Source organism: Cibotium barometz, chromosome 37 (assembly GCF_041138505.1).
Source record: "Cibotium barometz isolate CiBa-2024 chromosome 37, ASM4113850v1, whole genome shotgun sequence".
Taxonomy (NCBI): Eukaryota; Viridiplantae; Streptophyta; class Polypodiopsida; order Cyatheales; family Cibotiaceae; genus Cibotium; species Cibotium barometz.
In genome coordinates this window covers 31,720,092-31,864,270 of record NC_141082.1, presented here as the reverse complement: position 1 = coordinate 31,864,270, position 144,179 = coordinate 31,720,092, and the positions used below count along the sequence as shown (strand labels likewise).

The 144,179-nt window shown below is 42.9% G+C and overlaps 2 protein-coding genes across 3 annotated transcripts; one reads left to right on the top strand and one right to left on the bottom strand.

Moving 5' to 3' along the window:
• Positions 1-25,687: 25,687 nt before the first annotated feature.
• Positions 25,688-33,355, top strand: LOC147617179 (uncharacterized). 2 transcript variants are annotated; one of them, XM_086776785.1, is made up of 15 exons: positions 25,688-26,995; positions 27,395-27,497; positions 27,888-27,972; positions 28,090-28,274; positions 28,403-28,482; positions 29,390-29,458; positions 29,566-29,722; positions 29,810-29,958; positions 30,073-30,243; positions 30,377-30,694; positions 30,839-30,886; positions 31,048-31,327; positions 31,417-31,542; positions 32,309-32,360; positions 32,449-33,355. In XM_086776785.1, the coding sequence occupies exons 1-15, from the start codon at positions 26,830-26,832 to the stop codon at positions 33,118-33,120; spliced, it is 2,661 nt and encodes an 886-aa protein (XP_086632911.1). In that variant the 5' UTR covers positions 25,688-26,829; the 3' UTR covers positions 33,121-33,355. The 2 variants fall into 2 exon arrangements, 1 of the variants encoding a protein (XP_086632911.1); XR_015262395.1 differs by having other exon boundaries at positions 25,689-26,995; positions 32,263-32,360.
• A 36,069-nt stretch (positions 33,356-69,424) lies between these two features.
• On the bottom strand, positions 69,425-130,119 carry LOC147617178 (uncharacterized). Its single transcript, XM_086776783.1, has 11 exons — positions 129,747-130,119; positions 129,012-129,055; positions 128,829-128,909; positions 128,610-128,717; positions 128,223-128,314; positions 99,557-99,631; positions 99,407-99,476; positions 99,215-99,316; positions 69,946-70,060; positions 69,793-69,855; positions 69,425-69,702 (listed from the first exon to the last, which is right to left on the bottom strand). The coding sequence occupies exons 1-11, from the start codon at positions 129,976-129,978 to the stop codon at positions 69,611-69,613; spliced, it is 1,074 nt and encodes a 357-aa protein (XP_086632909.1). The 5' UTR covers positions 129,979-130,119; the 3' UTR covers positions 69,425-69,610.
• Positions 130,120-144,179: the final 14,060 nt, after the last annotated feature.

Genomic DNA, 144,179 nt, shown 5'->3' with positions numbered 1-144,179 from the left:
TTTCCCTTAATATGGCGATTGAAAGTTGTGTGATTGGTAGAGAAGAGAATAAGACATGGATAAGGTTGTGAGTGAAGAAAGAGACGAAAAAGGAACGTTTTACATTGTTTCAGCATTTGAAGTTGTTTGCATTGTTTGAAAGTTAGAAAAGGTTAACAAAACAAGTATTTGCATCAATACTTGCATAGTGTGAACTCTATAATCACGAACATGATTATGGAGGGACTCCCATTTGCTACATTTAAAAAAATATTAAAAATAAAAAATAAAGAACCATTGATTCCATTGCTTGATGTCATTTGTATATTCATGTTGCAAGGGAACAATCTTGAAAATTTGAATTGGAAAATTTAAGATATGCACCCCTAGTGAGTGATTTTTGGTCAATACCGATGGAATCATGCGCCACTGTGATTTTGTAGTCTGTAAAATCATGGCCGTGATTTTCATTCACGATGTGATTTTCTAACAAATCCATTCATTCCACAATTTTTGGAATTACGCATTATAAGCACCTTATATTTGACAACAAATTCCATCTTATCCAATCGTGATCACGGATCACGACCCATGATTTACTAATCATGACAATGTGATTGACATGTCACCAATCACATCGCTAAAATCATGGCATGTGGTTGCCACATCATGAATCACACTTAAGAATCACACCCTGATCATCGATCATGTCATGATTTACCATGTTTTCATCATTCATGGTGAAAGAACTTAACCATTTCAGAAGATAGACATTTGAAACAATGACCACAGGTGTCATGACATGGGTAGGACTAGGCGGGAGTTGGGTGGTTTAGGGGAGTCTGGACATGTGTGGACGGCCAAGGCTATTTTAGCCGACTAGGGTTCCTATAGCTGGCATGTGCAAAATCTCAATAGAGCCCGATGCCTTCAATAGTAGCCACTTGTTTTACTTTTGCAATAGAACCACACCCGGCCATAATAGTCAGTCTCGACAGTGTCTTCAGCGTATATCACCCAACCTCCGAATATAGGAATCCTAGCTAAAATAGTCCTGGCCGTCCACACATGTCCAGACTCCCCTGAACCACCTGACTCCTTCCTAGTCCTACCCGTGTTAGGAAAGTGCCAAAGTTGTCACCTAGGTATTGTGGACCTTTCACAATACTTCAGCCGTGCTTGTTTCCAGCCGGCGCTTAACACATGCCACAGACCACCGACGACAGTGCCGTTTTTGGTAAAAGCAACGTAGATGGTAGCTGGTCATCCTTCCGGCCATCGAGCCAAGTCTTGTTTTTTGCTATATATATATGTATATATATATATAAGAAAAAAATAAGGGGGTTGTTCGTGCAGAGAAACATCTTTATCTCTCTCTCTCGTTTCTGGTAGACGTGGGCACCAATTAAGGACAAAAATCATCTCTCTCTCTCTCTCTCTCTCTCTCTCTCTCTCTCTCTCTCTCTCTCTCTCTCTCTCTCTCTCTCTCTCTCTCTCTCTCTCTCTCTCTCTCGTAAACCCAGAAGGAGAGAAGCATCTCGAAAGGAGAGAAAGAGACACGCATCAGCAGTTGAACGAGGAAGCTTTTACTTAAAGAGGCTTTCTCTCTTGCTTTCAAGGAGGTTTTTTTTCTATTTCTCTATAGTCTGCACACAAAAAGGGACAAGAGCGGTGTCTATAGCAAGGTCTCCAGTAGTATCGATATGCGAGCAAGACGAGCCGATTTTGGTCAGGTATTCATCTTCATTTTGCATTCGAATCTGATTTGTTACCATGACCTTAGAAGATTCCAAGCACCCCGACAGTCAACAGCATGACGGTCATCCATCTTTGGATACCAATATGGCTGATCTTGATGTGGTGGGTGATCACGAATTTGTGGATTTGTATGCACATACTTTGTTAGAATCATGCACATAGCGTATTGAGCATAGTTTACTTGTTACATCTCAAAGTTTACAGACCATGCAAGAGACTCTTAAGTAGTTGGTCACTAGTTCAAGGATTCGGAGTGTCCCGATTGATACTCAAGGGGCATCTACTCCTGGGGGGTCAACTCAATACACCAAAATGCCCGAGAATCAGGAAGTGGCATCTATGCTTAAGAGCATGAATCCTTCTGTGTTCCGTGGGGAAGAGAAGGAGCGTAATAAAGATGCGGTGAACACTTTTTTACAAAAGCGGACGGACTTGCACCTTTTGAAGCATTCTCTTGATGTTGTTCGCATGCTCGAGGCAAGTCTCATGCTTGAGGACAAGACTTACAAGTGGTGGATGAGTCTCGGTGTGAGAGCGATCGACCTACGACATGGGCTGCTATTGAGGCACTTTTTCATAAAGAATTCTTACCTGAGAATGAGAAGAATCACAATTGGGATGCTTGAGACAATTGTAAGATGGAAGGTCATACGTTAACCTAATATATTTCTAAGTATCACGAGATAATTCTCAAGCTCGAAGGTTTATATGATTTTCAGAAAGTACGAGGTTTTCTACGTGGTTTAATATAAAACTAAGATTAAAACTCAATATCTTTAAACTTTGGAAGAGCCCATAAAAAGTGTGCAGATCTTCGATGATAATATTGAGAAAAAATGCACGGCCAAGACACCTTGGGTTGGAGCATCCGACTTCCGTAGTTCTAAGGGGAACAAACGAAAGGGAGCTAAACAAGGTAATGATGCGGTTAAAAAGGCCAAGGGGCCAAGGGGTCCCTTGTCACTGGCAAGATTATGAGCGAGCTAAAAAGAAAAAATCATGGCTGTCGATCATGATAAACAAAATTGTCCAAAGAACCGCGGCAAAGATGTCAATAAGGGTGGTAGTAAGGCAATGCACATGATGCAAGTCTTGCCACTTGAAGCTTCTCAGAAGTTTTATGAAGTTCAAGTATGCCATACCGATGCCATGCATGAGTGTTGTGTAACCTCTACGATGTGGGTACCCTCTTTTGGGCCTTATGATTTGGTTCGGATGCATGGCCACATCAATGGACGAAGAGTTCGTGTCATGATGATTGATGATGGGGCTACACATAACTTTTTGAATTATCATTTGGTTAAAAAATTAAAATTACCACAAAGCCCTGGTGATCACAAATACATGGTATCCCTTGCTAATGGGCATGATAAGCATGTATGTGACATAGTGGTTAAGCAAGTACCACTCAGTATTCAAGGGCATGAAATGCACTTAGATTTTCAGGTCATGCATATTACGAGAGTTGATGTTATTTTGGGTTGTGAATGGTTGTTTCATTTAGGACCATCTCTTTCTCGTAGTTATCTAGATAATACTTTTTGATTTTGAGGTCAATGGTAAACAAGTTCATTTGAAAGGCAAACGTGATGTACCCCCATCTCCACTCATTTGTTCTGTTGAAGTGGACCGCCTTGTACATGCTCATGAAATAGAAAATCTCTTTTTGTGTTCCATGTCTCCTTTAGTTTTGTCTCACGATGATGCTAGTGGTGGTGATTTTAATTCCAGTTTGAATATTGAATCTCTCAATTCTATCATATGTGAACAACATGTTAGTGCTATGCCTAATAATGAATAGACTAAAAGTTTTCCTAAGCTCACTCAACAAGTTTCTAATTCTTTGCAAAGTCTTTTGCATGAATTTCATGATGTGTTTCCAAGTGACTTGATGTTTGCCCCTTGAGCACAATGTCCAACATGCCATTGAAGTACTCAAGGATGCAAAGCTAGTCTACAAGCCTCCACATAAGCTTAGCATTAGTGAAGCCAGTGAGGTAGAGCATTAGCTTGCTGACTACCTCGCCATGGTCTTCATTAGGCTTAGTAATTATGGGTCTATGCATTTATGTGTGGACTATCGTGGTTTGAATGCACAATAAAGAAGAATAGGAAGACCTATGCCTTAGTGAGAAGGCAATTTTATTGGCCTCGATTTCACAAGGATGTCCAAGAATATGTTTTGCATTGTCAAAAATGCCAGGTCAAGTTTTCCTCTATATGATTTCCTCTGGAGGGCTACCCTCCATATGTTTTCCTCTATACGATTTCCTCTGGAGGGCTACCCTCCATACAATTTCCTATGGAGGGCTACCCTCCATACGATTTCCTCCATACCATTTCATACTTAGGGCTACCCTCCATACGATTTCCTCCATACCATTTCGTATGGAGGGCTACCTCCATACCATTTCCTATAGAGAGGAAGCCCTCCCTATGATTTCCTATGGAGGTAGCCCTCCATATGATTTTGTATAGAGGTAGCCCTCCCCATATGATTTCATATGGAGGTAGCCCTCCGTACGTTTTCCTATGGAGGGCTACCCTCCATAGGATTTTTTTCATACAATTTCCTATGGATGGCTACCATCCATATGATTTCCTATGGAGGGCTACCATCCATATGATTTCCTTCATACGATTTCCTATGGGGGGCTACCATCCATACAATTTCCTAGCCTCATACCATCCATACGATTTCCTCACCTCCATATGATTTCCTATGGAGGGCTACTATCCATAGGATTTCCTAGCCTCCATATGATTTCTTATATGGAGGGCTACCATCCATACGATTTCCTAGTCTTCATATGATTTCCCATGGAGGGCTACCATCCATACGATTTCCTATGGAGGGCTACCATCCATATGATTTCCTACCACCATCCATATGATTTCCTATGGAGGGCTACCATCCATATGATTTCCTACCACCATCCATACGATTTCCTATGGAGGGCTACCATCCATACGATTTCCTATGGAGGGCTACCATCCATATGATTTCCTACCACCATCCATACGATTTCCTAGCCTCATACCATCCATATGATTTCCTATGGAGGGCTACTATCCATAGGATTTCCTAGCCTCCATACGATTTCTTATGGAGGGCTACCATCCACATGATTTCCTAGTCTCCATATGATTTCCCATGGAGGGCTACCATCCATATGATTTCCTATGGAGGGCTACCATCCATATGATTTCCTACCACCATCCATACGATTTCCTATGGAGGGCAACCATCCATACAATTTCCTATGAAGGGCTACCATCCATACAATTACCTCTACGGAGGGCCACCCTCCATACGATTTTCTATCCTCCATACGATTTCCTATGGAGGGCTACCCTCCTTAGGATTTCCTATGGAGCGCTACCCTCCTTAGGATTTCCTATGGAGGCTATAGGAAATCATATGAAGGGTAGCCCTCTATAGGGAATCCTATGGAGGCTATAGGAAATCATACAGAGGGTAGCCCTCCATAGGAAATCGTTTCCTACCATCCATATGATTTCCTACCACCATCCATACGATTTCCTATGGAGGGCAACCATCCATACAATTTCCTATGAAGGGCTACCATCCATACGATTACCTCTACGGAGGGCCACCCTCCATACGATTTTCTATCCTCCATACGATTTCCTATGGAGGGCTACCCTCCTTAGGATTTCCTATGGAGGGCTACCCTCCAAACGATTTCCTATGGAGGGCTACCCTCCATACGATTTTCTATCCTCCATACGATTTCCTATGGAGGGCTACCCTCCTTAGGATTTCCTATGGAGGGCTACCCTCCAAACGATTTCCTATGGAGGGCTACCCTCTGTATGATTTCCTATAGCCTCCATAGGATTCCCTATAGAGGGCTACCCTTCATATGATTTCCTATAACCTCCATAGGATTCCCTATAGAGGGCTACCCTTCATATGATTTCCTACCCTCCATATGATTTTCATGGAGGGCTACCCTCCATATGAGTTTCTACCCTCCATACGATTTCCTCCATACAATTTCCTACCTTCCATAGGATTTCCTATGGAGGGATACCCTCCATAGGAGTTTCTACCCTCCATACGATTTCCTCCATACAATTTCCTACCTTCCATTCGATTTCCTATGGAGAGCTACCCTCCACACAATTTCCTATCCTCCATACGAATTTCCTACCCTCCACCCTCCATACTATGGAGGGTTACCCTCCATATAAATGCCTACGTGGGGGGCTACCCTCCCATTGGAATTCCTCTGGGAGGGCTACTCTACATATGGAGGGATACCCTCCATATAAATTCCTATATCAGGCTACCCTCCATATAAATTCCTATATCAGGCTACCCTCCATATAAATTCCTATATCGGTTTTTAATCCAACATGTGGAGATCTTTGAGTCCACATGTGAAACCTGCGGGCCAGTAAAGTGATGTAACCATGATTCATGCCTTCTCATTGACCCTAGAAGGAAAAGCTCATCAATGGTTCCGAACCCTCAAGCCAAAAGATAAGATTAATTTCACTCGACTTAAGAATGTGTTTGTGCCAAGCTTTGCTAAAAGTGGCGCGACTAATGGAGTCATGTGGCACAGCTGCATAACATCAAATAGAAAGAAATTGAATCGATGAGAGACTATGTGTCCCGGCTAAAGCACTTGAATTCAAGATGTAAACTACATGAGAGGCTAACTGATGATCAGTTATTGCCATGCTTTCGGAGAGGAGTCTAAGACCACAAAATGAATGATTATCTAGTATTAGCTCGACCGGCTACTTTGGATGCATGTTGTAAGCTGGCAATTGAATATGAAGACAATATGCTAGAATTGTCACAACCAGAAGATGTCAAAATATCAGCAACCCAATGACTGCGAGTTTTGAGTCACGAGAGACTGGAACTTGGAGCAAGCATTGTGGATGAACTCAGTAATGTCATACTGGATAAATTGAAGGTAAAGAATGGAGGAGAAACATCTGGGCATGGGCATACCCATCTTTACCCTTGTAGAGATTTGGTGTGGTGTTCTATGTGCAGATTGAATCATACTACCACTGAATGCCTATAGTTAAGAGCAAGTCCATTACTCTATTGTGTGCATTGTGTAAAATTAGGGAATCATGACACCTCCATGTGCAGGTATCCGAGGTTCCAAACCGTAGCATAACTACCGACACCTAAAGCACCACAGGCCTTACCAGCACCACCCGTGCAAATCACTACAACTGCAGGATAGCCAAACCCTTCCTATTTACCTAGGTGGATGTTTCAAGTACATGACACTTCACCTTTGCCACCACCTCCTCTACCACCACAGGCTAAAATCAACCAAGTATTGATTGAGGAGCCATTAGAGGATATAGAAATGGTGCGTGAAGTAGAAATCAGTGGTGGTGATTACTATGAGAAAGTTACGGAGATTACACCAGAACTTTATGTCTTACAAAATAACACGCCAGTACCTGTGTTTCAAACCACGATACAATGGAAAGGTTAGGACATAAACGCAAATATGAGGAGAGGTCCACTACAATGTTTTGGTTGCGGCGGTGGACCACATTGAATCACTGAATGTCCTAACAAGAATGTGGTTCATACGCATCAACCTCAACAATTGATTGCACCACCTAATGACATGCCAGTACCTACTTGTACTAAATGTGGGATTGATCATTTGATCAAAGATTGCCCATACCGTGCAAGTGGTTCTGCTTCCACTCCTAACCAAGCCACCGTCCGGACCATAAGTGTTCAACCTGGAAACATCATGTTTAGAATTCATGACACGAGCCCAAGCCCAACTAGGGGACAAAGGGAAGAACCCAGCAGATGCCACCACTTGTAGAATTGGCAGGAGAAGGAGGGTGAAAAAAGTGGGTAAAGGTGACACCATGGTCACAATTCAGGATGGATCTAAAGAAGATACTGTCAACACCAAATCCACTCAATCAAGAGAAGAGAGAGATCAAGCACTAAAACCAAATGAGCCTGACCAAGAAGCGCAAGGGGAAAGACCATCTAAAGGAGTTGGTGAATACCCAAATGTTAAAGGAAGAGATGAGAAAGCTTGAAGAAGACAGGGCCTAAGTAGAGGAGTGTCAACGACTTCACGAAGCAGCCAAATTACGGGCTAACTTGGCCAAGGATACAATGTATCCAAGAAACGAATCGACAAGGGAAAGAGAATAGGACGTACCTACTCCAATTCTAGAAGAGTCGAAAAGAGGAATCTCAAGGAAACTTGATGTCAAGAATGTTTGAGGAGGTTGCATAGGATGAGTCCATTCATTCATTCCCTAGGGATGGATATGAGACGCACACATGATGGAAGGAACCCTCATTTGCCAGAGAGCCCAAAGACATAGGCAGTCTCACAGCTGTACTATCCACTTCTGTGCAAATGCCATTGGGACAACTGCTATGCAATTCACCAACATTGTGGGTAGACATAAAAGAATGGGTAGAGGGTGGACTAAAGCTAGCGCCGCTTCATAATATTTTATGCTGAAATTGCTAGACCACTATATAAGCTACTCATTATCTTTGAATGGACTGAAGAATGCCAAGAAGCATACGATAGATTGAAGCAAGCACTGGCCAGTGCGCCAATTTTGAGACCACCTAACTGGGACCTTATATTTCATGTGCACATCGATGCCTCGAACTTTGCTATTATATGCATATTGGCATAGCATGGTGAGTTCAAAAATTGGACTACCCTGTCTGCTTCACTAGTCACCAATTGAATGATGTAGAGGTGAATTATACTACCACAGAACGAGAAGGGTTGGCCATGGTTTATGCTATCAAGAAGTATCGACATGACCTATTGGCCAACAAATTTGTGTTCTTTGTGGACCATCAGGCTTTATTATACTTGGTGAACAAGCCTTACACCATGGGAAGAATCACACGCTGGTTATTATTACTATTGGAATTCGACTTCACGGTCACAACGGCGGTAAGAAAGGGAACACAGCATGTGTTGGCCGATCATATGTCGAGAATTTCAAATGGGGAATGGCTGGTGTTATGATGATGACCTTCAAGATGCTTGTTTGTTCAAACTAGACATGGTGCAGAATGGAGCTAAGAAATATCAGATTATCTAGCTTATGGTTTTTCACAATTACCCTTGAACAAAGATAAACTGCGTCGGCTTGTTAAGCTGGTTGCACCTTATCAATTAATTGATGGAGAACTATATAAGCTAGGTAAGGAAAATGTCTAAGGAGATGTATGCGGGAAGACGATTTTGTCACAATATTAGATGAAGCACACTCAAGGATAGCTGGAGGACATTTTGATGGGGAAATTACAGCTCGCAAGGTGCTTCAAGCAGGACTATGGTGGCCTACATTATTCGGGAATGCTATAGAGTTTGTTAAAAGGTGCGAAGAGTGCCAGCGATTTGCTATTCTACAACAAAGAGACATGATGCCACTTACCCCTATTATTGTACAACAGCCTTTTGAGAAATGGGGAATTGATTTTGTTGGACGACCTATTAGTCGAGTTGTGTATCCATCACAAGCCCGATATGTGATCGTGGCCACATACTATTTCATGAAATGGGCAAAGGCCAAAGCCTCTAAGCGGGCTAATGCACAAACAATAGCTAAGTTCTTATATGAACAAATCATTTCGAGATTCGGCTGGCCATTAGAATTAGTCATCAGTGATCGTGGTTCACACTTCATTAATGAGGTGACTGATCACTTACTGGTGGCTAGATTTCTTATAGTCCACCAGAAGTCATCCCCTTATTATCCACAGGCTAATGGTCAAGTAGAGAGTACAAATAAGATTTTGTGTACTATCTTGACAAAAACATTAGAAGCGAGTCAAACGGATTAGGAACATAAGCTAACATCAGCTTTATGGGCATATCAAACATCGTATAACGTAGCGACGGGATATACTCCCTTCCGTCTAGCTTATGGTGTTGAAGCGGTAATGCCTATGGAGTACCTAGTTCCAAGCCTAAGAATTGCAGTGCAATAATGATTGACTGAGAATGCATTAGCCGAAAGGCTAATTGACTTAGAGAAACTTGATGAAACCCGACTAATTGCATCACATGGTCTTATGGTCAAAAAATTACGAAGAAAACATTAACTTGAAACAAAAGGAACTAGAAATGAGAGACCTTGTCCTCATGTATGGTGTAAGAAGCACCAGGAAAAAGAAACTCAAGTAAAGAGGATTAGGACCTTTCCGAGTATCCAAAATCACACCTCAAGGGTCGGTTAGAATTGAAACAATTGAGGGTGCACAAATGGAGGGTTACGTCAATGGAAGCAAGCTTTAAAAATATTTTGGACCAGTGACCCAAGAGATGCTCATGCAAGAGCATCTTTTAAAACAACGGAAGGAGCTTGTAAAAGAAAAAATTAAGCAAGCTTGAGAAGAAGCTAAGGCAAGAGAGGCCAAGGCCAAATAGATACTCCATAAGAAGGTATTGCATGTGAACATGGCTTCACTAACCTTCCTTGATTGAGAACGATCTGGACATTGAGCCAGCACGACTCAGGGTGGAAGTCTCTATGACTAAAAGTCATACGACGAGCATTGCATTAGTAGATATGGGATCAAGCCATAATCTGATCTCATATGAGACATGGGTAGGTCTAGACAAACCACACCTTGAGGCCACCAATGCACAAGTACAAAGTGTGCACTTGTCAACTACAAAGGCTGAGAGATTTCTAAGTGTTAGTTTTTCCATAAAAAATAATCCCTTGGTTAGGAAGGTGTTTGTTATGCCTGGAGGATCTATGGAGGAAGAAATGATTCTAGGACGATCTTGGATTTATGCTAATAATTGCAATATCCAATGGGAAAAGAGAATGGCACAACTGAACGAGGGCAACAATGTCATTTCAGTGCCCTTATGGAGCCCAATAAACAAAGGGAAGCAAGCTATAATTAAGGATAGGGAAACACCAAGGATGGTAATAGTAGCTCACGTACCAGAGAAGACATCAACCCCACAATCCATGCGCAAAAAATAGCCAAAGTCACTAGGTACTCAACAGTGGGTTCCTAAGGGTCAACTCAGAAACCAGCTATACAATGATGCGAAGGGAGTGATTAAGAAATCAGGGAAAAAAGTTCAAAGTACAGACAAGGGACAGAGATGGCCTTCAAATGTTAGCTGGTAGCATTCCAAACGAAATCGCACTCCATAAGGTACTCAAAAGCAATGGGTTCCAAAGGAATTGCTAGCGGCACAAGCCTATTACTAAGGCAATACAGCAATATGGGTGCCCAAATCCCACCCAAAGCCCATTGTTGCAAATACCTTCAGAAACAAAGAAAGGGATAGAAAAGGTTCTACTTTTGGGGCCTCTTTTCCCAAAGACAATACAAATAGAGATGCATCGCATGGGTTTGATTATGATCTTCTCGATACTTCATTGGACGACTCAGTTCGCCAATCCAGACTCCTGCATGCCCGAAAGTAAGGGTTCTTTTAGAGGAAAGATGGTGTGAGCTTAGACTTGATAAGGATTAAATGAATCACTTCATGATGATTATTATCACTTAAGCTATACTCACACCAAAGAACAACACATATGAATCACTAAGATAAGATGAAAGGTAACCAATGAGAAATGGTGTGTGTTCAAGATTCATCATATAGACATAACCATGAAAACTATGCATGTAGAGTGCGATCGAAGGACCAAAAGCAAAAGTTCATAGCCAGATTGAAGTCAGTCATCATGAGAGTGAAAGTGAACATGTTCCATCATCATTCTCTTAGCAACGCCATTTCTCTATCGACAAATTATGAGAAGAAGAATGGATTTTCTAGGGACACTACGATGGCGGCTTCTCACATTTCCGAGTTTCCTTGATCTAACCCTCTCTCCAAACATTTTGAGAAATTTTAACGTAAAGGTGAAGCAGCAAAGGGAAAATGGTTCATAAGCGAATGGAAAGAAGACCGAATCAACAAAGAAGAATAACAATGGAGATCAAAAGCCTCATGCGATTACATGCTACATATGTGACAAAGAAGGACATAATGCATACAAGTGCCCAAAGAAGACAAAGAATTGACTTGCTGCCCTGAATGTGATTGACTTGCTGCCCTGAATGTGATTGAAGAAGAAGATAATGACAACCAACCAAATCAAGGGGGTACTCCAAATCATGACTTCTACAACTAGCAAGGTAAGCCTAAAACTCATTCTTATACATGTTCAATATGAAAAGAAATTTAGAGTCCATACATTGCCAAGCAAGAGGGGAACAAAAGAATCTTCTAGGGTATGTTTATTGATTTCCTAAATAGTGGTTAGTTAACTTCAAATTATTCTTCTCATAATAGTTCTGATATGTACTTTCTAAACGCGGAAGAAAATACATATTAGACCATTCACTATTAGGACCTCAATGAACTAACAATGATGCACATATGTTTTTCGATTGATCACCGAAGGATATATGTCACTTATTATCATTTCACATTGAGCCCATAGAATTTATTATACATAAAATTACTTCAACTTATTACAATTATCTTCATCCCAACACAAAAAAAATAAATATCGGGTTGTCTGTGAAGGATACTCGTGTTGGTTTCTGTGAAGGATACTCTTTTTGATGTCCATGATGCATACTTTTAATGATATTTATCTGTGATGGATAACTTATCACAATTAATTGTTGAGAGGGATTCTATTTGTGATGACTGATACTCTATCCTGACTCTTTTCACTTGCTAAAATTAAATATGCAAGTAAGGACAGTTGCAACCTAAGCAAGAGGGATGCTACGTAAATTAATTTATTAATTGTTGGGTGACCCACCAAGTGAAAAGAATATCTTGGGTTAAGTTTATTATGAGTAAATCCGATCAATGGTAATACATGTGAGATGTACCCAAGCTAAGTTAATTGTGAGTGAATCCGATCAACGGTAATGTGTGAGACGTGTGGTGTGAGTTTGATTATCCAATCAACTCTGTGAACACGCGTGACATGTGTGAAGACATTGTGAGTGAATCCAATGTGGGAGTGAATCCAATTAATTATGTTTCACATAGTGTGAAGACATTGTGAGTGAATCCAATGTGGGAGTGAAGCCAATTAATTATGTTTCACATAGAGTGAAAACATTGTGAGTGAATCCAATGTAGGAGTGAATCCGATTAATTATGTGTGATGCATGGTAGTTAATCTAGATAATGATTTTCACTTGTGAGTATTATTTTTGTGAGTGATTCCAAAGTAATTGTGATCTAACATTGTGGACTGTTTTTGAGTATAGATTATAAGTTCAGGACAACAAAGGTGGACATTGGACGGAATTATGTAGCCATGCACATGTGTGCAAAATAATTAATTTTGTATGGTTTGGCCCATTGTACATATGTTGAGCAAGGTTTTTTTTTATAAGATACTTTAAAAGCATTGGACTATGGTTAAATTTTATAAAGGCCTAATTTTGGAAAAAAAAGCTACACTATTTATGGCTCCAAGGGCTAAATTTATGAAATATGATTTAAATACCATGTGTGGGAGAGGAGCCACACACATCGGGGGGGACGATTGTACCCAATCTTGTGTTCTCTGATTTTTATGCTCTTAAGTTATGCTATGGTATTTATGGTTTAATTTCCTTTATTATTAAACTTGTGAAATATTCAAATCTCCATGTACCAAAGGTCCTTTAATAGTGGTATCAAAGCTACAAGCCAAATACAAGATCTTTTCATATGCTTGGGGAAAGAAAATCAAAGGTGTGCGTTATGGACTAACCTATTAATATTTAAACTATAGTGCTTCTATACATATTGAAGCGGTTATGATTTTTAAATTCCCTTCCTTTTCTACTCTTTTAACCACACACTAGACAATAGTTATTTTTTGGAAAGAGGCACTGATTTAGTGTGTTTGATCACCCTCTCGAGTCATTGGGGACGCCCATGGCTTCGAGAAAAATGGACTTGAGTATGGGCTAGTACTCATGATTGATGTTGGGTGTTAGTAGCTGTGAACTGCTAATTGTGTGATGGTGGACAATTGGTATAGTTGGAGAGAGTGTGAGCATGTGTTGCTCATTAGCCAGGGTAAATATGGCATGAATATAAGATAATGGATCGAGATGGTTGATATTTCAACAACCACAATATTGGGCTTTTGGCATGACGGTTATGTTTCTTACCAACTGTTATTTTTTTTAAACTATTTAACAACTTACATACCTTGTTGATGGTTTTCGTAGGACTTGCCAACTACATTTTATTGTTAATGTATGATCTTCTCATTTTCCAATATACAATTGCACAACCTTGCTGGTTTGTTGGACTCTTCTTTTGTCAAATTTCAAGACCAGGTTTGTAAGCTATGCAACTGAGGACAGTTGCATAGCTTATAAGACCAGGTTTGTAAGCTATGCAACTGAGGACAGTTGCTTTCTTGACCGGGAGGACTATTATATGAGTGAACTTTCTTGAGAATTGAGTTATCTTTCTTGAGAATTTAATTATATTTATTCAATAAAAGTTAGATTTAGAGATAAGAGTATATGACTATCTTTTTAAAAAAATTAACAAATATAAAGAAAATAATTATGTGATAAAAACATCTTTATGATAGAGATCTCCAAAAGTAGGTCAGCTTTTGCATATCGCCAAATTTAGCGAAATGGCACATTAAGAGTTGTAAACTAGGACTATTCTCGTAATTTTAAGTACCAACTTGATTATATTCTGGCGAAAAACCAAAGAGTTACAACGACTGCAAGTTATAGGCCTGCACCTGCATTACAGGGAGCCAGGACAGGCTGAGACAGGGGAAACATCTACAAGGAGTATTAGTTTCTCTTATTGTTTGCCTTATAAAATTTTTATTATTTCATGAGTGTGTGTGAGAGAGAGAGAGGTATATATATTTTAAACATGGCTTGTAAGAATTGCAGGTTCCTTAGATGAAGCTCTCCCTTCTTTTCATCTTCTCTTTTCTCCTCTGTGATGAGAAGATGTATTGATTATATGAAATTACTTCATACCTTAATAAATCGTCGAAATACTCATGTGAGACCGCAGGTCTCACATATGGGCGGGCAGATTGGACCCAATGCTTTTGTCTTGTGTTGATAAATATTTTTTCGTTTAAGTTTTTCATTCAATTCTTCTTCTAAGGTTGATGTATTAACTCGTAGTTAACTTATTTAAAGCAATTGTAAAATTTGTTGAAAGCTTGTACTTAGAGAAAAGGTCCTATAAACAAGCCCCTTCTCCACACAATTCATCAAGCATCACTGTGAGTTTACCCCCTAGCATCTACTAGCATATAGCCTCCGTCTTAGCAGTTGATAAATATTTTTTCGTTTAAGTTTTTCATTCAATTCTTCTTCTAAGGTTGATGTATTAACTCGTAGTTAACTTATTTAAAGCAATTGTAAAATTTGTTGAAAGCTTGTACTTAGAGAAAAGGTCCTATAAACAAGCCCCTTCTCCACACAATTCATCAAGCATCACTGTGAGTTTACCCCCTAGCATCTACTAGCATATAGCCTCCGTCTTAGCAGTTTTATGTCAGTCTCATCGAAGCTCCCTTCACATAGGAGCACATGAGTATGGGGATTACAATCTATTGTATCACTTCAGTAATACACTATTCTTCTCTTATATTCTCTTACACGTGTGTTTGCCTCTCGGATCTTTTTTTTAAAACGAGATTATGGGCTCAAATCTCCCAATCCAAGAGTTGGTTTTAGCATAGTTTTTGGAGTTTTTGAGGTTCTTTAGACTTGATGAGAGTGACAAAGATAGTGGTTATATAAATAATTAAGTATTTTGAATTGTTTTTTGTTTACTTTGCATGCTTCTAATCGATCAATTCAACAATGTATAAAAAATTATGGATGCAGGAAGAACTCTCTTTGCCTAAATGGACCAATGATTAGTGGTTATATAAATAATTTAGTAATTTTTATTGACTTTTCATGGTTCTAAGCGACCAATTCAAAAATGCATCATATGGCGTCTGATGGGGGGATGATACTTTGCGAGTGGGTCCATGGAGTGCTACCCCTCCACTCGCAAAAACATGGGTGAAGGAAGAGCTCTCTTTGCCTAAATGGAAGCAAATAGAGATTGTTGTTCGTGGTGGTTCTCTCAGAGGTCAAGCTAAGCAAGGAGCTGAAGAGCCTAACTGCAAGCCCCAAAGGCCACATTAGTCCTTGAAAGCTGAAGAGCCTAACTACAAGCCCCAAAGGCCACATTAGTCCTTGAAAGCTTAATGGACCAAAACAAGAACCAGAGGTCCAAAAGAAGAAGACAACAAACAAGATCAATTGTCAAGGCTCGAACCATTAAAAAGTGGTTTAGATGAGAGCTCTAAAGTTATCTCCCTTGGTAAAAACAACAAGTAATCTCCAATTGAAACCAACTCTTCACAAATATAAGAAGCCCACTGAATATGATAGCCTTCCCAACAAGGAAGTGGTCAAGTACTAACCCACTGACCCCACCTGAGTGTATCAAAGAGGGACTCAGAAGGAGGCAAAAGTTAGCCTTCAATGGGTCATCATAATATTTTCTTCGAAGTGATTGACGATATTTCAACCACTTCAAAGGCACCACCTCCTAGGGAAGACTTAGTACACATTCCTTACATGATGGTAGGTCTAAAGCCACCTCCAAGTGAGTGTGAATATTGACATTGCGGGCCTCACAACCTTCTTATCCTCATAAGTTGGATGCTTGATAAGATATATAGAGCTTGTAACAAGATGTTGGATGCTGAAGACAAGGACTCAGAAAATAAACCACTTTTGGAGCCTGATGACTCCGAGGATTGGTGGTAACCCATTTTGGGATTAATAGATGTTGACATTAATATTTTACATTAAAGAGTCTGTTAAAACAGACACATGAAAATGATGTGTCTGTTAAAACATACACATGAAAATGATGTATGATAAAGTTAAGCAATGAAGCAATGATGTTTCAATGTACAACTTGGATGGGGCACCTGAGAAAATACTTGTGATGATTTTCCCTCTCCAAGAGCATATGTTAGCAAGCTAGGATGAATCCCTTATGAATGTACTTCACGCGTGTATTATGAGATTAAGCATTGTAATAGCAAGAGGCCATGCCTTAGTAGGCACCCAGTCGGTTAAGTGTGTGAAAACACTTTTACCCTTGTATATAAGTCAGTTTCTCTCATCATACAACACACTCTCCCGTTGTGTAACTGAGTCTTTCTCTTGCTTCTCTACTCTATCCTTATGCTTGTGTAGCTACCGTAGGTGTGAGAGAGAAGAGTAAGAGATAAGAATGTGTGGCTAACTAAGCCAGTGTGACAGTAGATCAGGAGTAGTACGACAATCTAGAGATTGCTGAAAGAAGAGAGGGACACATCCATTGTGGCACATTGGTAAGCTCCCATGATGGTTGTTGCGTGTTTAAGTATTTCTCTTGTAAATATGTTTCTATATGTGAGTAATGCATTCACTTCCCACATATGGTTGGAACGGTGTGTGAAAAAGAACAAGAAGAGAAAAAGAAAAAGAAAAAGAAAAAGAAAACAACTTTTCAATGCTTTTACTTAGATTTATTGTAAAGAAGAACAAGAAGAGAAAAGGGAAAAAAATATTTTTTTCTATGGTATAGATTTATTATAAATATATTTATTTTTAGTTGTTTTTTTTGTTCTCGGAGCATGCTAGGAATTAACTAGATACATTTAGAAAGCATACTTGCATACATTAGTTGCAAATCTAAGATATATTTACATTTTTACAAAAAAAAGAGTTTTGGATAAACCTAGAGCTTAGATCTAAGTTTTTGTTTGATTGTTGTTGTTTTTCTTGCAATAGAGCAGATAGGTAGGTTAGCAAAGCATTAGGAAAGACAAATCAAGCAAAAAAATGATAAGAAACTCTTGATTTTTACTCGTTTGGTTTTCATGCTTAGTAGAGTCAACAAATAAAAAATAACACAATTGTTGTAATTGGGTCTCATTGAGTTTAAAATCATAATCCCCATGTTTGGAAGAACTAGTGGAGACATAGGGCATGATAAATCATTAAAAAAAACCTGAAAAAGATCAAATCTAGTTTTTCATAACTAGTTTTTCACAATCATGTCATGAAAATCATTTTCACATCGTGAAAATCCTCTAGAGATTCTTGCCACCATGATTGTAGGGATTACATGGCTAGGATTAGGGTGTTGAAATCGGATAAGGTTATCCGAAAGTCTGAGTTGCCAAGATTCGCACTGTGATTGTAGGGATTACATGGCTAAGGTTAGGGTGTTATCAGAATTTAGAGTTGCTGTGAAAAACTAGCAATTTTCACACCATGAAAAAGACTTGTTCATGGTATAGTGAAGTCACGATGTACAAGTTCTTCACAATATGGCCAATTCACGGCGTACGTGTTTTTTGTGGTAGGGTTTTTTCACGCTACGACCAGTATGAGTTTTTCACGGTACAACCAATATGAGTTTTTCACGATATAACTAGTATGAGTTTTTCATGTCATAACAAGAGTTTTTTTTTTCACATGAAAATAAGGTAATAATTATGGAGTATCTCACCATTTACATGTTTTCTCTTTCAAAGCTAAATCTTACCATCTAAGATCTTGAGATTTTATTATGTTTTTTTATTTCAAATCTAAGTGATAATATTTTTAAAATTATAAAAAGGTATGTAGAACCACTACCATCCTATAATAAGAAATCGTTAAAGATGATCCACATCTATATCTATTCTTGGGAACCATGGCAGATGGAAGAAGAACCCGTTAAACTTTTATCTAATATAACTATTATATGAACCATGACATGCCACATGGAAGAAGACCCCATTAAACTTTTATCCAATATAACTATCATCTGAACCATGCCATGCCACATGGAAGACGACCCCATTAAAAAACTTTTATCTAGTTCAACTATTATCAAAAGCATTACACCTAAGTTTCAATACAAGAATCCCCCATGACTTAACTTGTCTGAGATTGTCAAGTCTAACATTCCCTAGCATCAAAACCATCAGATGCATCTCTCTCAACAAAATGTGATTGCCAAGAGACATAGAACTCTCAAAAGAAATGTCACGATGTTTCCACCTCATGAACAAAATAAGAAAACACAGATTGACTATATATTATAATGACCTAAGGCATTATTACCACAAAAAAATAATTTTAGCAAGTAGGACATATCCCCAAATAGCAAAATACTTTTATCTACAAAACATCTCTCCTCCATATTTTGTCAACAAGGATCTTTTTTAATAATAAAATTAAGTTTTAGATGTTAAAACTAAAGGACTAGTTTTTTCCTTACAAATGTGATTAGGCAAAACAAGAGGAACATTTGCAATAAGATTGCTTGACCTCCTAATAGAACTCCTATCAAGTTGTCCCGATTTCATTGTGCCACCTTCGAATTTACATCTTTGCATACTAATAGATTATCTTATGTTACAAGGATGCATGTACAAGATAACTCTCCTCCTTCTAGGGATATATCAAAATTTCCATCACCTAAAAAACCTTGTAGATATATTGACAAATAATATAGAATCATGTCAAACATACAATCAATGTTGCTTATTGTTGGTCCTTTTGTTTTCTAAATACTCGGACAAAGTAGCAAATTTACTAAGTATTTTAGAAACTACTTGAGAAACATTTCAATCTGCCAACTTGGAACAATCTTCAAATAGATGTTCTTTGAGTAGCGTTTCTAGCATCTCATTCTATTCTTTCTTAAGCTAAACATGCCACAATTCCACACATAAAAAGATGAGTAGCGTTTCTAGCATCTCATTCTATTCTTTCTTGAGCTAAACATGGCACATGCTCACACATGAAATGATGAAAAGATATGCTTTGATGCCATTCATCTTGCCTTAACATACAAATGGTTTGATTCCTTCTTTTTTTTTTGGGCCAAACACTTATTTTAAAAGGGTGATAACATTATCTAGTTAGTACTTTTGAATAGAGAAAAAGTTAAAAAACATGTAGAGGTACAATTAACTATAGGGGAAAACAATCTTGAGCTTCTCCTTTTGACAAACCCCACAATCAAAGAATAATGGCACAACGACTAAATAAATGAATCCTTTTTTTGTCTCTACATATTTAATGCCCTTGATAAATGGTAGACAAGTGGGATCGTATTTTTTTGTCTCTATATATTTAATGCCCTTGATACACAGTAGACAAGTGGGATCTATATAAAATTATGGCTAATGATGCTCGTACACTTTTAATGATTCTTCTTTTTAAACTTTCTTTTTTTTCCTCCTAGTCGAGTCAACATATTTTAACTCTTTGCCCTTTGAGTCACACCAACTTGGTTCTTTTGTTAGTGGAAAAAAAAGAAATAATGAATGTGGGCCCAAGGTATCTCTTCAAGGGATTTGCATATATTCCATGCTTAGATGAGATTTAACTCTATTTGAGTGTGCATAGAAAACATGACATTATTACCATACTCTGAAAACCATTTGTTAAATTTTTTTTAAAATAAGTGCCTACCCCTTGGTTGAGTGCTTTCGGATACCTTTTGATTTTCTTGGGGGAGGGGGTGTGTTGTAAAGGCCCCCCCAAAAAAATCCCATGGTTAGTTAAGGAACTTTGGAGTTTTTTAGATGACACACAAGGAGTTACATGATTGTGTTGAGACTCTCAATAATGATGCTTTGTCAAATTGCTCTATCATAAACTTAGTTACATTATTGTTTAGGGTTCAAAGTTATCCATAAGTATAAGCGTATTTAAACTCACAAATATTTACAAATGCCGTTTAAATTTTAGTAGATAAATATTAATCCTTAGAGTCCATATACAAAAAAAGATTCTATATGATTGATATATGCCAAATCAATTTTGAAGAGTGAACATAAAAATACATATGTACTATTGTAAGAAGAAATCATAAGTAAATTTTTTCACAATCTCCTAGATATATTTTAGAAATTTATTCAATGCACCTATAATCTTCCTTAACAAGATGATAATCATGTTCTATCCGCTGAACAATTCCATATCACTATTTCTAAAAGGGACCATACCAAAGCCATGTTAATATACTAAAGGAGTTATACATTCTTAATAATTCAACTTGAAGCATCCTTGTATAAAAATATCAAGGTCACAACGTTTTCAAACTTAGCACTACCAAGTTAACATTACCTTTATTTGCTTTTAATGAGATCTTGTTGATCGAAAATAATGTATTAAGTATCACAATTGTCAACAAAATTTGATTAGACAAGGCAAGTTGAAGGCTTTGAATATTCAAACACGCATTGGCACATGACACTCATGGTTTTTTTGACATGTAGTTTGGAATTTTACTAGTAGATAACTTAGATACACTTGTAAAACCTAAACATACTATGATATGCAACTTAGATACACTTGTAAAACCTAAACATACTATGCATGCAACTTATTGGATAGCATTGAAAAAAGAAAAATAATCCCCAATAGTGAATCCATACATAGGGGAATATATACTTTGTAATTTATGTGATTTAGAGAAATTTCCTATATATTCAATAAATAAACATGTTTAAGGACACAAAACAACACTTCAAAGTGTGCATTCCAATGACAAGTAAGTTAGAAGCATTAGTAGGTAAAATGGTTTGAAAGGTCAAATTTCACTAGGTTATGATCATATGAATTGAGTATATAAAACTAGTTCTTTGTTTGAAGGGCATGATAGTGACATACATTGTTTTCTGGACACGATTTTTTGACACAATATATATTAACATTAAATCACAACATGGAAGTCCAAAAAGCTTTCACTCTTCAGTTTCAGACAATATTGACCCTAATTTTATCGGCACAAAATATATTATCATTAAATCACCACATGGAAGTCCAAAAGGATTTTGCTCTTTAGTTTTAGACAATATTGACCCCAAAAGTCACTTGAAGAAGTTGTTTACAGAACTCACTCTTAGTAGTGTGTTTCACACAAAGCTAAGTAGAAAAATAAAGAATGGGAATTGGAAAACATGTGTGTTTCACACAAAGCTAATTATAAAAATAAAGCATGGGAATTGGAAAACATGTTATATTGATGGCACTAGGTATAACGTGCAAAAACATCGTTTGCTGAGTAGCATTAGGTATAACATGCAGAAACATTGTTTGTTGAGTAGCTATTTAAACAACAATAAATAGCTAGAAATTTTGGAAAGGGCAAGTTTCACATATATAAATATTGCCTCCAAGAGTTGAGTGTAGCCACATTTTGTTATCATGACATTATAGAAACAACCCAACTACTCATCAAGAACTATCACTTCAATTTCCACAAATACTACATACTTTTCTAAGTTAACACACTTTTGTAATTTCCACCTCAAAGAGCTTAAATTTTGAGGACCAACAACTACAGACTCCACACACTTTTCTAACTATGTGTTATATTCCAAAAGTTGTAGTTGGAACAACGAGCCTTTCTTTTTCCTATTTCCTCCAGATCTTCATGTCATGAGCACTTTTTTGAATCAAAGTTCTTGGTCATGTTTCAACGTGTTACTTGTGTGATTCCTTTAGTAGCATGGTAAAAATCTCCAATACAAGTTTCATCTTGTGATTGAAGATAATAATATTCACTATACAATAATACAAACAAACCCTATCACATTTTAGGCCACACCTACCAATTATTCAACCCACTTTTGCATTAAAAAATATTTGATTAAAATTATATATTAGCTTGCTTGTTTAAATAATTTGTGCATACAAGGTTTGGTAGTTGTGTAGTGCCCAACTCTTTCTAAATCATGGTCCCCACAATGTATATTACTACTTGCCCTATGTGAACTAGAGATGATGTCTTAGGAGATCTTTCTTCTTCTTCTTATTGATTTGCTCGATTGAGCAGTACTCAAAGCAACCATTATAGAGTCCAAAAGCATGTCTAAGGAGATCTTTCCTATCGATTTGCTCAATTGTGAAGTACTCAAAGCAACCATTGTAGAGTCCAAAAGCATGCTCTCATAGGAAAGCAACCATTGTAGAGTCCAAAAGCATGCTTTCATAGGAAAGGTTTTAAACCTTAAAACATACAAGATTTTGGAGATTTTTTAATTGTTGCAATGGGAAATTTGGCATGATGCGATTAATTATGACTTGGGGTTTGGGTGATTTATTTATTTCTCTTTGTGTGTGTGTGTGTGTGTGTGTGTGTGTGTGTGTTTCTTGTTTGCACATAGGAGGCCCAACCTCTCTCTCTCTTGCTCTCTCTCCCTCTGTCGTCTCGCCGCCGATAAAAATGGATTCCTTCTCTCAATTCTGACTGAGGGCACCCCTCTCTCTTCTCCTCTGGATGAGGGCTTGTAGCACCTCTCTGCCTCCAACTTACAAGACTACACCTCTCTACCTTTGCCTTAGGGACATATGACAATGCCATCCTCTCTGCCTTCACCTCAGGGACATAGGACTACGCCACCCTCTCTCCTGCATGTAGCGCCTCTTTGCCTTTGTCTAAGGGTCATGAGACTGCATCTCTTTGTGACACACGACTGTGCCCTCTCTCCACTTGCTTTGCTGAGGTCATGTAGTGCCTCTTTGTTGATACCTCAGGGATACAGGAATGCAGGCAAAAGAGGGAGCTTCCCTCTCTCACGCTTAGCATATACGTGCTCAGGAAGGGCGATTTCTCTCCCTCTGTCTGTCTCTCTCTCAAGCATGCGCATGCAACATGATTTGTCTCCCTCATTTTTTTGGGTGAAATGCCAGGATTCCTCTCTCTCTCTCTCTCTCTCTCTCTCTCTCTCTCTCTCTCTCTCTCTCTCTCTCTCTCTCTCTCTCTCTCTCTCTCTCTCTCTCTCTTTATTGGGGGGGCATGCAAAGGTTTTCTGGATTTGGTGTATATTGGATTTGGAACAGTTAATATAAATAAATATTATTGGTCCCAAAAAAAAACCAAGAGCAAAGGTTAAAAAACTGTGTCTCCTAATGTTTTAATAATTAATGAGAGGGTAATAGGTGCGGATAACGAGTGGAAAAGGCTTATTCATTAATTAATGAACCAGCGAAACTCCCAAACCTTAGGAAAAAGCCTTGAATGTTGAAAAAATGAAATTCATTAAAATTAACGAGGTAGGGAATCGATGAGGAATAGCAACCGACGCCTCTTCATCCCACTGATTTATGCCTTCTACATCGTCTCTTCAGAGGGAAGCGAAAGACATCGATGAGCACTTCAAAGAGATTGAAGCTTGCCTCCAAAAGACCTTCATTAAAGCCAACATTACCAAAGAGGCGGCCTACGAATCCAAGATGAAGTCTGTGCAGGCTTGGCTTGAGGGGGTAGAAGGAGGACGATGAGGGGGGCATGCAAAGGTTTTCTGGATTTGGTGTATGTTAGATTTGGAACAGTTAATATAAATAAATATTATTGGTCGCAAAAAAAAAACAAAGAGCAAAGGTTAAAAAATTGTGTCTCCTAATGTTTTAATAATTAATGAGAGGGCAATAGGGGCGGATAACGAGTGGAAAAGGCTTATTCATTAATTAATGAACCAGCAAAACTCCCAAACCTTAGGAAAAAGCCTTGAACGTTGAAAAAATGAAATTCATTAATTGACGAGGTAGGGAATCGATGAGGAATAGCAATCGATGCCTCTTCATCCCACTGATTTATGCCTTCTACATCGTCTCTTCACAGAAGGAAGCGAAAGACATCTATGAGCACTTCAAAGAGATTGAAGCTTGCCCCCAAAAGACTTTCATTAAAGCCAACATTGCCAAAGAGGCGGCCCCCTACGAATCCAAGATGAAGTCTGTGCAGGCTTGGCTTGAGGGGGTAGAATGAGGACGATGAGGGGGGCATGCAAAGGTTTTCTGGATTTGGTGTATGTTAGATTTGGAATAGTTAATATAAATAAATATTATTGGTCCCAAAAAAAACCAAGAGCAAAGGTTAAAAAACTGTCTCCTAATGTTTTAATAATTAATGAGAGGGCAATAGGGGCGGATAACGAGTGGAAAAGGCTTATTCATTAATTAATGAACTAGCGAAACTCCCAAACCTTAGGAAAAAGCCTTGAACGTTTAAAAAATGAAATTCATTAATTAACGAGGTAGGGAATCGATGAGGAATAGCAACCGACGCCTCTTCATCCCACTGATTTACGCCTTCTACATCGTCTCTTTAGAAGGAAGCGAAAGACATCAATGAGCACTTCAAAGAGATTGAAGCTTGCCTCCAAAAGACCTTCATTAAAGCCAACACTACCCAAAGAGGCGGCCTACGAATCCAAGATGAAGTCTATGCAGGCTTGGCTTGACAAGCATAATTCTAATGTATTGGCCAAAGAGCAGGCCTCAGTTGCACGTGTCCAGTCGTAGAAGGACGCTGCCGTCTCTGCCATCCTTTGCAGGCCACCAAGCATGCCTTGAGAGTGATTGATCGGAATGGATTTTTTTTTTCAGAGACTTGGAGATTGAGGATGGGAATTTTTCTTTCCATAGGAATTTTTATCGTGTATTTTTAAAAATGCCCATGGAAACGAATCTCTTAAATACGCAGTCATTTAGAAGCACTATTTTTTTTAAGAGAAGTAGAGCCTTTAGTTAATTAACGACAAAAGGGAAAACATTTTTTCGAGAAGTAGAGCCATTAGTTAATTAACGACAAAAGGGAAAACGGGGCACCAAAATGATCTTAGGAAAATTGAGCCAAACCTTAGGTTAATCCTTGAGTGGATGTTTTTTTTGTTTTTTCTAAAACCGACCGAAGGGACAAGGGGCAGGGACTCGTCGATTCGAATACAAATAAAGAGTTATATATATATATATATAAATACAAATAAAGAGTTATATATAAATATAAATATAAATATATATTTCTTTGTTTGTAGGCCAAGGCAGATAAATTTTCACACGATATATATTTTATCTTTTATTTCAATGATTCAATCTGTCACGCTTCGTTGTCGTCGTCAAACGTCACTCTAGGGCAAACGCGGTTTGCCCTGATCCCATTTGCGCGGTGCCGCGGCGTGTGAAGGGGGAGAAGACCGCGGTCGCCGCCATCGCCATTGCCAGGAAGAAGCTCCAAGCTTTCCCCCCTCTTCTTTCTCTGTTTGCTTTTCTTCAGCATACGTGATTTCTCGCGATTTCTTCGCAGCAAGAACTGGTCCCCCTGTGGCGCGGCAAGGCTCTCGTCTGTGATTTTCCCTCGGTTTGTGAAAGCTTCCTTTGCTTTCGCAGTAGCCGGCCCGCAGATCTCTTTAAAAGAAGCTCGGATTTGTGATTCCGTAGTTCGTTCTCAGTTTGCAGGATCCGGGCCGTTCACAGCAGCAAGCCCTAGCCACATCGCTGCGACGTCACTTCGGACGCAGGAAGGCTGAGAGGCAGGCTTTTGTCTGTGTCGAAGAGCGAAAAAAAAAGCTTTACTCCTGATGCAGTTTGGGTTTTATCGTCCATTCGACCTCTAAAGTGGAAGGCAATTTGTGGTGTTCGGTGTTCTGCCGCAGTTAGAGTTTCAGAGGTGATCTGGCATACCGATCTGTGATTTTCTGCTGGAGGCTAGGGTTTTCGGAGCTGATCTGTGACATCAAGAAGACCTGCTGCAGGGAAGGGTTTCAGAGGTGATCTGGTGATTTGTGGCAACCTGCCGCGGGAAAGGGCTTTTCAGAGGCGATTTTTGATATCAACAATACCTGAGCCAGGCTAATATCGGTGCAGGCCAGGGTCTTGGGGTGATCTGTGATACCGGTTTCAGGCCAGGGTTTCCAAAGGTGGTTTGCAAGTGCAGAACGGGGTTCGGGAAGGCGGGAGCGAATCGAAGATTTGGTGTTGGAGGCGGAATCAGCCTGCAGAAGCGTTTTGATGTTAAGCAAGTGGAGATATTGGTCTCGTTAACAAAAGCTCTTACATTAACATCCACCCACATAACCAAAGCTTTGGAGAAACTTCTGTCCTAGCTTCTTGGAATTCTCACTTTGTAGCCTGAGCAATATTTTTTCTCTGAAAAAAAGAGCAAAAAAAAGATTTCCAGTAGCTGCCGTCCCATTTGGACAAGGGCCTACTGCTACTTTGTTGTACATAATTGTATATTTGAGAAGAATATGGCTGTGTATTATAAGTTTAAAAGTGCAAAAGATTACGACTCGGTATCCATTGATGGACATTTCATTTCTGTTGGAAATTTGAAAGACAAAATTGTTGAAAAGAAGAATTTGGGCAGAGGATCTGATTTTGACCTCCTGATCTCGAATGCACAGACAAATGAAGGTCCGCCCTTATGCTTTTGCAAACAGTAGATCTATCTATGTTTTGTTGAGAATTCAGCAGACCGATTTAGGCTTTTCAGTAGGCACCATGACAGGGTTTCTGTGTGGAAAAGCTCCACAGATTTTCCCTTGCCATGTAGTTGGTTAGCATTATCATACATATAATCTTGTATATTTTAATATCCTAGCAAGTGTTATATAAGTGGATTTTTAGATGAGAGAAAGTGTGGTAGTGCAGGCCAGACAAGGGATGCTGGGCCCTGCAATGGACACAAAAAGCAAGTGTTTTCTCTTGGGCATTGTATAGTAGCAGGTGCCTCCAAGAGTTGGAGATTAGGCTGTTGTTCAATATGCCAGAGGTCAGGTTATGATATTGTTTTGTGTATGTTTGCAATTACAGAATACACTGATGATGCCCAATCGATTCCCAAAAACACTTCTGTCCTAGTTCGTCGAGTTCCTGGGAAGCGGCAGAAGCCTATTGTGGCTGAAGTTAGAGACGAGTACTGTCTTTTACTCTGTGTTATAATGGCAAGAGTTGAATGCTTTCATCATGCAGCAACTCTTCTACCTTTGTGTATTGTTCTTCTTTGGATGTGTAGATCAGCTGTTACTTTTGTTGTTTGTAAGGAGTTCTAGACATAGTACTCTGGTGCGGCTTGTGGATGAGAATACTGTGTGACCTCCCGCAGGACGCGGAGAATAACAACTTACCCTGGCAAGAATCATGCATAGAGTCAGTTATGTAATGAGAGAGTGGGTGCGTAATGATTCTTGCTGGGGTGTGTTGGTATTTACAGGGCATGGGGTCCTTCTATACAGCTGCTGTGCATATAGATGCAGCTGAATGGGGTGACTTTGGCTTGAAGTTAATGCAAGCTTAAAAATTGCAGGAAAGTTAAAGAGGAAAGCACTGGGGGTCAGGCTTCCTCTGTCCAGCATGTGATTGAATCGTCATTTGTGCCCAAATCGAAACAAGTAAGCAATGGAATTTGAAAGTTGGTTTAATTTTGCTGGTTATTTAAGCAGTTTTTCTCCTGTTTCAGCCTTTGAGGTTGCCTCTTGAACATAGCTTTCCTGTTTTTCTTTGAAAAGCTCGAGGAGTCTGACTGGGCAGATGAATTTGGCGTGGATCTCTACACTATGCCTGAGCAACTCCCCCCCCAGCAGCAACTCCCCCAGCAGCTGCAGCAGCAGCAGCAGCAATTTGTGATTGACAAGTCAGAAGAAGACACCAAGATCAGGGCCTTTGTAGATGCATCAGCATCTGATTGGCAGAGGTACAGGACTTTTCCATTCTAGTGGCAAAATTGGTAGTCTTTTATATAAAGGTGGCCTGAGTGTCCTTGTGCCTGCTGTGGATTAGACATGACCATAACCTTACGTGTATTATGATCTGCTGTGTTAGGCAAACACAAGAAAACCTCTCAGCTGGAAGGGGGTTTGGTAGAGGGTCTCAAGGTCGAGGTCTTGGTGGGAGGGGTTTTGGTAAGCTCCCTTCTGCCGCTATTTTGTACTGGCTGCTGATATTGTTTTAATCTCACCTTTAAATAAATTGTTTGAAATTCTCAAATAAATTTATCAAATAAAAAGATGAAAAAATTAAGACTTATTGCTCCATTATTCACGAGAGAACTGTGAGGCAATTTTAGAGTCCAATATGATGCATCTGTCTTACCTCAAGGGCCTACATTATTAAAGCAACATGTTATTCTAATACCACCTTCTATATGTGAACAGTTTCTATAGCTAGATATGGAGTACTTGGTGGGAGGGTTTTGATAAGGTCCTTGTTTTCTGTTGTATATTGCTATCCCAGAGTTCAAAACACTAACTTTTTTCTCTCACACAAACTAATTAGGGTCGTGAGGCAAGGGAACTGCAAAGCGAATCAAAAGTTTATCTGACACATTCCTTTATATCATCAAAGCAAATATGATGCTTTTCGGCCACTTGTAAACTGGACCTTTAGCTCTCTCGGTTGTTTGGGCTGGGCACTTGCTCTTTCTAGCCTCACCCTTAAATAATTCAGAGTACATGCACACTTATGCACTTACAAAAACGGGGAGAGGAAGGAAGGAGGATGATAGGTCTCAAAGATTTGTGATCATTTATGAAGTAGGGGGATCATGTATGGCTCATACAAGAGCCAGGCAACAATTGCATGGATAGGCTGCTTGCTTCTAGAGAAATGCCAATTATGAGATGTTGAGACCGAAGGTTGCTGTGGTGTGTTTACTGGAGAACTCCTGCTGAGATAAATAGGGAATAGCTGAACTGTTGAATCAGTCCGTATCTGCCAATATGTCAATATTATTCTAAGATCACGAGCAGGATGCTTTAAGAGTGAGGACTGGTTTTGTTCTTAGGAACATGTTTAATTCTTGTGTTGCAGGCCGTGGAATTGGAATCGAGAAGAAAAATCCTCCTCAGGGTTATGTTTGTCACCGATGTGGTGTCCCAGGTCTGTAATATTTGCTGTTCTATGGGGGCAAGTTTGTAAGTGTTTAATTGACCTTTTTTTAATTATGTTTTTTGAATTAAAGCTGTCCTTATTGTTTATTCCACCAGGCCATTTTATTCAACATTGCCCAACAAATGGTGATCCAGCATTTGATATGAAGAAAATGAGGCCACCAACGGGCATCCCCAAATCTATGCTTGTTGCCAATCCTGATGGTTCCTATGCCTTGCCAAGTGGCACAGTAGCTATTCTGAGGCCCAACGAGTATGTTTACTGCTTAACTTTTCTGCCAACCTGGGAATGCATTCAAATGTTGTTGACAGGATGCACTAATCATCTCTCTTGGTGCAGGGCGGTATTTGAGAAGGAGATTGAGGGTATGCCTTCAAATAGAACTATAGTTGAAATACCACCCGAGCTACGCTGCCCCTTGTGTAGTGGGGTCTTGAAAGATGCAGTCCTCACGAGCAGATGCTGTTTTAAAAGTTACTGTGACAAATGTATGTGAAAGGCAGTCTCTTTGCTTCAAACCTACACAATAGCTCTTGTGCATACATATGAGCTGCTTTCTTTGTTTGAGTTGTTAAGTTTGGGTTCTGTTTCTTCTGTTTCAGGTATTCGGGATCAAATACTCTCTAAAGCTAAGTGTGTCTGTGGGGCAACGAATGTTTTGGCTGATGATTTACTGCCAAATAAAACTCTCAGGGATGCTATTAATAGGTTACTGGAAACCACAACTGCCACCAGCAGTGCCGAGCATGCTGGAAGCTTGCACCAAGCGCAAGGTATGCATGCAGTATCATGCTGCTGTTATGCTCATATTACTGCCACCAGCTTGTGCTATTATGCATGTATAATAGCTATGGGCTGAGTTGCAATTATGGTCACCTTTTAGTTGACGTTTTTCTGGACATTCAGATATGGAGTCAGCACAGCGGCCCAAACCCATGGCACCTTCACCATCTGGTTCAGCTTCACAGAAGAATGGCAGTGCAACTCTGCTGCCACTGCCTGATGGATTAAATGGCAAGGAGGTAGCAATTGGCAAGACGTTACCTTCACAACAAACTCAACAGTCCCCGAATAGAAACCTTACCCACAAGAGACTTGAGCCTTTTGAGCACACGGCAGAGTCAAATAGTAGGCAAGAACTTGGGTCACAAGGAGAGGTTTTGGGTTCTCAAAGCACTTTTCAGGTTGAAGAGGAGGTGCAACAAGAGACCTTTGTTGATGCTGGTAGGTGCTACCAATGTTGAAAACAAGCTCATGCTAGAAAGATCGAGGCTGTGTGTTTGTCTTTGGTCTGTAAAGGAGGATTGGGAATTCTGCTTTTTAAACTTTCAAAATCCTAAGGATTAGTCTCTTTCTAATCTCTTGCAGCAAAGAAGAGGAAACTCAAAAGTAAGCGACAGAAACCCCTCAATGGAGGTAAGCTAAGTCTTTTGTTATGCCTGTCCAACAATGGGTGTCAGGGTGCATGCTGTGGTGTGGGGCTATTCTTTCTAGAGGGTTTTAGAAGCTATCCTGAACAAGCCGTCAATCTGGTAAAAACAGCAGTTTTGTCCTAACAACGGGTCCAAATTTTGCAGAAAAGGAGGTCTATCGTAGGAGTGTTGCAGCATATGAACCTCCTGTTGATGGTGGTATGATGCCTTATCATGGTAATCCTGCCCTTTATGGTAATTATTGGGGTGGGCCTCAGTACATAGTAGATGGCTTTGGGCAGCCTATAGGGAATCCTCAATTCCCCTACTTTGGGTACGGAGTTCCTGGGCCTGTCTCTTGTGAGATGCATTACGGTGCAGGCATGATGCTACCTGAGCCTGTTGGTCATCCTGCATTTATGCCACCCATCCCAACTTTTCAAAGGTAAATAAATCAGAAAATCTCATTTCTGAACTACCAAAGTAGCTGTACTTGTTACTGCAGTGGTCCAACTTCTCGAGGTGACTTTGTAGGGATGGTATGGACCATAATATGGGGGCCCTCAATTCAGGATCGAACGTTATGAGTCGAGAAGAGTTTGAAGCTAGGAAAGCTGAGCTGAGAAGGAAGCGCGATTTCGAGCAAAGAATTCAAAACAGGTATGCATTTCTCCCAAGATATCACCCTCCCCCACCCTGCTTTCTCCCTATCATCATCTTCACCATCACTAACACGATCATCATTCCATCACAATCCCCTTGTAGCTATGGGTTGATCTGCTTTCTTCCCATCATCATCACCAACACTAGTATTAACATCACAATCACGAACATGGTGGGTTGATCTGCCTTCTTCCCATCATCATCATCATCATCACCAACACTACTATCAGCATCAGCATCAGCATCACCATCTCTCTCTCTCTCTCTCTCTCTCTCTCAAAATCCAAATCCATTGGATTTTTTGAAGCGTCGTCATGCTAATTTCATCACTCTTCCCCATCAAAATTGAGAGCTAATGTTTTTTAAAAGAAAAGGAGCCATTAGGAGCCAAATGACTTTCCTGGATTATTGTTATTGGTTCTAATAATGAGAAGTTTGTGGACCCTGTATGGGGTCGAAAATGGAACACAGCTTGGCTATGTTGAATTTATGCCCAAAGGCAGCAACATCTGCTGCTGTGATGATCACCACCAATTGAGAAAGAGACCTATATCTGTGAAAGATTGCTTTATGATGTTGACCTTGTCCCAGTTGAGAGGGGTGTTGCCTGCGCGCACCTACACTGCGCCCATGAACGCTGTCCCAGTTAAGAGGTGTCTTGCACATGTGCACGCATGCACCCATTTACACACATTTCTCTTTTTTTCTTTGGTGCAGCCGGAATTGTTAAAGTCATCTCATTGTATTGAGCTGCCAATGACAGGGAGGAAGCCAAGGATACTAGAAGTGGGGATCCAGGCTCTTCAAAAGTGAAGGTGAGGTCACACTTTTGCTTGCCTGAAGCCACATCCTTTGTGTACTTTGGAAGCTGTGTTTCTAATGACCCAGTTTTTTGTTGAACAGAGGGGCTCAGATTTTACCAATAGCTCCACGAGTAGTCCAGCAGATGAGTTAAATGACCATATGGAAAGGAGTACATACTATACCCGTAGCAAAACGGCTGCTGTCAACTCTCTGTCACCTCAAGGTGTTAAGAGAATGCGACATGAAAGGAAAGAGGAGACACTGATTCTTGACACAAGATTTGAACGGACGAATGTAGAAGTCCAGAAAGGTCTCGAGGCAGGCGAGAGGTCAGAGAAGAAGCCCAAGGGGAGTGTTTTCTCACGAATAAGCTTCCCGGAAAAGTCCAAGGAAAGGCCCAAGAGAGCGATGTCAGAGAAGCACTTGGACAGCAAAGACAGTGAAGGTGATGGGAACACTAGTGTTGGATTGAGAAGCAGGAGGATACTTGGACATGGTGCAGAGAGGCATTCTGCTGACATGGATTCGGTGGATGCGTTGAGACACGTTATGTCTCCACAAGATTCAATTAAGCTGGGCAGTGGGAGGAAGTCGAGCTACAAGGGAGATCGATTAAGGCCTCTGAGCCGTGTTATGAATAGAAGTAAGACCCAGGATGAGGCTGATGGCACTGATGATGATACTTACGAGTGCAACTTCAAGCATAGGGTTACATATTCAACTTCACCCAGTGAGGTGAATACAAGAAGTGGGAAAAGAAGACAATCATAATTGTGCTCAGGATCGACATGGAAAGGTCGTCCTTGACCACTCTTAGGTTGCAAATTGCAACCCAGTGTCATGTTGGTGGGAATGTTGAGTGGTGTCATCCTTCGTGGTATCAGCAGGAGAAAGCTTCTCCTGCTCTTTGAACTTTTGAACCTGTTGACACCAGTCCTTGCATGTAAGAATTGGAGCTTTGTACATTGTTGAGTTCACTAATTTTGTTTGAATTTATATGGCATCAGTGTGCCTCTCACTACTTTCTTTTTTTGGCATGATTTTGGTGGTGTTTTTTTTTTTCCAGCTGTATGTATGGTCACATGATTCTCTCTCTCTCTCTCTCTCTCTCTCTCTCACACACACACACCCCAACATAGTGGTTTATGAATAGAGCACTGGCTTGCTTATGATGTCAAAAGACTCTCTGGCCTGTGCAGTATTCCCTTTCCCCAGTCACCTTTCAAGCATGAATTAAGAAAGGATTGGTGGGTCAGTCTTCAAATGAGAGGCCTACCTAACTTTTTTTACTTCACACTAATCCTGGATAAGAGTGAAGGGTTTCTTGAAAGGTTACTGGGGAAGGGGATACTGTGCAGAGAGAGAGAGAGAGAGAGAGAGAGAGAGAGAGAGAGAGAGAGAGAGAGAGGGGGGGGGGGGGGGGAGGAGAAGGGGGATGGGAAAGAGGGGATCCCCGATGTCTTGAAATGGCGTGCTTGGGCTTCTGCCAGTTTTATTTAGCATTAAAAAATATAGTGTTCTTGGTTTGCAAACCCAATTGTGCAAGGTGACTATACCCGACGGCCACCACGTGAGAGGTGAGTGCTGTCTGGGAATGTGGGGTTACAACCACTTAATTGACTCTATAAAATCAAGTACGTCTTGGTTAGGATTGGTGAAGGGTGTTTGTAACTTTAAGGACAGCTTGGAGTCATACCCTCTCTCTCATCTCCAACAAGAGGGATTTCTTCTCCAGTGGGGATAATTCCTATGCCATTCTCTCCTTTCTCTCAACCAAGAGAGTGGGTGAGAAGAGTGGGCTGTTGACTATGGATCATTATTTAGATGACGGGTTCCTTGCAAATGGTCTTGGTTGCCTGTCATTATGCACCATTCTGTGGAAATAAATTCTGGTTCTTGGTGGCCACTTCCTAGCCCACAAACTTTCCTATAGATTTAAGAGTTTAACAGTCTTATTATGTCATGTTATCTTCAGTAATAGTATCAATAAACTTATCTTTATTTTGGACATCTTCATTCGAGTTGTCCTTTTACATACATGGATTCAAATTAGGCCACATTTGATATCAATTTGTTGGATAACTTTAGTGTCGATCAAGGAAGGTGAGTGATCATCATTCTCAATATTTAACCCTATACATATTCTCTACATGGGTTATGTCACATTATGGGACGTCGGAAGGAGATTTATTCTAGGATCCTCACACATGTACATTGACCATGCTCTTTGGCCAACGAGCTAATTATAGAACGTAGAGCACCAATCTAATGGTTTTAAATGTTTTCAAATATCGTAAATTTCGTGATGTTCCATGCACATGATACCTTGGAGCACAATAAATTTCTCACTATGACCCCCCACAACTAAGATACACTTGTTGAGGCAAGGCAAGGGAAATAGGTATTGTCCTTAAAAATAATGCCATGTCAATGGCTATTTAGATTGCTTTTATCCACTAAAATGAGGGTAAAAAATAAGAGGCTAATAACATGATTTGAATGTAGAACTCTCCTGAAGAAAGGGAGGCTGGCCATCAATAATGGAAGACAAGCAACAAGAACTTCAAAACATTGAGCACCCATCATTCCATTTTAAAAGCTTAAGCAGAGTTACAGGATTGCCTTTAATCTCATCACACAAAGCCAACGAAATTCAACCATATAGTGCTACAACAAGTCTCAATTGACATACAAGATTGGATCACATAGCATGATCCAATGTGTTGTTGGGTTTCAAGAGATAGCATTTGCAAGGCCATGAAATAGCAGAGTTACAGGATTGCCTTTAATCTCATCACAGAAAGCCAACGAAATTCAACCATATAGTGCCACAACAAATCTCAATTGACATACAAGATTGGATCATATAGCATGATCCAATGTGTTGTTGGGTTTCAAGAGATAGCATTTGCAAGGCCATGAAATAGCAGAGTTACAGGATTGCCTTTAATCTCATCACAGAAAGCCAACGAAATTCAACCATATAGTGCCACAACAAGTCTCAATTGACATACAAGATTGGATCATATAGCATGATCCAATGTGTTGTTGGGTTTCAAGAGATAGCATTTGCAAGGCCATGAAATAGCACTAACATGGCCACCACCATAAATGAGAGCCAGGACAGGGTACATAATTAAAGTGTAAGCCATAGCTTGAAAGCATTCTGTTGGAATTAGTAGATTGAGCGAAGCAAACAGACTTGGGCACCCTTGTGATTGCTTATGGAGTGACCGCATTCGACAACCCTATGATTCCCACCTTCACCCAAAACACTCCATGTGAAATACCCAAATTAAGAAGTCCACTTACTGCCCAAGATCCATATTATTCCCGCCAAACATCTTCAATCTAGTGTTTACACCCAAACATGAAATGCATACGTGAGAACATAGGTGGGTTCACTACTAGCACTTGCCTCTACCAGTCAGGTATGGCCAACAACTCTGTAAATGATCTGTTTGGCATGATTTCTAAAGAGGATAAATTGGATGGATCAAATTACTCCCTATGAAGTTTTATAGTCAGAAATTTTCTCCTTGTTGCAAAGGGCTTTTGGGTCATGTAAGTGGTGACAACCCATGCCTTGCTGCACAATTTCTCCTGCTACTACTCCTCAAAGAAGTAAGGGCCAATAGATTATTGCTGACCAAAGAAGATAGGATTCTCATGATGCCTCAAGCTTTGGCAGTGATTGTCTTGTTAATTAAAATAATGTCTATTGTTATGCACATTCACTCTTGTAGAGCTCTTGTGGAACATCCATGGTTGCTTCGAACACTCTAGAACTTATGTATCAGGGTAAAAATGATGCAAGGATATTATAGGACCGAAGAGAGCAACTTTTCAATATTGATGAAGTCATTCTCGAAAAGGACATGATTAACATCACTCGTAATTCTTTACCTGAATTTTATCTGGGTTTCAATACTTCTCTCCGTCTTTCATTTGAGAGGCAATGCAGTCCCTCATACCTATCATGAGCTTGTTAGCTTACTGTTATAGGAGGAATAATCCAAAAAAAATATTCTTGAGAGTTCTAGTAGTGATCAGGATTTAGTAACAAAGGATAAGGGCAAGAATCTTTAGCACAAGACCAATTCCACCAAAACTTTTGAGGCTAAGGGTGATTCAAAACAACCAAAGAAGGTTACTTGCCGGTATTGCAAAAAACCTAGCTATACAATTAAAAATTAAGAAGAAGAAGAAATCCAAAAAAGATTCCAATAGTTCTACCTCCAACAATTAGAGTTCAAAGAAAGAGGACTCAGCTAATGTCCTTGTCCCATCTTGTTGGAATTAGGGTTGCAGGAAAGCACACAAAGCTTGGAGAAGAAGAAGCAAGAATGCACACAACACAAAATGTATTAGATTATGTCAATGTACAAAAGATAAGTTAGCCCTAGAATGATGGGCGTATATACAAGTCGGGGGAAAAAACCTCCTAAAGAGGGAAAAAGTGCCTCGGCGATCCTAAGTGTGTTCACACACATCACTGCCTATGTATATGGCAACAAATCCCCATGGGAGTGATGGTGTGAACGAGAGCTGGCACTCATGTATAGGGGAGTGCCATACCCGAAGTAGATCAATCCACAAAGGGGAGCAAGCCCAAAGCTTTGCGGAAAGCTTCGAACTTCTCCCGAGGAAGCGCCTTTGTGAAAAGATCGGCGAGGTTGTCCTGTGTTGGCACGCCAAGCTGATCTCTCGTGCTGAGAGTCTCTCCCTGACATAGTGATAATGCACCTCAATGTGCTTTGTGCGAGCATGAAAAACTGGGTTTCTCGCAACTGCCAATGCGCTCTGACTGTCAGTATAGATAGAGGTGGCAGACTCCTGTCCAACACCCAAATCAGCCATAAGCCGTCTGCGCCACACACACTCAACCGTAGCTGTGAAAGCTGCCCTGTACTCAGCTTCACAACTAGAAGTGGCCACAGTAGGTTGCTTCTTGCTCAACCAAGATATGCATGAGCTACCGAGCATGAAACAAAAACCACTTGTGGACACTCTTGTGTCATAGCAACCAGCCCAATCTGAGTCCGAAAAAGCGTGTAAATCTGGTGGCAACGATCCCCCCTAAAAACAACCCAAGATGTATGGTGCCACTCAAGTAGCGAAAGATGCGTTTAACTGCCTTCCAATGCTGAGACCCTGGGCTATGCATAAACCTGCTCACCTGTGAGACTGCAAACTGAATGTCCGGCCTCGTAATGCATACATAAATGAGGCAACCAATAGCTGTCTGATAGAGTATGACATCAAAGTGATCTCCAGCATCATGAAGACTCAACTTCAAACCTGTCTCCATTGGAGTAGCAATAGGCTTGCAGTCTTCAAGGCCAAATCTCCGCAACAATGTCTCAATATACTTTGTCTGACACAAAGCAATACCTCCATCACACTGTTTAAATTGTATCCCCAAATAATGACGCAAATGCCCTAAATCTGACATCTCAAAAGAGGCATTCAAATCAGCCTTAAAATCAGCAATATGACTCTCATTTGGTCCTGTGAGCAGCATGTCATCGACATAGAGAGCAATGATTAGATGTACACCATCCACACGTTTAACATACAAAGTGCTTTCTGTTGGACTATTCTGAAACCCATGTGCAGTCAAATATGCATGTATCTTTTCATACCAAGCTCGTGGAGCTTGCTTTAAACCATATAAAGCCTTTTTCAACCTGCACACTTTGTTTTCCTGCCCTCTTTGAACAAAACCACGAGGCTGCGATACATACACCTCCTCATGCAAATCTCCATTCAAGAACGCAGTCTTTATGTCCAAGCTGATGTACATTCCAACCATTATGAGCTGCCAATGCATAAATGCTACGAATGGTAGTCATACGACAAGTGGGAGCAAAGGTCTCATCAAAATCAATGCCCTTTTCTTGAGCATAACCCTTTGCAACAAGCCTAGCCTTATAGCGATCAACACTGCCATCTGGCTTTCGTTTCAACTTAAAAACCCACTTACATCCAATGGCCTTTTTACCAATAATGACCATGTACCATTCTTCATTATAGCATCATATTCACTTTGCATTGCAGCCAACCAATTTTCTGATTTTTGTGCCTCATCAAATGAAAGAGGTTCTTCCTCTTCACACATACTAGACACAGACAAAGCATAACAATCTGATGCATAAGAGGCATGCTGAAAACCTGAACCAGTATGACTAGATATAGGTGCATCAATTTTACTATCACGCAAGGTTTGCACCAGCCATTTAGGCATACCTCTAGCCTGCTCATTTTCAGCCCTATCCTCAGAAATTACATCCTGTAAATCTGCATCAGAAATGGGCTGATCTATGATATCGTTTGATATCTGCATAGGCTGAATATTTGCCTCATTAGGACTTACATTTGAATTCCCACCTGTAAATAGAGGCAACAACGTATCAAATACATCCCGTGAGCTCACACCTGTCTCTTTGGTACATGATAACAAAGGCTGCACAGCATCTTCCACAGAAACAACATCTCGACTAATCAAGATACACTTTGACTGCGGCTCGGATGATACAATCTGTAACCCTTGCTCTCAGCACTGTAACCAACAAAAATGCATTTGACAGCTTTATCATCCAATTTTCTGTGTTGTTGCACAGGCACTAAAGCATAGACCAAGCAACCAAAGACACGCAAGTGACCAATAGAAGGTTTCCTGCCATGCCAAGCTTCATATGGAGTAATAGACTGCAAGGCCTTAGTGGGACACCTGTTGAGTACATATGCAGCACACATGACAGCTTCAAGCCAAAACGCATGTGGCAAAGCTTGGCTCTTGACCATACATCGTGCCATCTCCATAAGTGACCTGTTTTTTCTCTCAGCAACACCATTTTGCTGAGGGGTATACGGCACTGTACATTGGTGTTTTATCCCACGACTAGCCAGAAATGCATCAAACTCTTTAGACATGTACTTCCCCCCCCGATCAGAACGGAGGGTGCCCACATTACAATTAGATACATTTTCAACCATAAGCAAAAACTGTTTGAAGCACAAAAACACTTTGGACTTTGCCTTTAGTGGATATACCCATGCATGCCTTGAGTAATCATCAATGAAAGTCATGAAGTACAAGTGTTTACCAAATGAGGGAGTTTGCATAGGCCCACATACATCACTATGTACAAGTTGCAATTTGCGAGTGGCCCGCACAGAACCATCCTTTGGAAATGTAGAACGCTGCATTTTGCCCAAAATACAGCCTTCACAAACATGTTTTAATGGTGCCTCAAGAGGGGGCAATGAAGCAACCATATCAAATTTATGCAAACGCAGCAAACTAGCAAAGTTCAAATGACCAAAACGAGCATGCCATAGTTTTTCATCAGAAACTGCCTTTTCATGAGAAACTGCATTTGCTGAATCTTCCACACACTTGTCATAAGAATTGAGCCTATACAGCCCACGAAATAAGGTGCCCGATACAATAATCGTATCACTAGAAGTTAAATCATGAATAGTACATCTGTCATCCACAAATTTGACTACAAGTCCAAGTCTAGCAAGCGCAGAGACAGACAATAGATTCTTCTTTATCCCTGGCACATACAAAGCATCTGAAAGTGTGAAAGCGCTGCCATTTACAGCCGTAAGCATAATTTTACCAACGCCCTTCACTGGGTAAGAAGCATTATTGACACATGTGACAGTATTCCCATTAGGGACAGCCTCAAGAGAAGTGAACATATCACGATGCGAGGTAATGTGCTTTGTAGCACCACTATCAAAATACCAAACATGAGAGTCAACAGAAATTGCCAAACATGCATCATGTACAGATGGGTCATACTGGCAATGCACACTAAACGCCCATTCTGTATCCTGCACAACATTTGCAGAATCTGCATTTGTAGAAGCATCCGCTATTGTGGCTGCATTTGACTCTTTCTTCTTTGCCTCTTTAGCCTTTAGCTTAGGACAATTCTTAATGACATGATCATTTGCCTTACAATAGTTGCACCTGGTCTTTTTCTTGCCTTTATCAAGAGCCTTCTCAGACTTATTGTTGCTACCTGTGGAAGGAGAAGAAGCTGCAGAAGACCTACTAATAGGAGAAGAAACAGTGGAAGGGGCTGCCTTACCACTTCTTCTCTGCTGCTGCTGGGCAGCCATAAATGCTTGATCAACTGCACGCTGCCTAGCCCTGTTTTGTCTGGACTGTGCTTCTTGCAAGAGTTTGTTGACTAAAGTATCATACTTGACAGCATCAGGTCTGTCCTCATTAAGAAGTCTCCACGTGGAAGCAAAAGTCTGATATGTTTCAGGTAAAGCATCAAGAACAGTCTGCACAAGAGAATGATCAGGAATAATCTCACCTGCAGAAATCAACTGTTCTTTGAGATCTTTAATCTCAGCAAGAAAAACATTCATGTCATCATCTTCTTGCATAATCTTCAATTCTAGCTCTTTACGCAGGTAAGCGATTTTTGCCTCGTTACAAACCAGCTAGAATATCCTAAGCCTGTTTTGCTGTTTTAGCTGAACGAATATGTGGGGTGATGTTACGTTTGACAGAAAGTGCAATCAAGGCATGAGCCTGCACGTCTTTACCATCCCAACGAGCTTGTTCAGCAGTGGGTAAAACAGCAGCAACAGTAGAGCTGCTAGAACCTGCAACATCCTTAACAGATCCTACATCCATAGAACATACATCCATACCCTGCACAATGTTCCACACTCCTTTTGCAACCAAAACATGCTGCATCATGTATGCCCAAAGTGAGTAGTTGTTGTCTCCATCCAGTTTGTCTTCAGTAGACAACATGCGAAATACATCATTGTTGTTATCAGCCATGGCCCACTGACTGAAACTGATGCAAAAGCTACCTGTAATGAAGCAAAGACTAAACAGAAAACAATGCGTGCTATGTAGCACGGGCCACAATAGAATACGTATGCCTGTTTTGAAGAAAACTGCACTGTCGAAATTTCTGCACAAAATGACGAAAACACCTATGCAGAACTTGAAATGCAAAAACGGAGCTCGAAACGACCTCAGATGCGATTTCTGAGAACGCACAGCCCTACGGATGTATTTGCAGAGTATAGGGACCTGCAACAAGCGCTCGTGAAAGCTCACCTCAATCAGAGAACGTGAGTCGGCGGAGGGTGCTGGCGGCGTAGCCCTGGGAGCCGATGCCTGCTTTGATACCAATTGTTGGAATTAGGGTTGCAGGAAAGCACACAAAGCTTGGAGAAAAAGAAGCAAGAATGCACACAACACAAAATGTATTAGATTGTGTGTCAATGTACAAAAGATAAGTTAGCCCTAGAATGATGGGCGTATATACAAGCCGGGGGAAAAAACCTCCTAAACAGGGAAAAAGTGCCCCGAAGGTCCTAAGTGTGTTCACACACATCACTGCCTATGTATATGGCAACACATCTCACTCATGCCTATTTGCAGTTATAACCTTGAACAGGATGCATCTCTCAATGTAACTGACAGCTAGTTTTTTGACAGTGTCTTAATGTTGAATTTGCAAATGATAAATGTATGGTCCATGTGACAGAGAATATGATAAACAAATTATGATTACTGGATCTTTGACCACATGTGGTTTTTGTACAAATTGAACATATATGATAAATGTGATGTTGCTTGGCTTGCAGACACTTCTAATGAAATGAAAGATGCGCAATTGTGGTATGCTAGGTTTGACAGCACTTTTATTAGTGGTTTGATGATTTTGTAGCAACAAATGGGATGTTAGGGGATCTTCCTCACCTTGATCCATAGCCAAGATATGTTTGTGAAGGATGCATCCTTGGCAAAATTGCTCGTTAGCCTTTCCTAAAGAATGCAGCAGATCGAGCTGATTACAAGTTGCAGCTCATACACAACGATGTGTGTGGTCCAATGTGGACTACTTCTTGGGAGAAGATTTATATTTTGTAACATTCATTGATGATTACAACAAATTTGGCTAAATGCTAAATCAGAGGTATTTTTTTCATTTTTAGCACTTTGTTGCTATGGTTGAAAATAAAACTAGCTAAAAAATTCAAACTCTATGTTTAGACAAAGGGGAGTAATATATCTCCAATGCATTCAAAGATTTCTTTGGCACAAATGCATTAAACATTAGTGTAAAACTCCATATACACCATAAGAAAATGGTGTTGTTGAGAGATGTAACTCATGGAGATGGTTAGATACATAGTTAAAGGTTAGCATCTTCCACACAAGTTTTGGATGGAAGCAGCTCTATGTGCTACCTATGTGTTGAATAGGTGACTAACTAAAGCTTTGAAGATTATCACTCCTTATGTTCAATCAGAAACTTAAGGTTAAATGCATGTTTTTGGTTGTTTGGCATATGCACATGTTTTAGCACAACATCGAACTAAGCTTGATGATAAAGCAGTGAAATGCATTTTTATCAACTACAGTGTTGGTGCTATTTGTTGTTTGGCATATGCACATGTTTTAGCACAACATCGAACTAAGCTTGATGATAAAGCAGTGATATGCATTTTTATCAACTACAGTGTTGCTATAGTGCCAAAAGCAAAGGTTATCATCTCTACAATCCTCTCACTAAGAATATTATTGTTAATAGGGATATTTTTAAGAGGATTTTGTCTATCCATTGATGGAATTCAATAAGCATAACTATGCAAATTCTCCGGACATATTTGATGATTGATCCTCAACATATTTTGCCTACTTGGTTGCAAGGGGGGAATGCTCAAGAAATTGATGCGCTAACTTTAGATCAGTTGGAAGATACAGTAAATTCTAAGATTAGAAATCAAGGAATCTAGGGGTATGCCTACCTAGGCCTTATCTTTGACCCTTAGATACAGGTGGTTCACACCTAATATGTTCACACCGAAGACCTCACACCACTGAGATTCAGGTCATTCCAACCCCCCGCAGAACGAAGGTGGTAAGACCCGAACATAAAAGAAGCAACCAACCTCTAACTCTATCACATCATTGTAGAGAGACAACCTAGCCATGCACACCTCTCATGCCATAACTATTCCCTTAATCAGCTTATGACCAAAGCTAAGATTATTGTTTAGTCACCCCCCGACTCCTAACTAGGACAAGAATACATCTTTACCTTTGATAGAATCAAGGCTTTACATCAACTCCAAAAGATATCCAAAACATTTAGATTTTGGGAGACAACCTGGTCGGAGAACCCTTGACTCATACATAAAAAAGAAATAGTAGATCATTGGAGAGAAAACAATTACCCCCCTAAACATATGTTGTTGAAGAACATGCATCCTCTTTCGGCATTGTTTCCAACCCAAGCAATGGATGCTTTTGTCATCATTTTAGGCTCATGGGCTAGGGTAGAGTACCTGGAAGTGGACGTGTTTGATGAAGAAGTAGATGTCAATGCAGAACACATATACCTTGAAATAGGCATTAATGGTGGCTCCATGAAAGAAGCATAGGATGTAGCCCATGTGGTTGTTCCAATAGCTAATACTAAATAGCATTCTTGGCCTTTCTAAAAACCATGGCTATGTAGCAAAGTTTCTTTTCTATCAAACATACTGTAGAGTCAAATATAGTAGTAGCTAATGCATATAATATTTTCTCTTCTATGACCAATATGCCACATAACTGAGAGGTATCGGTGAAGATTCTAGCTTGTGCTTTCTCCTTTAAAGAAAGAAAATGTTGAAAAAACTTGTGATCCATTTAACTGCTTTATTACCAATATGCCACATAACTGAGAGGTATCGGTGAAGATTCTAGCTTGTGCTTTCTCCTTTAAAGAAAGAAAATGTTGAAAAAACTTGTGATCCATTTAATTGCTTTATTACCAAAAGATCATCTGATGGTTGATGCACATGATGATATAAATAGATCGCATTGGATGAACGTTGGTCGAGCGCTAGAGAATACCCACCAGAGAGCACTGGTTTATTTTGTTGGAGAAGCCCCACTCGAGAGGGAGGAAAGCCCAAGGAATGTAACCACAAGAGAAGGCAAGCAAACACAGCTGCTAGAGAAGAACCTGAAAAATGCACAGGAGAAGACAATCGTTGGTGTGTGGAGAGGCTGGTGTGTGGTGGTGAGTAGAAGAAAAAAAACGCAGTAAGTTGACTGCAAGAGAAGGTGTGGGAGACTGTAGAAGAAGTAAAAGGTGGTGATGATAATTTAAAAAAACATATGAAAAGAAAAAAAAACAGCCAAATGAAAGCGTTACAGTATGAGCATGGCAATGTGTAGATTAACCTGGATATGTAAATCATCAGCAAACATGATGATGATGATAATGATTAGATAGACATAAGCTGGACATGATGAGTGGGCTAGCCAGGCGGGGAGCATTGGGGGAAGGAAGGATCAAGGTGGAGGTGGTTGTTATGACTCACCCTAAACCCTCTTGAAACACATCCAACAAGAGATTACCTGGTGAACTGCAACTGTTGTCGTGAGGATCTTTCCAATGGCTGAGCTCATAACCCTTTAGGTCTCCAAGCTCTACAACTCCTTGAGAAGCAATTTCACCGTTCCTCCCACGAGCGTTGTCACATCGTCGCGTTGCACTACGTGTACTTGTCCCTTCTGTCACCTCACATCACTCACACACACTCACTAGCATGCATTAGGGAGAGAGATTAGCAAGAGCAAGACTCGATTGCACAATGGGAGAGCGTTGTATTATGAGAGAAATTCACTTATATACACTCACTTCTGTCACCTCACATCACTCACACACACTCACTAGCATGCATTAGGGAGAGAGATTAGCAAGAGCAAGACTCGATTGCACAATGGGAGAGCGTTGTATTATGAGAGAAATTCACTTATATACATGGCCATAAGTGTTCACACTCACTTAAACTATGGTCGGCCACACACTTTTGGCTCATAAGAGGCTTAATGCTATACAATGACTATCATAATATATCGATGAAGTACATCACTTGGGACTTCATCCTTCATGCTACCACATGCTCTTGAAGTGGGAATCGCCATCATAAATACTTTGTCACACCAATTACGAGTGCCCGTCCAAGTTGCAGATTTGGACACCATTGCTTCATATCTTAAATGTATGAGCCTTTGGTGTATCTAACTTGACTCCTTGATGCAAGATAATGGTGGTAACTCTTGTTAACCCTAGGAATGGGTTAACATTTCCCCCTTTCTGATGGCGATCGCGTCCTCGTGATTGCGTTGAAGGCCTTTGTGTGGGGAGAATTGACATGCTTGTAGATTGCTTTGATGTCGATTGACATTCAATGGTATTTTGTTCCTCCGGTAGGAATAAGAAAAGCTAGTTAGTGAATGAAAAGGTAAGTGGTTTATTGGGAATTCCTAACAGGGTGGGGGGCGTGGGGTTTCCTACGAGATTGATTGTTTTTTTATATTTGTGTGAGCATTTTTTTGGGGGTTTTTTACTCACTTTGTTTTTGGCAATCATAAGCAAGGTTACATGTTATTTGTGTTAGTGGGGAAACTAAGAGAAGTTAATAATGGGAGAGAAGAGAGGGAAGGATCCGGAGAGGAATGTAGACATAATCATCAGAACAAGATGGTGATTCTCAATTTCTCATTTGATTCATTGAGGTGACATTCATCATTTGAAGAAATTGGCCTTCGATGATGTCCCTTTATGTGGCAGGATTCTTATCAATTGTTGTTGAGTAGGACTTGTTCGTGCATGCTTCTTCTCATGTGCTTTTTATGCTTTTATGTATATTTAAGTGCTCTTAGGAAGCAGATATACATGAAGTACAAGAAGTGAGTCATATGGACTCTTATTGAACTGCTGTGTGTTGAAGTAGCCACTTGTTGGCGAGGATTGAAAGAAATATGTCGACTTGCAAGACTAATATAGATATCTTCACTAAGGATTGAAGATCATTGATTTGTGAAGATGATAGTGTCGTTTGGAGAGGTTTGTAATTTGAAGGAAATTTCCAAGCGATGGGTTGTACCATTGACCAGGATTTCGCCCACCATGGCCCCCCATCCAGAGATGTACTTGGAAGTTGTCGACGGCAGTGAGGCTTTGGTGCAAATGTCCTCCAGTGCATGAGTATGGATATGCACTCATGGAGCAACCGCTACATTAACATAGCCAAAAGAATAGTAAGCTATAAGCTTAACAAAATATAATGGTTACTGAAGATCCTTGGGAGTTGCTTGTGATATTCTACTACTTCTAGGTAGGCCATATGTGTGACTCCCTCGTGTTTGTGTGTTTTTTTTTTGGGGAGTTACTACTCTCCTTTTTGAGAGTCTTAAGTCTGCCGCGTAGCTTCTGCACTTACGCTTGATATCCAGAGGGGGTGAAAAGAGCATTGTGAGTTTGTCTTTTGATGTGCTCATAAGTCTCCGTTGTAGACGTGAAAATTGATTCTTGAATTTTTAGCTTATTTCCACATGCTCTTAGAGCGGGATTTGTATAGAGTATTCCATCAGACCATTTTTGAGCACCCATCCAAGTTATAGATTTGGACATCATTGCTTCATAGATTGATCATACATGCTGTTGGTGCCTTTGTCTTTGCTATTTGATGTAGAATTATAGTGGAAAATCCTGTTAAACCCAAAAATGGGTTAATAATTAGACATGTAGTAGGCCGGGCCCGTTGTGTAGTGAGGTTTTTCAAGCCACATTGGTACCAAATATGCCACCGGTCTCATAGAAAGACATGATAAAGGGCTTGTGGCAAAGCCATTGATCGTATCATCACATAATCTCAAAGGGTTTCCAAAACCCAGTATTAGGCATATCTTCCAAGGTGTGACTACTCTCTATGGCCATGGAAATATTTGACCATGCTATAAAGGTTGAGCTGTTGATGGAAGTTGGGACCTTCATTGAGAATAAAGACTAGCTTCTCTCTATGGCCATGGAAGTATTTGACCATGCTATAAAGGTTGATCTGTTGACAAAAGTATTTGACCATGCCATAAAAATTGAGATGTTGATAGAAGTTGGGACCTTCATTGATAATAAAGACTAGCCTCTCTTTGTTTTTCCATTGGTCCTTAATGGGCCCCTCCTTCAGGATGAAGATGATGAGCTGGAAGAATTGACATGTGGTGATGATATTGGGGTCAAGGACCTTGGAGTAGTAGAGGTCATTGAAGTTCTTCATCATTAGGATCAACATCTTCATGGGGGTGAGGTGTGTGGGGCCATCAATGTAGGGGAAGGTGTAAGCTAGCCCTTTTACTTCCATATATATGAATTTGCACCAAGGTCGCCTCATTTTGATTAACATGAACTTGGGGTCAGTGTGGATTTCTCTGGGTAACCATGATCACTGCAGAGGAGATAGGGTGTGCACCACTCATGTTGGACTCCTATGTGACTTGTAGTGGGGCACGCGACAACAATGGGTAGTTCCTAGGATCAACAAAGTGTCAGCCTCCTCCTTTGCTATACCATAGATGGTCAATCGTACATGTGTTGGTTCCCCAAATAGATTTCGGCCATGCGAAAGGGTGACTACAAAAGTTGCCTTTGAATGTGAGATCTCACATCCTCACTTTGTTGTCATGCCGAAATGCTCCTTTGCTAAAGGAGTGAAAGGAGAGCCTCTATGCCCAGAAGGAGGCAACAAGAGATGGACCACAAAGTGGCCCATCCATGCAAAAACCTACATACAAAACCCTAGCCCTCAACCAAGTGGGATTATGCAAAACCCTAACTTATACAAAAAGACAACCTACAACCAAACCTATCTAGCATACATAAGCAAGTAAGATTCAATAGCATACAAGAAATAAAGAACAGGGAAGAGGAGAGCTCACAAGTAAACTATTATAAGGGAATGATTATGTATTGCTTATTGTAAAAAATGACTTAGTTTGCACACTAGGTTGACCAAACTAAAAAATGGTCCGGTCTCTATTATTACTAGTCTTAAGCAACTATGTACATAGAGTCCATAGACTTTCCCTATTATTACTAGTCTTAAGCAACTATGTACATAGAGTCCATAGACTTTCCCTATTTCAAATTAAGCATAGGGCAAGGTATGTTCTCTATGTCAGCCAACCAAAGGAATGTGGTAGTGCTTCCTTTCATGTAAAGCAGCCATCAAGATGATTCTAGCCAACAAGAGACCTTCTAAAATCCATTGGTTGGTATATAGCTATGTATAATGCTATAATGTACAATGCTTCATGCAGCATTGTATATACTACTATATAGCAGTATCTATAATCCTATATAGCTATGTATAAAGCTATAATATACAATGCTTCATGCAACATTGTATATACTACTATATAGCAGTATCTATAATCCTATATATAGCAATGTATTCTACTATTTAGATGATAATTTATGTCATTCTATATTGCTATGTACCATTATCTAGCAATGTATACTACTATGGAGCATGAAAGTTGACTACTTAGCATATATGATAGTTGTATATAAATGTTATACATAACTTTTATATATATATATATATATATATATATATATATATATATATATATATATATATATATATATATAAATGTTTGTGGTAGACTTTATTAGAGCATAGTCAAAACTTTAATGTAGACACAATTTTTGTGTATGAATATAAAGGATATAGTTAAATGTACATGGCCTCCTACCTACTCCTTTATTATTTGGAGATGGGTTGAAAAAATTGTAGTAGTTGGTGACTATTGTAACTACTCAAGGTGCGGCTTTCCATTTCTTACAAAGTACCAAGACGCATTCTCTCTTCCATGGAGACATGTGTACCAAATTCTTTTCATTATATTCCTCTGTGCATAGAAAGTGGTACATCATTCTTATGCAAGGCTGTAAGAAGACAGTCCCCAATTAGATGAAATGTATGCTATGTAAAACGAGCCAAAAAAGAAAGACATGTATCTCCGCCAATGGTATTTATTGTGCACCTTCATTTCAGGCTTCATTACACTTGTATATGAACTAAGGAGTGTTTGTATTATGTGTGTTTGTCTACATCAACACCTTAGTTTTTATAATTATAAAGGTTTTTTTATAAGTGATTGGTTGTAAAAATCTAAGTTAACTAAGTGTAATTTACATTATAACATTTTTTGAGGCCTCCAATCACAAAGATCCTCCTCCCATAAGAAAGGACATAAACACACTAAAGAAGTAGTTTACTGATCTGCCAAAAATGGTGATATCTCAAGTGATAACAACACAAACAAATGCCTTTATAAGTTAAAAAGTGAATGCTAGATGTTTCTCTAAAATCATTTTGAAAGGAGAAAAAAAGTGAATAAAATGAAAACTAGACCATAAATGGTATGTCCCCATTAACTATCTCATGCCATTAAATGGTATACCCACATTAAATATCTCATGGCATTTGAATTTATAGTAGTACTTGTTGCTAATTTTTAACTCCATTTGGATGTAACATTTGAAAATGCAAACTTAAAAAATAGTAATGAAGATGAGTGAAATGCTAGACTTATTGAAAGCATTCCCAATACTAGGAGAAAAAATACTGGTGAGCTAGCACAAACTCCAAGCACCCAAGAAGAATAGAATAGGAAAGAGATAGATTGTTATTTCTATAAATTATAAAACATGAAAGTGCCTCTTTGCTTCATGTGACATTTGGGAAAATTTTCCCCATCTATAACCTTCAAGTAGTTGTGCCAAATCATTTTTTTGGCTTAGACTAAAGAGAGCCATAGTAGATTCATGTCTTGGTCCCACTTCTCCAATGTATGTTAATCATGGTATTATTTTAACATTCTTATTTGATTGAATACATTATTAATTTAACAAACTAATGACTAATATGTTATTGTGTAATATATATAGTGGAGTATGTGCTATATGTGGCATAGACCATTGTCTATATTGTGTGGACCAGTTTAAGATTGTTTAATTTTTTAAACATGTTTTGGTATAGATAAAATAAAAAATAGGAGAATCAATACCTATTGCAAACCAAAAACAAAGAGAAAAAACAAAAGCAAGCAAAGAATTGAGCTAGAGTGTGAAGTTCTTTTAGAAGAAGACGCACACACTAAATGGAGTTCAGTGGAGTGTGAAGTCCTTTTAAGAAGCACCCTCTATGGAGTTCAGTGGATCAAGAACCACTCCTTGTGGCTCTTTTATCCATCATGATCCCACATGAGCTTTAAAGAAACACCTGCTTGGAGTTCAGTGGATCAAGAACCACTCCTTGTGGCTCCTTTATCCATAGTGATCCCACGAGCCTAAAACTAAGCTTTTGATTCTTAACATGAATGGTTTATTTGCTAAGGAATTACAATAGCTATCACAATAATATGTTCTACATATTCCACACCAAGACTCTTTTAGGATCGTGAACGTATTAATATGTGTCCACATATTTCACATTTAGACTTTATGATTGTGGGGGTTCCTAGTAGGGACTAGATGAATAAATCGTTTTTTAAAGAATCTCCAAATATTATTTAAAAATAGTACCCAGGACTTAATAATACCAGCACCTTGTTGGTGGATGATAGTCTCTACACGATCATGTATATGACTAGGATAGTCTCTACATGATCATGTACATGATTAGGATAGTCTCTACATGATCATGTACATGACTAGGATAGTTGTACATGTTGTGAGAGCTTTGATGGGGCAAGAATAGTGATATGACCCTTTTTACCTCATCAATCAACTAATTATTTGGTTATGTTGATGAAATATGTTAAGAAATATGGTTCGCCAAGAATGGTGATAGGACCCTTTGTACCTCACCAATCAACTACTTCTTTGGTTATGTTGATGAAATATTTCAAGTGGCGCCCATAAATTTTATAGATAAAATATGGTCCATAATCATAAGGACCCAATCTCACTACTTGCTTTTGAGAGAATGGTTAAGTATGAGTGAGGATAAACAAGAAGCAAATATGTGTGATGAAAGTTTGGTCCATTTTGTGTAACTATTTCAAGTTTTGTGCTATCTACTTTAATACTTTTAAGCATAAAAGCTCATGTTCAAATATCTTTATTCTAAGTTGTGGTCTACTGTATCATTTTGGATGAACATTCTTACTTGTTTATGAGTTTTTTATGTGTTATAATTACTTAATACATAGCAATCTTACTTGCTAGGATATAGAGGCTTAAAATGGATTCTCCAAGCCTAGTCTACTATGTAGTGTATAATAGTGGCTACATAGCATTGAATTTTATAAGCTAACTACTATATTGGAGTCACATATAAACAACAATCATTGCTACATAGTAGTCACATATGGAAAGCAATTAGTGATAAGTAGCGGTTAGTGTTTTATAGCATAGTAATCGCCAATAAAGCATAACGATGTTACTGCTATGTAGTGCTATAGATGGAAAAGCAATCACAGATGTATAACATTACAAAATGGCATGTAAAGAGGGAGTTCTCGTTAGCATGATGAGATTGCTAATTGTAGTTAATGTAAAGTGTAGAGTACCATCCATTATACGAGTTGTGCAAGCACACAGTCTCCTAACAAGCATAAAAATACACATGCAATCCTTGCTTCTTTACCTTTTTGCATTTTAAAAGGTATAACTTTTATTTTTTTCTCATTTCTTATATCCATATTTATATCAAAATTATCAAACTTCAACAAGTGGGATCATTAAGCATATCTTCACAGCCCTTAGAAATAGGTTTAACAATTAAATTCTAATGAAGTGTTATGATTAAGTAACACCTATAACCACTCCATAGGTTAACACGGTTTTTCTGGCCCAACCTATCATAAGGTGCTTTGCCATCTTACCTGCTTGAAAGGGAAAGATGACATTGTAACATATAAAGTGGCCTTACCCAGTGCTTAACATTAAATAGGGAAAGTTTATGGACTTTGTGTACATAGTTGCTTAAGATAGTAATAGAGGCCAAACCATTTTTAAGTTTGGCATGCCTAGTGTAAAAACTAATTATTTGTTTATAAGTCATTCTTGACAATAAGCAAGAAGATAAAATCATTCCATTGCAATAGTCTACTTGTGAGCTCTCCTCTTCCCTCTTCTTACTTGCTTGTATGCCATTGAATCATCTTGCTTGATGGATGTATGCTAGATAGGTTTGATTGTAGATTTTATTTTTCCATTAGCTTCTTCTTTCCCGCCTTCTATGAGAGAGAACCATTGCAAAGGAACATCTTTTATTGTGTCAAGGCATAGAGAGCTCTCCCTTCACCTCATTGGCAAAGGAGCATTTCGATGTGACAATGGAGTGAGAATGCGACGGGCACAAGCTGATGCACCCACATTGGGAAGTTGTACTTGTGGCTCTAAGGCAAGACCTGACGACACATTCTTTAGAGCAAGGCTAAGGTAAGCTCTTGACTTGAACATATTTGAAGCCACTGTAAGGGACTAGTCTAGGGATTAGCTCCATTTTTCATCCACCATAACAAGCTTTGGGGTTCACCCAATATTATGAAATGTTGATTAGGAGGTCACACTCCAAAAAACATACATCTTTAGAGCCATTGGATATGTTTAGTTGTGTTTTTTATTTTGATTTGAATTTTGCTTCTATTAGGGTATTCTATTTTTATCTTTTGGTTGGGAAAAACCTTGGTTCATCGGTGATTTGCATGAAATTGAATCCCAAGAGACTTAGATTTCATTGCTTTAATCCAAAGATTAGCTAAGTAATTATGATTAAGAGTGGAGTCCACAATGAAAACATGAGCATTGAGCTCTATTATTAGAGTGAATTAGGTGGAATAATCAATTTTTATTCATACATTTTATAAGTTTTCTTAATTTGTTCATGCATTGTTGAATTGATAGTTTAGAAGCATGCAAATCCATTAAAAATCATCAAAAATATTTAATTACTTACATCATAACCATTAATTAGGATTAGGATTATTAATCACATCCCATCGAGTTTAAAAAATCTCAAAAACCACCAAAAATCAAGCCAAACCAACTCTTGTGTAGGACGTGAGTCCATATTCTTGTGTAAAAAGATATGAGTCTGGATACGTGAGCCTACATATGTGAGCTTGGAGATATGAGTTGTGAGCCTAGACACATGAACCTACAAATGTGAGCTTGGATACATGAGTCTAGAGGTAGGTATATAACTAACATTGTACGAACTAATTGTTATCATAAAAACTCATACATACACACTTATTCATGTTCTTGGAAGATTTTCCTGTCATACAATCTGTACCAGCTATACAAATTCTATGAAAAATTCTTATCCTTTTTAATTATTAGGAAATTAAAGTACACATATTAGGAAATTAAAGTACTTTAATTATTAAGAAATTAAAGTACTTTAATTATTAGGAAATTAAAGTACACATATTACCTAATAAGTGCACACCAAGCTTGTCATAGGCCCAGTTCCTAGATTTATGTGCCCCAAGTAGGCTTCCATATAAGGGAAGTACTTGAGCCAAGTACATGTAAAAAAGATGTGAGCTAAGGCACATGAGCCTAGAGACTAAGGGCAACTCCAAGGTTATCCCCCTAGCTAAGGACCTAAGTAATATGGTGCACAGGCCACCAATGAATAATTTCAATGAAAAGGCCCACACCGTATTGTAGAGTTCCCTTTTAAAGACCTCGTACCAAATCCCCTGAGTGCTCTAAACATTTGGGGGCATGGAATTCAAAGTTCTCTAAAGCAGTTTGAGTTCTATGGCCAACCCCAATGTATTTTCTTATGGAGACACATGCAATAAGTGTGGATTCGACCATGCATACAAGGTTGTCCATGCCATGGGTAGAAACATCTGCAACCACTTCAATGAGCCGCCATAACTTGTTAAACGTACAAGGACTTATTCACATAGTCCCCTTCAATGCCATCACAAGGCTCCAAACCAAGAAGAGGGAGGCAACCAAAGGAACATCCCAGGCTACCAATAAACAAAAATCCCAGGCTTCAATGTCAAAGCAAGCAGCCAAAGAGATAGAGGTGAAAGCCCCAAAGGAAAAATCTATAGAGCCCCAGAAAAGGCTAACATCATAACCATCAAAAGTGGCTTGAATGAGAGCTTTGAAGTTGCCCCCCTTGCATAGACATCTAGTCATCTCTAGCTCAAACCCACTCTTCCAAGGAAGAAACCCATAGACTACGAAAACCTTCATAAGAAACTCAAGGAGTACACTAATCCTACATTAGGGAGAAACAGAGAATGAAATAATTCCAACTAGTCGAGTACGAACCACTAACACCTCCTGATTGCATCTCGTACCCTATCTAAGAACCAATCATAGAACCAGTGAGAGAACCTCAGAGTTTTCCCAAGACCTCAAACTCATTACCATTCTCAAGCTTGGCTCCTGGAACCAATCCATTCAACCCCCATATTGCTAGATGTAATTAGGGAGGGCTTAGTGGGGGGTGAAAGTTGGCCTTCCATGGGTTACACCATAGCCCAGAGCTTGAAGAATTTGAGGATTGGGTTCATGTCTTGGCCACTATGGACACTTTTCCACAAAATCTTGGAACAAGGTTTTTCATGATTGGATGCAACAAAAGTCACCTCCATTTTCATGCTTAGTGCGTAGCATGCGTAGCATCTCTTCAGGGAATATTGACTTCAAGTGAGAAGTAGCTAGTAACTCATCTAGCGAGGACTCTATAGAAACAACATCTACATCGTGCCCACAATCTCTTGGCCAAGAAGGAGAAAACCAAATAGAAAGCCTAAGAAGTATCTTCTCTCCATGGAGATGGTTCTTCACTAGATTTGCTATCTTTAGCCCATGGATTCACAAGAAGATAGTGGGAAGCTAACCTAAACATGGTCACCATTCAAACAAAGACAATGGTATATAAAAGTGATGAGAATCCCATGGTCTTCGAGCAAAAGTGGATCTACCGAGTTTCCAGATGTAAGCTCGACAAGGTTAACACCAAGGCAGAGAAGGAAGCAAAACTCAAAGAGCTCACCAAGCCTCCAGAGTAAGATTTGAGGCAAGCGCCCAAGTACTTCAAGTCCTACACAACATTAGGGTCATAGTGGTATAGGCCGAGAAACGATCAAAGAAGCACGAGCGGGGAGAGCCACATGCTTCATGTGATGACCTTATCGAGGTCAAGGAAATAAATCTTGGTGGCCAAATGAAGAACTCAAGCCAATATTTATTGTTGCCAAAGACCTCACTCTTGAGTAACAAGGAGAATTGATAGCGTTGCTCAAGGAATTTCAGAATGTGTTTGCCTGAAAAAACACTGACATGAAGGGAATTCCTTTGGAGCTAGTGAAACACACCATACCTCTACATGACTTCACAAAACCATCCAAGTAGAGAGCCTATCACATGAACCCTAAAGTACAGTCCAATTATCAAAGAAGAGCTAGACAAGTTTATTAACGTGGGATTTATGTGTGAGATCGAGCACACTAAGTGGGCGTCTTTGTTAATAGTGATCATTCTTCCCAAAATGAACATAAAGCTTAGAGTGTGTGTTAACCTTAAAAATGTTAATACCACCACTATTTATGATCACTACTCCTTGCCCTACATAAAACACATGCTAGAAAGAGTCACAGGAGCATAAGCATACAACTTCTTGGATGGCTTCTCTGGCTACTAAAGTCAAAGTGACGACTAGACGATTTACAGGATGGGGAACCTATGTGTATCATGTCATGCCCTTCGGCTTGACTAATGCCGCTACCACCTTCCAATGTTTGATGTGTACATCGTTAAAGGATCTCTTCTTTGGAAAATCTTGGAGATATCCATTGATGACCTATGCGTGCACTCCAAGTGGAAGGAGCATCTTGCTCATCTTTGGCTAGTCTTTAAGAAGCGCAGACTCTACCACATCTTGTTAAACCTACTCAAATGTCAATTTTGGGTGAAACAAAGTGATCCTTGGACACATCATCTCCAAGAGCGGCGATATTTCCATTGATGAAAATAAGATCTGTGTGACCTTAAGAGTTGCCACCACTTATCAACTATAAAGGGGTGTAGAGATTCATGTAGCCAATAGGGTATTCTATATGATTTGTCTCCTTGTATGCCATATATGCTAGAACTTTGTATAAGTTGCTGATGGTCTTCAAATAGAAAAATGAATGCTAATGAGCATATGAAAAGATGAAGGCATCAGGAAATGCATCTATATTGAGATCCCCCAATTATGTTCTAATTTTTCATATGCATATCGATACTTCACCATTTGCTATTGGATGTGTGTTAGCACCACACTTGGTCGAGCACAACATGGACTTCTCGGTGGGTGACCTTTGCTAGCCATTAACTTAATGATGTTGAGCGCAACTACATAACCATTGAGAAAGAGCTATTAGCCATGGTATATGTTGTGAAGAAGTACATGCATTACGTGGCTACCAAATTTGTTTTCTTTGTCGACAATCAAGCATTTATGTACTTTGGTAAACAAGCCTTGCACCACATGGTGCATCACTGGATGGTTTCTCATTATATTGGAGTTTGATTTAACTATCATTGTGCAAAAGGGGTATGTGCATGTCCATTCCAACCACCTTTCTAGAATTCTAAATGGAGAACCCCCTCTAGGGGTGGAAGATGATCTTCTTGATGCTCCACTGCTCCATATTGACTGGTATTGGAATGAAGTGGAAATCAAGAATTCTAAATGGAGAACCCCCTCTAGGGGTGGAAGATGATTTTCCTAATGCTCCATATTGACCGTTATTAGAATGTATTAAAGACATCTCCCACTTCTTGGCCAATGGATTTCCCATTGGCTGTCCCATCAAGAAGGATAGAGCTAGAACCTCACACATGTATGCACAAATGCATCTTGTGCACCTAGCACACTTGCATAATTACATTGCACGTGCATCTAGCACACTTGCATAATTACACTGCACGTGCACCTTACCTGCACTCACCTCTGAACGTCTTACCTATTTACAATGCACGTCTATGCACATTTGCATGTGCACCATACTCAATCATTTGCACACACATGTACACACATTTTCACTTTGTGCACACACCTCTGTGCAAGTGCACACACTTATTCACACCTTCATACAATACCGCCTGTGCATACACTTATTCGAACCTTCATACACTACCTATGCATGCATCACCACACGTGCATTGCACACCCAAATTCGTGCACACATATGCATGCACCCACACATGTGCATGCATGCCACACACGTGCACGTGCACCAAAACCCTATATGCACCACTCACGCACATGTACCCCATCCACACATTTGCACACACACATGCATGTGTAGGTACCCTTGCATTTTGTGCATAAACATGCCCACACCTCTACTCATTGTGTACCCCTTTACGTGTGCCCCCAAATTTTCACAAGTGCATGCACCCCACATATATTCATTTGTAGATCTTTGCACGTGCACACACGTGTGCAAGTACCCCACACACATTTGCACCCACACATGCACATTTACACCCATGCATGCACATTTACACCCCACATGCACTTCGCACCCGTACAAGTATCCACAACCACACCACCCACACACACTTACATGCACCCATCTTTTCACACTCGTGTGTGCATACATTCCCCACGTATTTTCACCCCTACCCGGGTGTATGCACACCCGCTTGCCTTTGTGCATACCCAATCTCCCCCCCCATCAATTGGTACCAAATTCTTTCATGGCCATAGAGTGGTCACTTTTGAAGACATGCCGGATATACTGGGTTTAGGAAGCCATTTGATATCATGCATCGATTCGGCCAATGTCCTTCCTGCCCATGCAATCCCTTCATCATGTCTTTCTAGGAGAGGCCAATGGCATATTTGGTACCAATATGTGGGTTAGTAAGTTTCACTCTAGGCCGAGCCTAGCCTACTACATATCCAATCCTTTATGGGTCCACTTTCGGTACAAAACCCTTGTCCAGGGGTATCACACAAAACGAGAGAGAGAGAGAGAGAGAGAGAGAGAGAGAGAGAGAGAGAGAGAAAATAGAGAATAAAGTTGAGGAAATAGAATGAAAAGTGTCGAAGAAAGCTTAATGTTGGAGTTTTCATCGGATGATAAAGCTTCTACTTGGGCCCACATTTTTCCCAATGCTCATGCATGTCACCTATAATACATACATGTAATAGACACATTGACATTGTTCTTTCACGAACTTGTGTTGAGCCTCATCAATCATCAAGATCCATCCACATATAAATTTGGATGGCCCCATGGCAGCAAAGCTTGGTCCATGGTGTGACAACCCATTTCCTAGACCTTCCTCCAATCAGCGGGAACCTTCTGTGGCCTCATCCTTGACCACACCGTCCCTTGATCCACACTGCCTCTATCCCAAGTGCTCGACAACTCCAACTCCATCGAGACCCTGTCTAGCTCCATTGTAGATGTGAGCAGGGCCATGCACAAGTCTGCTACCATGCCTCAAACAATGTAATAGTCTTGACTGCCCTAGAAAAGGGATGCCAAGTGAATGTCGAAGAAAGCTGCAAAGAGAGTCAAAGAAAGTAATTGAGTTGGACAAGTCTTCCTATTGGAGAAATGCACACACACGAGCACACCTTCCACCCCTTGGCCCCATGAACGTCACCTGAATATTTTACTATAAGCATCATAAGTTTTTCACTTCTTGCATCTCACAACACACACAAACACATGCACTTGCAAGTAGCCTTGTTAATGCCAACTTGGCATGTGGTACAACCCATTGCTTGGAGCACCCTTGACCTTGCAGGTACCTCTAAAGAGCTTCAATGTATAGAACCTGTGCTTGAACTCCATTTTAATGCCAAACAAAATCTTGCTTTGGCCAATGTATTCATCACCATTTCATAAAGAAGCCTCACCTCTCATATCACGTGAGATTGGGGCATACTCTCATTGGCCAAAACCTCGCTTTGGCGAATGTATTCACCATGAAGAATCCTCACCTCTCGGCATGACGGTGTGAGATCGAGACATACTCTCATGTCGTGTGATGCACATCCGGATTACCATCAACCCTCCATGAAAACCATTACATGGAGTGTTCAGCCTACTGATTGTAGGGTGCAGACTGCTTCTCCCAACTACCTCACATTGAAGAGTCCACACAACTTCCACAACCAATGGAGGTATAGCATGAAGAACCTCCACATCACCTATCACTTTTTCCATGCCACCTCCTCGACACGCTACCTACTACCATAGGGCTTAACCAAAATCTTTCCACTGCTTTGCAATGTATTCAGTTGTGGATCGATCCCAAAATTTACTACTTAACCTTGCTTGCCAACTTCATGGCGTACCCTAGACCATCCAGAGCTTTTCACCCTAGCATCAGCTTCATCGCCAACTTGGGTGATGCGAGGATGCGATCACCATTAGGAAGGGGATATGCCAACCACTCTTTGGTTAACATACCCCCTTCCTGATGGTAGGTCAGGCAAGCGAAACCATGTTAACCACTGTATGGCTAACATAACATGGTTTCACCCGCTTATGGTTAACATGGTTTCGCCTGCTTGACCTATCATAAGGAGGTTTGCTATATTACACACTTGAATAGCCACTTATCTTTTGTAAAAAGTGGCCTTACCATGCACTTAATATCAAATAGGGAAAGTCTATGAACATAGTTTCTTAAGGCTAGTAATAGAGGTCTGACCATTTTTAAGGTTTTCGGGACTCATTGTGAAAACTAGCCATTTGTATATGTCATTTTTGACAATAAGCAAAACACAATCATTCACTTGAAATAGTTTACTTGTGAGCTCTCCTCTTCCCTCTTTATGCTTACTTGTATATCATTGAATCTTGCTTGTTTGATGGATGCATGCTATATAGGTTTGATTGTAGGTTATCTTTTGCCATTAGCTTCTTCTTTCCCCACCATTTGTGAGAGAGAACCATTGCAAGGATCTTGTTGCCTCATCACAGAGCTCTCCTTCACCCCATTTAGCTACCAAGGAGCATTTTGGTGTGATAACAGAGTGAGGTCGTGACAGACACAAGCTAGCATACGAACATTGAGAAGTTGCATTTGTGGCTCTAAGATAAGACCTAATGAAACATGCTTCAACAAAGCTAAGGTAAGCTCTTGACTTGAACAACACCTCATTGGTACGATGGTGTGCAAAATTCTTCAACTGGAGCTTGTTGATACAATCTCTCTCTATGCCTTATTGCACATACATGCATGGAAAAACCAAGGCAATTGCCTTGTTCTTATTTGGATGGAATCATGCCTAATATAGTGTGCAAAGATCAATAAACCATCAATAGTTTATGTCCCCATGTTTTCAACATGTCTACATCTTTGATCTTTATCTTCCATGATATCTCTTTCTTTCAACTAATATCCACTTCTTACTTCATTACTCACATTATATCCAAATTAAAGATGTAGACATGTTTTCAACATGTCCATCTTTAATCGTTATCTTCCATGATATCTATTTCTTTCAACAAATAGCCACTTCTTACTCCATTACTCACATTATATCCATCGTAAAGAAACACACAACATCTATTGCCTACCTTAATACTGTGCTATATCTTTAGCAATTCATGTGTCATGGCCCTTTCAAACATTGCACCTACACTATCATGTTTCTCCTTTCCGTGGCCTAATATATCATCTCCATATTTGTTAATCCAAAATATCTACCAACAAAGGGGAACGAGGCTAGATGCCTTGAATTGTAAAGTTACATTGTATAACCATAGATTGCAGTATGTGTTTTCATTTAAAATGATAAAACATTTTTATGCATCTCTTTGATCACGTTGTTGTAATTTGCCAAATACCTAAGGTGTACAAGATGCGTACAAGGATTTGCCAAATATATAATGTGTGCAAGGATGGTGCATTGATCAATATGCCAATGCATGGATTGTATTTCATTTTGATCTTTTAAAGGGATAATTTTTTGCCAAATTTACAATAAACACAACCACGATTCCCATGGGAGTTACTAATACATAAGGCATTCCATACTCTTTTTCTAGAAAAATCATTGTCATTGTCATTAAATCCACTTCGCAAAGGAACTATATTGAACCAATCTCTCTATAAATACTCCAAATAGTCATTAAATCATTGTCATTGTCATTAAATCCACTTCGCAAAGGAACTATATTGAACCAATCTCTCTTTTTCTAGAAAAATCATTGTCATTAAATCCACTTCGCAAAGGAACTATATTGAACCAATCTCTCTATAAATACTCCAAATAGTTCAAGGAATCTTCATAAAAGTTCTTCAAGCACTCCTTGAATTGATTCACTTACCACCTATTTTTGAAATTGTCTAAGATCCTTATACAAATGCATAAATTTTCAAGTGGCAACTCCTTGTGAGATAAGGTCTTTCATGTTTTCTTCTTTTTCTTCTTATTTTCACCATTTTTAATATTTTAAACTTCTTTTAATAATAATTATCTAGGATATCACATCTTCTTCCCATGGGCAAATTATATATATATTTTTGTACACCATACTTTTTACATTCCCTCATGAGACACTTTAATATATGGATGTATCCACAACTTTTGGACATAAACAAGGTTCCCATAACTATGTAACCCCAATAAAGGCATGCTCACAAGCTATACACCTACCCATTCCTTTAGCTTAAGAAAATATATTGCAAAGACCTTAGTTGCATGATAATCCATATAAACCATCTACCTGATTTACTTTGTGCACCCATCAATCTACCTTTAATCACATCATTGGTCTTCTCTATTGATGTGTTTTAATGCCATGAGTATGACCTTTAAGTACATGTAGGGAGTGAAACCCCATTTTGAAGGAGTCTCTAGTCTCTAATGGATCTAGTCCCTAGCATGGAAGTCTTCCAAGGACTCTAAGAAGAATTTTCTAGTCAAACCACTACTCTATAGACTCATTCAAAGGATAACTCCTATTCACCTCCAACATTCTAACATGGAAATAAACTTTAGGATGGAATTAATAACTCCAACTTAGCTTCACCATTCTACCACAAGAATCAACCTTAGCGATCCTAGCACCTATCAAGATTCATGGGGCATATAGAGTATTCTATACGATTCATCTCCTTGTATGCCATATATGCCACAACTTTGTATAAGTTGATGATTGTCTCTTTAAATAGACAGATGAATGCCAATGAGCATACGAAAATCTAAAGAAGGCGCATCAGGAAGTGCACCTACATTGAGATCCCCCAATTGAGATCTAATTTTTCATATACATATCGACACTTCACCATTTGCTATAGGATGAGTGTTAGCACCACACCTCGTCAAGCACAACATGGACTTCTCAGTAGTGACCTTTGCTAGACATTAACTTAATGATGTTGAGCGCAACCACATAACCATTGAGAAAGAGGGATTAGCCATGGTATATGCTGTGAAGAAGTACATGCATTACGTGGCTACCAAATTTGTTTTGTTTGTTGACCCATCAAGCATTGCTGTACTTGACAAATAAGCCTTGCACCAAACTTAATGATGTTGAGCGCAACCACATAACCATTGAGAAAGAGGGATTAGCCATGGTATATGCTGTGAAGAAGTACATGCATTACGTGGCTACCAAATTTGTTTTGTTTGTTGACCCATCAAGCATTGCCGTACTTGACAAATAAGCCTTGCACCAAAGGGCACATCACTAGATGGTTTCTCGTTCTATTGGAGTTTATCATTGTGCGAAAGGGGTATGTGTATGTCCATGCCAACCAATTTTTCTAGAATTCTAAATGGAGAACTCCCTCTAGAGGCGGAGGATGATCTTCTTGATGCTCCACTGCTCCATATAGACCGGTGTTAGAATGGAGTGAATACATCACCCACTTCTTGGCCAATGGCTTTCCCATTGGCTATCCCATCAAGAAGGATAGAGCTAGCACCTCACACATGTATACACAAATGCACCTTGTGCACCTAGCACGCTTGCATAATTACATTGCACGTGAACCTTACATGCACTCACCTCTACACGTCTTACCCATTTACACTTCACGTCTATGCGCATTTGCACGTGCACCACACCCAACCATTTGCACACACGTGTACACACATTTTCACTTTATGCACACATCTCCGCGCAAGTGCATACACTTATTCACACCTTCATAGAACACCGCCCGTGCATACACTCATTCACACCTTCATACAGTGCATGTGCATGCATCACCACACACACGTGCACCGCACACCTACATTCGTGCACACATATACACGTAACCACACATGTGTGTGCACACATGAGCACATAAACCAAAACCCCATATGCAACACTCATGCATGTGTACCCATCCACACATTTGCACATACACACGCATGTGCAAGTACCCTTGCACTTTGTGTGCACAGATGCCCCCACTTCTACTCATCATGTACCCCTTTACATGTGCCCCCAAATTTGCACACGTACGTGTATGCACCCCATGGATATCAATTTGCACTTCGTGCACACGAGCACACACGTGTAGGTATCCCACGCACATTTACACCCACACATGCAAAATTTACACCCACACATGCACATTTACGCCTATGCATAGACATTTACACCCCCACATGCACTTTGTGCCCGCACATGTATCCACAGGCACACCGCCCATACACACTCACGTGCACCCATCTTTTCACACTCTCATGTTCATACGTTCCCCACACATTTGCACCCTAGACCGGGTGTATGCACACCTGCTTGCCTTTGTGCGTACCCAATGCCCCCCCATCCATTGGTACTGAGTACTTTCATGGCCATAGTGGTCACTTTTGAAGACATGCCAGATATACTGGGTTTAGAAAGCCCTTTGAGATCATGCACCCATTCGGCCAACGTCTTTCCAACCCTTGCAAGCCCTTCATCATGTCTTTCTGTGAGAGACCAATGACATATTTGGTACCAATATGTGGGTTAGTAAGTCTCACTCTAGGCCGAGCCTAGCCTACTACATATCCAATCCTTTATGGGTCCACTTTCGGTATAGAACTAGTCCAGGGGTACCAGAGAGATAGAGAGAGAGAGAGAGAGAGAGAGAGAGAGAGAGAGAGAGAGAGAGAGAGAGAGAGAGAGAGAGAGAGAGAGAAGAGAAGAGAAGAGAAGAAAATAGAGAATAAAGTCGAAGAAAACATAATGAAAAGTGTCAAAGAAAGCTTAGTGTTGGAGTTTTCATCGGATGATAAAGCTTCTACATGGGCCCACATTTTGCCCAATGCTCATGCATGTCACCTATAATACATACATGTAATAGACACATTGACATTGTTCTTTCACGAACTTGTGTTGATCCTCATCATCGAGAGCATTCAATGTATAAATTTGGATGGCCCCATGGAAGGCTTAAAGCCTGGCCCATGGTACGACCCATTTCCTAGACCTTCCTCCAATCAGTGGGAACCTTCCGTGGCCTCGTCCTTGACCACACCGTTCCTTGATCCACACTGCTTCTATCCCAAGTGCTCGACAACTCCAACTCCATCGAGCCCTTGTCTAGCTCCATTGTAGATGTGGGCAGGGCCATGCACAAGTCTGCTACCATGCCTTAAACAATGTAATAGTCTTGACTCCCCAAGAAAAGGGATGCCAAGTGAATGTCGAAGAAAGGTGCAAAGAGAGTTGAAGCAAGTAGTTGAGTTGGAGAAGTCTTCGTGTTGGAGAAGTGCACACACATGGGCACGCCTTCCACCCATTTCCCATGCACGTCACCTGTATATTTCACTACAAGCATCACAATTTTTTCATTTCTTGCATCTCACAACACACAAACACATCCACATGCAAGTAACCTTGTCAATGCCAACTTGGCCCATGGTGTAACCCATTGCATGGAGCACCCTTGACCTTGCAAGTACATCCAAAGAGCTTCAATGTATATAACATGTGCTTCAACTCCATTTCAATGCCAACAAAATCTCACTTTGGCCAATGTATTCCCCATAAAGAAGCCTCACCTCGCATACGACTGTGCAATCGAGACATACTCTCATTGGGAAAAACCTCGCTTTGGCCAATGTATTCACCATGAAGAAGCCTCACCTCTCAGTGTCAGGGTGAGATCGGGACTGTGAGATAGAGACATACTCTCATGTCGTGCCATGCCAATCCGGACTGCCATCTACCCTCTATGCAAATCATTACATGGTGGTTCTGGTGCTCATCCTACCAATCATAGGGTGCAGACCTCTTCTCCCAACTACCTCACGTTGAAGAGTCCACACAACTTCCACAACCAATGTAGGCTTGGCATGAAGAACCTCCACATCACATATCACTTTTTCCATGCCACCTCGACACGTTACCTGCCACACGGCTTAACCGAAATCTTTCCACCACTTTGTAATGCATTCGATTGTGGATTGGTCCCAAAATTTACTACTTAACCTTGGTCACCAATTTTATAGCGTACCCTAGACTATCCACACCTTTTCACCCTGGCGTCAGCTTCATCGCCAACTTCGTTGATGCGAGGATGTGGTCACCATTAGGAAGGGGGGTATGTCAAGTGGTTGACATACCCCCTTCCTAACATGAGAACAACCATGTTAACCACTCTATGGTTACCATAACATGGTTTCGCTTGCTCATGGTTAACATGGTTTTGCCTGCCTGACCTACCATAAGGTGGTTTTCTATGTTAATCACTTGAATGGGCAGTTATCTTTGTAAAAAGTGGCCTTACCCTGCACTTAATATCAAATAGGGAAAGTCTATGAAATTAGTGTACATAGTTGCTTAAGGCTAGTAATAGAGGTCATACCATTTTAAAGTTTGCCGGCTTAGTGTGAAAACTAGTCATTTGTATTTAAGTCATTTTTGACAGTAAGCAAGACACAATCATTCCGTTTACTTGTGAGCTCTCCCCTTCTCTCTTTATACTTACTACTAGTATGTCATTGAATCTTGCTTGTTTGATGCATACATGCTAGATAGGTTTGATTGTAGGTTTTCTCCTTCCATTAACTTCTTCTTTCCCTACCTTTTATGAGAGAGACGTAACATCATGTAGCCAAGTAGTGATGCACATGTGCGAATGATGAGTAACAAGGCTCTGATACCATGTTGAATTTCATGGTGGATCAAAGACAAGGATCAACATAGTGGATTAAGCCTAAGCATGCACATTATTGAGTGATTAGCAATAGGAACAATACTCAACAAATGATCAACATAATGACATAGAAAACATGAGTTATAGCTCCATTAGACCTTGCCTCTTATATACAAGGTTGATTACGTTAGTGATGAGGTTGGGAATCCGCCTCTAAAATCATCGCCAACTTCTCCTTGATTCTACCTCCTGAAGTGCGCTGTCAACCGGCTAGATTCTCTTCCCCATGATCTCTCACCTACTAGATTCCTTCACGAGTTGCTTCCACATACTAGGATGAATCCTTTTGATAGTTACTGCTTGGTGATTATATCTTTGACCTTTGCATACATTTCCCCTAAGGTAATGCTTCATATATTATCCCTTATCCCCATGTATTCATCAATTTATCCAATAGTGTAAGGCTAGTAATAGAGGTCAGACCATTTTTAAGTTTTGCCAGCCAAGTGTGAAAACTAGTCATTTGTATATAAGTCATTTTTGACAATACGCAAGACGTAATCATTCTCTTGCAATAGTTTACTTGTGAGCTCTCCTCTTCCTTCTTTATGCTTACTTGTATGTCATTGAATCTTGCTTGCTTGATGGATGCATGCTATATAGGTTTGATTGTAGATTATCTTCTGCCATTAGCTTCTTCTTTCCCCACTTTTTGTGAGAGAGAACCATATCTTGTTGCCTCACAGAGCTCTCCTTCACCCCATTTAGCCAAGGAGCATTTCGCTGTGACAACAGAGTGGGGACGCAATGGACAAGCTAGCTTACCCACATTGAGAAGTTGCATTTGTGGCTCTAAGACAAGACCTAATGACACATGCTTCAACAAAGCCAAGGTAAGCTCTTGACTTGAACAACACCTCATTGGTAGGATGGTGTAAGCAATTCTTTGACTGGAGCTTGTTGATATAATCTCTCTATGCCTTATTGCACATACATGCATGGCAAAAGCAAGGCAATTGGCTTGTTCTTATTTGTGTGGAATCATGCCTAATATATTCACAAACTGTGTGCAAAGATCAATAAACCATCAACAATTTACACCCCATGTTTTCAACATGTCTACATCTTTAATCTTTATTTCTCATGATATAGTTTTCTTTCAACTAATAGCCACTACTTACTCCATTACTCACATTATATCCATCGTAAAGAAACACACAACACCTATTGCCTACCTTAATATTGTGCTGTCTTTAGTAGTTCATGTGTCATGGCCCTTTCAAACATTGCACCTACACTAACATGTTTTCCCTTTCCATGGCCTAATATATCATCTGCATATTTGTTAATCCAAAATATCTACCAACAAAGGGGAATGGCCTAGATGCCTTGAATTGTGAAGCTACATTGTCTAACCATAGATTGCAATATGTTTTTTCATTTGAAATGATAAAATATTTTTATGCATCTCTTCGATCACGTTGTTGTAATTTGCCAAATATGTAAGGTGTACAAGGATGGTGCATTGATCAATATGCCAATGCATGGATTGTATTTCATTTTGATCTTTTAAAGGGATTTTTTTTTTTGGCAAATTTACAATAAACATGACCACAATTCCCATGGGAGTTACTAATACATATGTCATTCCATACTATTTTTCTAGAAAAATCGTTGTCATTAAATCCACTTCGCAAAGGAACTATATTGAGCCAAGCTCCCTATAAATACTTCAGATAGTTCAAGGAATCTTTATAAAAGTTCTTTAAGCACTCCTCGAATTGATTCACTTACCACCTGTATTTGAATTGTCTAAGCTCCTTATACAATTGCATAAATTTTCATGTGGCAACTCCTTGTGAGATAAGATCTTTCATGTTTTCTTCTTTTTCTTCTTTTTCTTCATATTTACACCGTTTTTATTATTTTAAACTTCTTTTAATAATAATTATCTAGGATATCACATCTTCTTCCCATGGGCAAATCATATATATATTTTTTTGTACACCACATTTTTTACATTCCCCCATGAGACAAAAGATGGATGTATCCACAAGTTTTGGACATAAACAAGGTTCCCATAACTATGTAACCCCAATAAAGGCATGCTAAGCTATACACCTACCCATTCCTTTAGCTTTGCATGATAATCCATGTAAACCATTTACCTGATTTACTTTGTACACCCATTAATCTACCTTCAATCACATCATTGGTCTTCTCTATTGATGTGTTTTAATGCCATGAGTATGACCTTTAAGTACATTTAGGGAGTGAAACCCCATTTTGAAGGAGTCTCTAGTCCCTAGCATGAAAGTCTTCCAAGGAATCTAAGAAGAATTTTCTAGTCAAACCACTACTCTATAGACTCATTCAAAGGATGACTCCTATTCACCTCCAACATTCTACCATGGAAATCAACTTTAGGATGGAATTAATAACTCCAACTTAGCTTCACCATTCTACCATGAGAATCAACCTTAGAGATCCTAGCACCCTTGGTAAATTACACAAATTATTGCTACAGCTAAGAAATGAAGGGTCCTAGTGTACAGTATAGTTGTTTTATTTATTTCACATTGCAATTTAGCATATATTTGAAAAAAAAAACACCCTACTTCACTAGTTCAAAATTACTAGCCCTTGGGAAAAACTAAACAATTCAATGAGGGAGACACAACCATTTAGACCACAGCACTTAGCCAGAGTTCAAGGTCCAGACAACTCCTAGCCAGGACCCTTTAAACCAAAACACTAGGCCAACACAAGGTCAAGGCCAGTCCTAACCTAGTGTAGTTCTCTAAGCATAATCACATAAGACTTAAGGCCTAGCAAACTAGATGCATTTGACGGCTACAATAGGGCCTCTCTCTTCTCACCCCTCACAGATCAGCTTGAGTGCACGTCACCAAGAAAAACCAAAGAAGTTTTGGAAGCATAATTCCACCTGGTGTCATTGTGTCAAGGGTATTCTTGAAGTGATATTATAGCCAGTCACACAGAGTAGATCTTGAAATGGTATCATGAGACTGGTTAGTCATACCGAGTAGTGTCCTGGAATGGTAGCACGAGACTACAGCTGGATCCACCATGCAGAGTCTTGGAATGGTGCCATAAGACTATACATGATCATGCAAAGAAGAGATTTGGAATGGTGCCATCAGTTTGAGTGATTGGCTTTTATTCGATTCATAGCAGTAAAAACAACACTTTGTTCAATATTGTACAACAAACAGTATGGAGACCTCTCTCCGCATTCCAAGCATATTCTCATTTGCTGCAATTAACACAGGTTTTTGTTCTCTTTTTCCAACAATATTGTGATCCTCTTATCTGATGCTGTGTAGCTCCCTTTCAAGAAACTTCTCAATGGTATTGTTCTTCTCTTCGATGTCTTTGAAGACTACCCTCCTGCCGTGGCCTTCACCAAAAAAACAGTGGATAAGAACTTATGAGTAGAGGTTTGATAACATAGTAGCCACTGTAACCAGAAACAAAGGTAACCTTGTACCTGGTAGAATCCAAGTGAAGTTCAAAGGTAGCAAAGCTCGTACGCTGTCTACTTGCAAGCCCACTGCACAGCAGTTCATGATACAGATGTAGCAAAACAAATGCAACCATCATACACAGGGTTGCACTTACATCTTCACGGCCATTCACCTACCTGACAGTTTGCTGTATTGCCGGAACATTGTCAAGCTTTCACCATCATGTGACATGGCCAAATGATCACCAGTGAACAAGGCCCCGAGTGGTTCATATATGAGACAGACGGAACCCTGGATTTTCTCAATCTTAGTATGCATTGAGCATAAAGTGGATGTTAAGTGTAAGGTTACTGGATGCAAGTGTGCGTGCATGAGAGAGATTTATTAACGTCTGAAATGGCCCATGAGACCAAGAAAGTATAAAGTGTATGCAATCTGTATAGGAGATGCATAGAGAATCTCTAAGAGCTATAACAACAATGAAATAGTAGATGAACTGGGTAGGTTGATGCAACAAGACATATGTAACTAGTCCAAGGAAGCACTAGCAGGCTGTGGCCATGTGTGCGCTTGTTAGGGAAGCAAGATCACCTGTCAAGGCAATAGGATTACAAAGGTGATTGAGAACATCTTTCGAGGGATGACATGGTGAGCCCTCCTGTGTCCATGGAACGGGTCCATAATCCCCCTCTGCAGGCTTGGCAAGTCTAGATGGAGATGCCCATGAGGGCACAACACTTGAGGATGAGTGATTGAATACAATACCTTGTGATCAGATATCCCTGTTTGTGCATGTGCGTGGAGCTCTTCACTATGGTTGAGTCATGTATGATAGTGGGTCATATGTGAATGTGGGAATTGATTTCTATCCATGGACATTGCAGGGATTTACATGTTTGTGAATTATTTAATCTGAACTAACCCTCCCAGAACTTCGAAATATTAATGTGTGTAAAAACTAATAAATTTATTATGATTTTACATGATAAGGTCAATGAGATTTAAATTAAGAGCTTTCTGCTTTTGACGCTTTTTGGCTGAATATTTAGGTATAAAAGAATGAAAACCCTTTCCAAAAGAGTGTAAGAGGATACAATGTATAGTGTATACAAGAGCACACTCACAAGCAGCAAGATCTTTCACATGGCCGGGGCGATGATGACATGATCATTGTAAAAGGATACATTGTGTGGTGCAGACAAGAGAACACTTGCAAGAAGTAGAATCTTTCATAGTACAAAAACTTTAAAACTCAAATTACACAATAACAGAGATAGAGAAGATACAATAGATGGCAAAGCCCCACACCCATGTGCTCTTGTGAAGGAAGGTTTGATCACTGATCTGGAACTGCTACGATGGAGGTTGTATGCTAGTAGAAGCTAGGGAGTAAACTCATAGTGATGACTAATGAACAATGTGGAGAATGGGCTAGTTGTGTATCTATATAGCTTGTATACGCGGGGTGACCATGATATGACCGCGTAGGTACGTGGTCATAGTCGGTGCCACCATACACTGTAGACTCACCTAGACTCTGCTATGCAGTTTCCCCACCACCATCCAGGATCATCTTAGGCCCCATTTGGGCCCTGCAATGTGATGTCCATGAGTAAAGTCTACCTACTCCATGTGTGAGAGGACTGGATGGCGATGGGAACGATAAGGTGATGGGCTGTCCAACATCCCCGTTCCCTTCGTATTCATTGTCCTCGCCATCAATCTCAGCAACACACACTCATGACAAGTGGAGCTCAAGCTGGGAACACCGAATTTCGTAGCTCGCTGAAGCTCCCGCCTCCACCCTGCACTGCGCGTCCTTCGCCTTCCCTCCCTCGCGTCCCTTCCTTCCACCCCCCGCCTGCCATCGCCCCCTTCTTCTCGCCGTTGCGCCCCCTCCTTCCTCGCTGCTGCACCTCCCCCCTCCTCGCCATCTCGTCCCCCCCTCCTAGCCTCTTCGTCTGTTCGCTCCCCCCCCCCTCCTCTTCGCCTGTTCGCCCCCCCTCCCTTTGTCGCCTGTTCGCCCCCCACCTCTTCGCCTGTTCGCGCCCGCCTCCCTTCAGCAGCGCCCCGCCTCCCCTCCCTTTCGCGTTGTTGCCGCCCCCCCCTCAGGGCTTCTCCTTCGTTTTCTCCCCCTCCCTCCTCTTTCGTGCTGTTTTCCACCCCCAGGGGGTTTTGTTTTTCTTCATTTTCATCCGGTCTTCCGCCTCTTTGTGTGCAGCCCGTTTCTTGCAGGTTTTCCGCTTTCGCCTCGCCTTCGCCTGAGCTTCAGACTCTGATGGAGACTCCTCCCGCCTCGCCTCAGAGGGACTCATCCGCAGCCCCCTCGCCCACCCCCGAGGACATCCCCATCAGGCTTTCTCTTTCGCCGGAAGAGGAAGCGAGCCTCACCGCAGAGGTGGAACGCCTCCAGGCTCATTCCACCATCTGCCGTATAGTCGGCACTCGCCCCAGCAGCAGAGGGGAGATCAGGGATCTTCTTCAAGCTCGCCTTCTTGCAGATGTGGGCAAGATCCTGGATGTACAGCTCCTGGGCCGAGGCCATTATCAGATCGAGTTCGAGGCCGCCCAGAGCGTTGCCAAGGTCCTTGCCATGAGTCCTCTGGACATCAGGGGTGCTCGGGCTTTCTTCAGACCTTGGCAGCATGGATTTGACCCAGCAGCGGCGGAGCAGGGAGAGCGCCTCTTCCATATTACAGTTTGTTTCCCTGGTCTCCGCCGGGAGTATCTTCCGCTCCTCTCCAGGCTCGGAGCATTGGTGGGCTCAGTAGTAGAGACGGGCCCCTCAGCAGCTTCAGTGGTGGCCAGAGCAGCTGGGCTACCTTCGGTCAGAGTGTTGGTGTTTGACATCTCCTCCCTTCCTAAGGTCATTCAGCTACCTAGGATAGGGGGGGGGGGGGGGTGGATAGATCAGAGAGGGGAGTTCTCGGGGCTCCTGAACCAGTGCTTCATTTGCAGGCAGGTCGGTCATCTGGCCAAGGCCTGCCCTCGCAGGAGACCTCGACCCTCACCACAGCAGCAGGCTACTGATGGCCCGCCCACAGATTCGGCTCGGCAGGCTGCCTCAGGGACACCTGCTCAGGCCACAGAGACCTCGGAGTGTCAACCTGGATAGGGGCGCCGCCGAGGGAGACAGCCACAGCAGCACGCCCAGAGACCGCTGCAGCAGCAGCCACAGTCTCAGCCTCACTGGGTTCCCGTGAGGAACAGCTTTGCTCCCCTTCAGGAGGAGACCCTGCAGCGACCGAGGACCAGGAGATGCCAGCTCCCCCTCCTTCACCCCCCCCACCCCCGTCCCCTCCCACCGCCTCGCTTCCACCATCGCCTCCTCCCGCCCCCGCTCCGGTTTTTCGGAGCGGCTCCCTCTCCACCTCCCTCGCCTCCCCCTCCTCCCCCTCCGCCCGCCTCACCTTCCCGGGAGACCCTGGCAGTTCCCTGGCGCTCACCTGCAGTCCGGAGAGCGCTGAGCACTGACCTCGCTCGAGCATCACAGAGGAGACCTATGCCGATTAGGGCCTCATGGATTTCATCTATCCGCAGTCGGCTGAGTCGCCTTGGCATTAGACAGCGCTCGGAGGCCTTTGATTATACCTTCACACGGCTTTTTGGAGCAGAGGGCCCCCATGAGCCAGCACCCATTCGAGTTCATGTAGTGATACCTCCGGCCCGCGGGGAGGAGGCACTAGACTCAGCGGTGGCCTTCTCGTTCCCTCTATGTGGACCTTGTGATCGGGAGTGGACTCTAGAGCTCGCTCTCAGCACTTTGAAGACTCAAGCAGTTGAGTTTTCTCACCACATGAGCGATCTGGAGGTGACAGATGTGATAGGCCGACTTTGGGAGTTGGCTCATTTTTTCTTGGATCCCGGGAGTGTAGATACCTCAGGGATTCGGCATTTGGTCGTGCGCATAGTGGCAGACTTGGCACGCGACCCTGGATATGTGAGTATACACGAGGTTTCTCTGTCAGAGCAGGAGGCAGTTGCCATGGGTCACAGCCACTGGCGCCTGATCTGGGATTCTTGCACTACACCGGGTGGGCAGATTCGCAGCCGTTCGGATGGGGACTACTCTCCATCCAAGCCGCTTGCGAAGGCCCGCCATACGGCTGAGATAGCATCCACCTCAGCAGGGCATCCATGAGGGCCTTGGCGGAGCACACTTTATACGCTATCGAGGTTGCTTGAGGCAGGAGCTTTAGAGATGCCTGGTTGGTGGCAGCATTGACATTTTGATGATGCAGGAGCACCACTTGGGTGAGAGCAGGATCCGGAGATATGGTTCGGTGATGCCTGGTAGATGGGACACTTTTTGGTTTGCAGGGTTTGGTCCTTTGGGTGGACAGGGAGGAGTATGCATGGTTATCGCAGATGTATGGCGGCAGGCCATTGTGGATCGAGGGATCATTGTGCCTGGTAGAGCACAGTATGTCATTCTGAGGATGCATGATGAGCTATTGGGTGTGCTCAACATCTATGCGCCCAATCATGCTAGTGCCAGAGCAGAGTTCTGGACTCAGGTTACAGATGCATTGCCAGAGGCCGCACATTGGTGTGTTGGGGGAGACTTCAACATGCTCGAGGACCCGGCAGATAGGGTGGGAGGCAGTCATGTTACAGTGCACGGCATGGAGCTTGCAGCTTGGGACCGGTTTTGCATGTCACTGAGGATCACTGATGCATGGCAGCATGGGGCTTTCTCCCGGTCTCAGGACAGTCTTAGTTTCTCTCGGTCGGATCGCCGACAGGGAGGGACTAATCTATCACGGATTGATCGCTTTTATGTGGGCGATTGGTTAGGGGAGCGAGGGGGCTCCGTCGGCATTCTCGCTGGCACCTCATTTTCAGATCATGCGCCAGTTATATTGACATTGGAGGAGGGGACACGGGAGCCCAGCTTGCAGTTGAGGATCCCAGAGAGGGTACTTGCAGATCCCACTCTCGCTGAGGACATTGCGAGGATCTGGCATGATAGTCAGTGCTCTGACCAGGATGCAGCGGGCCAGTGTGCCCAGGGACTCATTGATCTTAGCTCTTTTCTACACGCTGCAGCTTTGACACGACTGGGAGAGATTCGCGAGCGGGAGCAACGGCTGAGACGCAGCCTTGCTTCGCTACAGCGCCTTCAGGAGCAGCAGCCTGCATGTGAGTGGGTGACGTCCCAGCTGAGCCAGGCACGCCAGGAGGTTAGAGAGGTAGAGGAACAGAGACATGAGTTTTACTACCGTTGTCAGGCCTCTCAGTGGATGCAGCTTGGTGATAGAGTGACTGGGGAGTTTTTTGAGATCACTGGACCCCGTCATGCGCGAGCAGGAGTCCGCCAGCTTGGTAGACCGGATGGATCGGTAGCTACTGAGCTCGGGGAGATCAGAGCCATTGCCACTGCATTTTATAGTGACCTGCTTTCAGCGGAGCCAGCCACTGAGGATCGAGATGTTTGCAGACAGACTGTGTGGGCCCATGTGCAGAGGAGGGTCACAGACCATATGCGTACAGTTCTAGGTGCGCCTCTGTCAGAGATTGAGCTTGCCGAGGCCTTGAGGGTCCTGCCGCGACATAGTTGCCCAGGGGACGACGGACTGACGCCGGCCTTTTTTATGCGCTATTGGGACCTTTTGGGGCCAGGCCTCCGCAGGGGCTTTCAGCATGTTTTGGACACTGGGGTGATGCCGCAGAGCTTTTCAGAGGGCTTGATCTATCATATCCCCAAGGGGGAGGGAGTATCAGATGACATTCGGCATTGGAGGCCTATTACGATCCTCAATACTGTCTACAAGGTCTTAGCAAAGGCCTTGAGTTTGAGGATCCAGCCCTTCCTGGGGGAGTTGATTCATGCTACTCAGACAGGATTTGTCAAGGAGCGCAGTATCCTTGACAACATCTTTACTTTCTGGGAGGCGACGGCCCGAGCTAGATTTCTTGGCGAGGACTTGGTCGTGATGCTTCTCGATTTTGAGAAGGCATACGATAGAGTTGATTGGGGATTCTTAGAGGGCACTATGCTTCGCCTGGGCTTTGAGCCAGGATGGATCAGAGGGGTGGCAGCTCTGTATTCCACAGCTCGTAGCCAGGTGCTGATTGCAGGAGGACGGGGGCCGAGTTTTGAGCTGACCAGATCAGTCCGTCAGGGGTGTCCTCTCGCCCCTTTCCTTTTTCTCTTCTTTGCGGAGGCTATGAGTATGTATTTGACGGCAGAGGAGGTTGGTTTGAGAGGACTTCAGCTCCCAGTCCGGGGGGAGGATTTGCTTGATGCGGAGTTTGCAGACGACACGGGCTTATTTTTGCATGGCCAAGAGGCCAATCTTATTCGGGCTGAGCAGTCGCTCCAGGTTTTTAGTGCAGCTTCGGGAGCATTGATCAATTGGCGCAAGACAGTGGCCTTTTGGATCAGTAGTGCTCCCACTCCGGCATGGAGCCCGGACCCCGGTTTTAGATGGATTCCTCCAGGCACAGCAGTGCGGTATTTGGGATGCCACATTGGCCTCGATTTGTCACCTGAGCAGCAGATTGCCCCGCTTCTTCTGAGCATTCGGAAGAAGCTATTGTATTGGAGTACAGCTTGACTATCCTTGGCTGGGAGAGTGGTGGTGGCAAATCAGGTGCTGTTAGCGACCATGTGGTACATTACGTCTTGCTGGATTTTCTCGAGCTCTTGCATCAGCCAGGTACAGAGGCTGATCAGGAACTTTCTGTGGTCTGGGCGGGACGGTCAGCCAACTCGGGCAAAGGTTGCATGGGCAGTTATTACACTTCTGCTGGCTCAGGGCGGTTTGGGCATTATAGATCCAGTCGATCAGAGTAGAGCCTTATTGGGGAAGCTTATTGTTCGGGGGTTGCTTCCAGGCGCTGAGCCTTGGAAAGAGCTCCTCTTGCAGCGACTGCAGGCTCGGGCGCCCCCTGCAGGGGGTACTTGGGCACCAGAGATTCGTTGGATCTTCATAGAGATGAGGAGGACAGGCCTCAGTAGAGGATGGGAGGACAGATTTGCTTTGAGTATCCTGAGAGCTTGGGAGCTGCTGAGACCGGGGCTCTCTCAGCGGCCTCCTTCTTGTGTTGAGGAGCGGGCCAGGCAGCCGCTCATCTGGAGCCCAGCGGTTCGTACGGAGCAGGGTCATAAGCTGGGTTCTCGGCCTCGTCTAGCCTGGGGACCTTTAGCGGCAGGCCCAGCTCGTAGTTTTGGAGACTGGCAGGCTTTCTGCAGTCTACCAGAGGAGATCCAGGTGGAGAGGCTGAGTCACTTCAGAGGGGGGTTGATTATGAGGGATGATATTCAGGAGGCACTCACAGAGGAGTGGTTCACACCTCTCGAGCCAGTGGCCCCACGGTGGATGGGAGCCTTTACACAGTTGGAGATCCTGATTGCTGTCAGAGCTAGCACTGAGGATGGCAGATGCCTCTACTATGAGATTCAGGATGAGGGCAGACTCTAGAGAGTGGAGGTGGAGTCGCCTTTGGTTGCAGAGTGCACCTTTCAGAGGATTCGGGTAGTGGCTGTCGCTTCTCGGAAGTGGCATATTGACCCCGACCCTGCTGATGTGCTCCCGGATTGGCGCATATGGGCATATGCAGCGCGCCCCTTGGCCCGGCTACAGTGGGACCCCGGGGAGTACGAGTGGCATGATCCTTATGCATCCCTTGAGGCCACAGAGATCACCTTTTTCCAGTATACTGTTCGGCTGGGACGGCATTTTTTGACGGCGAGGAGGACGGTTTCTCCAGCGGCAGCGGGGCATTGGCGATTGCAGGGACTCTCACAGGAGTTCCTGGAGGATTTCTGGGCTCGGCTCTGGGCTAGTCGGCAGGCCCGCAGGATCTTGGCTTTTCAGTGGGGGCTGGTCGCCCACAGGGGCTCAGCAGTTGGCACTTGGCTTGTTTACAGCGGTCTTCCGGCGGCCTGTGTCCGATGCGGCCACCCCATGGAGACACAGAGACATTGCCTTTGAGGCTGCCCTCAGGCACAGCAGATTTGGCTGCGGATGCTGCGTATTCTGGCCCCCCTCTCTCCAGAGGGTATGTTTACGTGGGGTGCCGCTGCTTGGTCGACTTCGTCAGGGCCTGCTATGGGCTATGAGATGGAGCAGGGCAGTCAGGCCATCAGATTTATTAGGGCCCAGCCTCGCTTGGTTCCGGCACCGGATTTCTCGTCCGCCAGTTGGACACAGGAGAGGGATTTACGATGGGAGCTCCTCAGCAGCCTCACCATCTGGTTCACCTGGAGGGCCCGGTGCTTTACGGCCTTTGAGGGGAGATTGGAGCCACCAGCAGAGACTGTTCGGGGGATTTGGCAGGAGTTGATCCACACCCTGCGAGGACAGTACGACCGCATCCGGGGAGACACTTGGCGCTGTGGCCCGTTCTACACCTTACACACGGGATCCCCCCGCCGTTGGCACTACAGGCCACCTGTTTGGCTCTTCCCCCCCCCTATTGTATGATTTAGCCGCTCAGTTCTTTATACTGATGCTTGTATTTTGCAGCACCTAGGGAGAGTCTCCCGGGCTGCCATGATGTATTCGCTACTCTTCTCTCTCTTAGGAGCAGGAGAGATCTTTTGTAGCCCTACGGGCGTTTTTATATAAATAATGAAAGGATCTTTTCTCGGAAAAAAAAAAATCTCAGCAACACACCCCACCCTCTGTGGTCATAATCACTATCACCTTACTCCATCCTAATGAATCTGATGGCCTGACTATCCTGCTCCATCTCATAGCCCATAGCAGGCCCTGACAAAGTCGACCAAGCAGCGGCACCCCACGTAAACATACCCTTTGGAGAGAGGGGGGCCAGAATATGCAGCATCCGCAGCCAAATCTGTTGCGCTTGAGGGCAATCCCAAAGGCAATGTCTCTGTGTCTCCATAGGGTGGCTGCATCGGACGCAGGCCGCCGGAAGACCGCTATAAACAAGCCAAGTGCCAACTGCTGAGCCCCTGTGGGCGACTAGCCACTGGAAAGTTGAGATCCTGCGGGCCTGTCGACTAGCCCAGAGCCGAGCCCAAAAATCCTCCAGGAACTCCTGTGAGAGTCCCTGTAGCCGCCAATGCCCCGTTGCAGCTGGAGAGACCATCCTCCTTGCCGTCAAAATATGCCGCCCCAGCCGAACAGTATACTGGAAAAAGGTGATCTCTGTGGCCTCAAGGGATGCATAAGGATCATGCCACTCGTACTCCCTAGGGTCCCACTGTAGCCGGGCCAAGGGGCGCGCTGCATATGCCCATATGCGCCAATCCGGGAGCACATCAGCAGGGTCGGGGTCAATATGCCACTTCCAAGAAGCGGCGGCCACTACCCGTATCCTCTGAAAGGTGCACTCTGCAACCAAAGGCGACTCCACCTCCACTCTCTGAAGTCTGCCCTCATCCTGAATCTCATAGTAGAGGCATCTGCCATCCTCAGTGCAAGCTCTGACAACAATCAGGATCTCCAACTGTGTAAACGCTCCCATCCACTGTGGGGCCACTAGCTCGAAAGGCGTGAACCACTCCTCTGTGAGTGCCTCCTGAATATCATCCCTCATAATCAACCCCCCTCTGAAGTGACTCAGCCTCTCCACGTGGAGCTCCTCTAGGAGACTGCAGAAGGCTTGCCAGTCTCCAAAACTACGTGCTGGGCCTGCCGCTAAAGGACCCCAAGCTAGACGAGGCCGGGAACCTAGCATATGACCCTGCTCTGTGCAAACCGCTGGGCTCCAGATGAGCGGCTGTCTGGCCCGCTCCTCAACACAAGAAGGAGGTCGTTGAGAGAGCCCCGGTCTCAGCAGCTCCCAAGCTCTCAGGATGCTCAAAGCAAATCTGTCCTCCCATCCTCTACTGAGGCCTGTCCTCCTCATCTCTATGAAGATCGAGCGAATCTCTGGTGCCCAAGTGCCCCCTGCTGGGGGAGCCCGAGCCTGCAGCCGTTGCAAGAGAAGCTCTTTCCAAGGCTCAGCGCCTGGAAGCAGCCCCCGAACAATAAGCTTCCCCAATAAGGCTCTACTCTGATCGACTGGATCTATAATGCCCAAGCCTCCCTGAGCCAACGGAAGTGTAATAACTGCCCATGCAACCTTTGCCCGGGCTGGCTGACCGTCCCGCCCAGACCAAAGAAAGTTCCTGATCAGCCTCTGTACCTGGCTGATGCAAGAGCTCGAGAAGATCTAGCAAGACGTAATGTACCACATGGTCGCTAACAACACCTGATTTGCCACCACCACCCTCCCAGCCAAGGATAGTCGAGCTGTACTCCAATACAAAAGCTTCTTCCGAATGCTCAAAAGAAGCGGGGCAATCTGCTGCTCAGGTGACAAATCTAGTTCAATCTGGCATCCCAAATACCGCACTGCTGTGCCAGGAGGAATCCATCTAAAACCGGGGTCCGGGCTCCATGCCGGAGTGGGAGCACTACTGATCCAAAAGGCCACTGTCTTGCGCCAATTGATCAATGCTCCCGAAGCTGCACTAAAAACTTGGAGCGACTACTCTGCCTGAAGAAGATTGGCCTCTTGGCCATGCAAAAATAAGCCCGTGTCGTCTGCAAACTCAGCATCGAGCAGGTCCTCCCCCCGGACTGGGAGCTGGAGTCCTCTCAAACCAACCTCCTCTGCCATCAAATACATGCTCATAGCCTCCGCAAAGAAGAGAAAAAGAAAAGGGCGAGGGGACACCCCTGACGGACTGATCTGGTCAGCTCAAAACTCGGCCCCCGTCCTCCTGCAATCAACACCTGGCTATGAGCTGTGGAATACAGAGCCGCCACCCCTCTGATCCATCCTGGCTCAAAGCCCAGGCGAAGCATAGTGCCCTCTAAGAAACCCCAATCAACTCTATCGTATGCCTTCTCAAAATCGAGAAGCATCACGACCAAGTCCTCACCAAGAAATCTAGCTCGGGCTGTCGCCTCCCAGAAAGTAAACATGTTGTCAAGGATACTGCGCTCCTTGACGAATCCTGTCTGGGTAGCATGAATCAACTCTCCCAGGAAGGGCTGGATCCTCAAACTCAAGGCCTTTGCTAAGACCTTGTAGACAGTATTGAGGATCGTAATAGGCCTCCAATGCCGAATATCATCTGATACTCCCTCCCCCTTGGGGATAAGAAAGATCAAGCCCTCTGAAAAGCTCTGTGGCATCACCCCAGTGTCCAAAACATACTGAAAGCCCCTGCGGAGGCCTGGCCCCAAAAGGTCCCAATAGCGCATAAAAAAGGCCGGCGTCAGTCCGTCCTCCCTTGGGCAACTATGTCGCGGCAGGACCCTCAAGGCCTCGGCAAGCTCAATCTTTGAAAGAGGCGCACCAAGAACTGTACGCATACGATCTGTTACCCTCCTCTGCACATGGGCCCACACAGTCTGTCTGCAAGCATCTCGATCCTCAGTGGCAGGCTCCGCTGAAAGCAGGTCTCTATAGAATGCAGTGGCAATGTCTCTGATCTCCCCGGGCTCAGTAACTACCGATCTATCCGGTCTACCAAGCTGACGGACTCCTGCTCGAGCATGGCGGGGTCCAGTGATCTCCCCAGTCACTCTATCACCAAGCTGCGTCCACTGAGAGGCCTGACGACGATAGTAAAACTCATGTCTCTGCTCCTCTGCCTCTCTAACCTCCTGGCGTGCCTGGCTCAGCTGCTGCGACGCCACCCACTCACATGCAGGCTGCTGCTCCTAAAGGCGCTGTAGCGAAGCAAGGCTGCGTCTCAGCCAATGCTCCTGCTCGCGAATCTCTCCAAGCCGTGTCAAAGCTGCAGCGTGCAGAAAAGAGCTAAGCTCGATGAGTCCCTGGGCACACTGGCCTGCTGCATCCTGGTCAGAGCACTGACTATCATGCCAGATCCTCTCAATGTCCTCAGCGAGACTGGGATCTGTAAGTACCCTCTCTGGGATCCTCAACTGCAAGCTGGGCTCCCGTGTCCTCTCCTCCAATGTCAAGATAACTGGCGCATGATCTGAAAATGAGGTGCCCGCGAGAATACCGACGGAGCTCCCTTGCTCCCCTAACCAGTCGCCCACATAAAAGCGATCAATCTGTGATAGATTAGTCCCTCCCTGCCGGCGATCCGACCGAGAGAAACTAAGACTGTCCTGAGAGCGGGAGAAGGCCCCATGCTGCCATGTATCAGAGATCCTCAGTGACATGCAAAACCTCTCCCAAGCTGCAAGCTCCGTGCTGTGCACTGTAACATGACTGCCTCCCACCCTATCGGCCGGGTCCTCAAGCATGTTGAAGTCTCCCCCGACACACCAATGTGTGGCCTCTGGCAATGCATCCGTAACCTGGGTCCAGAACTCTACTCTGGCACTAGCATGATTGGGTGCATAGACGTTGAGCACGCCCAATAGCTCATCATGCATCCTCATAATGACATACTGTGCTCTACTAGGCACAATGATCCCTCGATCCACAATGGCTTGCCGCCATACATCTGCAATGACCATGCATACTCCTCCCTGTCCACCCAAAGGACCAAACCCTGCAGACCAAAAGGTGTCCCATCTACCAGGCATCACCGAACCATATCTCCGGATCCTGCTCTCACCCAAGTGGTGCTCCTGCATCATCAAAATATCAATGCTGCCACCAACCAGGCATCTCTGAAGCTCCTGCCTCAAGCAACCACGATAGCGTATAAAATGTGCTCCACCAAGGCCCTGTACATTCCATGAGATGATCCTCATGGATGACCTGCTGAGGTGGATGTTGTCTCAGCCGTACGGCGGGCCTTCGCAAGCGGCTTGGATGGAGAGTAGTCCCCATCCGAGCGGCTGCGAATCTGCCCACCCGGTGTACTGCAAGAATCACGGATCAGGCGCCAGTGGCGCCAGTGGCTGTGGCCCATGGCGACTGCCTCCCGCTCTGACAGAGCAACCTCGTGTATACATACATATCCCGGGTCGCGTGCTAAGTCTGCCACTATGCGAACGACCAAATGACGAATCCCTGAGGCATCCACACTCTCGGGATCCAAGAAATAATGAGTTAACTCCCATAGTCGGCCTATCACATCTGTCACCTCCAGATCGCTCACATGATGAGAAAACTCAACTGCTTGAGTCTTCAAAGTGCTAAGAGCGAGCTCTAGAGTCCACTCCCGGTCGCAAGGGCCACATAGAGGGAACGAGAAGGCCACCGCTGAATCAAGTGCCTCCTCCCCGCGGGCCGGAGGTATCACTACATGAACTCGGATGGGTGCTAGCTCATGGGGGCCCTCTGCTCCAAAAAGCCGTGTGAAGGCATAATCAAAAGCCTCCGAGCGTTGTCTAATGCCGAGGCGACTCAGCCGATTGCAGATAGATGATATCCGTGAAGCCCGAATCGGCATGGTAGGCCTCCTCTGTGGTGCTCGAGCGAGGTCAATGCTCAGTGCCCTCCGGACTGCAGGAGAATGCCAGGGGACTGCCAGGGCCTCCCGGGAAGGTGAGGCGGGCGGGGGGGAAGGAGGGGGGGGCGAGGGGGGTGGAGAGGGAGCCGCTGCCGAAACCGGAGCGGGGACGGGAGGAGGCGAAGGTGGAAGCGAGGCGGTGGGAGGGGACGGGGGTGGGGGGGGTGAAGGAGGGGGTGCTGGCATCTCCTGGTTCTCAGTCGTCTACGCAGGGGTCTCCTCCTGGAGGGGAGCAAAGCTGTTCCTCACGGGAACCTAGTGAGGCTGAGACTGTGGCTGCTGCTGCAGCGGTCTCTGGGCGTGCTGCTGTGGCTGTCTCCCTCGGCGGCGCCCACACTCCGAGGTCTCTGTGGCCTGAGCAGGTGTCTCGGAGGTAGCCTGCCGAGCCGCATCTGTGGGCGGGCCATCAGGGGCCTGCTGCTGTGGTGAGGGTCGGGGTCTCCTGCGAGGGCAGGCCTTGGCCAGATGACCGACCTGTCTGCAAATGAAGCACTGGTTTGGGAGCCCCAAGAACTCCACTCTCTGATCAATCCATCCCCCCCTATCCTAGGTAGCTGAATGACCTTAGGAAGGGAGGAGATGTCAGACACCAAAACTCTGACCGATGGTAGCCCAGCTGCTCTGGCCACCACTGAAGCTGCTGTGGGGCCAGTCTCTAGTACCGAGCCCACCAATGCTCCTAGCCTAGAGAGGAGCGGAAGATACTCCCGGCGGAGTCCAAGGAAGCAAAATGTAACATGAAAAAGGCGCTCTCCCTGCTCAGCCGTTGCTGGGTCAAAGCCATGCTGCCAAGGTTTGAAGAAAGCCCGAGCACCCCTGATGTCAAGGGGACTCATGGCAAGGACCTTGGCCACGCTCTGGGCGGTCTCGAACTCGATTTGGTAATGTCCACGGCCCAGTAGCTGTACGTCCAGGATCTTGCCCACATCTGCAAGAAGGCGGGCCTGGAGAAGATCCCGCTAATGAAAATAACACTTTTATAATAAAAAAATTTCTATAATGCATCTTTCCATGCATAGAAATTAAATCTAATTAAAATAACACTTTTATAATAATAAAATTTTGTATTATGCATCTTTCCATGCATGAAAATTAAATCTAATAAAAATAACTCTTTTATAATAAAAAAAATTCCTATTATGCATCTTTCCATGCATAGAAATTAAATCTAATGAAAATAACACTTTTATAATAAAACGTTTCCATTATGCATCTTTCCATGCATAGAAATTAATTTCAATAATTAATATCAATGATATCCATGCATATTCATAAGTGAATATGTACATGGAGTAGATAAAAATATTTCTTTTAGAATGCACAAACGATGCTGGGGCGAGTGCCGATGCTGGGGCGAGTGTCGACTATACGGCAGATGGTGGAATGAGCCTGAAGGCGTTCCACCTCTGCGGTGAGGCTCGCTTCCTCTTCTGGCGAAAGAGAAAGCCTGATGGGGGTGTCCTCAGGGGCGGGCGAGGGGGCTGCTGATGAGTCCCTTTGAGGCGGGGCGGGAGGAGCCTCCATCAGAGTCTGAAGCTATGGCGAAGGCGAGGTGAAAGCGGAAATCCTGCAAGAACCGAGCTGCACACCGAGAGGTGAAAGACGAAGGCCGTAGAAAAAGGAAAAAAAAACCCCCTGGGGGCGGAAGTCAGCAAGAAAAGGGAGGGGGGGGGGGGTGAAGCGGCGAAGGAGAAGTCCTGGGGGGGGGGGCGGCGGGGGGGGGGGGGGGTGCTGCGCGCAAGAGGGGTGGGGTGGAGATAGAGCTGGCGGAGGGGGGGGTCGGGGCGCTGTAGAGGGGAGGTGGGCGCGAAAGAAGGGGGGCCGCGAAGGCGAGGAGGGGCGGCGGGCAGTGCAGCGAGGGAGGGGGGCGCAGTAGCGAAGGCAGGCGGGGGGGGGGGGGGGGGGGCAGTAGGAGGGGCGGCGGGCAGCGCAGCGAGGGAGGGGGGCGCAGAAGCGAAGGCAGGCGGGGGGGGGGGGGGGGGGGGGGGCAAGGGGAGGCGCGAGGCACGAGGGGACGAGCAGGCAGGTAGGCGGGGGGCGCAGGTGTGCAGGTAGCGCGAGCAGGGAGGGGGGGGGGCGGGAGCTTCAGCGAGCAAGGTCAGTGCACATGAGAACTTTGGAATTATTTGGTAAAGTAGTTGGACTTTAAATCAACTTTTCTAAGTCTAAACTGCTTCCGTTGACTTCTTGTGACTGGCATGCACTGTTATGGTGAGGAAAAATTATTTACCAGACCACCTCATTAGACATTTGGGATATCCATTGGCATGGTATATGTCTACGCAGGATGCCATTCATTGGGTATTGAACAAATTAAAGGCCAAGCTAGCATATTGGAAGCTTTAATTTTACATGGCCTTTACATATGCATCTCATAATTGTTCAATTGATCATTATGGCCTATGTGCAATTTTACTTGCCGTTGCTGATTTGGCGTAAAACTGATATTGATACTTTTATGTCTGATACCTTGGAATTGTTGTGGAAAACCAAGCATCATATGAGAGCGCTGCGTTTTCTGAGACGATCTTTGGTCTGCACACCTAAAATGCATGGTGGACTAAATATACTTGATTTGTATTATCATCTCTTGGAAAGAAAGGCCACCATGATTTTCACTTTTTTTCAACTTCGGCAACCATGGGTCATAATGCTTGTAGACATGTGTGCTTCTATCAAGACTAGAGCTTATGGAAATTGGGAATTTGAAGGAAAAATCCTGGGATGCCCTTTTGCATCTTCCCTTCTCCGTGATTGGAAATTAGTCTTGTCTTCTATTTGGTAGCATGGTAGCGATGCACTGGCTAGAAATTCTCTTTGATTGGAAAGCACTCATTGGTCTTCGGTGTTTCCTCAACCACTTGCAGTAATAGGAACCACGAAAGGCATGCTTTATGGCTTCCATTGGAGTTAACACCGTGGCCGATGTCATAACAGATGAAGGATTTGTGTTGACTTTCCCACAAGCCTGTCCGTAACATAACTTGGGTCTGCTAGTGTTTCTAGTGCTCGCCTTGAGCTCCTCTCTGAGGTAGTGTCAATTATGGATGCATAGGAAGCAAGAGACCTTGAACTTCCTTTTTCAGCTTTAGAGCTCGGTGGTGCTATTAAATCTTTAGGCCGATGGAAATCTCCAAGTTGGGACGGTTTGACTGCTGCATTCTTTCTCCAATTTTGGGAAATACTTGAGCATACCCTGTTGCTTATGATCAATCAATCATGGTTGCAAGGAATTATGCCATCCTCTTGGCAAGAGGGGCTTGTCAAACTCGTGTCCAAAAAATAGCTATGTCAAAATTAATCTGATTGGTGACCCATTACTTTGATGCCAACAATCTATAAAATGATCACCAAAATAACAGACTCAAAAAGATTTTGAATAGAGGCCTCGATCCTACACAATATGGCTTTGTTCCTAGCTAAGAGATCACTGATAATATCTGTAATGCCTATGTGGGGATAGAATATGCAAAATATATAGAGCAGGATCTGTTATTGCTACAAGTTAATGTAGCAAAGGCATTAGACACTGTTCAATGGGATTACATTGCTGCAATCATGACGAAGCTTGGGTTTGGGCAAAAATTGTCTAATGTTATTTACTGGCTTTATGAAGACAGTATGGCACACTGTATACTGGGGAAAGGATTCTCCTCTCAATGGGTATTGGGGAAATCTGTTAGACAAGGTTGCCTCTTAAGTGTTTTATTGTATGCAATCCCCACTTATCCTTTGTTGCTCTATATATGTGCCAGTAATCCAATTTGGCTTGCAGTCTCTACATGACCCAGTCAGTAGTAGTTCGGAGAGACATATTCCAGCCTAGTGGATATCCAAGGTGTCGAACAATGTCAGTGTGCTAAATAATCTGTCCTGGCCATAAAATGCTATGCCAATCCATCTCCTTCAGTGATAGTAATTTTTGATTTTCTGAAATTTATAAACAAGCCTGCTGCCTCTCCAAAGAGCTCAAGAGCTTGCATAAGTACTTTAAGATCATATGGTGTATTCTTAGGGAAGAAAATAGAGTCATCAACATAAGCTTGAGCAACCAAAGCACACCCATTTGGTAATTGCAACCCATGTAACTGCCCAGTATTAGTGAGTTTATCCATCTACTTAGCGTCTTCATGTGCGACTCAGAATTGTGTGATGGGGAGAAACCTGAATTAGGGTTTAGAGTTCATTCATGGGAGACATACACAGAGAAGCAAGGGAGAGAGAGAGAGAGAGTTGTGGGGATAAGTCAACTCATGAAAAGCATGAGTGTGTGACTCCCCTATCACACATGTATATTGCACTAGTACACATAGTGCACTTAGTACATTAAAAGTACTAAGTGTACTATGTACTATAACTTATGGGCTTGTACACACTATAAGGGTGGGCATAACGCCTTTACCCCAACAACCTCCCACTTAACGGCAAAGTGCCCTTAAGTAAAGGAAAAGAAAAAATCAGCATGTACATGATAATATACAAGGCCATATCAAGGCTGAAACTGGCCTCATCCAATGCCCATCAAGTGTCTGCAATGAGCAAACCGCTCCGGAGGCAAACTCTTCGTCAACAGATCAGCCGGGTTGTCATCCGTATGAATCTTAACAAGCTGAATTTGCTTGTTCTCTATCACCTCTCTGATGAAGTGATACTTCACATCCACATGCTTCGTCTTTGCATGAAAAACAGGGTTCTTTGCCAACTGAATGGCACTCTGACTGTCACAATGCAACAATGGAATATCCCCTGTATAACCCAAATCAACCACTAACCGAGATAGCCATAATGCCTCCTTGCAAGCCTCTGTGGCTGCAATATACTCGGCCTCTGTAGTAGATAAGGCAATGCACTTTTGCATCCTGGATATCCATGACACAGCACCTCCTGTGAATGTAAATACATAACCGGTAGTAGACTTCCGGTTATCTGGATGACCGGCATAATCCGAATCCGTGTAACCATGCACTAATGCATCCTGTTTGCCAAAGCAAATGCACAAATCCTGTGTGCCCTTCAGGTATCTCATGACACCTTTCACTGCTTCCCAATGCTTCTTGCCAGGGTTGGCCATGTATCTAGAAACCACTCCCACTGCAAATGAAATGTCCGGTCTAGTAGCAACCATGGCATACATGAGACTGCCACAAGCTGAAGCATACGGAATCTTGGCCATATCAGCCCTGTCTCTATCTGACTGTGGGCTGTCCATAGCACTGAGTTTCACATATGGAGGCAAAGGAGTACTAGCTTTCTTCCCCCCGTCCATATTGAACCTCTGCAAGACTTTGCCAATGTATTCCTTCTGAGACAAATACAACACATGCTGATTTCTGTCCCGAAGTATCCGCATACCCAAGATGTGATTTGCATCACCCAAATCCTTCATATCAAAGGTTTCATGCAGCCTCTTCTTCAAAGCATCCATCTCTTTACGAGATTTCCCGGCAATCAACATATCATCAACATACAAAATGAGAATCAAGAGACTGCCATCCAAAGCTTTCTTGGTGTACAAGCAGTGATCTATGTCACTTCTCCTGAATTTCTGAGTTTTCATGAATGTATCAAATTTATGATACCATTCTCTTGGTGCCTGTTTGAGCCCATAAAGACTCTTTTTCAGCTTGCATACAAGCTTCTCTTTTCCACTTACTGCATAACCCTCTGGCTGCTGCATATATATCTCCTCATGGAGATCACCGTGAAGAAAAGCAGTCTTCACATCCATCTGAATCAAGTCCAGATCATCATGTGCAACCAAAGCTAACACAGCTCTAAGTGTGGTCATTTTGACCACTGGAGAGAAGATCTCATCAAAGTCCACACCATATTCCTGCTTGAAGCCCTTAGCCACTAACCTGGCTTTGTATCTTGGCTTTGCATCTGGTGCAACTTTGAGCCTGTATACCCACTTGCATGGCAAAACCTTCTTGCCTGCAGGCAAAGGCACCAACTTCCATGTTCCATTTTTGTGCAGAGAATCCATCTCTGACTTCATGGCACGTTCCCATAGAGCTTTGTCTGCCCTCTGTAAAGCCTCCTTATAACATGAGGGCTCCCCACAGTCAGTGAGCATCAAGTAGTCAACCCCTGGAACAAACCTGTCAGGGACTCTGGAGGGTCTAGTGGACCTCCGTACCCAATGACCATCATTTGCAGGTTGCTGTCCAGCCTGCATATCACCCATTGGTGGCTCCTGTTCCATGCCATAAGGCTGAAATATAATGCCCGGTATCTCCTCTAACTGTGGTATATCCATAGGGATATCTTCTGCCATCTCTGGCTGTCCATTTGGACCATTTTCAGCACCATTTAAGGGCTGGTTTTCCTGCTGTAATGGCTGATTTACAGCCCTTTGTTGTTGTCCATGATGTCCATCATCATCAAAGATGACTCTGCCAGGCTCCTGTTGCCTTGCAGGCTCCTTATACATGCATGTTTCATCAAAAATGACATCATTGCTGCGTATGATCTTTCTATTTATGGGATCCCAAAGTCTATACCCCATTTCACCTCTGTCACCATATCCTAGGAATATGCATTTATGAGACTTAGGATCAAGTTTGATGCGCATTTCCCTGCGTATGTGCACGTACGCAACGCAACCAAACACTCTCAAGTGCTTGTATGACGGAGGCTTCCCTGTCCATACTTCTTCTGGCACTTTCCCACCAAGCCTCGTGTTAGGTGACCTGTTTATAAGGTGAACGGCTGTCATAACAGCTTCAGCCCAAAAACCATGAGGTAATGCAGCATGTGACAACATAGAACGGACCTTCTCCTGTATGGTCCTGTTCATCCTCTCTGCTGTCCCGTTTTGTGGAGGATCATAAGGAGTAGAGAGCTCCCTCTTGATGCCTTTAGCATCACAAAAGTCCTGAAACTGTTTGGACGTATACTCTCCACCATTGTCGGAACGCCAAGCCTTCAGTGTTTTGCCAGTTTGATTCTCAACAAGAGCAACAAACTTCTCAAACACTGAGAATGTATCACTCTTCAAACGAAGAGGATAAACCCACACCTTGCGTGTGGCATCATCTATAAAAGACACAAAATATTTTGCCCCTCCCAAAGAAAGCTGAGGCATCTCACATACATCTGTATGCACAAGCTCTAACTGAGCATCTTTCTGTCCAAGAGCTTTCTTGTGGGGGCACTGTAGTTGCCTACCATATATACAATGCTCACAAAACTGAAAACTTGAAAACTTTAGAGAAGGCAAGTAACCCAAACGAGACAATTGCTCCATTCCCTTGACACTCATGTGTCCCAACCGGCTATGCCACATAGAGATTTCCGGCAGCTCGGTTGCATTTACATTAGCATGGTGACAAACACCTGCATGCATAAAATAAAGAGTGTCCACCTTAGAGCCTCTGGCAACAACCAGTGAGCCCTTACTAATTTTCCACTTTCCACGACCAAATGTGGTAACATAATCAGCATCATCAAGCTGTCCAGTAGAAAGCAGATTCTTCTTGATCTCAGGCACATGCCTGACATCATGGAGCATAAGCTGTGAGCCATCTGAAAATACAAGCCTCACATCACCTCTGCCAAGTATCTTGCATGCATGGTTATCACCCAAATAAACCACTCCTTCATTGCCAGCAGTGTACCTGACAAACAAGTCTCTGCAACCTGTGACATGAAAGGAGGCACCTGAATCAATGATCCATGAATGCATACCATGACCACCTGTAAGAAGTGAATGGGCATCAAGTGAAGAAGTAAATAGGACCTCATCCTCACTGCCACCTGCACGTGACACATTGATTTCTTCAATCTTGACTCCACTTTTGCCCTTTGGCTTTACATCTTTGGCTTCATCCTTGTCTTTGTCTTTGCCTTTTCCCTTTTCTTTTGGATCATTCATGAAAACTTGAAAAGCTCCTTGATTTAAGATCAATTTCTGATCATACATGGTACATTGACGCACATGAAGGCATCCAGAGTGTTCACGATGCTTTCCCCTGGCCACATATACATCAAATACATGAAAGCCCCTTGATTTACAGGCACATTGAGTGCTTGTAAGGCATCAACACATTATCCACAGCATCAAATGCGATTGCCTGCATGCAAATCAACTCAATCGGCACAAAAGCCCCTTGATTTGCACTGCAATTTGCTGCAATTTTGCCCAAATGTGCGATTTTTCACATCATACAGCATGTATGAGTGCTTAATTGCACAATTACATCAAAAGCCCCAAATTTCGACATCCAATTTCCTGCAAATTGATCCTGATTTGACCAATTTCCTGCAAATTTAGCCTGATTGTGACCAATGTCACCCAATTTTGCCAATTTTGCTCAAAAAATTGAGCAATTGGGCACCTGTACCTGCTCAATTGCTTGAATTGATAAGAAATTCGCAAAATTGAAGCAAAAATACCTCTGAAATTTCTGATTTTTTTTTTGATTTGATTTGCAGGCGAATTTGGTGCTGATGCTTGATGCTGATGCTGATGCTCCTGCAGCTGTGCAGGTAGGGACGGCTGGGTGACAAACTCCTGGTTTCCCCTTTTCTGCAGAGCCTCAAGAGATTCCAAAAAAAAAAGAGGTCTTCCTTCTCTGCTTCGTAGCTTCAGCGCACCATGTCAAAGAAGGCGAGCAGCTTCATGGACAGAAGCAATGGAGTCTTCCTCCTTCACACGGACACACGGCGCTTAATTAAAAAAAAAAAAAAAAAAGTGACGTGTTTTGCTTGTTGACGCCGGGTTCGGGTTCGCTACGATGCGCCTTCGCCTGCGTTTCGAATAGCGCCAGCCGACGCCAGCCGACGCCTTCACAGTCGACTTCGCAGCCTATTCGCCTAGCGCCTATTGTTGACGCAGCCTCTGCTCACGCTTCGCTCGTTGCCTTCGCTCAACTTACGCCTAGACTTACACTCCTTCCACGCTTACGACCAGTTGATGCTGCGGCTACTCCTCATGGCTGATGGTCGACGGCAGCGGTTGGCTGCACACTTGCGCTGCCATCACATAGTCGCTGCCCAAATTACATACAGACTGCGCCCAGCACGTTGACTCCTTGCACTTCAAAGACCTGCTGTCTCAACGACCACACACAGTGCTCTTCTTGCTTGACTGGAGACTCTGAAGACAACAAGGGACCAGGGGAAGAATCTGCTTGCACCGAATGGCTCTGATACCAGTTGATGGGGAGAAACCTGAATTAGGGTTTAGAGTTCATTCATGGGAGACATACACAGAGAAGCAAGGGAGAGAGAGAGAGAGAGTTGTGGGGATAAGTCAACTCATGAAAAGCATGAGTGTGTGACTCCCCTATCACACATGTATATTGCACTAGTACACATAGTGCACTTAGTACATTAAAAGTACTAAGTGTACTATGTACTATAACTTATGGGCTTGTACACACTATAAGGGTGGGCATAACGCCTTTACCCCAACATTGTGTAGCCCATTCTTATGGATTACATTTAGTTCTTCTTGCCGCTTTTAATATGGTCAAAACAACAGATTTCCAGCTTTATGTCAAAGACCATGGAGGTTGTATGGCATTACAGGCCTACATGGCACAAAATCCAAACACAATTACAACCCTCCTTCCACAATGTCGTCCTGGACCCTGGCCAAGATAGACTAGAAGATTGGATATTCCATAAAGAGGAGACCTTTGTTTCTGTGAAATTTACCTTTGTTTCTGTGAAATTTCCTTTTCTACATATCACAGCAGCAAGGACCTACCAATTGATTATACCACCACCTTGATTTTTGGAGCATGGAAATATGCTATGGAATATGAGCAAAACCGCGATATGGTGGAAAAAAGACTTTGTAGAGGCTATGAAAAAGCAAGTTATCTCAAACAGGGAGTCTTCTTTTGGCGATGCATTGTAGGAGTACTTCTTGTTGGTAGCATTTTGGCAAAAAGAAAGATTGCTTCTGCTCATTGTCCAAGATGTTCTTCCTTGAATGAGAACATTCATCACTTGTTGTGGTGCTACCTTGACACAGGATTTCCTGCATCATTTATCTAGATGCTTGAATGCCATATTTTCCAGTGCACATTTCTCTCGGCATTTTTGGATATATGACAACTATTGGCAGAGATTTGCACACATGGCTCAATTTTTCCAATGGATGCGAATTTGGGCTCTCTAGACACAACTGGTTTTCAGTCGACCCTAATTGACAAGTATCAATATTTCCGTCTATCGTTGCGACAATCTCTACATGATTGCTATCATCTACAACAGTTAGATCAGTCTCTGTTAAGTTTGGAATTTTTTTTCCAATGTTTTTAGTTTTTCAACATCTGTGAGACCTCTATTGCTTTGAGGAGTCCTCTCTTTGTACATTTGACCTAATAGAAACAGTAGTTTTCACTATGAGATCTGTGGGAGGTTTCATTGTCTATTTCGTGAGGGATTCGGTCCACTCTCCAGGATCATTGACTTCCAGGACCAATGTTGCCTGGGCCTCTTCCTGCTTGAGCTCCGCAGACACAGGGACACCTTCTTGAGAGAGCCTTGGCCCAAGCCACCCCGCCCCCTCCCTCGCCAGCCAACCATCACCAGTTTCTTCCGGACCCAGAAGGTGGAGGAACCGACATAGTGGATCTTGTGGACCCTCCACTGTTGAGATATCGAGCTCATCTAGTGAGGCGGTGGACATTGATGACCCACCTGGGGGATAGACCCCACACTTACACCACTGGCATGGTTGGTGAGATCATGGGTGATATGCGGCCAGTGGGATGACAGGCTGTGTGACAGTCATTCTAGAGACTGGCATAGTTTTAGCGCCAGCTCACTTAGTTGGGTTCACACTATAGAGAACCCGTGTATGTATTGGTTGAGTACCTTTCATATTATGTGTACTCTTATCTTGTATATGGTGTGTTGAGTGTTGAGTGAAGAAGAAGAAGATTTTCAGCCTCTCACCTTGTGTGTTCTCTATTAGGGTTTTGTGAGTGTGTGTGCTTGCAAGAGCTCAAGCTCTCTTCCCCCTGCATCTTTTCATGGTATCAGAGCCTCGTTCGTGCTAAGGGCTGAGCTGCAAGCAAGAGAACCACAGGAAGCAGTACGAGGGTAAGAGCTTCAACTACTCTTCCCTATTTGTGTTGGTGACTACACCCTTGTCGGGAGCTCTACGGGAGGCACCGGCAAACGATCTCTGATTGAGGAGCTTTCTTCGTGGGAGTAAAGCTATAGGGCAACTATTTTGTCCTATCGGACCCAATTTTTCCTGCCGAAAACGCGTTTCGGGCGCGTCTGGACCTCCGTTTTTCAGAAAGCAGGCGATTTCAAGCACTGCGGGTAAGTCATCGATTCTCTGCAGAACTCTGTTTTAAGAACTGCAGGAAGACAGATTGGCTGTGTAGACACTGTGGGTGCTGCAAAGAGGTCAACAGTTGCCATTGGGTGTATGTATGCATATTAAAGTCATTGGTTGTGACCACAATTGCATAGAAACGTTTGTCCTGTATGAAACGCGTTTCATACATCATGTATATTTTAAAAACCTTAAAAAACGTTTCCTTTCATACATCATGCATATTTTGCATCCCCTTTGGAGGAATGAGGAGCAATACCTCAATGAGGAGCTAGAGTCAGGATGGGTCAAGTACATTACCAAGTTGGTGGGAGTGGGAGGTGATATACAGCTTATGAGAAAGCTCGAGGATGATATGGAGATTCCCGACATTCCTCAGGAGGAGAGAGACATCTATTCTATGCTCTATGAGGAGATCATGGCTCTGGCTCGCACTACACGATCTTCTCGAGAGGCTAGTACTAGTGGTGCACTTGCACCTCTAGAGGATGAGGCATTTGAGGACTCGGCTACCGGCAGTGACCTTGAGAGTGAGGCTGCAGAGGCAGAAGATGCAGATGAGGATGAGCATGAGGATGCAGCTAGTAGCTAGCAGCTGCCAGTATCATTTTATTTGGACATGTTATTTAGTTTGAACTTTGGACATGTTATTTATTTTGATCTTGGATTTTGAGTCATGACTCATCACCCACGTGGTGATCCTTTTGATTTCTGTTTAGTCATCAGTGATCACCCACGTGATTTGTGATATCATCATATCTTACATGTATTTTGTTTTTATTGAAATGAATTCAATGTGGTCTCTTATAAGTTATGTCAACAGTTTTTTCTTTTGTATATTTCAAGTAAAAAATATACAGGTTTTTTCTATTTTGTATGAAACCTTTTTGTACCCGTTTCTTACCTTTTATGAAACGTTTCAAAACGTATGAAACCCGTTTCATACCTGCCGTTTCTGAAACGCCTGGCAACTATGGTTGTGACAGTTGAGAGTACTATAGTACCGCTACAGAAAAGACGGCAGTTTGTGTAGGACAAACCACAGTGCTGTTTCTGGTAAAATTGTGTGTCTGGCAAGATGTCAAATGATGGCATAACCCAGATTGTGGCAGAGAAGCTTGATAAGAACAACTTCCATGCTTAGAGGTTCAGGTTGATGAATTTCCTGATGGGAAAGGGCTATTGGGACTACATAGAAGGTGAGCATGAAGAGGCACCGGAGATACCGGACATAAATCCGACTGCTGCAGATGTGAAAGAGTTTAAAGATTGGAACCAAGGAGCCAGAAAGGTTATGTATTGGCTCTCCATCAGTATACAGGACACCATGATTGGGCACATTCAGGATGCCAAGTCCCCCAAGGAGGCGTGGGACACCTTGGTAAAACTCTATGAAACAAATACCAAGGCACGTAAGATACAGTTGAAGAATAAACTTTATACTGTGGAGAAAAAGAGCATGTCTGTGGATGACTATGCATTGAAGATAAAGGGCATTGTGGAATCCCTTGCATCTATTGGTGTGTCAGTAGATGATGATGTTAAGGTGGAAGTTTGTCTACGTGGTCTCAGGCCACAATACAAGGTGTTTAAGACGTCTATTCAGACTCGGGAAAACATTCCCAACTTTACAGATTTGGTGTCTATGCTGATTATAGAAGAGAAGAGCTTGGGTGAAGACCAACAGTCTTCACAAAACAAAAACAGTTCAGAGCAACAGGCCTTCTACACAAGTTCAGGTAGAGGACGAGGTAGAGGAGGCCATAGACGCGGTCAAGGAGGTGGCCGAATAGGTAATCAGAATTATGGCCAGCAGCAACAACAACAACAGTCCCAGAATACACAACAACAACATCAACAACACACAGGTGGAAGAGGCAAATTCAGAGGCAGGGGGAGTCAAAGAGGACGTGGAAATTGGCAAAGGCAATATAATGATGCACGTGAATGCTTTTATTGTGGTAAGCCTGGACATGTGCAGGCAGAATGTTATAAGAAGCAGGCTGACATGCAAAATGGGAAAGTGCAGCAGAACAACTATGCATCCTCAAGCAGTGGAAGCCATGAATGAAAAGCTGCGAAGATCTGGGAGAGTGAAAAATCCTGTGCAGAGATTTACCTATGATGGTTATGTGGCACATCACTATGCATATATGGCAAAGGTTGTGCAGGTTGTTGAGCCCACATGCATTGATGAGGCTGTTGGAAATGTGTGTTGGGAGAAAGCTATGGATGAGGAGATGAATGCACTATATGGAAATGAAACTTGGGACTTAGTGCAATTGCCTAAAGGCAAGAAAGCCATTGGATGCAAGTGGGTGTACAAAGTAAAACATAACAGTGATGGAAGCATAAACAGGTATAAGGCTAGGTTGGTAGCCAAAGTATGCGCAGACATATGGCATTGATTATGAGGAAACTTTCAGCCCAGTTGCCAAGTTGGCAACAGTGAGAGTTGTGATAGCAGTGGCTGCGTCAAAGCAATGGTCTTTACATCAGATGGATGTAAAGAATGCATTCTTGCATGGGGATTTGCAAGAAGAGGTGTATATGTTGCAGCCACCTGGTTATGAGGATGTGAGTCACCCCGAGCATGTTTGCAGGTTGAAGAAAGCCTTGTATGGCTTAAAGCAAGCACCAAGAGCATGGTCTGACAAGATTTCTGAATATCTTGTCTGTGAGACATGGTGATAGAGGGGTTGTGCTTGTTGTCATCTATGTAGATGACTTGATCATTACAGGGGACCATGATGCAGAGATCTTTGCTTAGACAGAAGTTCGAGATGAAGGATCTGGGGGAGCTTAGATATTTCTTGGGCATTGAGGTGATTAGGTCACCACATGGTATTGGATTACTGCAAAGACAGTATGGCTTGGACATGTTGTCCAAGTATGGTATGACAGGCTGTAAGCCTATTTCCGTGCCATTGGATCAGAATGGCAAGTTGAGTGTAGATTCAGGAGAGATTCTAGAGGATCCTACTATGTATAGACGCATAGTAGGAAGTTTGATATACATGACGATCACCAGGCCAGATTTGAGCTATGCTGTTGGGTTGGTGAGTCAGTTTATGCAGGTTCCACGGAAACCGCATTTGGATGCATTGAGACGCATACTGAGGTATGTGCGGTCTACTTTGCATTGTGGACTCTTCTATGAGACTGGGACAGAGATATGTGTACATGGGTACACAGATGCTGATTGGACTGGTAGTATCTCAGATAGGAGATCTACTAGTGGATTCATGTTTTCTTTGGGGAGTGCTGCTGTGACTTGGAGCAGCAAGAAGCAGCCTACGGTTGCTCTATCTAGTACAGAGGCCGAGTACAGAGGAGCTGCTATGGCAGCATGTGAGGTAGCTTGGTTGAGAAAGCTACTTGCAGATTTGGGTCTATTAGTGGATAGACAAGTTGTCATTTTCTGTGACAACATTAGCAGTATACAGTTGGCCAGGAACCCAATATTTCATGCTCGTACGAAGCATATAGAGGTCCACTACCATTTCATCAGAGAGAAGGTCTTGGTAGGAGACCTTGACCTTGTTTATGTCAGCACACAGGATCAGGTAGCTGACATCTTCACCAAAGCATTGGGTACAGAGAAGCTCTGCAGATTCAGAGCTTCTTGAGATATCGAGCTCATCTAGTGAGGCGGTGGACACTGATGACCCGCCTGGGGGATAGGCCCCACACTTACACCACTGGCATGGTTGGTGAGATCATGGGTGATATGCGGCCAGTGGGATGACAAGCTGTGTGACAGCCATTCTAGAGACTGGCATAGTTATAGCGCCAGCTCATTTAGTTGGGTTCACACTATAGAGAACCCGTGTATGTATTGGTTGAGTACCTTTCATATTATGTGTACTCTTATCTTGTATATGGTGTGTTGAGTGTTGAGTGAAGAAGAAGAAGATTTTTAGCCTCTCACCTTGTGTGTTCTCTATTAGGGTTTTGTGAGTGTGTGTGTGCTTGCAAGAGCTCAAGCTCTCTTCCCCCTGCATCTTTTCATCCACGAGCTGCTCTGGACCTACCTCGCCCGAGAGGAGTTACCTTGGACCGAGCCTCTGCACTCCAGCGTGCCCGATGCCCTCGACACTCCCCCCCCGTCGGCCACGATCACCTCATCAGCTCTAGATCTAGGACATGCTCCACCGCCATCGAGTTACCTTTCCACGTGAGAGAGAGAGAAAGAAAGAAAGATATATCAAGCGTCTACTAAAGACCCAATAGGCCTATGAGACCAAAGTGATACAATAATGTCCATGGCATATCTCATCATGGAATGGAAAATAAAACAGGAAGAAAACATAAACATAGCTATCTCACTGGGGTGATACAAATCTTAGTATTCCAGATTTGTATCACCCCAGTGAGATAGCTATGTTTATGTTTTCTTCCTGTTTTATTTTCCATTCCATGATGAGATATGCCATGGACATTATTGTATCACTTTGGTCTCATAGGCCTATTGGGTCTTTAGTAGACGCTTGATATATCTTTCTTTCTTTCTTTCTCTCTCTCTCAGACCTTTGTTGCTTTGAGGTCTCTCTCCGTACATTTGACCTAATAGAAATAGTAGTTTCTCTCCACAAAAAAAAAAAAGTGCCACTCTCTCCAAAGAAAAATAAGTGTGTACATATGGATGTATATACATACGTATCGAAACTGAAAAACTAGTAGAAAACATGAAGTCAAGATGGGCTGATTTAAAGACACATGGCGCCATTAGAGAACCCTATGAATGTGGTTGCGTGAATGTATGCAAGAGAGAGGGGGAGAGAGAGAGGACCATTGTATGACCAGGCGTGTATACCAAATCGATTTCAGGACCAAGCTTCCAAGGACCGGTGCCTTCAAGCTTAATCTCCACATCAGTTGTGTTTGATCTAACCTGATCACAACATCATCAGAACACTTCAAAACAAAGGTAGCTTCAAGTTGGTCAACCAGAAGGATCATTGATTGGAGGATATAGCCTCACATCTTCTTTATGCAGAATTCGATCACAACCAAACCTTTTGTGCCATGCAGCATGGTCTGCAACATCATCCCTGTACAGATAAAACCTTAACAGCTATGCTGTGCAAAGATCAAAATAAGACAAGAAGAGACACTGCCTATGTAAGCTTACATGTGGGTGAGGAACATCAGCCGAACACCACCCAATGCTTCTATGCGTTGGGCCAAGCGTTCTGAAAACTTAGGGCTGTACCATACATACAAAAAACACAGCCAGTGTTAGGAGATGCTAAAATGAGAGAATGTTGGAACTGCAAAATGATTTCTGCACAAAGAAAGTCTACCTGTTAATTGCACATGAGAAAATACAGTATCAACACTCATCAGATAGCCAGATCATAACTAGATGTTCAGCATAATTGCAGCACCACATGGTGCCAGCGCAGTGAACAATACCATGGATTAAACCTCTCCCGGAAAAAAAAAACAACTGAGCCGCTACCGCTCCATCATGGTTACCGCTTCTACGGTCAAGCTCTTTGGGACTATCATGACACCTAAACTTAGTACAAAGATGGAAATTAAAGATGGGCCTGCCCCCCTTCCATGAAGGTATCTTATCATAGTCACATGAAAACCCATTTTGTCCCTACAAAACATGAAACAAACGAAACATATATTTCCAAATGAAAAGCCATTTCCCCCAATTTGATATTTCAAAAAAAAAACTTATTCGTCTTCTCTTCTTCTTTGTCCCCTCTTCACTTTCTTCTCCTCTCCATCTCAAATATCAAGGCTAGAGGGTATAAGAAGATGGAGGTGACTTTGTAGATGATCAACAAGGAGAAAGATGATGACAGGTTGATTGCTTTGCAAGAGCTCCATGAGCCTGAGGAGGATGGGGGAAGGGGGATGTAGAGCCCATAAACGCTCAAGTGGAAGTTGGTAGTGAAGAGCTTGCAGACGATGACTCAGATGATAATGATGTTGCATCATCTCCCTCGCATGCAAAGGAAGAGGATGAGGAGGAATGAGCCTGATTCATATCATATTATCATGATTCATGAGTCATGACACATGTATGATGTATTTGCATAGTATTATCAGTCATCGTTCATCATTGATGTATGGTGTGATTGTTTGTGGCTTGAAATATCACATGACATTTTCTTTTGTTTTCTTGTATAACAAATTGCTAGATGCTAGACTCTAGTTATCAGGCTTGTGTTATCAAGCTTTCTTGAATGTCTGATTTATTTCAGCCTTCAAGTTTCAACTTTCAAGTGTCAAATTCTCAATGGTTAACTGTTTTTAAGTTCCAACTCCCACAGGCATATATAGCCTTTAATTTAAGGCCACGAGCAAAACTCCACCAGGAGCTGAATCATACTCTTATCATACCTATCATCCTCCCTGACATATGGCAGTATGAAACGTATGATTGGAACCATGGCTGAAACTTATTCCACACGAAAAGCTCACACAGGCAAGACCAGAGGTAAGCTCAGCCAAGATGAGTAAACTGTTCGGTATTTGGAGCTTCATGTGTGTGGAACAACCCTTATATATGTGTATGTGTGTGTGAACAGCGCCTAAAGGGTTAAGTGTGCCTGTAGTGTGTGAACACTCAATCATGAGTGGATAAGATAAGTGTGCCATGTGGCACTTGCTTATTAGTGTGTGTGATTTGTATGGATCAATAGATAAGGCTGCAAGCCTACAAAAGCATTGTAATTCGTGAGTATCAACATATATATCAATCTCATCATATCATTGAGTCGTGCAATACTTTTCTCTCTAGAGCATTGTACTTCGAGAGTATCGACATATCACAAAGTACAAAAGCATTGTACTTCGTGAGTATCAACATATCTATCAATCTAATCATATCATTGAGTTGTGCAATACTTTTCTCTCTAGAGCATTGGTTCCCTCGCTTCTCTCTCTCTCTCTCTACACACATACACCACCATGGTGTTCTTTGATCCCCCTTAGCATAGAACCTGTAGCGTAGTTCACAATTGGTATCAGAGCCTAGTTAGGTTACTCCTGCTGTGCAGCGCACACGCACATGTTGCCAGAATACGCAGCAGAGATGATGACCAGATCTAGGAACACGAGCAAATGCAATGCAGAAAACAACAGCACAAGAGAGAGAGAGAGAGAGAGAGAGAGAGAGGCGTGTAACTCTGCTCTATATACACAAAGAAGATCCCGAAATGATACACAATGTGGCAAGGGCTGTGGGGCCATTTTATATGGTCCCCATACAGCAGTCGGCGGCCTGCAGCAAAGGCAGCCGACAGGTTCATAATCTCCACGACTAGCCACATATACTAGTCGCCAATTGTCCTAAGTCGGCCAGCACACAACTGAGGTCGGGTACATGTAGGTACAGTCGGCTAGAAGATAGAGCCTCCTGCCAGCTCAGGACTGCCATCCAAGCCACATAAAAATGGGAAAAAATACGGGGAGTGAGGAAAAATGAGAAAACACCTACAAGGGCGGGCACACCCACAACAAAGGCCCTGGTGTCAACATAAAGACACGAGATGACTTCTAACACCCCCTCTCAACTCCTAGTTGTGAAACCAACCACAAGGAGCTGGGGTGCCGCCTGAGCAAATCCTGAGATAGCGACTTCGTGAAGAGGTCCACCATACTGTCCTCCGTCGAACAGAACTCTAGCAAGATGTCATCAACAAACGATCTGTTCACGAACAAAGTGCCTCTGAATGACCATGGGTTCCAATCCTGCAACACAACCTCTGCAACCTCACCACCTCACAAGCAGCATCACAAGCAGCCCGGTACTCTGACTCTGTCAATGACAAGGCAAAAGATGACTGCCTCTTACTGCTACATAAAATTGCTCCTGGGCCTGAAGTAGATCTCCTCGTGTCCGGATCTCCTCCCCAATTTGAGTCACTCCAACCGTGGAGTCGGACTCCATCAATCAATCCCCCTCCTGTGTAAAAGAGTCCATGATCCTTCACATGCCCCAGAAACCACAAGATACGTAATCCTGCCTCCCAAAGAGTCATCTGCAACCATGAGCTCAATTGCCTCATCATTGCCTCATCAGGAAGCTCCTGTCCAATCTGGTGTCCATCAACCAAATCAATGAACCATTCTGCTTCCGAGTCAAAGAGGCATCACACTGCTCACAAGGATCAACACCTGTTACGGTGCAAAGCCAAGTCCTGGAAACCTGCTGAAGACCACACAAGGCCTTCTGAAACCTGTCAACCACCCCCCTCTGAATCCGGAACCACAAAGCCTAGAGTATGCACCTCCTTCTGCAAGTAATCAACTGCCACCTGCTTGGCTTTCCGAAAGGTCCCCGTGGAAAGAACATCCTCATCTACATGAGTTTCTTTGTCCCGAATACTGCGAGACATCAGAGCATAAGTTACCTGTTCAATTTCTTTTGACTGACAAACACAAGAACCACCAACATCAGTACTGGAAAGTTCCTGCTAATTGCTGCCATCAACAGGCAAGCTATCCACCATCTGGTCCCGAAAAGCCTGCACCTGCAGCGTATCCACACTTAAGTGGCCATTACCAGACTGCCACTCATCACAATCCTGAGCACCTGGAGAGAGAGTGCTGAAAGCTTGTAAACTCCATTCTCCACTCTGCCTTCCCAAACCACCTGGCCTGTTGCTTTGTCCCGGAGAGGAACAAAATGCTCATCAAACTCCACCCGTACGCCAGTCTTGCAAACTTGATGCACTGACAACAGATGAAAACCAAGTGACGGAACATACAACACCTGGAAGGAATGCTTCCCCCCTCTTGCCATTGGGAACTATCTCCAACCTGCCCTCACTGTGAACTGGGATAGTGGATGTATCCCCAGTAAGAATGTGACCAGAATACCTGTAGAGGTCCTGTAAATCTGAACGGGAAGGAGTCATGTGCCTGGAAGCACCACTGTCTAGAATCCAATCCCGAGTATCCGTTGCGGAGAATCCTCCAACCTCCTCCCTACCTGAAGAAAATGAAACATAGGTGTTCGTCACCTCCAGGTGCACAAAAGCCGGAGTCTTCATGATTGCTGTTGCGGAATCTTCACCCTTCTTGCTCTTCCGCTTGGGACATTGCCTCCAATAGTGGCCTTTCTTGCCACAATCATTACAGGTCCTCTCTGCCTTTAGTTTCTCGCGGTCAACGACGGACGTCTTCTCAGAAGACTTCTCCGATGAAGCCTTCCCTTTGCCCGTGTTACGGCCTTTCGACTGTTGGCCAGTTAAGGCCTCCGAACCTACACCTTGAGGAGGGTTCGTGAATCATTCCTCCTGGTCCAAGACCATGGGCACAAGCTCCTCCCACGTGATGGTACTAGCCTGCCATTGATAATCAAAGACGAGTAAAATGTTGAGTACTAAGAGGGCAAATGCGACAGCAACGTTATGGCCATGTCCTTTGACGATATCTCCTTCCCAGCCTGAAGAACTTCCTGCTGAAGAGCCTGCAGCTTGTTAATATGCTCCCGCATCGTCAACGACTTTGCAAGGCTCATAACCCGCATCTGTACTTCCAAGGAAATCCTCTTCATGGGCGATACCCTATTGTAAAGAGAAGCCAAATGCTACCATATACCTCTGGCCAACGTCATATGCTTTACATGATTGATTACCTGTGGTGTGCAGTTGAGGAAGATAAACGAACGGACCCTGGCGTTGACACGATCCCACATCTGTGCCTGTGCCTCCTGGTCCTTTCGGATCAACGGTTACCCCCCTTCCTCTACTTCCGGCTGTGGAACCCCAACAACGATGAAATCAGTAAGGTCGTAAGACTCCAGAACAGATTCCATCATAACCTTCCATATGCCGTAGTTGTTCCCGTCCAATTGACGGTCCACCGGGAACGTGGGGAGTGTAGGATCTTCACATGCCTCTCGGCCATCTCTAACAGAACTTTGAAAAAGGGTGGGTGGGTGGGAACAAAGAAGAACTTACACTTGCAAGTGGCTGTCCAGCAAATCAGCCCGCCGTCCTCCTGCTTCTCCTCTTCCCAAACAGTCACGTACAGTCCACCAATCAGCAACACAACAGTCCCCCTTTGCTCACACAAATCCCAAGAACTATCAAGAGCCTAGGGCTCTGATACCATGTCAAAATACGCAGCGGAGATGATGACCAGATCTGGGAACACGAGCAAACGCAATGCAGAAAACAACAGCACAAGAGAAAGAGAGGTAGGCGTGTAACTCTGCTCTATATACACAAAGAAGATCCCAATGATACACAATGTGGCAAGGGCTGTGGGGCCATTTTATATGGCCCCCATACAGCAGTCGGCTTGCAGCAAAGGCAGCCGACAGGCTCAGAATCTCCACGACCAGCCACATGTACCAATCGGCCAGCACACAACTGAGGTCGGGTACATGCAGGTACAGGTACAGTCGGCCAGAAGATAGAGCCTCCTGCCAGCTCAAGACTGCCATCCAAGCCACATAAAAATGGGAAAAAATTACAGGGAGTGAGGAAAAATGAGAAAACACCTACATGGGCGGGCACACCCACAACAAAGGCCCTGGTGTCAACATAAAGACAGGAGATGACTTCTAACACGTCACCTGTAGCTCTTTGCTACCTACTCTGCAACCTTTACCCCCACTGCCATCGTCACTACTCACCACCAGTTGCAAATCTTCGCCCCTCTACCGCTGCCTCCTCCACCATCAACGATCAGCTCATCCTTGTCCTCCTCTTCCGTCATCTTCATCTCGGCGCTCCTGCACACAACACCAGCGTTCTGCCCTGCTACTACAGCTTCCGTCACCATCCATTGACCATCCCCACCTCCTTCTGTACCAATTGTATCTGCTAGACTGTCCTACATGTCAGCTGCAAGCGCCGTCTGCCCAGCTGACGCACCGTTTGGTCTTATACAGTCACCCTAAGCCGTCTCCTGTGAAGCTCCCACTTTTCAGCACCACATTCAGCAACTGCCCTCTCCAGCTCGTGTGTAGCACCTTGATTCCATCAACTGCAGTCAGGAAGTCCCCAACGAGCATCAACATCATCTTCATGGTAGCTGCATCTCATACAATTTAGGGGCTTTTTCTGCATTTTCAATTTCTGCATCAAATTGAAGCTGCAATGTCAAAACAAATTTGGGGCTTTTACAAAATTGCCCATCTACATCAGAAATTGAAACCTGCAACAACCCTGAAACCGGGGGTTTTGCTAAAATTGACCTAAATGTCAAAAAAATTAGAGTCCAGCATGTTTAATTTATGGGGCTTTCCCAAAAATTGCCATGTTATGGCAAAATTGATGCCTTCCGCATCAATAGGATCACCGCTAGTTGATACCATGCCAGTTGCATTAGCATGGAAACATCCCCGAAAACGGTTGTGCTTCATTGAAAAACGCCCGAGAAGTCGTTAAACTTTGCGAAATCAATCAATTTTCGGTTTGTGTGTGGGGGTTTGCTGTCCGGGTTGTCCCCCAAAATGAGATGTATAATCCTGTGTGTGTCAGATTTCTCTGTGTTTTTTTTTTGTGTGTGTGTGTGTAAAAGGGCCTTGATGTTATAAAGGCTCCTTTCTCACATCATTCCCTGTTTTGGTCAAGGGGGGGTTGTTTTGTGTAGGGAGCCTTGTCATGTTTGAGTGTGGAGCTCCTTTATCATGCCTTGTTGACCTGAGGTCCGGGTGTTGGCACTAGTAGTGTGCAATTTGGAGGCCAACTGGAAATAGCTATTGAAGGTTTCTCCAATTTATCATCCCATTTGCTCCGGGGGGGGGGGGGGGGGGGGGGGGGGGGGGGGAGGGGGTGTTGGGTATTCTGAACTTCATATCGGTAAAACAACCCTTATATATGTTTGTGTGTATGTGTGTGTGAACAGTCCCTTAAAGGGTTAAGTGTGCTTGTAGTGTGTGAACACTCTCTTATGAGTGGATAAGATAAGTGTGCCATGTGGTGCTTGCTTATTGGTGTGTGTGATTTGTATGGGTCAAAAGATAAGGCTGCAAGCCTACAAAAGCATTGTATTTGGTGAGTATCAACATATCTATCAATCTAATCATATCATTGAGTTGTGCAATACTTTTCTCACATAGAAAGGCCTCAACGGAGAAGGTCATGGCAGCCCGTAAAGAAGGGAAGTGGGTAATATACCGAGATGGGAGAGTCATCGTTATGGAGAGTCGCCCCACCCCTAAAGAGGGGTGTGGGGTCTATGAGACTATACGCATCAAGATGGCAGCCTGGAACTGTAATGGGACTATGTGGTCAGATGTGGGAGGCTTTCGGGAGACATTTACAGGACGAGATATTGTCTTCTATACGGAGACACACCAGAGCTTGGAGAGGGGATTGCCTCATGTCGCCGAATACCAGTGGGAGTTGGCTCACTGTGGACATACCCACAGGACAGGAGTAGCAGTCCTAGTTAGGTCGCACCTTCAGGGTATGATCAGCATAGTCAGGCGGGATGAGGTTACCAAATGCATGTAGGTTAGGCTACAACTTACACCCACCAGATACTTACACGTGGCGGTTTGCTACTTTGCACTAGGTACTTCGTGATATGCTATACAGGATAGTCAGGACAGCCTAACCACTCATGCAGAGGAAAGGAAGGAGTCCCCTTATGCATCATTGTCTAATGAGATCTGAGGTATGTTGGGACTAGGTGAAGTTCTCCTCATTGGGGACTTCAATGCTAAGACCAAGAGTGAACAATCTCAATTATATAGCTTTGAGGACCCTATCAGACTACAGGCCCTTGACCAAGGGGGCATAAAATTGCAGCGGGCTTCTTAGGAACTTGGAGCTATCACTGAGGCACCTCCTGGAGTGGAGTTCTCGGCATGGTCTCATTATTTATAACGTGATGGCACAGTGGCCCCCTATCCGGCGGACTCACAAGCTTTCCATATGGTGGAGAATTGAGCACGGTGGATTATATTATGGGACCCCCTGAGCTTGCTTCACTCATCTCCAAGTTCACCATCCCCACATGCCCTCTTGGAGCCGACCACACCTACCTCTCCTTCTCCATTTTCCTGTACACCACCCAGCTCACTGCCACTCCCACTCACCTCCCACTGTACCAAAATCCACTTCACACACGAATGTGACCACATATATGCCAACAACATTGATCGTGGTTTGGTAGATATGAACCCATCAGTTCCCCTTACTTCCCCTTACCACCCTCAGCTCCCAACTCACCGACACCATACATTTTGCACCCATAGCCAGCTTTCCATACACCCCCTACTCCAATGCTAAGCCTCGGATGGGTACCATGCCCCAGAATGGTTGGCGTGATGACGAGTGCTGCACCACACGTGCTCGTCTCAAGTAAGAGGTACCGACTAGTATAGATCCTTGAGCATGATGCTCAAATGATTAACTGCTCTCTCACTCGCCGCTGCTAGAAACGAGCATACGTGATAAAGCAATACTGGGAGATATACCAACTCTTCTTAAGCGGCAACTCTGAGGAGGCCTGCCATAGGTTGAGGGAACAACGCCCATCCACACCACAAAGAGATGGAATCCCGGCCGTCCGAGCTAAACTGAAGTGGGGGCGGGGGGGGGGGGGGGGGGGGGGATTCCATCTCTCTTGCGATCACACTACCTATCACCAGGAGGAGTGGAAAGATATTTCTTCTTGAGACCAAGAAAGCAAACTGTCACTGGAAAGCTTGAGACACCAGCCAAAGGGCTGAACACTGGGGGCTGAAGCCATGCTGCCACCTCACAAAGAAGGCTTGGGCCGTACCCTATGCGATGGTGTCACGTGCACCCATGCACTGTGGTACATGGTGACAAATTGGCTCATCAACAGTGCAAGAATCATGTACAGAAGTAGTACCTTCTTAGGATATTTTGTCGTATGACGTGACCCATCAACAGTGCAAGAATCATGTACAGAAGTAGTACCTTCTTAGGATATTTTGTCGTATGACGTGACCCCTTTGTGAGCCCCAGTCCAAGTCCAGGACATGTCAGGCACAAGCTACGTAGGTCAGTCTCCCATAGAGGTCTGTAAGGTCAGTGTCAAGTCAGTCCTCTTAACCAACTTTGGAGAATTCAGCAAGTAATCATCATGTAGGTGCATGTAGATGTCAGCCTTAGGAGTAGAAGTCATTAAAAGCATGTTAGTTGCATAGCAGGGACCAGCCCCACAGAGGGGGCAGCCTTGCAAGGGGTATTTAATACCCTTAGCCACCATATAAAAGAAGATGAAGGCAACCAAAAGTTAAAGGAGCAGATAAGGCAAATCTAGATTCAACTCAAAGAGTCCAAATGGAAAAAAAGCTGGCAGAATTATAGGCAACCTTGGCCCAGCAAGAGACATCCAAAGAACAAAGTTCGTCAATGGAACAGTGGTGTCAATGGATGACAGAAAAAGAAGAGCGAGACTGTGAAGCAAGACTGGCCGGGCCAAAGAGGAGCGACTACGGGTAGAGCTCGAAGCGAACCGCGAGCGACAGGCCCGAGAAGACTTGAGGGACCAATTCCGACAGACACTGCAAACGCTAGTAACTTCTTTCCACCATACTTAGTCCTCCACAAGCCTACCCATAGCCTCGAGAACCGTCATTCGAGCCTCACTGAAGTTCACCAAGTATGACAGCAAGTGCAACCATTCACTTGTGACCCGGTTCATTCACCAGTTTGTTGCCCATTTTCCACTCTGCAAGATCATAGATACCCAAGACAAAGTCCATCTGGCAGCTCCACACCTCACAGGTGATGTCACTTGGTGGCAACATTGTTCCCATTAGCACACAGATTCCTACATTGGCTTACCGGACTATGATTGGGACACCTTCGTGTCCAATCTGAAGACCAAGTTTCTACCTCCGCAGTACATGACGAACCTCGAAGACGAGTTCTACCAACTCACCCAGAATGGTTCCCCTGTGCTCACCTACTCCAACAAAGTGGTCACATCAGCTCAACAATTGGTGAAGTCCGAGGAGGAGAAGCTGAAATAGTTCATTCGGGGATGGATCCAAACATTCGGTTCCTCGTTCGAAATTTTGAACCCCAGAGTTACGACAGGGCTTTGACTCTTGCACAGAACTACGAGATGATGCTCAATGGAGGCAAGCCTAAGACCGCTCCAGTCACCCCCAAACCTCAACAGCAACAATAGACACAGACCACCCAGCAAAACCAAGCGTCTAACCAACAGTCAGTTAAGGGGGGCTCCCAGCAACAAAGACCAGAAGAAGAAGGGCTGGAATATCTCTTCTATAGGGAAGGAGCGACAAGATGGACCTAAGAAGACCCCTGAAGAAAAGATCAAGGAGGGCCCTACCGGAGGATTCTTACAGTCAGATGAGAAGAAGAGGTACTTCAAAGAGAACCTTGTTTTTTCTGCCACCACATGGGACATGCAAAGAAGGATTGTTCCAAATGGCAAGCGGAAGAAGGCATACAACCAGCCTCTAGAGTGGCTACCACTGCAGTTGTACCACCTCCTCCACCCCCACCCTCAACCACCAATGCTGTTTAGCTCTTGCCCACTTTGAATACAGTACCCACAGTGGTATTTGATGATAAGCAAGAGGGTGGAGTTGAGGAGCTTCAGAAAGGCCTTATCAGAGCTTATGGCACAACGAAGGGGCAACAATTTGTTGTTCTTTTCACCATGGGTAGTTCAGATGATGCCATCACTCCATAGTTGGCGACCAAGATGAAATGTGCCCTAGTGCCTTATCATTTGGACGTGGACGGGTTCACTCCCGGCCTACGTACCCATATCACCTAGAAAGCTCAATAGTTTGTCTTCACGATCCAGAAGGCTTATTTTCAGAGGGATTTCATTATCTTGCCCCTCCTCGGGTACGACCTGATCCTAGGGATTCAATGGTTCCGCGAGTATGCGCCCATTCCTAGTTGGGGGCAGGACACCTTCACAACTGTCGAAGGTTTGCCTTAGTCTAGTATCACTTGGGAATCGAAGTATTCAGGGTGTTTCGCTCATTTTCCATCTCCAGGCAAGTAGAGCTATCAGAAAGGGAGCTGCGTGTGCGATGATCTATGTCTGCCCCCAGCAGATATCGACATCCCCCGCAACTCCATTATAGCCACAGATGATAGGCCTCCTCAAGCAGTTCAAGACATCATGTTGAGAGATGATCTTCCACCGAGACCCCACCCTCTCGTCCTAAAGGCCATCGTATCGATTTGGTACCTGGAGCTGAGCCACCCAGTAAGTTTCCATATTGTCTTTCCAAGGCATTGGAAGCTAAGTTGGAGATGCAACTAGTGCAGTTGCTTAGGCCTATTTTTGTCAGGCCTTCATTCTCTCCTTTTGCTGCACCGATTCTTTTTGTGCAAAAGAAAGATAAGACCGCACGTCTCTATGTGGATTACCGAGCCTTGAACAAGTTGACAATCAAGAACAAGTTCCCCATGCCAAGGATAGAGTACATCCTTGAAAGACTCAACGGTGCTAAGTACTTCACCAAGATCGACCTCAAAAGTGGCTATCATCAAGTTAGAATCTTTGCAGCCGATATCCCGAAGATGGCCTTTCGAACAGAACGAGGTCATTACGAGTTTGTGGTCATGCCTTTTGGTTTGACCAATGCACCAGCAACATTCAACAAGATGATGTCTCGAGTCTTCGCCATACTCATCGGTATATGTCTATTCATTTTTTTGGATGACATTCTTATTTTTTCTGCCACTGCAGAACAGCACGAGAAGGATGTGCAGAAGTTCTTGCAGATTTTGCGAGATAACGAGCTCTACATCAATGCAAAGAAGAGCATATTTGGAGTTCAAGAAGTCCAATGCCTCAGCTACGTAATCGGTTCCGATTGAATTCGCCTTGACCTTGAGAAGATGAAGGCAATCCTTGATTGGGACGTTCCAGCACCTTTCCCTTTGGTGTGTCTTCTAGACTGGAGTCGTAGCCTCGTAAGAACTAATCAATTCTTCCCCATTCTATGCTACTCCTTGTTCACGGGTTGATATTCTGGTGTCTGAGGCGTGGAGGAACCACACTGATCCTTGGTGGTGAAACTCTACCGCGGTAACAATAAAGATAGCCAAAGTGATATGACATTTCGTGGGCCTTTGCCAAGCATATAGCTCGCATATGGATCAGTTTTCTAACCTTGCAACACCATTGACAGATTTGCTCAAGGGAGTCAAAACAAGAATGACAAAAGGTTTCTGTTACGACCCTCTGTTTTTCCCTCTGGACAAAAAGCAGGTGGGCACGGGCACGGGATGGACAAGTGTGAACATGCATCAAGTTTGGGTATAAAAAGTATGTGGCCAGCCCAAGTGTGAAAGGGGACAAAAGGGATTTTATTGTTTATAAGGTTTTCAAACCTTTGGCTTAAAATATTATTATATTTTTAAGCATGCGTTTTTAATCTCTGCTTTTGGCGTTTTTGAGAAAAAAAGCGAATTGTTTGCTTTATAAGGGTGGCGAGCAGGAGGAAGAGATCGCCGTATGGATCATCAACGTGTGGTGGCCGGATGGTTTATGCATGGACGCTGCTGTGCATAGGCGGCTGCTGCTGCTGCGCATGGGGCTGCCGCCAGGTGCAACTGCTGCTGCTGGGCTGCAACTGCCGCTGCTTCTGCCCTGCTAGGTGTTGCTACCGCGAGGTATTACTGCTACTGCGTATGGACTACAACCGGGCAGCAAAGGGCAGCATCAGGCAGCCAAACAAGCAACCAGACGGGCAACCAACAATGGGCAGCCAGCAGGCGTCACGCAGGAGTTTCTCTACAGCCAGTCGGGCAGCCAAAGGGTGTCAGATGGGAGGCCCTGTACGCCAGGTGGCTGCATGTGTGGAAGCAGTCAGCACGGGTCTCTCTCTATTTCATTGATGTATACCATTTTATACCCCCAGTATGGTACAAGATGGAGCTAACTAAGTTGCATATCATGATTGTATACTCCATGCATATAGCTTTGCATTCTCCTAGTAGTAGAGCTCCATCCCCTTCACCACTCATTGTACTTATTGCACACCCAGATTCAGCTTTTTAGTTCAGTACTTTTTCATTTTGTTGGGATGACAGAGGATACCCCATACAGGTACACCGATTTGTCTCATAGGTCGAGTTCGGTCTTTTGGAAGACGTTAATAAAATCTTTCTTTCTTACTTTCTTTCTATCTCTTTTGGAAGAAGGCGAGCTGAAGGAGGCACCGAGGGGCTAACAGCCAAGGGGTCTCTCTCTGTGTCTTCGCAAGCAAGCTTTGTTTATGAGACTTGGATACAGAGGATCAAGTTAAGAAACACAGGATGATGTTCTTGGAAGAGATGTGTGTTGCTCTTCGTCTTGGACTTATGTGTATTCAGGGATGGCTTGACACATCCTCTATCTTTCTCTCTCTAGATTTTTGGCACCGTGATTGCATGGTGCATATGTGGATTTATTTGTCATGGAAACAGGACATTGGTCTTTCGAAAAGAAATAGGACTTTGGTAACGAGGATATAGGCCTATGGTTTATGGGATACAGGTCTTTGGTTTCATGTGGAAAACACGTCTTTGGATTCATGTGAACAGGTTATAGTTTTCTCGAGGTTACATGCAAGCTATGACTATAGAAAGGACATGAGGTTTGGTACAGCCCTACTGCTAATTGGGAAAGGGTTGTGGGATCCATGATAGCGATGGAGAAGACCTTTTCAAGCAGGGAGGTGTCGTACAGGTGTGCCTTCTATATGGAATGCTTTGTTGTGATAATGAGAGTTCTTATTTGGAAGTCCTAGGTGAAAGCTTCGAGGGATCCTATTGGTAGAGGATCCTACGAGTTGTACTTTGTACTCAAATTTTGATCAAGTAAAGAAATACCGCAAGGGACGCCACTGCGTTTTGGGCCAATCGGTGTCTTTGTACTATTTGCAGGAGCACTCTAGCTCCCCTTGTTTGTTTCCTTTTCCAGGTCCCCATGGGTGATGAAGTGTTTTGTGTGCGAGTGTTTGTTTCACAGCCCGTCAGATTTCTGAAGGCCGGTTTCATGTTTCCATTGCCGAGATATCGTCGACTTTCTCAAGGAGGCGAGCCCGTGGTTGTCACATCAAAAGCTTCTACATGAGGACAGTGAAAAGGCAGTACAGGAGAGTGCAGGATTATGAGTCTTTGTCTATATGAGGTGAAGAGCAAAAGCTAAAGATGAAGCTCAGGAGAAAAGATACCAAGGACAGGAAGTAGTCAGCCAAGAACAAGAAAGTAGTTGAAGTGTTATGGTGCAAAACATGGGTTAAAGGCTATGGCTTTCGACACTTTGTCACCGGTGGTCACGGAGACTTCATGGGTTCGGAAGGCAGCTTCTTTCTATGTTTAGCAGTGGTGATCTACTATGCTTCATCAGGGACTTGTGCTTACCACTTGGGTAGAGTGCAAGCAAGTTTTGGTTGCCTGTGGATGTATCAGATGAGGCTCAGATGGAAGTAGAGGAACTTGATGAGGTTCTTATTCCTGAGCAGATACTGGCACGTAAGGAAAGAAAGGTACAAGGTAAAGCTTCCCGTCGCTATCTTGTGAAGTTTAAAGAACTATTCACCAATGGATGCGAAGTGGATGGAGGAGGGTGACTTAGCAGATTCACCTCAGGTATTGCAGCTTTATCTTGATGCCTTTGAGTTGGGGCCGCCGACTCTTGCTACGGCTCATTTAGGTTCAGCAGAGCTGGGGTCTGCTGGAGCATTGCGTGATGCTCAAGAGGGGGGTAGCACCTCCACTCCCTTGTTACAGACATGCTCAGTTTTCATCTAGGAGTCGCTTGGTGACATCTTTGTATTCACCCGAAGGTACTGAGGCTGACGGTACATCTGCTTATGGGACTTCTATGATTTTGTGTACTAGTCACATGAGATGGTAAAGTTGGGTATGGTTCACAGTCGGCCGCACCATGAACTATAACTGCAACTATGGAGAACTCTGTCTATAGCTATGGGTAACAGAAATGATTTTTGCCTTTGGAACTAAGGTATGACTGAGGGAGATTGGGACAATGATCTTTGTCATATGGTTCTGGCTGTTCTTGACCACAGGATTGGTCAATTGGATATTGAGATGATGCTATTTCTAGAGTTGGTTTCCTTTGGAATGGCATGGTTTGGTTTAGCTTAATGTCTGCAACAACTTGAGTTAACATTTCGAGACTCTATGAAAGGCATAAGTCTTGCGAGCAGTCCTAAAGTTGGTTTGGTTCATATATGGATTGAACTCTATCTGTGCATGTATTTATACACTTTCTTAGGTATTATGGTATTTTGGTGCCATTGGATCCTGGTACCCTTAGAAATACATTGGGTAATACTTTGGATGTGTCAGGATGAGATGTATGTATGTCGGTATGATACATCAGGTACTTTACCATGTTCATGGTGTATCACTGAGTGTGGCTCTTGCGGGATGGCCATAAGTAGAGTGTGTAAAGCATCAAGAGGGACATATGTGGGAAGTACTTCGTGGATGTATAGTTTAGATGCATTGAGTGATTTCATATGCTCATGTTGTACCATCAATCGTGGGTCCTGCGGGATATACATGGGTGTAAGGCTTGCGAGCAACCCTGAGACTGTTATTTTGGAGTAGGTAGAGCATCTTGAGGAGCATATTGTTTGCGAATGCATATATGTGTCATGCATATGTTTGTCATATGTAGAATGATGCATGGTTTTGTTTCTGGCTAACACAGGTAACGTGTTTTCACTTGGTTTTAGACTTTTGCTGCAGGTTCTGAAGGAACAAGCAAGAGTTGTTTGTCACTTTGATGTGACGGTATCGCCTTATTGTTCAGGATGATTGTTTCATCACCCAGATGCACTGGAGGGGCATTGCTTTGGTCATATGGGGATCTTTTGGATGCTTACTATGTTATTGAGTGCAATCGAGGACGCTTGCTATTTTTCAAGAGGGGGGTATGTTACGACCCTGTGTTTTTCCCTCTCGACAACAAGCAGGTGGGCACGGGCACGGGATGGACAAGTGTGAACACGCATCAAGTTTGGGTATGAAAAGGAAACCATTATGTGGCCAGCCCAAGTGTGAAAGGGGACAAAAGGGATTTTATTGTTTATAAGGTTTTCAAACCTTTGATGGCTTAAAATATTATTATATTTTTAAGCATGCGTTTTTAATCTTTGCTTTTGGCGTTTTTGAGAAAAAAAGTGAATTGTTTTCTTTATATGGCGAGCAGGAGGAAGAGATCGCCGTATGGATCATTTACGTGTGGTGGCTGGATGGTTTTTGCATGGGTGCTGCTGCGCATAGGCCGCTGCTGCTACTGCTGGCCGCTGCTGCTGCTGTTGTCGTTGGGCGCTGCTGCTAGGCGCTACTGTGCATGGGGCTGCTGCTACTGTTGGTCGCTGTTGCCGCCAGGTGCAACTGCCGCCGCTGCTTCTTCCCGCCGCCATGTGCTGCTGCTACTGCCGCCAGGTATTACTGCTGCTGCGTATGGACTACAGCCGGGCAGCAATGGGCAGCATCGGGCAGCCAAACAGGCAACCAGACGGGCAACCAGCAACAATGGGCAGCCAGGTGGGAGTTTCTTTGCAGCCAGTCGGGCAGCCAGACGGGTGTCAGCTGGGAGGCCCTCTACGCCAGGTGGCTGCATGTGTGGAAGCAGTCAGCGCGCGTCCTTATCTCTTTTGGAAGAAGGCGAGCTGAAGGAGGCACCGAGGGGCTAACAGCCAAGGGGTGTCTCTCTCTCTCTTCGCAAGCAGGCTTTGTTTACGAGACTTGGATACAGAGGATCAAGTTAAGAAACACAGGATGATGTTCTTGGAAGAGATGTGTGTTGCTCTTCGTCTTGGACTTATGTGTATTTAGGGATGGCTTGACACATCCTCTATCTTTCTCTCTCTAGATTTTTGGCACCGTGATTGGATGGTGCATGTGTGGATTTATCTATCATGGAAATAGGACATTGGTCTTTCGAAAAGAAACAGGACTTTGGTAACGAGGATACAGGCCTATGGTTTATGGGATACAGGTCTTTGGTTTATCATATACAGGTCTTTGGTTTCATATGGAAAACATGTCTCTGGATTCATGTGAACAGGTTATAGTTTTCTCGAGGTTACATGCAAGCTGTGACTATAGGAAGGAAATGAGGTTTGGTACAGCCCTACTGCTAATTGGGAAAGGGTTGTGGGATCCATGATAGCGATGGAGAAGACCTTTTCAAGCAGGGAGGTGTCGTATAGGTTTGCCTTCTCTATGGAATGCTTTGTTGTGATAATGAGAGTTCTTATTTGGAAGTCCTAGGTGAAAGCTTCGAGGGATACTATTGTTAGAGGATTCTACGAGTTGTACTTTGTACTCAAATTTTGATCAAGTAAAGAAATACCGCAAGGGGCGCCACTGCGTTTTGGGGCCAATCGGTGTCCTTGTACTATTTGCAAGAGCACTCTAGCTCCCCTTGTTTGTTTCCTTTTCCAGGTCCCCATGGGTGACGAAGTGTTTTGTGTGCGAGTGTTTGTTTCACCGCCCGTCAGATTTCTGAAGGCCGGCTTCATGGTTCCATTGCCGGGATATCGTCGACTTTCTCAAGGAGGCGAGCCCATGGTTGTTACATCAAAAGCTTCTACACGAGGAAAGTGAAAAGGCAGTACAGGAGACGGTGCAGGATTATGAGTCTTTGCCTATATGAGGTGAAGAGGAAAAGCTAAAGATGAAGCTCAGGAGGAAAGACACCAAGGACAGGAAGTAGTCAGCCAGGAACAAGAAAGTAGTTGAAGTGTTATGGTGCAAAACATGGGTTAAAGGTTATGGCTTTCGACACTTTGTCACCGGTGGTATCTTCACGGAGACTTCATGGGTTCGGAAGGCAGCTTCTTTCTATGTTTAGCAGTGGTGATCTACTATGCTTCATCAGGGACTTGTGCTTACCACTTGGATAGAGTGCAAGCAGGTTTTGGTTGCCTGTGGATGTATCAGATGAGGCTTAGACGGAAGTAGAGGAACTTGATGAGGTTCTTATCCCCGAGCAGATACTGGCACATAAGGAAAGAAAGGTACAAGGTAAAATTTCCCATGTGGGCAAAAAGGTAAAAGTGCTACAAATATAGCAACTCGACTCTATTAAAGCAGGGCTTGGGGCTGATTTGAGAGGGGCGCATCACTCTGGAGCTCTCTCTCTCTCCCCTTTGCTGGCCGACTGCAGATTTTCTCTCTCCTCTCTCTAGCATTGGCCATATAGCAGATTTCTGGGCTGCTTTCAACGGGTCGACGACTCCTAGGGCAGCCATAGAGCTGGTTGACTTCTTCTAGGGCAGCCAGATGGTTGGTCGATTCCTCCCAGAGCCTGTCAAGGCTGGTCGACCTGTTTTTGGAGCTGTTTATGGACTGTTTGACAGGCTCATCTGAGAGCTCCTATGGGGCTGATTTATGGCTCAGTTTTGGGGCTGATTTGGCACAGAACTCGGGGCAGTTTTGGGCTCTGTAGTACGGGCTGTTTTATGGACAATTTATGGGCTGTTTTATGGACAGTCTATGGGCTGATTATGAGCTGATTTATGGGACTGTTTTGAGACAGTTTATCGGATGGCTTTCGGAGCTATGTTTGTATCTTGGCTCTAGACTGAGATCTGGGCAAGAGATGTGCTGTTGCTTTGTGGAAAATCCAGTGTTGTATGCACCCGCACCTTGGTATCTTGTAAACGCTTCTGTGTGAATAAAGAAGTTCCTAGGGGGGGCCGGCCATTCTGGCTTAGTGTGGTGTATTTGTATTTTATATGGTTCTTCCGCTGTGTTATCATGCTCTGTTTGGTATTTGAAGTGTTGGTCTATTATTATTGTTCCGGGTAGCCCAGCCCTACTTTGTTACAACTAGAATAAAGTGGGCTTGCTTATTGAATCTATCAATAATAGTCCATATTCCATCATTCCCAAATCCTAACTTCGGCAATCCAAAGATAAAATCCATAGCATTACTCTCCCATGGAATATTGGGGATTGGCAAGGGTTGCAATAATCCTAAAGATTTTTGTGATCAAACTTGACCTTCTCACAAACTAGACATTCTTGAACATATTGCTCAATGTCCTTTCTCATACTAGGCCAATAGAAATAACTCTCCAAAGCCTGAGTTGTTGTCAAGATACCTCTATGCCCTATATAAGGTGGAGCATGGCATTCCTCCATTACTTTTGGCCTCAAGTCTTTAGTCACACATAACTGGGTTTGCATCATAAGAAACCCTTCCTTGATGACATAAGAGGTCACCAAGTCTCCAAGTATCTTTGAAATCCTCAACTGTAGCATAAAGATCTTTCATCGTAGTGAAGTCCATATGATATCCCATAGAAACTGCATGAGTCATGGGTCTCCAAGATAAAGCATCTACTACTTTGTTGTCCTTGCTTTCGGATACCTTAGGCTCGAGGAGTGCACTACTAAGAAACCCTATGTATCACGTGCCTTCAAGGGGTATTTAAAAAACCCCTTACCTGTGAATTTTTCATGAATAAAATGACCCCTTTTTTTTATGGACTTACGGGTTGATTAAAAAAACCCCTTCTGTAAATGTATTTCTCTAAATTTACTTTAAAATTTTGAATTAAAAAACCCCTTCATTTGAATTCATGTGGTATACATACATATTTTTAGGTGAACTCCCCGAGATCTTAGGTTGAGACATGACGTACCTAAGACTTTAATGATCTGTCTTGATAATAAACTCGACACCCATAAGGTAGTGCTTCCAAATCTTCAATGCATGAATGATATCAATTCTTTCTCATATGTAGGTGCGGTCTTTTCAGCTCCTTGAAGTCTTCAACTCTCATAGGCCACAGCATGGCCCTCTTGCTTCAAGACTGCTTCAATGCAATCTCCTGAGGCGTCACATTCTACCATAAAAGGCTTTGATAAGTCTGGAATAATCAACACTGGTCCTTTGCTAGCATAAAATTTTAATGCTTCAAAGGATTCTTTTTCAGCTTTGGCTCACCGAAATCCCATGGCTTTCTTTGTCAAATCATGCAGTGGGCTAGCTATCACGGCAAACCACTTGATAAACTTTCTGTAGTAAGACTGTAAACAAAGGAAACTTTGAACTACATGCACACTAGTCAACTCTGGCCATTCCATAATAGCCTTGACCTTGTCTGGATCCATCTTGACCCCTTTCTTGGACACTATGTGGCCCAAGTAGTGAATTTCTTACAAAAAGAACTCACTCTTCTTGCCGTTCACATATAACTTGTGCTTCCGCAGTTCCTAAAACACGATATCCAAGTGCTTTCGATGCTCTTCCTCATTCTTAGAATGCACAATAATGTCATCAAAGAAAGTAGCTGCAAACTTTCTATGTGGTCGAAATATTCTTTCCATTATTCGGCTGAAGGTAGCGGGGGCATTGGTAAGACCAAAAGGCATCACCAAATACTCATAAGAGTCCAAATGTAGTCCTGAATGTGGTCTTGTGAATGTCCTCTGGAACAGTCCTGATCTGATGGTAACCACTCTTCAAATTAATCCTGCTAAAGATGGTGGCTCCATCCAATCTATCTAGGATGTCATTAATCCTAGGAATATGAAACCTGTTCTTCACAGTGATTTTGTTAAGAGCCCTGTAATCAATACACATACGCCAAGAACCATCCTTTTTCTAAACCAATAAAACTGGAGAGCAAAAGGGTGATGAACTGGGTCTGATCAAACCCTTCTCCAATAACTCATTCACTTGCTTCATATTCTCTTCCTGTTGTGCTTGACTCGCATGATATGGAGGTCGATTAGGAGGTGAACTTCCTGGCATGATGTCAATCTGATGATCTTCCGGTCTCTCTGGAGGTAGCTCTCCTAGAAGAGTATCTGCAAAGACAAACTTCATATTTCTTTAGGAAGTCTTTCCTTTCATGATCAAGAGTTGGGAGTGATTCATTACTCTCAAATTCCTTTGGATCTCTGATATATATCATGTACGAGAAAATAGATTATTTTATTGCTTTAGGAACCTGCACATGACTGATGAGTGGAATAGAATTCCCCTCAACGCGTATATCAAAAGTTACATTTTTTACCTTTAAAAGAAAACCTAATCTTGCTTCCAGCCCAATCAATGGCTGGATCTATCTTCTTATGCTAGGTATTTCCAAAATTACATCACAATGTCCAACTTTACTGACAACAAAGTTCTCATGGTCCACATAGTCCCCAATTTGTAAATGAAGCTTTCCCAAGGTAGGAGTCACTTATGCTGACATTCCCTCGAAGACGCACCTGCAGAAATAGGAGCTCCGAACCTATCTGGAGGAAGGTTCATAGCTTCAACCACTCGGGGATGGATACAGTGGTGGGTAGCACCACTATCGAAATGGATAAGCACGGGTTCGTTAGCCACATTGTTCCAAGCCTTGAAAAGTTGCCTTCTCTCTAGCAGTGTATCATCCTGGTGTTGAAGTACCTTTGGCAATGGATTGGTTTGGGGCGGCTTGGTTTCTTGGTTTGGCTTGTCGGAACATTTTATAGCCATGTGATCCTTCTTCCCACATTGGAAACACTTTCCTTCCTTGACATATTCTTTAAGTTGCTTGCGAGATAGCTTCTTTCGGAAAAGTGGAGGTTTATTCCCACTCCTATCCTTCTTCTCTTGAGACTTGTTCTTTGATTGAGATCCTACTATGAACCTCTTGTTTTGGGATGGATCTCGATTGTCGTTCTTCATTTTGCCCGCCATACAAGGCATGTGTAAGGCCTCGGCTTATAGAGCTTTGTCTTGTGCTTCCTCCAAGGTTTTTAGTCACGCCATGTACATTGCTTGCATAAGCTTAGGTCGCAATCCATTCACAAACTTACGCATTTCCATTAGTGATGGAATGGAAGTATAAGAAGTAAACTTTAATGATACGGCTGAAAAGTTATTAAGGTAAGTTACCACATTCTCACCGACTTTTTGCTTTACCTCATCCTATTCTTTCTGCACATCTGCTTCAAAGTTTGCGGGTAGGAACTTCTTGTTGAACATGATCTTGAAATCGGTCCATGACTTTGGATCAGTCCCGTCTTGTAGCACCTTTAGGCACCAATTTAAGGCGGCATCCTTCAAGTGCATATGAACCATACGAAGCTTGGACTTTTCGGAGAAGTCCTCGCCCCCAAAAGTGGCATCAAACTGCTTGATGAAGGATAAGGCTTTTTGGGTGTCCCACTTTCCCTAAAAGGCATCGAACTTGATGCTCTTCTCTCTCGGCTTGAAGTCCACTTTGCCGGTTGTTAAAGGCTCCTTTGCCTTCTTTTCCCTTACTTGGCCCGATGATGCTAGATCCGAGAGAACAGGCCTAGGGATAGCCTCCCTGTTTTCTCCATGAGAAACAGAACGGGTAGCTCTAGACCCTTCTGCAATAGTAACTCCTTTGGCCCAAAGATAAGCTTTTGGAGCTTCTACTCCTTCGACTTCGGTGACTTGAGACTTGATGAAATCTTCAAACGTCAGAGCCCTTCTATGGTCCTGTTCCTTCTTGGCTCTCCAAGCTAGGAATTCTTCATCTTGGAGAAACTGTCTAAACTGCTGAAAATCACGGTACTTTGCCGATATCATTATTAGAAACTAAAGGGGAAAGAGAAGTGAGTCATTCATATTAAAAAAGGATATGACTGCATTGATCCAAATGAGCTTGTACATAGTGCTGATATAGCCATGAGAGGTATACTCTATGTGACTTGATACATTTTTGGATGACATCATTGATGAGGTAGCATAATCACAAGTGGCTAGCAAGGAGGTGATTCTAATACATTATATCCTATGTGATATAGCTTAGGGGAAATGATTGGATTATTTCTAACAGCCCCCTTAAGCCAAACATTTCACTCAATACATGGGCTTATACCTAGTAATCTCCCTTGATACAAGAATGAGATAAGAGTCCCCCTTTAATGATATTGGGTGTGTGTACTCTTCTCCATAATACAATCAAGGTCATGTAGGATAAAAGACAAGGTTTTAGAACCCAAAAAGAAAGAGTGAACAAGAAAGCATAGGATTCATCATCAAAATCAGGACCAACAAAATTACTTTCTTCAGTAGTGGTAAGATTGGCTTTTTCTTTACTCTTCTTGTTTTTGTCTTTAAAATAACATTTGTGTGGTGGATGGTTGGTTTTACCACAATGCACACAAGGGTTATTAATAAAGCAATCCTTTGTGAGATGGTTGGTTCTTCCACAGCACACTTCTTCTTGTTTTGTTGTTGACAGCATATGCTCCTCTCGAAGTGAGATTATTGTTGAAGTTCAGCTTCTTCTCCTCCTCCTGTATTGAATTGATTGTACTCTCCAAGGAACGAATTGGTTCCTTCTCTTTGAGAACAATGACAATGTTGTTGTATTCGATAGGCATTGCTTTAAGCAAGAAGGCTATAGCATCCTCATCAGGCACAGGGGCTTTTACATACATAAGTTAAGTGATAATGCTTTTCAACTTGTTATCAAAAGATGCAATAGATTCATTATGATCTTTAGAAAGCCCATATAATTGCATTTTTAGAATTATTTTCGAGTGCTTTGTCCGTGCTCCAAAGGTTTTCTCTAGAGTGTCCCAAGCTTTAGAAATCATCAATGTAATGAATATAATTATTATCTAGTGCAGTGATAATGATACCTAGGGCTTGTTCATCCCGTGCTTGATTTGCAACTATGACAGCTCTAGTGGACACACCATCTTCCTCTTCTGTTGCAGTGATAATGATACCTAGGGCTTGTTCATCCCGTGCTTGATTTGCAACTATGACAGCTCTAGTGGACACACCATCTTCCCCTTCTGTTGGTTTAACTAATGCCCAAAGATTTTTCTTCATGAGATGTCCCTTGACTTCAAGTATGAAAACCTTGGCCATTGAATTTGTCGGGGGACTTTGCATTGGTAGCCATGATTAGGGTAGATACCATTTAAGGGTGGTCTTATCACTGAGATAAGAGGCTCAGGGCAGTGTCTATAAACCCTTTACACATGAATTCAAATGAGCTCATTGATTCTTAAATCTCTCCCCCTTCATGAAAATGCTATGGAAATGAGGTTTCCTTAACGATGTTGCTTAAAAAAGATGAAAATCCTAATTACTCCAACAAGAGCATGTAGAAAATAGATATGGCTTTGAGTATCAAAATCTAAATAGTGCTCAAGAGATTTGATCAATTTGATGGTTAGACATCAAATAGCAATGGATTTCAATTATTTTAAGCACCATAAACTCAAGATTAGTAATACTAATCAGTGCTTAATCACTGCAGCCAAAAAAGGAGCTTTTTGAGTGTGCCCTAGGCTTGGAACTGCTACTAGGCGCCGTTTTTGCGTAAATATGAGTACATAAGCGTGTTTAGCATGTGGTAAAGCCCCCCTGGAAGCCAGTTGCATGCGACGTTGTGAAGAAGAAGTCGGTTGTAGGTGCTGTACGTGTTGGAGGAAAGGCGTGGAAGACGGGCAGCAGCTGCTACGAATCCAAGGGTTACAAGGCGATGTCAGATGCATTGCAGTAGACGGAGAGCTGTGCTGATGAGACGGAGCAGCACCGTGGAAATTAATGGAGAGCTGTGCTAATGAGACGGAGTAGCACCATGGAAACCAGCGGAGTGAAGGAGAGACTTGCGAGCAAAAGCGCGGGTTTTGGCTAAGAGATTACGCTAGTGTATGGACAGACGCGGATCAAGTGAGTTGGGACAACTTCTCCACGACAGACGTCACCTATCTTTTCCCCTTGGGCGGAGACTTGGAATAGGCGAGACCCGAGGCTACAGGTAATAGACCCCTCTCTTTTGCTTTGTTAAAGCGATAGTGGACAGTACTTACAGAAGTGATGCGCAGGGAGGAAGAAATACGAGTTGCAGAGATGTTGCAAAGCTACCCCTCTCTTTCGTTGCGTAAGCTAAGGACGCTGCAATGGCTGAGTTAGAAGGTAGGCCATGGGCGGCACTTGAGAAGGGAGAAGCAAATGCGGGCTGCAGGGGGTGACTTGGGCTACGCAAGCCAGCGAGAGGGGATGCAGTAAAGATGGGTCCACGCGTTTGTTTGATGGAAGACTCCAAGATAGAAAGCTCCAAAAAATTTAATGTTACAGAGTTTTAAAAAAAAAAATACCTATGCTCTTGATACCATATTAGAAACTAAGGGAGAAAGAGAAGTGAGGCATTCATATTAAAAAAAGGATATGATTGCATTGATCCAAATGAGCTTGTATATAGTGCTTATATAGCCATGAGAGGTACACTCTATGTGACTTGATACATTTCTATATGAAATCATTGATGAGGTAGCATAATCACAAGTGGCTAGCAAGGAGGTGATTCTAATACATTATATCCTATGTGATATAGCTTAAGGAAAATGATTGGATTATTTTTAACACTCATGGCCGCGATTTCATGAGAAATAGATTGTCGGCCTGAGTTCCCATCTTGAAGTCCTATATTGGCCTCATAGTTGTTCCCTTCATTAGGCCCCTGTTCTCCCTCTACTCTTGACATGGTTTTGTCACCCCAAGAAAGATTCCCTCAACAGAATCCTTGCTCTGATACCACTATAAGCCCAGTGGGATGTGCCGTGATAGATTCAACCACATATCCAAGAGATAAAGATAGAGAGGGAGAGGGGAGAGAGAGAAAGGTATAGGAAACTTGCACAATACACCACACTCAACGGGGAATAGGCCCCGCTCTCTTCCAAGAATTTATTTAGGAACAATCCATGTGATTTTCCAAAGCCAGGACCAATACAATCAATGGATACAGTATCAAATAAATATGTCAATGTAGAAATCTGGGTCGAAGTCGATGTCGAGGCACAAGATCTCTAATGCCGAGCACACCACAAGGATGACCCACAAGAGTCTCACCAAGCTAGTACCAATGTCCAGAAACTGAATCAAATCCCAAATCTTAATGATGTCCAAGATAACTCAATATCCAATCTATAGAAAATCCTCAAGAAAACTCCTCGAAAAAGCCAACACCAAGATGGCGATGGAACCCTTAACCCGGATGGTAGATTTATGAACCTGATATCAAATCTCTTGCCGGAAGCTGAAGAGAACACAGGGCAACACTTGCGGCTGAGGGCAGCATTGGTGGCACAGCAGGTAGAGCCTGGCTGGGCAGTGGCTAAGGGCGGCGCAGGTGGTGGTACACAGCAGCACATGCAGCACAGGCGGCGCTACAGGGTGGCATTGGCGGCACAGAGGTGGCGCAGCCGGCGGAGCTGGGCGAAGCAAGCGGAGATCAGCGGTGCAACTAGCGCAGGGGCTCGCGTAGGCAGCTATCCAACAGCAGCGACAACGGCAAGGAGATGTTGAAGATGATGGTGATAATATCCTTGCTCTTTAAAATCTTGATGTCAAAAAGAGAGGCTCAAGGTTCTTTTTATACTTGGGGAGAGCCCTGCTTTTTGCCAGAAAAGCTCCAACCAAGCTTTTGTCTTTTTGCTTTTATATTTTAATGATAATAAAATATTACTCATCTTTTATCAAAGTTCTTGAATTATTGCTTCAAGGCCTTGCTTTTTGGCCCTGGAGCTGCTTTTTGGAAAAGTGGCTTTATGCTTTTTCATCCGGCTTGGTCTCCTCTTTCCGATGGTGCCCTTGGCTCACCATCAACTTAGTTTGACTTTTTGCTTTTTCTTGCTTTTTGTCCAAAACTGGTGCTTTTTCTTGAGCCAACTTCATGATCCCTGTTCCCATGCTTTCATCAACCTGTCCATGTGTCCAGGCATGAGTTCCATCATGTGAAAATAGCTAGGAGGGCCAAATAGTTACACATATTGGCTTGTACCACTAGAAGTTTTTATCAATGGTGTTCTAGTTTGAACACAAGCCTGATATGTTTTATTAGTGGTGTTCTGTATTGAACACGGTCTTGATGTGCGCATTCTTTGATGTTACTCATGATGGAATGTTGAGATACCTAATAGCTATACGATTCTTGTTGAACATCCTCAGTCTGATGGGGGTGAATCAAGTTTTAGATATGCTTTGTGCATAGGTCTCTAGGCGACCATTTGATTGGGAGAGGTATATTCTAACTGCTGAGTTTGCCTACATGATACATCAGTACTAAGCATCCAGTGATGGGTTACAGTTCGTTTATGCTTATGTATGGATATCAAATAAATCCTCAGTAACATTGGGACTTGAGGGTATTCAGATTGATGCAATGAGATTTCCTGACAAATAGGCAGGAGATGCTGGTCACTGCTAGAGATTCTATCATTAGTGCTCAAGACAAAGTGCAGATTAAAGCTGACAGTAGAAAGCATTCGCTGAGAAAGTTTTTCCAAGGAAATGCTTGTGTATTTGAGAAGTATCCCCTAGGTACGATGAATCACCCAATCCTGGTGTGGATACGTAGTATGATTAGCTACGACAATTGTCTCCATGATTTCAGGTTATCCAATTCCATGGGAGTTGAAGATTGAGAGGAGGTTGGGTTCCTCACAACCTTGATTTGGATTTGATTTTGTCTTTTGTTCCACTAAGATAGTCGTGTAGCAACGGTGGCTTGTGATTAAGCTGGTTCCTATATGAGTAACTATGTGCATTGTGGAAAGATTTGACATGTGTGAACCTAATTTTCAAGTCAGATGTTTGATGTGGCTAGACTTTTCCCGGATTCATTTCCAAGAGTGGAAATTTCTGAGGTTGGGAAGTATGTTACATACCTGATGGTAACCACATGGTTAGTTGGGCCTAGTCTTGGGTGGGGGACCCTAGGATTAGTGCAGCGGGCTGTGAATACAAGGGTTAAGGTGTTTAGAATTGTTATGCCGCCATAAAGTATAGCTATTCATGAGTTAGTGGCTATTTATCAATTGACTAAGACTATGTAAGTGGGATGAACCTATTGAGTGGTTCTATTGTATTGTATCCTACTGGTGTGGTTGGATGACACAAGGCCTTTGCCTAGGCTTGGGACACAGTCCACGGAAGCCTTAGCCTTTGGGCTCGGGGGTGGCCTATGGATTTAGACCTATGGTTGGGAGGTGAGGTAGCCTACACCCCTTTGATTTGGTACTAATCTTATTGTCTTGAGTTAAGAAGATCTTGGAGGATCTTACTCAAATATATGGGCATGATTACCCAGACATATGGGCATGGTTCTCCCAAACATATAGGATTCATTTGGCCCCTCCAATAATGGAATCCACCTAAACATATGGGCAGGATTTGATCGTGGGCCACCACGATCAAATCTGCCAGACACAGTGACGTGCAATCATGTGCCAAGCAAAGAAAACACCCTTAGTGTCTTGAAATGTGTGTGGTCACAGCTCGTGACATAGGTTTTGCTTTGGAGGGAAAAACAAACACAATCCCTTGCTAGGACAATCAATGCTTTGAAGAATTATCTTTTTCCCCTTGAGTAGATCCTTCTGCACTAGCAACTTGAGTGCCCACCCAAAGGCGGCTTGGTCTCCCACCCAAAGGCAGTACAATTATGGCCATAAATGGCCCAGCCATATCACCAGGGAGCTTGCGGTCCATGACCGCCCCCTTCCCCATCAAAAATCCATGCACACCCATTTGATATTCTTTGAAGATTTCCTTCATCAAGAAGGTGGAAAACGAGCTTAGCACCTTAAGACTTTGTCTAGGGAAAATGAAGCATGTCACTATAGCGTAGGGGCTAGCAAATTGACTTTGTTGTGAGAAAAAATTTATTATTTTGAATTAGTTACTGTGGCTTCACATTTGCTCAGTTCCATCATGTTTTACTAGAGGACACAAGTGAGCCACATAACGTCAGCTGATAATCAAGGTTGAAAAAGCTGTGATTGATAAAAATCTAGTTGATTCTCTTGTTTGAATGTTCAGTCAAGCTAACAAGATTGCTTTACCTTATCCACAACTACAGAACTGAACTAAAACCAGCATACTACCTGTCAATTAAAATGTTTCCATCGGGCCTCTTGAGTAGATACGGGGTCGCGCCGTAAGATTTCTCTGAATGGTAACCGCACAAATAGACCCCCTGCAAATGAACCATCACACTCCGGCTGCATTAGTACATGTGTCTATATTCACCCCCTATGTTCTGTAGTAGAAGACTATACACAACCGTGTAGCAAAACAATATCAGCCCAAAAAACTTGATTCTACAAGGTATGCCTGTGTGTTTGAACAATCACGTGCAGGCACAGACATGGACACGGACATGGATAAATTTTATATTATTACCTGCAAAAACTTGTTGATTTTTTGTTAATGTTTTCCAAAAACCCTTATCCATTCAGTACGATAAAAAGATGTGTGAAACGATAACTCACTGGAAGGTGTTCTTCATCGATGGGGAGTGGAAAAGTTGTGTGAACACTCAGAATATCAGCTGGAGCGTTTTCGGTTCGGATGGACGCTGTTGGGCAGGACAGCAAAGCCTGCAAAAGCATGCATAAACACAAAAAACCAAATCCAAATAAGCAGAGAACGCACTCCAAAAAAGCAGTCAAAAACTGTAAACATATGGTTGAAGAAAGCTGTTTTCCCACCTGTAGGGCAGCAACCCGAGCACTTGGAGAGCTTGGTTGGTTGAGAACTGCAGATTGTTGGCCAATTCTGGTAAAGGTATCCTGCATTTTTATAACACCAAATACAGCATTCAAAACAAAGGACATGCATTGCCAAGCTTACATTAACAACAAATGGAAAGCATGCAAGGAAAGAAAGCTTACTGGAGCCATCCATCTGCATGTGTCACAATCGATGCAAGTGTGGTCTGCGACAAAAGCAATGCAGGCTAAGCCAAGAAACTAAAAGATAGCTAGTTCGAAGAAGATTTGGGGAGGGGGGGGGGGAAGTCAGGTTAAAAATCAAATGAGAAGAAATCTGGAATAATCTGGTCCCCTTGCCCTCAGACATGTGGGCTGATAAACCTCAATTAGAGAAGCATTAAAATGTGTGTTAAGGAGGCTGATTTAGGGCAATAGCTGATAAACCTCAATAACAGAAACATTAAATTGTGTGTGAAGAAAGCTGAATAGGGCCACAGCTTCACACTGGTTAGAGAAGCATTGAATTGTGTGTTGAAAGAAAAGTCATATTTAATTACCACTAGTTAAAGAATCGTTCCCAGAGCTTGGTTAAAAAAGAATGTAATGGTAGGTGATTAATGGGGGAAAACAAGAAAATTTAAAGTATAAAGCATTCAATTGTGGGTGATTATGGAAGGAGCGTTTAATCGTGGGTGAACGAGGAATTTAGGCCATAAACATTTAGTTAAGGGTGATTAGAGCATTTAATTACATAAATGAGTAGATTAATTAAGGGGGCATACGTAATTGCGGGTGATTATGGAAGGGCAGGTAGCGTTTAATCGTGGGTCAACGAGGAATTTAGGCCATAAAGCATTTACTTAAGGATGATTAAAGCATTTAATTACATAAATGAGTAGATTAAAGGGGGCATACCTACGAAGAAATCGCCAGGAGCATTTTCTGGCCTTCGGGAGCGCGCTGGACTGTTACCAGAAGAAAAGGAAACGTTCTGCTGCTGTTGTTGTTGTTGTTGTTGCAGTGCCCTTGCAAGAGTGGCACGCCTCCTAATTGTTGCTGGTGCTGCAAGGTAAGGCCTGTATTCGCTTACAATAAGAAGATGGTGATGGTGATGATGATAAGAATGCTTCATGCAAACACCTGCCATGGCTCTCTCTGTCTCTCTGTGTGCAAGGTAAGCCTGTATCAATAACAATAAAAGGAGGTGGAGGTGGTGGTGGTGGTGTTGTTCCCTCTCACATTGTGTTGACTTCTTGACCACATCCACTCTACCTTGGCAAGTGGATACCACATCAGACACATCCACACCAAGCTGGCACTTTAGGGTGGCAAACTTATTGGAAAATGGGGGGTCATATTAATATAATATATATATATATATATAATCATATAATCCCATTTGGTCAAACTTATTTGCACTTTTTTATGTCTTTTGTGTAATTCATGTTGGAAAATTGATAGGTTGTGAGTTTTAAGTATCCGTATTCATGTATACCTATTATTTAAAAGCAGCGCTTACATGCCGATTTTTAATGAAAGGTGATTTATTGCTAGCTCATCATGTATACCTATGTGAGCATGTCCTCTACCAGCAAAGACAAACACGTCAAATCCACTAGGTGCATCGTCATGCAGGACGGTGCATAATAGAGAGAGAGGTGGGGAGCCTCATAGAGAGTGGGAGGGCACATAAGGTCTAAGAGAGAGTGCATGTAATTCCCCCATCGGTGGTGATCCCTTCTCGATGTGGACACACACACACACATTGCATAGCACTACTGAGAGAGAGAGAGAGAGAGAGAGAGAGAGAGAGCTTTATTAACGTCTACTAGAGGTCGAAGTCGGCCTATGAGACAAAACAATATACAACTGTCAATGTCCTTTGGGTATCCAGATAATAGAAAAAGGTACAAGGTACAAAGCTGAAAAGCTAAAAACTAAAAAACTAAGTATCGATGGGAGAGTGGAGCATCAAAACTGACAAGGGAGGGATGGAGCTCTATCACTAGAAGCTCAATGTGCAGTACTATATGCATCGGGTGGGGGAGGGGCAAAGACCTCATGTAGGATCCTCCCTAGATCTGATTGAAAATGTGCCTCTCTTGGACATAAAGCTGGTGGCGAGACCGGATCTGAGTGATCTCTCTCTGATAAAGTCTGCGGGTCTGGTAGCCTGGTGCTCTTTGTCTCTGCCGAGCTCGGAGATCCTCTATGCATTGAAGTGTGACCCCCTGTTGTGGTGGTGGTAGGGGTGGTGGCGTAGCTCTCTGAAAGAAATATGTAATCTGTTACTACTGCCTACCTCCCTGTGTCATCTGTGTCTGTAGTAGTGTCTCTCTGTGTCACTGTATCTCTATCAGGAAGAACTACTCGAATCGGTGCTGGTCTGCCGACTCCATGATCTGGCGCAATGAGTGGGGCTCCCTGAAGAAAGTGGGGTATCTCTCTCGGACAGTGCTGTATGCTCTGCATCTACATACAAAGTGCTCCTCGCTCTCTATCTTCTCCTAACAGAGTCTGCATATCCTCTCAGTGCAGGGGAGGCGTGATGCTCGACCAGCCTCTATCTCAAGCTAATGGCCACTCTGACCCTGTGTGGCATTTATGTATCCATGTATCCAGGTCTCTGTATGAATCCATCCACTGAGATACGCATAAACTGATCTCTGTAGTATAGCATCTTCGACAGTAGAGGCTGACTGGGTGTAATCCAAGTCTCTTGAGTGTATCGCTGCCATAAATCGTGCTGAAGGACTCTGTTCCTCTCACTGTGAGAGAGCTGGATGTGTGGTGCATGTATATCATACTGGAAAGATGGCAGGTGATCGATGTTGAGACCATGTTGAGTGAGCCACTGTATCATCTGTGAATACCATGATCTCCTATCTCCACTCTCTGCGAGCTGCCCGAACGCCTCAAAAGCTCTATGTGAGAGCCGATCTTATGGCATATCTTTGATCCTCTGTGTATGAAGCAGATCGTCTGGAAGAGGGCCTCTACTAGCATAGGAGGTGCAGTAAACTCCGCTCGGACAATGTCATGTTGTGGGACGGAGGGTTTGCTGTGCAGATCATCCGTGAGAGCATGAGAATCTGAGGCCTCTCTATCTGAGACTATGTGGAGGTGGCGAGCCCAGGTGCCCATACTGCTGCAGCATACATCAAAGTAGGGGTGACTAGTGTGTCAAACAACCACCCCTTCGTGCGAGGCTCCTGGAAGTGTGCCTGGTGACACTGTCTCTCTAGCATGGCCAGAGCTGCATACCCGCATGTGAGTCTATCCCTGACTGCCTGTGCCATAGTAAATCTTCCTGGAGGAGGTGCAAATGTAATCCCCAAGTACACATATGAGTCTACCACCTCTACCTGTCCTCCTGCTAGTGTGAAGATGGCCTTCGTCGAACCGGCCCTAAGGTGTGGAAAATCATGACCTTGGTTTTCCCAAGGTTCACTGTAAGTCCCCTCTGTGTGCAGAAGTCATCGAGTGCATGGAGATGATGCTGTAGTCCCATCCGCGACTCAGAGACCAAAATAATATCATCTGCATATAGCATAATGTGGACTATGGTACCTGAGATGTCTACCCCGTCCCCACCACCGTGAATAATGAAGTCAGCCACCTCATCGATGTATAGCCCAAATAGTGTAGGAGAGAGTGGGCATCCTTGCTTCACACCTATGGTGCTAGCAATAACATCAGATAGCCCCCCGGGGCATCGTATGCGCCGGAGGACCTGCTCATATAAAGTATAGATGCCTCAAACCATATTTGATGGGATCCCCAATGACTGGAGGTGCTGGAAGAGTCTCTCTCGTGGCACCGTGTTGTCAAATGCTTTGCAGAAATCCACAGAGGAGCAGTATAATCTCCTCTCCCGTGCCCTAGCCTGATCAATTAGACATCTCAGAGTGAATATATGGTCAATAGTGGAGAAAGCTCGTCAGAATCCAGCCTGTCCTGGTGCTCTTAGTCCCTCCTTCTCTGCATATGAGCTCAACCCTGCCTCGAGCACTGCACCTCCAGTCATTGGGGATCACTTGATCGATGTGCAGCACAGGGAGAGAAACTAGAGAGGGTTGGACAAGACTTGAAAACTTGTCTCTTCTTCCAATTTTGATTCACCTCATTTTGTATGTTGGGATGAGCAACTGTTTATAGTCACTACTTGTAGAGTTTGCCCTTGTGTGATTGTTATCGTGCTACATGATGTATACTTTTTAGGACAAATTTGATTATTCAACATAATTAATGACTCCTTTCTCTAAATTGAACGATAAGTATCCATTAAAATCTTAATTTTCTATGACTACTTCATGCATTATCGTGGATTCACATGCATGCATCAAACTCGGTGTGAAGCAAATGCATTTAACACGGTGTGAAGTAAATGTGACAAAAAAGGATTTACACAAAATTGAACTCCTTTCTCTAAATTGAACCATAAGTATCCATTAAAATCTTAATTTTCTATGACTACTTCATGCATTATCGTGGATTCACATGCATGCATCAAACTCGGTGTGAAGCAAATGCATTTAACACGGTGTGAAGTAAATGTGACAAAAAAGGATTTACACAAAATTGTGTCTAGGGACTTTCATCCTCGGAAAGCCCTTCTCTTGCCTACCTTGAGAATCTATCACCAATAAATTGTCTTTTTTCCCTAGCCTCCTAGATGTGCATGTATGTCTTTTTTCCCTAGCCTAGATAGGTCAACTTAAAAAATATTTCAAATCTGCCAATCTGTTGATCTGACAGTCTGCTGCTTGGATCTCTTATGCATTTTTGGTTGTCTTTCTTATGTACTTGTATGCCTGAGAAAATTCGTAGAGCAAGCTTGATGATGGGGCGCAATGTGGTACCAACATGAATCAAACTGTAAACTGCCACCATGCAAACTTGATGCTTTATTACCAATATGGCTAGAGCTATATGTTCATATTTTTTGTGTGTAAAATGGACTAGTTTCATTATAAACCTTCCATTATTGAGTAATTAGGTGTTTTTGTGACCAAAAAAACTCATATTAATTGTCATGGATCTAAACCCTTAAAGTATTAAGACCCTTAAAGTGTTAAGGCCCTTAGCTCCTATTGCTTGCATAGCTAGAAGTGAAGAAGGAGACTATGAGGAGAAAACATGAGAGCATTAGAAAGAAAGGAATTTCCAAAATGAAAATAGCATGGCATTAGGAAAATGATGCACCCCTTCTATATAAATCTTGCATGCTCATGTATGAACTACCTTGTCCCACAGACACTCACTTGTCCATATCCCTCTGCTCCCCCTATCCCAAGCCAACTTTTCTTGACCCATGGGCCTAGTCTTCCTTTAGCAGCTTGCCTTAGAATAGCTACCACACTCGCTACTTGTGTATGGTGGTGTGTATCCTCATGGGCTAGTCTTTTTTTCTTAGAATAGCTACCACACTCACTACTTGTGTGTGGCGGCGTGTATCCTCATGCCACCATGTGCCTTTGGACTACTCATCCTCAAGTGCTTTACTTCATCTCTCAACCTTTATCCATTGATCCTTGCCCAAACAATTATTATGATATCCTTGATACACTCGATCCTTGACAAATTACTAGCTAACTAATTAGGGCCATGACATTCTCACACCTTAATATTATTCATTGACCTCATTCACTAAACATAGAAGAACAATGCCTTATCTAAGAACAACTTCTCTATATTCCTTAGCCACCCTCAAGACATCATCTCTAGAGTCCTCCCATACAGTGATCATCATCTGGATCCATTTTCTTATGTGCCACTTTCATGCTCAAGACGCCATCTCTAGAGTCCTCCCATATTGTGATCATTTGGACCTATTTTCTTATGTGCCACTTTCATGCTTCCAAAATTTAGCTTGAGTCTCAATTTATTCTTATTTTCTTTTAACACTTAGGACAAGAGGCGTACACATCCCATACTACACAATCTACAACCATGTAGGTGATTTTGTCCCAAGTTTCTTTCTTGTGTTTTCAGAATATACTTAAGTCCATATTATTGTTGCTCTTGCACACTTACAAACTTTCTCTAGTATACCAAAATAGGCATCTTGTCATTGCTAATTTCCACCCCTTCTCCTCAACAAGAATGAAGTGTGAGTTAGACCATTGTCGAAGAAACATACGAATATAATAACCTTTCACATATGGCTTGGTTTACTTATTGGAGTTGTCCAAATATAGCATATACATACTACTAGGCAATATACCAAGCCAAGTTTGTTGCCTCTTTTGTAACCATAGTACTACTTCTGCAGTAACAGAATGAAGGGTTCAATTATCATAGAGCAAGGGAACTTGCCACAACCAGAACCATACTTTCCAATAGTTTTGTTACATCTAGCAACTCATGACTTCTTCTATAAAGGAATGAAGTAAGATGCATTGAGGATGAATCTTCCCCTAGCAATATTACCACTACAAGAACAAGTATGTGACCTCTCTAGGTCTTCCTTTGATTTTAAAGATAATCTCCTAACAGTCAAATCAACCAGTACTAATTCTATAAAGGAATAAAGTAAGATGCATCAAGGATGAATCTTCGCCTAGCAATATTACCACTATAAGAACAAGTATGTGACCTCTCCATGTTCTTCCTTCGATTTTAAAGATAATCTCCTAAGTTTCTGTGCTATTGTAAGAAGAGAAATCCAGGCAAAACAAATATGTCATGCATATAGGAGATCAGGCTTTTGCTACCATTCAATAAAGAGGTAAAGGTAAATCCTTTCCTCAGGGTGATCAGAGTCATCGGGCAAGCCTGTAGATAAGGAAGGCAACAAGCTAAAGAAAAAGGAAAAATGTAACTATTGTAGGAAACCTAGTGTCATGAGAATATATTTTAAGTCCTCTTTAAAAATATTATTTTTCCCTCTTGAGTAATTTGGGGATGCCTAGGTTACTCTTGTGTCATGCCGGCTAGGTTAATATCGTGGGTGACACCACTATAAATATTAATACGTGCGGTATATGATGTATGCTTGGGGCCGTCTATGATTATTTCAGTTAGGTTTGTATGGCAGGGTGATTCCTGGGATACTTACGCCTGGTAGTCATGAGTTGGTCATGGTTTGTGCCTGTTTAATATTTGTGGGATTAATTTAATTATTAATTGGGCTTATATTTTTAGGTGAAGAAGATTACGAGGATTGATAAATAATGTTGAGGAGAATGTTTCTTATGCGCATCATATTTATTTTTACAAGCGTAGCTTGTAACCTTAGTAGTTGATTTTTCCATTTTGATACATTGGGAAAAATACATTTATAATGTTGAATTTATTAAAGCCTAAAGGCTTTACCCTAGCCCCAATTTTTGGGACACTCTATTTTTGTTGTGGAAGAGTGTCATGCTCTCTAAAAGCACACTTTGTATATTTTTGGGGGCTATGGCCTATTTTTGATTGAAAGCTAATAAAAATACCCTTGTGTGGGGGAAAGGCCACGCACAAGGGGGGGAAAGATTGCACCCAGCCTTGTGTTGATTGTGTTGATGGTGATGTTTTTCTTTCTCTTGCCTTATGTTTTGTTATGTGTTTCAATTTTCAATTTAATTCAAGTAGTTGTTTTAATATTTGATATAATTTATGAGTTTTTGATTATTCTCTTCAAGAAGATTAAAGGGTCCCGTGGTGACAGTGGTATCAGAGCTTTGATGTAATTTAATTTTCTTGATGGCGGTCAAAAGAGGTGAAAGAGACAAAAATAGAGATGATTTTGGTAAATTTTTTAAATTTAAATTAAAGAAGAACACGTTTAGGAATTTTTGTTTATGTATGGATGAAATAAAGCTTGTTTTTAACCATTGGGTAATCAATCTCCATCAATCTATTGCCCAAAGGGTAAAACTAGGTGGAAAACCATTTTGTGTTTCCCAAAACCATAAAACCACCTTCCTCTTCACTAATCCTCTTCTTAATCTGTCCGTACGGATTGAAAGAGCAAGGAGAGAAGCATGGAGGGTCATAGCATGATTGCTAAACCAATAAGGCTGTCTGAATTCTATAATCAAGGGTGGGAGGTGATGGATTTTTCTTAATTTCTCTCAATTAGTAAAAGCGCAGTCTGTGAGAAATGAGTACTCTCTCCCTCCTTCATACTCGGGCGGCAGCGCGCTCCTGTCTCCATCCGGTCGGCGACGCCAAGCGCTGCAAATTCAGAGAGGGGAGGAATTTTCAGACTCGATTTATTAATTGCGCTTATTGAGGCTTAAAAGCTTTGTTATTACAAAGCTTATATTAGCTAAAAGCTTTATTAAGCTTATTAATCAGCATAAAAGCTTCATAGATTTTTAAAAAATATATATATATATATATATTTACACTTTTGACTAAGCTTTAAAAGCTTTCAAATAAGCTTTCAAATAAGCTTAAAGCTTTACAAATGAGATCAGTAAAATGTTTTACAAAAAAAAATATTTTTTTTGACTATTCCCATCATATTTTATGGAAAAGGATCCCATGTACATATAGTTAGTTTGGATTTCTTCTACAGATTTTTAGAATTTACCTCAAGAGAAATTTTGAGACTTTAGTCAAAAATCTTGTGAATAATGTTGTTTTCTGAATCCTCATGAAGTCCGAATAATATAAACAACTTGTTACTGAAGATATCATTAAAATGTTGCTTTAACCTACGGCTAGTTTTCTAATTTTAAAGGGTACATGGATTACTTCTTGAAAAATTATGCATTTGTGTATTTAGCTAACTTGGCAGGACTCACATCTAACTCGACATTCCATATGAGATAAGAAACCTTATCTTTTCTCTTGTTGTAAAATTTTCCTATTCCTTTGCCAGGAAATGGGTGAATATCCGCAGCACCGTCGTACTATTTAAGAATAGCTTGATTCTCTCCATATTCTTTTGAATCAAGAACGAGAGCATCGGGACAACTTTCAAAGAAAGATTGAACGACATCTGTCTAGAATGAACAAATATATTAAGAAGAAAGTTAAAACTGTGGAAGCATCTGACATGCATAGCCCGACCAATGACATCGTATCCAAGCTGTCTATTGTCAAGTGTTTCAGGTGTAAGATGATGGGACATTATGCTAAATCTTGCCCGACTAAAAAGAAGAACCAAATTGCACCAAAGGACAAGCTTGACACCAAAGAGGTTAACGCACTCGACACATTAACCAAAGGTGGAGGTATGTGTTAAAAATTATTTATTGCATACAATTTCTTGTTTGCTTTTGTATATGTTTTCTGAATATTCTTTCCTTCTAGACCTAGTTAGAAAACTTTAGCTCCTGAAAAGAATTTTAGATACCGTGACCTAACTAGAAAGATCGAGACAAGATTAGCAAAAGTTATCTTCAAGATCTAGTTGCCCAAATTCAAGTAAAAATGATTGCTAGACATTTCATAGAAGATTAAGACCAATTTGAAGATTCAAGAACCAAGCAAGTTTCTCCAGTCTTTGATTCAAGTTATCAATTGCTTCACCATCGAATTTAGTGATGATGAGAAAAGTAAAGAAATAGCTCTCAAGTGACTAGAAAAGAAGCTTAAGTTGTATGCCAATCACAATTACGAAGTTTATACCAATTCAAGTAAAGTTTTGTCTAAATTTTCAAGTGTTCCAGTTTAAGATCTATTCGAGTACAAGATTCTTTTAGACTAAGAATTGCTCTAAGTCAAAGATATATTCAACCACAAGATTTAAACCCCTTAAGAACAAGATTTATTCAAGAATTGCAATTATGATTAATTAAAGACTAATCTCTCAATTTTCGTCCATTCAAGTATTTTTAATCTAAGCCAAGATTCATTACTAGTATATCAAGTTCTCGCTATCAACTAGGGCGCAAGATGTCTATCTTCTTCAAGTTCTGATTTCAAGTTTAAGATTAAACTTAAGATCAAGATCCCCTTTAGATTTCATTATTTACAAGTAAGATTCACAAATTTAAGAATTATAAACCTATTCAAAGATTATAATTTTTGAATTTAGTTAGACAATTACAAGATTAAGATCAAGAACAAATCCCCAGAATTCATCAAGTTATTGACAATAATGTAAGTGATTATTTTTCAATCTATAAGAATTTCCATTTCGACTTAATTCATTTTTGGAATAAGACTTGTAGTCTAATTTTGAGGATAGAGAAAAGTTATGTCAGAATGAAAGTTTCAGAGGATAGAGAAAAGTTATGTCGTCACAGAATGAAAGTTTCAGAGGGAATTAGCTACTCCGTCTCAAACTTCTGTTCTTAAGGTAGTGTCGTGTGGAATTAATCTATGGTATGGGACATTAGATTGGTTTTACATGGCTACACCAGAGTAGAGGGTTAAAATTGTGGGACCACCATATCCCAAGGTTAAAGAAAGAGTTGCCAATGTCTCTAGAACAACCATCCCGTTGTGACAAAATCAACACTTCCTTCCATTTGCCACATAAGAAGCTACACACTGGGGAATTTGTGATCTCGACAGGGGCAAAAGAAAATAACTTGTTTCTCCAGTTAAGTCCTATCCACATGCCCTTCTGAAGGACATAAGAATCCTCAACCACCTCTCTAAACATTCTAGCCCATAATTCCTCCTGAGATAAACATTTGGGAAGAAGGAGGGCAATCCTATGCATGTATAGGAAGATGCAGAAGCCTCAAGACTCCATCCAATTTAGGCAGGCTTACTCTGACCAGACAACTACTCTTTTGCCATTGGCTCTATTCCTCTAGAAAAAGTCTCTGATAGGGCTTATTATCTTGTTCCATTGGATTTTGCCAAAGTTAATAACTAGAGCCAAAAACATAATGTAAGCATTCAATACTATGTTTCAAATAGCAAGCTTGTCATGGAATGGCACCCTCACTCCTTCCCACTTTTTAAGTTTTTGAAGAAATCTTTCTGTAGCCCACTCAGAGAGAGATTTATTAGTGACCTCTACCCCAAAGGGCACTCCCAGATGTATGATGATTTTGACCCCTCCTGATCACCTCACATCCCCACCTTTCTAGATCAAAATCATTATCTTCACTTAAACTAATCAGTTTAGTTTTCTGAATATTGCACTTGGATCCAAAAGCATCAGCAAATTCTTGCACAATGGATAGGCCTTATCTTATATTATCACTATCAGCCCTTGAAAACAGCAAGGAGTCATCAGCAAAGTATTGAATTACGAGTTGTTCCCCATTCTTCAGCTTCAAGCCAACAACCCTACCTTTCTCACTGGCTTCTTCTAGAGCTACAATCAAAGGATGAGAGGCTATAACAAACATAAGAGGAGCAAGAGGGCATCCTTCTTGACAAACCTTTTGATTTCAAACCCCCCTCTCATCCTGCCATTTAAGAGAAGGCTAGAAAATCCCCCAAGAGATGGAGTAAAAATGCAAGAAGCTACCCTGGGCCCAAATGCCAATTTTTCCATAACTCTTGCCACAAAGGACCAGTGAATTCTATCATAGGATTTCTCCAAATCTTCTAATTAAAGCATGATGCATTTATGGTTGGTTCTTATGGCTACATCTCTTCCTACCATGGCAGCCAGAATATCATCATAAATGGATCTACCCTTTATGAACCCATGTTGTTTCGTAGATATCATCTTCTGGAGGACTGGGGAAATCCTTAAAGTAATGACTTTAGCCAAAATTTTATAGACAACAGCTAGAAGGGTAATAGGTCTCCAATGACTAAGCCTGCAAGCAGTTTGTTTAGGGATGAGTTTCAGCCCCCCCCCCCCCCTCAAGTCTTTATTTAAGAATCCAGAGCTAAAGGCTTCTCTACAGATGTCCCATATTATATCCTTGAGGGAGGGCCAAAATGAGATGAAGAACTCAATTGAGAGACCATCCCACCTTTGAGACTTTTCCAACCTTTGAGACTTTTCCTTGCCCAAGTTGATAAGGGCAAGCCAGCATTCATCAAGCTCAACATTTCTCTCAAGCCAATTGGCTCCTCAACGACCACACGCCAGACATCCTTCGAGATGATGATATAGTCTGAACTTATAGGCGCAACTATAAGGCCATAAGCAAGGATGGCATGGAACTAAATGCCATCCATTACCATTTGATTAACATAATTGTGTCGTATAAGTAGTGACTTGCATGAATGGTGCACACAATAGGTTATGACAACCTTCTAAGTAATTATTAGGTTTTTAAATATCTAAGTGCGCTTGTCCCCAAAGACTTGGATATGACACAATGGACGATCCACAAGATTGAGGAATGAAAAAGCATGCACTCGCTCTCCAGATTGGAAAAATATCCAGACTGGATAGAAGAGGTCCAATCCCTAGAGACTTAACGTGGAACACCTAGGCTTACCGCTATGGCTCATTTTTTTAAAACCAAGAAAGAGGCCTGGGTAAAGAGAAAGTCCAAGCTAAACCAAAAGGTTTAGCAAGACTTACAGGAAACGACTGCCCCGTTGTCTCCAACATGGATTCAATGAAATTGAATTCTCCGTGAAGATGTGGAGTACTAACGTTGTATAGACGGTAAGACCCCATGCACCTTTACTATACTTTTACAGAGGGACATCCTTGATTTAATGTGTAGGATAGATGGGAGGTGATTGCACGCAATGTCGCCACCAATCTTAAAATACCACTCTCTCATTGTTGGATGCCTAACCGCCGTTGTTGTCAAAAGCGGGATATTCCAAGGTGGGTAGTTTATATGGGGTAGATACCTCCCAAAGAGTAACAGAGGTGTGCGAAGGTAGGCTTAAGCTAATATTTTGATAGCTTGTGAACGTAATGTTATAAGCCTGCCGGACTGTATGACTTGTCGAATAGAGACGAAGGTCAGCCCCCATAGTGATCCGGGAGTCCCGTGTGGGAGGGCTCTCGCCGGCTCAATAGATCAAAGGTACGTCGGAGTTAATAGATTGATGACTCCCAAGAGTTCTTTTCATCGACGGAGTCATTTTGCACCTAGGTGTTGACTCATCAAATCTTGGGGTTGAATAAGGTCCCAAGGGTTTGGTTATTTTGCCAATGAAAGTGATACGCGAGTTGGGTTTAGAACACCGTGAGACAATTCGGTTCCTATCTACTGTTGGTTTGCTGAGAACTACAAGAAGCTTACCCTAGTTATACGAGAGGACTGGATTGGGTCAACCTATGTTGTTTTGGTTGTTGTGCCAATAACAATCAGGTAGCTAAGTTGGTAGGGAAGAACCATTAAAAACATCTAAGCAGGAAATCTAACTTTAGAGAAGTTCTCCTACTAAGTGAAAGAACATCACTTTGATAGGCAAGAGGTGAAAGCTCTGCAAGGACGATGGGCTTCCTTGTACCAATCTATTTCCAACCAAAAAAAAGATAGTAATAATAATAAAAGGAATAACTTGGACGGGAAGTCCCGTGTCTCCGGGGGCTATACACAAAACCATGCTATGTGAACACACCGGTGATTTGAAGAGAAGGCAAAACAAAAGTATTGATAAACACGAAAAAGCACTGGCAACCCCGAGCTAGCTACAGAGTGTTGCGACTTCGGGTCGACATGTATAGTGGTGTCACCCACGATATTAACCTAGCCGGCATGACGCAAGAGTAACCTAGGCATCCCCAAATTACTCAAGAGGAAAAAATAATATTTTTAAAAGAGGACTTAAAATATATTCTCATGACATCCCTCTTGCTTGAGTTTGCAATTGCCCTCAATTGCAGGTTTGCTGGGTTTGAAAAGAACGAAGGATCTCAGGATAAGCTCGGAAAAATTTCTCGGGTATCCATTAAATATTAAATGACCATGACTATCATTCGTCACATAACATGGATCATAACAGTCCCCCCTGTTGGGAAGCAACTGTCCTCAGTTGTGCAATCAATGAGTGGATGGCTTCATGGCACAAGTGGAGGACAAGATCATCACATCAAACAATTTCTGAAAATAAAACCAAACAAGTGAACGTATGTGAAATGTATCTAAGTGTCCCATTCCAAAGAGGTACCTTCCACATACAAACACTCGTTGGTGAAAGATACCGCAACCACATATCCAACTAATTATCCATAATTTGAGGCTAAATCTGTCTAAATTCTCAAATTATATCCTTTCGTTACTAATATCAATAAGTAAAATCTAAGGTAAAATCTCAGGACTATCGTTACTGCTTATGCCATCATTGAGGACATCGATAATATTTTGTATACTTGGTAAAGAACCATCACTCCCGTTATCACCACCAAACCACCTGAGTAAAAAGTAACAGAGGCGTATGCCCATCATGCACCCTGTGGCTATAATAACCCAAGATGACAAGAACCAGGCTTGTTGGGGTACTGCAATATTTGATTCTGGTTCTTTGGGTACCGCAACATGATTCATTTACAGGTTCTTTGGGTACTGCAACATCTAATTCATTTACAGGTTCTTCGAGTGTTCGAGTGCTGAATCAGGCTTATCAGAATCAGTCTTATTAGAATCTGGTTTATGGATCGTATTGTGGTTGGCATCAAGCATAACAGGGTTAGAGATAAACAACTCATATAGGAGATACATTAATGGCAAATGCTACTAGTACCTGCAGAAATAGTTTTGCTATTTTTTTAGGATTATCCAATTTCCTATAATTCGTAGCATAAGTCATTATACTTAATAATACATGGATGTCCAAGGCTACTAATAATTTAGAGAAAGAAGAAAAGAGAAATTAGATTTCAAACTGTTCCAGAGGCTTAAACCTATCGGAGATAGGCTACCCAATGCTATGAGTGAATAATGCCATATAATGATAAGGTTAAATTTGGGTAACTCTAGGAACTTGAAGGACTTAAATGAACTAGCTTGTGTGCTAGATGTTAGTTTTTGGAAGGTGTGCCCAACGGCTGATATGATTGTTGACTTGATTGGGTCGAGACATGTTTGAAGCCGGGTGCGAAGGTGGGTTCGATGGTGGATTTGATGGTGTGTTTGAGGGCATGCTTGACGGTAGAAACCACATGCTTACGGTTTGGAGCTGGGCACCGACCAGCCGGCACACAGACTAAACCAACCAAAAATCAAGGGAGTTATCGTTGCATGAATCAATTTAACAAGTATCGTAAACGCCAAGCTGATGTATCCCAAATGTTTAGTCAGGAAGAGGAACCCACACCAAGGGCTTAATGTGTTAGCACCGTAGATGCGGCTGACTCTATAGCATCAGCCTATAGTAACTTGCCACGAATTTTCATTGTTGCCTATTCTCGTGGGTTAAATGGAGGCTTTTGCCCCATTCTAGGTAGCTCTGCATTTTGGATTGATTGCACCAAGAGCTTAATGTGTCAGCACCGTAGATGCGGCTGACTCTATAGCATCAGCCTACAGTAACTTGCCACGAAGCTTCTCTGTTGCCTATTCTTGTGGGTTAAATGGAGGC

Bases quoted from the DNA above. Each gene is read 5' to 3' on its own strand.
- LOC147617179 (XM_086776785.1), top strand. From the start codon at position 26,830: ATGGCTGTGTATTATAAGTTTAAAAGTGCAAAAGATTACGACTCGGTA. The intron at 28,275-28,402 runs GTACAGGACTTT...CTGCTGTGTTAG, and splicing joins TCAGCATCTGATTGGCAGAG to GCAAACACAAGAAAACCTCT. The intron at 28,483-29,389 runs GTAAGCTCCCTT...CTTGTGTTGCAG, and splicing joins TCTTGGTGGGAGGGGTTTTG to GCCGTGGAATTGGAATCGAG.
- LOC147617178 (XM_086776783.1), bottom strand. From the start codon at position 129,978: ATGGCAGGTGTTTGCATGAAGCATTCTTATCATCATCACCATCACCAT. The intron at 128,315-128,609 runs GTGAGTTATCGT...GTTCATTTGCAG, and splicing joins TCGATGAAGAACACCTTCCA to GGGGTCTATTTGTGCGGTTA. The intron at 99,477-99,556 runs GTAAGCTTACAT...TTATCTGTACAG, and splicing joins CTGATGTTCCTCACCCACAT to GGATGATGTTGCAGACCATG.